This window comes from Hevea brasiliensis, chromosome 17 (genome assembly GCF_030052815.1).
Source record: "Hevea brasiliensis isolate MT/VB/25A 57/8 chromosome 17, ASM3005281v1, whole genome shotgun sequence".
In the NCBI taxonomy this organism is placed as follows: domain Eukaryota; kingdom Viridiplantae; phylum Streptophyta; class Magnoliopsida; order Malpighiales; family Euphorbiaceae; genus Hevea; species Hevea brasiliensis.
Window position 1 is genome coordinate 15,226,689 of NC_079509.1, and position 102,746 is coordinate 15,329,434.

General features: G+C 32.8%; 7 protein-coding genes across 18 annotated transcripts; all 7 read left to right on the forward strand.

Annotated features, from left to right (window-relative positions):
- The first annotated feature begins 1,052 nt into the window (after nucleotides 1-1,052).
- On the forward strand, nucleotides 1,053-4,479 carry LOC110651655 (putative lipid phosphate phosphatase 3, chloroplastic). 2 transcript variants are annotated; one of them, XM_021807049.2, is made up of 9 exons: nucleotides 1,053-1,237; nucleotides 1,390-1,523; nucleotides 2,679-2,903; nucleotides 3,019-3,106; nucleotides 3,215-3,324; nucleotides 3,422-3,512; nucleotides 3,783-3,971; nucleotides 4,062-4,121; nucleotides 4,220-4,479. In XM_021807049.2, the coding sequence occupies exons 2-9, from the start codon at nucleotides 1,464-1,466 to the stop codon at nucleotides 4,396-4,398; spliced, it is 1,002 nt and encodes a 333-aa protein (XP_021662741.2). In that variant the 5' UTR covers nucleotides 1,053-1,237; nucleotides 1,390-1,463; the 3' UTR covers nucleotides 4,399-4,479. The 2 variants fall into 2 exon arrangements, with proteins under 2 accessions (XP_021662741.2, XP_021662739.2); XM_021807047.2 differs by having other exon boundaries at nucleotides 1,054-1,237; nucleotides 2,676-2,903.
- A 6,370-nt stretch (nucleotides 4,480-10,849) lies between these two features.
- On the forward strand, nucleotides 10,850-15,502 carry LOC110651656 (lipid phosphate phosphatase 2). 5 transcript variants are annotated; one of them, XM_021807052.2, is made up of 8 exons: nucleotides 10,850-10,980; nucleotides 12,125-12,352; nucleotides 12,458-12,545; nucleotides 12,642-12,751; nucleotides 12,876-12,969; nucleotides 13,933-14,121; nucleotides 14,213-14,272; nucleotides 15,128-15,502. In XM_021807052.2, exons 2-8 carry the CDS (start codon nucleotides 12,137-12,139, stop codon nucleotides 15,319-15,321), a joined length of 951 nt encoding a protein of 316 aa, XP_021662744.2. In that variant the 5' UTR covers nucleotides 10,850-10,980; nucleotides 12,125-12,136; the 3' UTR covers nucleotides 15,322-15,502. The 5 variants fall into 5 exon arrangements, with proteins under 5 accessions (XP_021662744.2, XP_021662745.2, XP_057995724.1 ...); XM_021807053.2 differs by having other exon boundaries at nucleotides 10,905-11,048; XM_058139741.1 differs by lacking the exon at nucleotides 10,850-10,980 and adding an exon at nucleotides 11,102-11,212.
- A 12,003-nt stretch (nucleotides 15,503-27,505) lies between these two features.
- LOC110636873 (sucrose synthase 7) lies at nucleotides 27,506-32,086 on the forward strand. Its single transcript, XM_021786741.2, has 15 exons — nucleotides 27,506-27,874; nucleotides 27,979-28,111; nucleotides 28,220-28,374; nucleotides 28,462-28,654; nucleotides 28,743-28,861; nucleotides 28,964-29,180; nucleotides 29,260-29,355; nucleotides 29,463-29,636; nucleotides 29,749-29,865; nucleotides 29,951-30,117; nucleotides 30,209-30,433; nucleotides 30,521-31,087; nucleotides 31,179-31,317; nucleotides 31,395-31,561; nucleotides 31,721-32,086. The coding sequence occupies exons 1-15, from the start codon at nucleotides 27,774-27,776 to the stop codon at nucleotides 31,863-31,865; spliced, it is 2,715 nt and encodes a 904-aa protein (XP_021642433.2). The 5' UTR covers nucleotides 27,506-27,773; the 3' UTR covers nucleotides 31,866-32,086.
- A 5,275-nt stretch (nucleotides 32,087-37,361) lies between these two features.
- LOC110637799 (amino-acid permease BAT1) lies at nucleotides 37,362-74,509 on the forward strand. Of its 3 annotated transcripts, none has more exons than XM_058140264.1 (8): nucleotides 37,369-37,645; nucleotides 69,743-70,003; nucleotides 71,401-71,419; nucleotides 71,538-71,757; nucleotides 71,849-72,030; nucleotides 73,134-73,423; nucleotides 73,521-73,650; nucleotides 74,081-74,509. In XM_058140264.1, exons 1-8 carry the CDS (start codon nucleotides 37,377-37,379, stop codon nucleotides 74,426-74,428), a joined length of 1,719 nt encoding a protein of 572 aa, XP_057996247.1. In that variant the 5' UTR covers nucleotides 37,369-37,376; the 3' UTR covers nucleotides 74,429-74,509. The 3 variants fall into 3 exon arrangements, with proteins under 3 accessions (XP_057996249.1, XP_057996247.1, XP_057996248.1); XM_058140265.1 differs by lacking the exon at nucleotides 37,369-37,645 and adding an exon at nucleotides 69,055-69,614; XM_058140266.1 differs by lacking the exon at nucleotides 69,743-70,003 and having other exon boundaries at nucleotides 37,362-37,645.
- Nucleotides 74,510-77,604: 3,095 nt separating this feature from the next.
- Nucleotides 77,605-81,688, forward strand: LOC110637812 (uncharacterized). 4 transcript variants are annotated; one of them, XR_009145647.1, is made up of 7 exons: nucleotides 77,605-77,722; nucleotides 77,813-77,888; nucleotides 78,068-78,165; nucleotides 78,314-78,456; nucleotides 79,590-79,785; nucleotides 80,539-80,674; nucleotides 81,289-81,688. XR_009145647.1 is itself a non-coding variant. In XM_021788141.2 (7 exons), exons 1-6 carry the CDS (start codon nucleotides 77,720-77,722, stop codon nucleotides 80,667-80,669), a joined length of 684 nt encoding a protein of 227 aa, XP_021643833.2. In that variant the 5' UTR covers nucleotides 77,605-77,719; the 3' UTR covers nucleotides 80,670-80,674; nucleotides 81,289-81,688. The 4 variants fall into 4 exon arrangements, 3 of the variants coding, with proteins under 3 accessions (XP_021643833.2, XP_057995777.1, XP_057995776.1); XM_021788141.2 differs by having other exon boundaries at nucleotides 80,502-80,674; XM_058139794.1 differs by having other exon boundaries at nucleotides 80,539-81,688.
- Nucleotides 81,689-84,414: 2,726 nt separating this feature from the next.
- Nucleotides 84,415-91,771, forward strand: LOC110637790 (putative zinc finger protein At1g68190). Of its 2 annotated transcripts, none has more exons than XM_058139613.1 (6): nucleotides 84,415-84,567; nucleotides 85,413-86,014; nucleotides 86,348-86,704; nucleotides 87,371-87,601; nucleotides 89,631-89,959; nucleotides 91,543-91,771. In XM_058139613.1, exons 2-6 carry the CDS (start codon nucleotides 85,487-85,489, stop codon nucleotides 91,667-91,669), a joined length of 1,572 nt encoding a protein of 523 aa, XP_057995596.1. In that variant the 5' UTR covers nucleotides 84,415-84,567; nucleotides 85,413-85,486; the 3' UTR covers nucleotides 91,670-91,771. The 2 variants fall into 2 exon arrangements, with proteins under 2 accessions (XP_057995596.1, XP_057995597.1); XM_058139614.1 differs by having other exon boundaries at nucleotides 84,428-84,567; nucleotides 85,394-86,014.
- Nucleotides 91,772-93,848: 2,077 nt separating this feature from the next.
- Nucleotides 93,849-97,215, forward strand: LOC110637791 (zinc finger CCCH domain-containing protein 15). The gene is made up of 3 exons (XM_021788122.2): nucleotides 93,849-94,074; nucleotides 94,223-94,848; nucleotides 96,312-97,215. The coding sequence occupies exons 2-3, from the start codon at nucleotides 94,255-94,257 to the stop codon at nucleotides 96,636-96,638; spliced, it is 921 nt and encodes a 306-aa protein (XP_021643814.2). The 5' UTR covers nucleotides 93,849-94,074; nucleotides 94,223-94,254; the 3' UTR covers nucleotides 96,639-97,215.
- Nucleotides 97,216-102,746: the final 5,531 nt, after the last annotated feature.

Consider the following 102,746-nt stretch of genomic DNA (forward strand, 5'->3'; position numbering starts at 1 on the left):
AAACTTGTGTAAACCTCCTATACCTGAGCTAGCTTTTGAGATTGAGTTAAATCTAATCTATTTCTCTACATAAGTGAAGTTTTAGAAACTTTTTTTTTTCACTTATTTATCATTTTACAAAATTGAAGAAGTATTAATTATTGGTTTTTAAATTTTATCTTTATTTATTATTATTTTTAATGTATTTATATATTCTTATTATCTTTTTACATTTTAAAATATTTTAATCAATTATTAATTTTTTTTATAAAAATAAAGCTATCTAATTTTTTTTAATTTTTATGTAAAAACTTTAAAAATTGTACTTTATATATATATATATATATATATATATATATTAGCAATGCTCTTAAATGAAACCAATCAATCAAAATGATAATTAAATTATTGAATTTAAATATTTGGTTAAGTTTGATTTATTTTTTAAAATTTATTCATTTTTTAATTGAAATTTGTATCACATTTTCAAAGACATTGACTGTTCAATTTATTGCATGGAACATTTGAAAGACTAGGACTTCTAATAACTGACTGTTCAATTTTGATGATATAACAGATGCATAGGCAGCCTTCTGGAACCGAACAAAAAGGTTGACCACAGAAAATTGCATAAGTCATAAAACGTAGAGGACCCCCGATGTCAGATGAGGCTTTTCGAACGTTCGACTGATTGATTCTTCTGCAATTGCAGCAACTATCATGCAGGTTCCACCTACACTATAACGAACATTTCGATTTCTCTATAATTGTCTGGCCATCTGACTTTTGATACGCTGCAAACGGCAAACGCCGCGTTTCCCCAATTTTATTTTTCTCTATGCTACGAAGCTACGTCGTTCGTATTTTTTCTTTTCCAGGCACTTTCATCGCGCAAGCCCAGACCAATCAGAAATGGCCAAGCAATCCAAGGGTTGTTATCGATGTTTCACCAGGCCGCTCTTCGCTTTTGGCCGTTAAAAACGGATAAATGTACGCTGCGAAAGTTCAAACAGAGCCGTTGTCAAGTAGTCCAACACGATTTCACATATCTATAAATCTTAACCGTCCGGCGCCAAAAATCATTGCAGTTCAAAAACTGCTTCTCTCTCTCTCTCTCTCTCTCTCTCTCTCTGCGAAAATCTTACACAGCCGCCGGTAGCCCATGCCCCGTGGAAAACTTAGATAATTAATTAGTTATTGGGTCCAACTTTCAAAATTCAAATCCAAATTTCTCCGTGAAGAAAATCTTAATTTTGAGGTAATTGATATTATCAATGGGCATTTCTTGCTTTTATATTTTGGTTAAAATCTATATATATTTCATGTAATTGTCTTGTTCATCGCTCTTTTGCTTTTCTTTTCTTCGCTGTTGGAGATAAAGATTCTGTTTTTTTTTTCTTTTATTTTCAGTAAGAGTGACACCGTGAAGAATAATAACGTTTTATTGTCGTAGAGAATATCGCTGCCGCTGCGTTTGTTAATCAATGGCGTGGAGGAATTTGGTATCTCGGTTTTCTCTTCAGAATTTCCGTGCCTTGTTTCAGGTTAGTTGAATTTTTAATATTATTATTATAATAAATGATCCTGTCATCCCCTGAACTTGTAGAAGCTAGTTTTTCTCAAGATCTAATTGCCAAGTTTCTGGCTATTTTGTTCATTTCTCCCTTACAATGGTATCGCTGAGACGTCCAGTGAGAAGGGAAAACATAGCCTCAGGTATTTCAATGATATGAGCAAGAGGAGTAAAGTTTGAAATTTGATTTAATGGGACTTCTTTGTTTTGTAGTTTGGACCAATAACTATCAGTGTCGGCAAAGAAAGTGGTTTAGTGCTTCAAACAGGAAACTAATTGATTGCCTACCAAATAATTTAGCTTTAAGAATTAATAATTTAGATTACGAACTCCTCATAAGAAGATAATTATTTTATTTAGCAATATCAACAAACTAATAACCACAAAAAATATACAGTGTAGATATAAATATCTAATATCTCCAACAGTTTTTTATCATCAGTTTGTTGACTTGGTCAGCAACTGTAACTGCCATATCACAGAATCAATAAAATTATGGTGGAAGAATGCGATTGAGAAATAGACAGGCATATCTTCACTTGGGATTTGTTTTATAGCAAATAATTCAGTAAGTTGTTTGATTAAAGAACATCAATTATATACCAAAAATTTATATTCAAAAAGAGTGTAAAGTTAATGGCAAGCTATTTAACTTATCTGTAGTATTTGAGGTTAGAAACAAGCATTTTTTTTAGTATTTATGATTACTCGGGCCAGCTTATACATACAGAGAGGCGTCAATACATTTAAAATAAATAATATTGAAGTACTCTCAAATGGAATCAAATTCTAGTTGATAAAAAAAGGATCTACCCAACTGGGTTAACTTTGCTGGATAGAGGTTTGGAAGAATTCTTGATGTATCCAATAGAAACAAGTCCAAATTTTGTCATTTAAGATGACTATGTATTGTGTTGCATCAATGTGGGTCTTAAACAGAGAACTTCGAGATAATTCTTACTTTAAGCACCTGTATATACGAAGGGACTCTTGACACGTCCTCATGTGGCTGCATATCCTAAAGTTTGATGTTATGTGTATAAATTATAATCACAAGCCAATTAGGTGTCTTTGCAACTTCACTGGTCTGAGTTACTTGAATGTTTCCATAAACCTTTACTAGCAGGACGGCAGAATGAGGGAGGTGGATCTCGGAGCACACACCATTAGATCTCATGGAGCCAAAGTTGCAAGGAACCACATGCACGACTGGCTTATATTACTTCTCCTTGTAGTGACAGAGATCGTTCTATACATCATCCATCCATTTTATCGGTTCGTCGGAAAGGATATGATGGAAGACCTTAAATATCCTTTCAAAGACAACACGGTGCCTACATGGTCTGTGCCGGTAAGTTCAAGATTTCATTTCTTCAGAGTTCAGAAAACTTTTCCCTTTTTTTTTTTTTTCCATTCTTCTCTACTGTGATTAGTATTAATTGTATTGTTTTACCTTTGATGATCAGTTGTATGCAGTTCTGTTGCCCATTGCTATTTTTATTTTCTTTTACATTCGAAGGAAAGATGTTTATGATTTGCACCACAGCATTTTAGGTGAGTTCTATAAGCATCATTAATTATTGGATCTGAATTCTGAAAGCAATATTATATTAAGGTGAGGATTTTATTCGATGATTTGTATTTATTTTGTTTGAAGAGTAGGCCTATTATTTTCTGTTTTGATTACTGCTGTCATCACGGATGCAATAAAAAATGCTGTTGGTCGACCCCGGCCAGATTTCTTCTGGCGTTGCTTTCCTGATGGAAAGGAAGTAAGTTTCCTCTCTTCTTACTGTTTCCTTCCTTTTCAATTTTTCAAAAGTGTGAATACATTTTTTTTTTTATTCTTTTATTTTTTGCCTTGTTTAGTTCTATGATCAGTGGGGAGATGTAATATGTCACGGTAAGGAAAGTGATATAAGGGAAGGACATAAGAGTTTCCCAAGTGGTCATACTTCATGTAAGCAACAAAAGCTCATGATATATATCTATGTTTCTTTTTCCCGTATAGGCAAAATTATGCGGCAACTGATAATGAAAATCTGTGAAATTGGAAGTTTAAAGATTTCCTCGTGCTTTTTTTTATTAACGTTTCTGAGCTTTTAAAAAGGCTAGAATTAAGTTTTCAAAAGATTAGAGAATTTTTCAAATTCTTGTCAACCAGACCATAGTTACCTTGATTGATCAAGTAGTATTAAATGATCTAACGCAAATGAGAATTGCTCAACAGGGTCTTTTGCTGGATTAGGATTTCTGTCTCTCTACTTATCTGGCAAAATCAAAGCATTTGATCACAGAGGGCATGTGGCAAAATTATGCATTATTTTTTTGCCGCTACTTGCTGCAGCTCTTGTTGGCATATCACGGGTCGATGACTACTGGCATCATTGGCAGGATGTGTTTGTTGGAGCTATTTTAGGTCAGTTTTTGTGTGTGATCACTAATAGAGAAAGCTAGCTTGATGCATCTCAAAATCTCACATCCGTAGCATATAAATGGTTGGTTGCAGGGCTGGTAGTTTCAGCTTTTTGCTATATGCAGTTTTTCCCACCCCCATATAGTGAAGAAGGTATCCCCTCCCCTCCCTTCTTTGTTCCTTATTTCTTGTGTTAGAATCTATTCTTGCTAAAATTTTATCCTGAGATGGCTTTATTTTTTGTATTTCAGGGTGGGGGCCTTATGCGTATTTTCAGGCACTTGAGGAGTCACATTCTAATACAAATGCAGGGCAGACTGCAAATGCACTCAATATGCAGGCCATGGATGTAGAAGTCGTGAGTTTACAACTCCGGCAAAACGGCAATGAATTTACATCGTTGGATGAATTGGAATCTGGAAGGAGGTGAACGTGTGTATCTTGCGCTTTGAACATAGGTGATGTACATATCCGTTATGAAAGAAACAATAGAAATTTATATTTGAGTTTATATTTGGGTCTGTTTTAACTTTTTTACATTAAAGATTAAATTTTTTAATTTATAAATAATGTTTAAAAATTTATTATAATTTGATAATACATACATATGGCAAACTGTCCTGAAACTTTTTCAAACCGAAACAATAAAATTGACTACACTGGTGATTTCGATTTGAAAACGGACCTAAACATGTCCGTGGCCAGTTCTATCAGGAAGAAATATGAAATAGTTTGTTCATCAACATTCCATAATTCATGGGCCATAAACGAACAAATTCTGTATTGTGGCCCAATTTTTTTCTTTTTCTCACTAATTTGACCGTTAACGTTGCCCTGCGTTACAGGCGGAACTGCGGAAGAGGCTTCAACCAGCTTCTCTACTCCGAATTTTTTTTTTTCCATTAATTCTAAATTGAGAATAACAACTTCATATCCTCCCATATTACAATGAATATATTTTTAAAATTGATTTTGTAAAATATTATAATTTTTGTGCAATAATAATGGCACTACTTGGTTTTGTATTTTTGAAGTAACAATTTACTATGGCAATATGCAGTGCAACATAGACCCATAACATCTGGAAAGCGACATTTTTTGGCATTGTTATCCTACTTATTATAGCGAATTAATGAGTATTAGTTAAATTTTTTCATTAAATAATGTCAAGAGGTTTGGATAATTCTCCCCTAGATGTGACAATGTAGCTGTTTGATTACATGTGGAATAAGCCAGTTGTCACCACATCAAAATCTTTCAAAATTGACCAAAATGACAATTAACCAAAAAAAAAAAAAACCTAATGAAAATTAGTGGGAGATTACCTAAGAAAGCTTTTTTGTTTTTCAATTCCAAACAATTTTTTAATTGCTGCAACAGTATGATGAGTAAGTTGCAAATAAGAATGACAACGATAAGATATTTATGAAAATCGAATTCAAATTTAAATAATATATTTCAAACTTTAACTCATCTTTAATTTAATAAAAATTAATCCTTCAAATTCATTTAATTTTATATATTTTAATTAATTATATATATAAAAAATTATTTTTATTAGAATTTTATTTCAAACTTGTCTTATTAGAATTTAATCGGTGAATACTCTTAAAAACTCGATTCATTATTATTCCTAATCACAAATATTATTAATATAATTTAGCTATTAAATATTATAATTTAGGTTCATTAATGAAAAATAATATATCATATTTTATTGCAAGAATAGTCTTCTTTTATTTTATAGTTCTTATTATTAAAAAAAATAATAATTCTATTAATGGATTCAAATCTATCACTCTTCACATCCTTTTAAAGAAATATAAGAAAATCATTCATATTGAATAATGTCATTCACATTCTAAAAAAAAAAAAGAATCTCATTGACTATTAATTTTATATTAATTAAAGTTTGTAAGTACTCATTAATTAATTTAATAATTTTTATGACTATCTGTGTATTATACTTAACTATAATGGTTGTTGACGCCATAAGACCTAAGAGCCAAACTTACTTTTTGTTTAAGCAAATATAAAATTTTTATTTAAAAATACTTGCGCAATATTTATTATAAAATTTATTTATCAAATTTAAAAATTATTTAATCATTAATAATTTGTAAAAAATTATATATTTTTTTGCAGTGTATTGCTATTGAGAATTTCCTAAAATTTATGTAAATTACAGTTAAAATTAAAAGATATAAATATTTATTTATTGGTGTATTATATAGTTTAATATGAAGTCTTATTTTATTTAAAATTAGAGAAATTATTTTTAATACAAGCTATTAAATAATAAGTAAAATAATTATCATGATATTTGATAAGATAAATACTTATTAATTAATTATTAGAAATAAAAATATTATGATATTTATTTTTTAGAGAATATTTATTTCCTTAAAAAAAAACTTATATAAGTAAATTTTTAATAAGATTTAAATTTATAATGTTCTATTGTAGCAACCCAAGAGGGGGATGAATTGGGTGTTAATTAAAAAATTTGAAGGATAGGTGGGGATTTTTAAGAGAGAGTGCACAAGAAAAAAGAAAAGAAGATAAAACATAGAAATTTTATAGAGATTCGGCTATCATAAGCCTACGTCATCTCCTCAAGGCCCTATTTGAGAGTTAAATCCACTAAATTTTTTTTTTAGGTGAAGAATAAACCCCTTATAACCACCACAAGAGTAAACCCTTACTATTTTACAAATCCTTTTATATTCAAGAGCTATTTAAAACTCTATCACTCAAGTGACAATTAATGTTTACAACAACCTTGAATAAACTCTCTGAACCAAGAAATTACAACTTAAACATCAAGCTCTCAATAATCAATTATAGTAGCTCAAGTTTTAGAAAGAGAGAAGAGGAAAAAAAATCTTTTGATATAATAAATTCTCAAAGAAAATGATTGTTATATCTCCTCCAGTCATAAATGACCTATTTTTATAGTTTTGTCAAGAAAATGACCGTTAATGGTGCATTAAATACAAATATAGCCATTCAATCACCAAAAACTCTATTTTATCGAGTTTTAGAAATCCAGGTTCAGCTGCCACAATGCTCTCTGGACAAAATGGGTTTAAACACTTAAAAACCATTTATTTGATAAGTGAACTTCGACTATCGAAGTTGCTACTTTCGGCTACCGAAGTGCTCTTTGGACAAAAAGCACAACAAGAGTACTTGTTGCAAAAACTCATAACTTTTTGATCAAAGCTCAGATTTTTGATCCGTTTAAACCGTTGGAAAACTAATTTGATAAACTCTTCAATGAAAATACTTTCAAAAATAAATTATCATTTCTCAAAAGTAAAAATTTCACTTTAATCCTCATTGATCAATAAAAAGTTAAAGATAGAGATACGAAGATGTTAGAGATTCACAAATTTATAACTTTTTGACCTGAACTCTGATTTTTTTATCCATTTAAACTATTAGAAAGTTAATTTGATAAATTTTTTAATAAAAACATTTTCAAAAACAAATTTACATTTTTCAAAAATAAAAATTTCATTTTAGTCCCTCTTAGTCAAGAAAAATTAAACATAAAGACACTAAGAAATTTAGAATAACCTAAACTTGAGCCAACATAATTAATTAAATGAGACTCACAAGATATATATAAAAAAATAAATAAAGATTACATTGTAATATTCCATAAATATTTATTTCCTTATCTTATTCTTCCTTAACCTTGATTTGAAGAAATTTGACAATTTTAAATTTAAAACTTACAAACTTAATACAAACACTTTCAATGTAAGTTAGTAGCATACTGATTATTTATTATCGTCAAAACATAGATTAGGACCCCTAGGTACAACATATAAGATATGAGATTTCACTAAAAATAAATACTTTGAAAACTAAAAATATAAATATCCATTTTACGAGTGCATTAGAAGTCACATCATATCTTTACTAAGGATTGTAAAGGATTAGATTTTTATGGGTACTCGATCTGATCAAACCTTAATAGGATGTATTTGAATAATATATAATTAGATTTGGAACAAATTCAGGTTTAAAATTTAATAACCATGATGGGTTCGGGTCAAGTTAATATTTTATATATTGGATATTCGTTACCCAAACTTATTTATATAAATATTTAATTAAATATAAAATATATATTTTTATAATAATATTTATAAATTATGTGAATTTTTAATTAAAATATATAAATTAAAAGAGTTCAGATATTTTTTAAGTGATAATAGTTGAATTTGGAATGATTTCAAATCATAAATGCCCTACTTATTATCACTCTTAATCTCAACAAGAATCTTTCTTCTGTAGGCAGCCCATTAATTATCATATTATATAAAATCAAAAGAAAATATCTAAATTTTTCTCTAGGGAGTCATGGCCTTCTTGGCCTCTAAATGTCTCCGCCCCCTAAGGAGGGATAATTATTAAAAAAATTATATTTTTTAAATTTTTTATAATTTTATTTTTATATTATAAAAATATTAATTCAATTCTAAACTTTTTATTCATTTTTAATTATATTTTATCATTAACAAAATTATTATTTTCACTAGTAAAGACAACATATTAATTATCACATTACGCCATAATATATAATATAATTGATAAGAATTAAAAAAATATAGAATTAAATTGATAAATTTTGATAATATGAATAAATTATAAAAATTTGAAAAATGTATATTTTTTAAAGTTTTTCTAATATAAATTAAATTATAAAATTTTTAATTATTATTAATTATATCTTATCATTAAAAAAATTATTTTCTCACTAATAACGATATCACACCAACTGCAACGTCATACTATAACATGGTATAATTAATAAGAATTAAAACAATACAGAGTTAAATTACAAAAATTTGAAATATATATATATATATATATATATATATATATATATATATATATATATATATATGTTTTAAGTTATCCCTATATAAAATAAGTTTTAACGATATATTTATAGGTTCAGGGGCTGAGCAGAATTCGATTCAAATTGAAAAATCGAATCAAATTGAGTCAATTCGATTCAATCAATTTAATTTTAAAATTCAATCGGTTTGGTTCGGTTTGATTTTACATTATAAAAATTTCGATTATTTCGGTTCGATTCGATTTTGAAGAGAAAAAATTAATTAAATCGAACCGAAATGAATAGTAATTTATATATTCAAATCGAAACTAAATCGAACCAAATTGATTTTTGAATTGATTTATTTTTAGGGGAAATCTATAAATTATATTTAATTTTATATATATTAATTGTTTAATTTCATTGATTAATAGTTATTAGGTTCAAACCAAAGTTAAAATTAGATTAAATAATTTGAAAATTAAGTCTAAATTAAAAAATCAATAAAAAATTAAAAATAATCTGTTTAAACCGAATAGAATCAAAATATAGTGATTCAATTTGATTCGATTTTTCAGTCATTTCAATTATGTTCGGTTTTTAAAATTTAAAATTTAATTTTTATAATTCAATTTGATTCGATTCTATTTGAACCGAATGCTCACTCTAGTTCAACATACATAGGACACATGGAGGCTTTATGTGGTGCTTGGTTTGCCAACTTTAATTTATAATCCAGAGATTATTTGCAGCTTCCGCTGCCACCGCCTTTTTCTTAAAGTCATTGAATTTGAAACTTAGAGGAAAAGTTAACAAAAGTCTTTCATATCATGGCAAGCAAAGAATAAATCAGGACGAGTGTTGACAATTTAGATTTATTTAAGTTTGAGTTCAAATTTTATTTTTCTTCCACTAAAATGATGTCCAAATTTATTATGTAAATAAGTAGTAATTTAATAATATTAAAAATAACTATCTCCTAATAAAAACCAAATATAAAAGAGACAAACAAAATTTGAATTCTCCCCCGTCTATTTAATAAATTTATTCATCAATTGATGGAGTTTGCAATCTTTAAGTCATGAATTAAGAGATTTAAGAGCACATTAATTAGAGAATAAGATTGATATTTGAAGTCTTATAAAACAATCCTAACGCATTATAAATAGAATATAATAACCTTTTCTATATATAAAAAAATATTGATAAAATATTCACAAATTTTGATATAATTTTTATATTTATACTTTTAATCTTTTTATTATATAAAGAATGAGCCAAACTTGGAAATGCTGAAATTCTGAAACAGACAATGAGCCAAATTATCTAAAACTTAAAGAGAAAATAATAATAAAATCTAAAACCTATTAACCGACAATGCAAATCACAATCCATAAACGGCGCATATCGAAGTAAATTGAAGATATGTTTGCTTGGTGTCGCATATTAACTATGTGCTATGGTCTTTGATGAAAAATTATGGTGTGAGGCTAGCCATATGAAAATGTTAGATGTTCATGTTGATCTTCATGCATCCTAATTTGGCAGAGCGTTATTTGAACCAAAGAAAAACAAACAACTGATAGAGAAGGATGCTGCTATAAAAACACTGGCTTGGCAAAGTGCAAATCTTTGTGACTTGAAATCACTCTTGCTCTTTTTTGTTTGTAATTGCATTTTTTTTTAATAGAATCATTGCCCTGAATTGTTATATTGATCTTGAAGATTTTTGTTTAATCTGAATTTTTTCCTTGAATTGTTTTGCTTATTCGTAGATGGAGACTTGAGTTTTCTTTTTTTATATCTATTGATCTTTTTTTTTTTTTTGGTTACATACGTACACATTGTTTTCATTTTTCGTGTATTTTGTATTGACTAAAGTCAATTATTGATGTGAAACAAAAAAATTAAGGGGATTTGTTTGTATACAAGCACGACCACGTGAAACAAAAAGCTTGGATTCTTGGAAAGCGACGCGTATTGACGAGTCGGAATTCGTTGAAAATAAACCCAAACCTTCCCTGCACCAGTTGTTGTCTAATGTCTCACTTCTGCTACAAAAGGTTGATCAATTATTAAACAAATAATTCCAAGAGAGGACAAAAGCACTCATTTCTCTCTGCTTTCGCTTTCTCTCCTGAATCTTCTTCACCTCAGGTCAGTTCATCTTCCATGTCTTCTGCTAATTTGTGATTGCACTGCTCCTTAGACTTCTCTTTCCCTCCGTGAGTGCCTCTTTATAGACTTTTTTTTTTTTAATATAAAAAACTGTTTGGTTACTGAGAAATTGTATCAGATGATCCGAAAGAAAGGAACAAATAGTTAGTTTTTGTTGCCTTTGTTGTATAATGTTCAAGGATGCTTAACTTAATTAGGCTACGATTTTAAGGTCTGTTACCGTTGATGAGTCTCACCTCTCAATTTTGTCTCTCGCTATAATATTCTGGAAATTTTGATTCCTTAGCAACCAAACGGTCTTTCATATAAGAAACCTGCTTCTAGAAGCTTAAGGTCGCTTGATATTGGTAAACTAGAGCTAAATGTTTGCATCTGCTTCCGATTTGATTGATGCAAAAAAAAAATTTTTTTTAAGGATTTTCTTTCATTTATCTTTGCACTTACTTTTTTGACGCTTACTAAGCATCTTCATATGATTATAATTTTTATTTTGTTATTTATTCTTTTTTTTTCTTGTATATAAATATATAAGCTAGCATGGTTTAAAGGCATCTTCAAGTGGTTGCTTATTTAGTTTGGTGTATTTTTATGTTGTAAAATTGAGATATTGGGGCATTCTGTTTCCTTTGGATAGTTTGTGGAGGAAATGTGCTCTCCATGGCTTCTTCATGACCACTTAGAGAAAATTATGCTTGTGTTGGAAGGGTTTGAGGAGCAAACACTTGCTCTATCTGTTATATACACACTTACTTGAACATTTCCTCGCTAAACATTTCACATTCTTATTTGGTAAATGATTTATTCTAATTTTGCTTAACAAGTTCAGAATGCAATGGATTTGGTGCTGGCGTTTGGAACTACCTTTATTGTTGTTATGCCAATGCTGTTGACTATCACGTTCTAACTAGCAAACTTTGCCACTACTCGCGTTCATCATCTTTTTATCAACTAATTAATAGTATATCTATTTTCTCTGTTTTCTTTCTTCAAAGTTGCAATAATTTAGTGCGTTTTGAAACTTTGAATGTACTGTGTACCTTTTTCCTCAGTATGATTTTTGAGTGCCACAGGCCCTTTGAATTTGGTATCATTTCCATCAGCTAATGTTCAAATTTGGATTCAGATCAGTGACAAAATGCCTGAGATTCAGTTGGGTGCTCACACCTTAAGATCCCATGGAGTCAAAGTTGCCAGGACACATATGCATGACTGGCTGATCCTTTTGCTTCTTGTAGTGATAGATGTCATTTTGAATGTTATCGAACCATTTCACCGATTTGTTGGGAGAGATATGATGACAGACCTGTCATACCCACTGAAAGATAATACTGTTCCCTTTTGGGCTGTTCCAGTATGTTTCAACTTTAAGAAATAATATGCTGTATTGGAAACTTTCTTTTGATAAAAAAAGTTGTCAGATTTTGTTGCTAAAATATGTTCCCTTCTCTCCCAATAGATTGTTGCAATATTGCTGCCTTTTGTCATCATTCTTGTCTATTACTTTATCAGAAGGGATGTCTATGATCTGCACCATGCTATTCTGGGTAGCTCTCAGTCTCTTATTGATTTTATTGTTCTTATTCCTGATGTTTGTATGTGTTGTATTGATGTGATAACACAACAAATTATGATCGATACAGGCCTTCTGTTTTCTGTGCTTATCACTGGAGTTATAACTGATGCAATTAAAGATGCTGTTGGCCGTCCTAGACCTGACTTCTTTTGGCGTTGTTTCCCAGATGGCAAGGGGGTAAGTTCCCCAGTTAATTAACTGCCCTGATATTCATTTGAAATATTGTTTGGCTCAGAGTTTGTGTAACCGTGTTCTTACCTGTGCTCATACTTTTACTCAATCAACATACTTGTATATCCAGGTGTTTAATAATGTTACAACTGATGTTATGTGCACTGGAGTAAAGAGCGTCATCAAGGAAGGACACAAAAGTTTCCCTAGTGGACACACTTCTTGTAAGTAGCCCAATTAATTATTAGAACCTTGTGCTTATATGAGATATATGGGATTTCTAGTTAATTTGTGGCTATATGCCTTTTTATTTCATAGTATATGTTATGAAAAATTGCTGTCTGCATATATTTCTTAGCCTCTGCCTATAACTATAAGCATTTAAGCTCTTGTCCTGGTTGTTATGAAATATCAGAGTTTTGCTTAACCTTTTCTGTCATCTGTTATACAACTGTTTGCTTTTATTTCCTAGACTAAAGTTCCAGACTTTCAGCACATAAAGAAAAATTAAATAGTCTTCTTGATGTGCCATGGAATGTGCTTAAATCTGGTTGGTAATGATATTTGTCTGTGAACAATTCTATCGAGCCTTTGATGATATTTCCTTAATTTATCACTTATCCCAATAATTAAACTTGATGAAGATTGACTTAGGGAATGCTGTTAATGGTTCCTTTTGGTTTGCAGTCAGATTGCATTGACTCAATGGCCCAAGTTTGTTCTCATACGGTTTAGCATACTCCAGCAGATGTACCCCCACCCAGAAAAAAAAAAAAAAAAAAAAAAAAAAGAAGAAGAAGAAAAAAAGAAAAGAAAAGAAAAAAGAAAGGTCCATAGCTGTTTTTTTGACACCCTTTAAACTAAGTGCAATATAGAATTTTAAAAACTACTCAAAATCTCCTTTTTGTATTTGGTGATAGTCTGTTAATTAGATAAAGTGCATAGCTATTTAAAATTTTCAATATCATATGTTTATTGCGGGCAGTTTTTTCTCATTTCCAGAAGTTCTATCATTTTTTAGGACAAAAAGTTATTAATTATAAGGAAAAGTATCAATTTTGCCATAACTGCTTTGGCCTTTCAGGACATGTATGCTAAATATTCATTTTATGCAGGAACTCACTCTGCATTCTATTGCATCCATAATGAGATGTTAGCTAAGAGGAATTCTGCTTGTTGATATGCAGGGTCCTTTGCAGGTCTTGGTTTTCTATCATGGTACTTATCTGGAAAAATCAGGGCTTTTGATCGAAGGGGCCATGTTGCAAAGCTTTGTATTATTTTTCTACCATTACTTGTAGCAGCTCTTATAGGAATTTCTCGAGTCGATGACTATTGGCATCACTGGCAGGATGTATTTGCTGGGGGTCTTATAGGTCTACTTTTCAAGGATTCACTTTTAGTCATCTGCATTAACTACTTGTCACAATGAAACACTTCTCATTCTGTTGTTAACTTTGTGTGCAGGGCTGACAGTTGCTTCATTTTGTTACTTGCAATTTTTCCCTCCCCCATATGATATAGATGGTATATTCTTCTTTATTCCATCTCGAGTTGGCTGTTTAGATTATGCTTTTAATGTTATTCTGTTTATTATGATTTGATCCTTTGTAAATTGATATCCAAAAATGTGTTAAATGGAGATGCTAAGAACATTTGGCAAAGTTTATGCATGCATTTGCTTTAAAGATACTGGGAAAAAAAAATGGGGTTACACGGCTGCAGTTGACTTCTTGGATGTTTGGCTTGTTATGTCTGAGTCTGACAGTTTTGTGTTAAAATATTAAGGTTTTTGGTTTTTCTTTTTGGCTATTTCTTTTGTATGTTGAAGATATTTATGAACTTGTATTACCTGCTGTATGGAAATTGCCTTGGTGAAGAATTTTCTATGGCAAAATAGGATATGAACGTTAACCACCTTTCAGACATCACTTACAATAGTTAGTTCCTAAGGTCTTTTAAGCTGTCCATTTCCTGTTTTGTTAAACATTTTAAGTATTAGAATAACATTTTAAGTATTATCAGGCCACTGTTTGATTCATGGAATTGAACAATAAACTATGATGAAGTTAATTTGTTATGAAAAATAAAATGTTCATTTTGTTTCAATGTTTATATCATTCAAAAGCATTGGACATATTTTTGTAGATTGGATCTTCATATTTGCATATGCATTAATAGTGATGATTTTGCTCCTGTTGGGATTTTCTTCGTTTTGGTTTTGTCCAACTACCTTAGCAAGTCCCTCATCTTGTAATCAAGTTTGGCAGGGCTTAGGCAAAATAAGAGTTAATCAAGATTTTTTGCATATCATGTCATGACTGCATATTAATGATGGTGCATTAGTTTTGTGACTTCTTATTTGCTAAATGGGATTTGCAGGCTGGGGACCTCATGCATACTTTCAGATGTTGGCAGAATCTCGGAATGGGTCTGAGTCTTATAATAACATGAATTGCCTTAATGTGCGGCAATCAGAGCTTCAGAGTGTATATATTGATTCTCAACATCAGAATGTCCTTAATCGGGACACAAGCCCCATTCTGGAGGGAGCAGAGGGTGAGAGGAGACATTGACTTCAGGTTTTGACAAAAGAAGGGATACCATATGTGACATATCCATACCATGTAAACTGAATAGAATGTGTTCCTTTACATCTGCAGATATCCACACTTTATATGTTAGCTTGGCTCATCGCTGAACCTACTCTTTTTAGCGTGATTCGTTGATTCAATTTAAGCGTTTGGCTGTTTCATATTTTGTTCTTCTAAAACAATGGGCGTATTTTACCCGATTTGTATATTCCTAGCCACTCTCTCTCTCTCTCTCTCTCTCTCTCTCTCTCTGGCTATGGTAGCTAAAAACAATGCTTTTTCCCGGCAATCAGAGCTTCAGTGTATATATGATTCTCTCTATTTTACCCGTCCTGAAATAACATTTAATTAATTTATTGATGAAAAATAAATTTATCATTAAATGATAAAACACGAAAACATATAATGCTTTTTAAAATTACCTTAAACTTATCAAAAATTTTTTAATAATAAATATAAAAATGAGGATTAATAATTCTTCAAGAAAAAAATAGAGATTAAGATGAATTGATAAGATTTGGCACGTGAATTTTAAAATAATTAGTTTTTACCTTAATTTATGTCGCGCTTTGATTTACACGTTATATAAATTTGTGGTTTAAAATTTTTTTTATATAATTTTCATTTAATTTTTTTATATTATTATTATATATTATTTTTAATGGCTAATTAAATTTATTTATTCATTAGTATAATTATATTTTATTTTTAATTAAATTTATTTAAAAAAACTATAAAAAAATAAAATTAATAAGCTATATCATTTTAGTTAATTGAAATATTAGAAATAAAACATATGAAATATGATTTGTAATATACATTACTTTAGTAATTAAAATATTATAAATAAAATACTATAAATATGCAATGAGAATATAAATATTTTAATTTTATAAATTAAAATTTATTATTTACTAAAAGTTATTTTCAAAATAGTTTTAATTTTTTTTAATAAAATTATTATAGTCAATTTAAAATAAAGATTGTAAGGCAAAAAAACAATGGTGTTTTATTGCTTAACTTTATCTTCTGTAATAAGAATTTTAGAACAACTAATTTTTTATAAAAAACATTTTATACTTTTGTAAATAACAAAAAAAATAAAGAGTGCTTTGGGAAAATCCCTATATTCTCCCCTTCCCACTTTTTATTTATTTTTTTTCAACTTCTTTCTATTATAGGTAATTTTTTAAGTTTTGAGAATTTTATCTTAATTTTAAATAATTATTTTTTGAGTGAGAATAAAAATTGAAATAAATTTACAGATAAAATTAAGACTGGAAGAGAAACTAACAATCAAAACTACATCACATCAATTGATTTAAATCAATTTTAACTATAGATTAAAATTTTTTTTAAATCATGCTAAAATTGTTAAAAAAAATTAGCTATAATTATAAAATTTTTTTAAAAAAATTAATATTAAGCCTTTAAAGAACATATTATCATTTACTAATAATAAAATTATTTACGAGTTAGGATTTTTATATATATAAATATTTTTTGAAATAAAATTTATAATAAGACTAAGATTTTAACATGTTAATTATTATTTATTATAAATTAAAAAAGTATAAAATAAATTAGCCATTTCATAAATTTATTCATTCATATTTTTATATTTATTAATTAATTATTGAAAAAGAATATAACACTATAAGTAAAAAGTTAGATTAATAATTGAATGAATTTTTATTATATATATATATATATATAATTAATACGGGAAAAAGCGGTCATGTCTCTCTCTGAGAGTTAGGTTTTCCTCTTGTTCTTTACAAGCTTTGTTTCGTTTTTTGTTTTTGATACTTTGTTATTGCTGTAATGGATGAAGATAATATTTCGGTTGACATGGCCAATCTCTCTGTGGAAGGTGAGTCGGATGGTGGTGTGGTTCTTCCTGTAGAGGAGGTTCTTCCTGATATGACATCTAATGATCTTTGTTTGGTTGGTCGTTTTCTTACAGATTGAGCGATTAATTTTCTAGCAATGAAACAGACGCTTGCATCTTTATGGCATCCAACATTAGGCATGATAGTGAAGGGCCTTTAAGGCGGGCTTTATGTTTTTCAGTTCTTCCATGAAGTGGATATGAACAGGGTCTTAGATATGCGCCCTTGGACATTTAACAATCAATTACTGATTATAGAAAAGGTGGGGGGTTATAGGCATCCTTCAGAGTTTCCTCTTTTCCATATTTATCTCTAGCTGCAGGTCCATGGTTTACATAGTGGATTTATGTAAACAAGATGTGCTCAAAGGATTGACAATGATGTGGGTGAATTTGTAAGTGCCGATCCCAATAATTTCACTGGGTTGTGGAGGTCTTATATGAGGGTTCGAATTCGTCATGATGTTCGAAGGCCTTTGCGTAGAGGAACTCGGCTTAAACAAGAAGGTGATGAATGGTTTTCTGTGACTTTTTGCTTTGAAAGTTTCTCTACTTATTGCTTTATTTGTGGCCTTCTTGGACATGGAGAACGTTTTTGTCCAAAACTTGTTGAATTGAGTGAGGTTCCTTTATAGCGGTTGTATGGTCCTGAGTTGCGTGCTGTTTCTCACCGATCACAGATGAATATTGGTGCGAAGTGGCTTAGGGAAGAACCACCATCTGTGGAGGAGATGGAGGCTATTTCCGATCAAGTTGCTCAGTTTGGTAACCGTGAGTCTTTTGGGCCTAAAAATCCGCAGATTTTGAATGGTATTGGAGGGATAAGGGGAGATAATAGTGGAGGTGATCACGTTTCTGACTTAGGAGGACATTCAAATTTGAATTTGATGCCTTTTATAGATATTGCTGATGGAGTTGTGCTAGTGGACCCAAAAAGAAAAAGTTTGGGTTTGGATCAGGCTTCTAATGTGAACCATACAACAAATTCATCTGAGGAGGGTGGAACTGATCCAAAAAACTTGACATTGGCGGGCACTGGACATCAGACCCGCTGGAAGAAATGAGTTGTTTAAGCTGGAACTGTCGTGGGCTGGGCAACCCTCGAGTAGTTTAGACGCTGAGAGAAATTGTCCAAGATAAAAATACCTTTTCTTCTTTTTCTTATTGAAACTCTATGTACTAGTTTTAAAATTAATGAAATAAAAGTGTTATTGGGCTACGATTCTCTCTTTTGTGTTGATGCTATAGGCCAAAGTGGAGGCCTAGCCCTTTTTTGGAAATCAACGAGTTCAGTCTCTCTTCTCAGCTCCTCTTCTTCTCTTATTCATGTCACACTCGATGTTCAAGGTATTGGGCCATGGCGTCTTACTGGCTTCTGTGGCAAGCCGGATAGCAGTCGAAGGGTTGAATTATGGCAATTGTTACGAAATTTAGCTTTAGAATGCTCTCTCCCTTGGGTTGTAATGGGGGACTTTAATGATCTTTTAGCTTCACACGAGAAGCGAGGTGGACTTCCTCACCCAAATTGGCTTCTTCAAGGGTTTCGGCAAACAGTTGACGATGCTGGATTATTTGATCTCCCAATGAGTGGCTACAAATTTACTTGGGAGAATGGTAGGGATTTGGATAGTTGGGTGAAGGAAAAGTTAGATCAATTTCTCGTTTTGAGTTCTTGGCGTAGCAAATTTCTACATTTTATTGCTTATTCCCTCGAAGTTACGTCTTCTGATCATCTCTCAATCTATCTGGAGTTGAAGGTCTTTGTTCCTCGTAGGCAGGCTTGTCTGTTCAGGTATGAGAATTTGTGGAATCGGGAGCCTGATTGTAGACGTCTAGTGGAGGAGTGCTGCTTGGATAATTCTTCATTGGATGTGTTGGCAAAGCTTCAGAAGTGTAGTTCTGTGCTCGATAGCTGGGGGCAATCACTTCGTAATCTATTTAAGGCTGATATTGATAATTGTAAGAGGGATATGAAACTTTATCATGGAGCCAGTGATCTAGTATATAAGAATCAATTTTTGGCTGCCAAGAATCATTTCTTTGAACTATTGACCCAGAAAGATATGTATTAGCGTCAGAGAGCCAAGGAGTTCTGGCTTCGTGAAGGGGACCAGAATACACGATATTTTCACACCATGGCAACGATTAGACAGAAAAAGAATCGTATTGAATGACTGAAAGATAATTCTGGTCATTGGCAGAATTGGGATTCCAATCTTGCTTCTGTCATATCTGAGTATTTTACTAATCTTTTTCGATCTCAAGCGGCTAGTAGTGCTTCTATTCTTTCTCATGTTCTTAGAAAAGTTGATGATTTGCAGAACTCTATGCTATTGGACTTTTTTTTGGTGGAGGAAGTCAGAGCAGCAGTTTTCAGTATGAAGGCAGACAAATCACCAGGCCTAGATGGTTTCAATCCTGGGTTTTTCCAACATTATTGGGATGTTGTGGGTCCTGAAATATCTTAGCTTTGTATATCTATCATCAACTCAGGTTCGATTCCTCCAAGTCTTAATAAGACAACAATAGTTTTGATTCCAAAGAAATCTTTGCCTAAGTCTATGTCTGATTTGAGGCCAATTGCCCTATGTAATGTGATCTATAAGATTGTTTCGAAGATGTTAGCTAATCGACTTAAGATGATTTTACCTTCTTTGGTTTCTACTAATCAAAATGCTTTTGTTGCTGGTCGTAACATCCATGATAATAGTGTTGTGGCTTATGAAGTTATGCATTTTTTTTTGCTAGAAAACTAGAGGCAAGGAAGGTTGGGTAGCTCTTAAGATGGACATTAGCAAGGCTTATGATCGCATTGAGTGGTCATTTTTACAAGATATTATGCTTACTATGGGCTTCTTGACTCGTTTTGTGGATTTGATTATGGCTTGTGTGTCTACTGTCACTTATAAAGTTTTGCATCATGGTAGAATTCTGGAACCTATTTACCCAGAGCGTGGTTTGCGCCAGGGTGACCCTTTGTCACCTTATTTATTCATCCTATGTACTGAAGGGCTTTCTACTTATATTCAGTATCATGTTAGCTCGGGTGCTTTGCATGGCGTATCAATTTGTCAAGGTGCACCCTCTGTTTCCCATTTATTCTTTGCAGACGATAGTCTATTATTCTTTAAAGCTATTAGTGCGGAAGCAGGTGCGGTAAACTCTATTATTTCTAACTATGCTATGGCTTTGGGCCAGCTTATTAATTTTTCCAAGTCTTTGTTATGTTTTAGCGCTAATACTTCTCCAGCTGTGCGTGATTCTATCACTAATATTTTACATGTTGTTGAGGATAACAATATTGGTAATTACTTAGGGCTTCCTACAGTTGTTGGAAGGAATAAGAAGAAGGTATTTCAATTTGTAAAGGACAAAGTTTGGCATCAATTACATTCTTAGAGTCGTTGTACTCTTTCTAGGGCGGGCAAAGAGATTTTGTTGAAAATAGTGTTACAAGCTTTTCCCAACTATGTCGTGAACCTCTTCTTATTACCAAAGACTTTGTGCGAGGAGTTACAGCATACTATGACGGCTTTTTGGTGGGGCAAAGGGATTAATCATGAGCTGTGCATCCATTGGTTGGGATGGGATCGGTTGTGTTACCATAAATCTCCGGGTGAGCTTGGTTTTAAAAAGCTCCATTAGTTAAATTTGGCTATGCTTGATAAGATGGCGTGGTCATTGGTTGTGAATCCTAACTCTTTGGCAGCTCGGCTCTTAAAGGCAAAATATTATCTGGAGTCTTCTTTTTTGACAGCTCCCTTAGGACCTTCGCCGAGTTACATTTGGCGTAGTATCCGTGATACTCAATCTCTTATACGTTCTGGTTTATGTTGGCGTATTGGAATAGGTAACCAAGTTAATATCCGGTCAGATGCCTAGCTTAGAGACCCAGTTAATGGTTTTGTTAACATTCAGCCTATGGCCGACTCTAGTGTGCAAGTCGTTGCTGATTTGATTTACCATGGGTCTTGGAATGTCCCTATCATTAACTCTCTTTTTAATAAACGGGATAGGGCCTTAATCCTCTCTATTCCTTTTTCATCTTCCCAGCCCCCAGATCGGATTTGTTAGAAGTTGGAGTCGAAAGGTATATTTACTGTTAGAAATGCTTACAAGTCTCTTGTTTGGGATTCTAGATTAGGAGGTCCGAATGATTTTTGAATTTTGCGGAAAAAGCTTTGGAATATGCATGTTCCTCCGAAGGTGAAGAATTTCATATGGCGAGCTGCAAATAATGTGCTGCCATGTCTATCTTCGCTTTTGGCAAAAAATGTCCCGGTGACAGATATCTGCCCTTTGTGTCATGGCAATTCTGAGACTATTTTGCATATTCTTATTTCTTGCCCTTTCTCTATGTCAGTTTGGATGGCCTCGCCACTGGGGTGGTTTAATCCTTCTGCTGATAATTTTTCTTGTTGGCTATCAAGCTTTCTGAACAGAAAGGGGGTTGTGAATATAGCCTTGGGTTTGTTTTTTTGCTGGTCACTCTGGAATTTCAAGAATGATAAAGTCTAGAATGGTAAGCTCCTTACAACATATTAGGTTTGACAACGGGCAAATTTCGCTTTTCATGAGTGGTAGGCTGTTTAACCAAATGTCCTCCTTGCTGCGTCTCAGTCTTTGATCAGGCGTTGGTCTAAGCCTTCTCATGATTGGTTAAAGATTAATGTTAATGCTACCACGGCAATTCTGGATTTTCGTTTTGGTGTGGGATTCGTAGCATGGGATTGGAATGGTAGCTTCTTGGCAGCAAAGAATGTGGTATTGCAAGGTAATTTAATGGCAAAGGAGGTTGAAGCTATTGGTATCAAAGAGGCACTCAGTTGGGTGCTTTCCAAGGGCTGGTCGCGAGTTATTATTGAATCTAATGCTTTAGGAGTAATTCAGGCTTTCAAGGATCCCTTTTATCAGGATTCATCTTCTTTTGGCTCGCTAATTTTGGATTGTAAGTCTCATTTGTCTGAGATTATTTCAGTTATTTTTGCACATGTTTACAGGTCTGCGAATGGTGTGACTCATAGGTTAGCTAGAGCGACCCATTCTGTGTCAGATGTGGGTGAATGTATTGACCATCCACCAGATTTTATTGTTCAAGTTTTGTCTGAAGACTTTTATTAATATTATCCCTTTTATTTTCAAATATATATATATATATATATATATATATATATATATATATATATATATATTTTGATGAAAAGTTAAATTATATAATTTAAAAATACATTATTGTAATTATTTATCATATATTAATTTTATTCTTTAATATAACTCTAAATATTTATATATTGATATAATTAAATAAGGTTAAAAGATAAAAAAAAAATTTATGTCAATTATCAATTTTAGTAAAATTTTTTAATTATATCAATTTAATTATAAATCTTTTCAAATGTTTTTAATTTTAATAATAAATTTAATTAAAAATAATTAACTCATCAATTGACAAAAATAATTTAAAATTTTCATTTATTATCAATTTTAGCTACTCTTATTAGTTTTATTAATATATTCAATAACTTTTGTATTTTTATTAATTTTAACAAATTTTATATTGAGAAAAAATAATAAATAAATAATATATCTAATATTATTATATGAATGTTTATTTTTTTTTTCTCTCATTTTTTTTTACTTATACTTTTAATTCACATCTTTTCTATCATTTTATTTAAAATTAAGGAAGGAAAAAAAGGAAAATCAAATATTTAAATAAAATATGAACAACTAATAAAATTAAAATAAATGTAATTATAATTTTTAAAATAATAGATAAATTAATTAAAATAATATTTTTTTATCAATTTTAGAGTAACTGCTAAAATTGATATAAAAATTACAAGATTGACTAATATTAATAATATATATAAATATTTAAATTATTTTTGTCAATTAAATAATTAAATTAAGTTAATTACTAAAATTGAAACTAATATCAAAGTTTCAGATTAAATTGATAAAATTAAAAAGTTTGACTAAAATTAAAAAAATTTATAAAGGTCTTAATTTTTTTAGTCATTGAGCTATTAAATAATATAAATTTATATAAATGGATAAAAATTTGAAATGAATAAAAATTTAAATTTGATATTATAATTTTTCTTATATTTTAATATAAAATTAAATTTTATTTTTATTTAAAAAAATTAATTATCCAAATAAAGTCTAAATAAATTTTATGAATAGTATTTTTTAAAAAATTTTATTATATTTATAAATTATAATATTTTATTGGCATCAAGAATAAAATTAATTTGAAAATGGGACTAATTAACCAACAAAATTCTAAGCTTTTTTTTTTAATTTTGTTTAAAATTTTAGTTGATTTAATTAAAATTATAAAATTAGTATTAGTTTTATTCTATTTACCTAAATTAGTCAAAATTAAAATGTAATTATAATAATGTCATTAAGGTTTTCAATAAAAATTATTTTTTAATTTATTGTATTGAACAATAATTTGAGAATATAAAGTTATTTATTTTTATTCTTAATACAAATGAAATAAATGAAATTTATTTATATATAAAAATAAATTTTAAGTTTGATTAAACTTGTATTTTTAATTAAAATATTCTTAATTTTAATATATAGTGAACGCTAAAATTTTTTTAATTAAATATATATATATATATTAATTCTATTAAAATAAATTAAATAAATTTTAATAAATTAATAATACTTATAAGATTATAATTATGGAATTACTATATTAAGAATTATAATATTTTTTTTAGTATAAGTAGAATTATTATTAAAATAATATTAAAATTTTAGTTTATATTAATTATTGTAATATTAAAAAATAAAATTATTAGATATTTAGTGATAAATATTTTATCACTAAAAATTATTATTGACAATATAGAATATTTTAGAATCGACATTATAAAAGATTTAACGATAAATTTTCTATCGCCAAAAGATTAGCAATGATAACATTTGCAAGTTACTTATGCTAAAATTATTAGTGATGTATATTTTTATCTTTAAATAATATTGACAACGAATTTATATGAATTAGCTATATATTATTGTCTCTAATATGCATTGTTAGTGACTAATTATTTATCTGTCGTTGTATATATGTTTTTTTATATATTTTTGTAAATAATAAATAGATTTATAATTTTTTTATTTTTATTTTTTATTTATTAATTTCTTATTTTAATTAATTACTTTTTATAAAATTTTATATTTAATTAAAATTAAATATAAGTAGGATTAAAAATTTAAAATTAGGTAATGTTCCCTTCCCCTCGTACATTTATATATAACTAGTTTCTAATGCTCGTGCACCATGTAATTTAACTATTAATTATTTTATTTATAATTATATAAATATTAAATATAAGTTATTGTATATTATAATTTTCTAATTTAAGTTTACTTATTTTCATTTTATATAATAATAATAATAATTTAATGACTTAATATCCATAATTTTATATAGGATGAATTACCTTGAGATCCTTAAGATTTGTCATTATTCATTATTTTGTCATTGTATATTAATAATTGCATTAAAAGTTTTCTAATTTTTATTTTGTTTATTAGACAGTTTTTTTAATTCATTGAAAAAATAAAATTTTTTTACCAATAATCCATTATGAAAAGACTGCATTGTGCCTATTTCAATACTCCACCTTTCTTATCACTTTTCTCGTTTATCATTCCTATGCACTTTCTCCTTTCTCTCTCACGTCTTTGCCTCCTTCCTCCCCTCTACAAACTCTCATCCTCTGCCTTCAAGACTGTAATTTATCTTTCTAACCATTCGTTTACCATTGCTCCTATCACTACCTTCGCTAAGCTCAAGTTTTCTAGTTACCCTTTTGTTTTACCTCAACTGGGTGACTTCTCAAATGTTCAAACTCTCGTAAGATTGTTTTTGTTTCTGTCTAAAATTTTTGTAAGATTATTTCACTTTTGACTGTTACTGTTCATAATTTTGACAATTGAACATTTATGCTCAACTAAGTGACTTTTTAAACCTTTAAATTCTTATAGGACCTCTTTTGTTTCAATTAAAACAATTCTACAAAATTATTCTCGCTATCAGCATTATTATTTATAATTTTAACAGTTAAATCATTAATTTTAATTGTTTTAATTCTTTAACTTTGCATTTTTTTAATAAAAAATTATCTACATTAAATTTTCTTATTTACCTAAATTTAAGTGACACGATCCATACTTAAAAAAAAGAAACTAATAATACTATATATTATATATAAATATTATAATATTTATTAATAATACTTTTAAACCCATATTTTCATTTTTTATTATATAAAAGAAACAATGTACTAATTATAGTTAATAAATTGGCCACATGTACATAATAACAAAGAAAAAGACATAAATTATCTATAAAAAAATTAATTAATTGAAGATATTGAAATTTAAGCTTTATAAAAAAGTATTGAAGTACGTGAGCTTTTATTTGCTCAAAATTTTCATTATAAAACTTTGATTTTAGTTATCTTGTCTTTCACCTCATTATAATATTTTGATCAATTTTAAAAGGGTGATTAGAAAATATTAACATTTTCTTCTTTAATTGAATTCTGTTTCAATAAAAATAAATAAATAATTTAACAATGCAAATCTAAGAATTGTGAACCATCATTTGAAAATTATTTAACTCAACGTGTATAATATTTGATTGCTTTCTTAGTTATATGTTGAATGAATTAATTAATGTATTAATACTAATACATAGAAAGAGTTAAGAGGACTCGATTAATTTTTTATTATAAAATTTGATGACATTTTGTAAAAAGAAATAGTATTATATATATATATATATATAAAATATAAAATATATTAAATAGTATTAGAATTCTATTAGCTTCAGAATTTTATTATTAAAAGGTTATCTTAAAGACAAATCCTCATAATACATATCTAAAATATTGAATCAATAAAGAAAACTTGTGAAGTATGTTAGTAATAACACATATACTTACTAACAGGAATCATCAATTGATGAATTCATATTTATTAATATTGAATAAATGTTGTATTATTTTAATTAATTTAGCTTATTATTAAGTTAATGTTTTTTTTAGAAAATTTATAACATTGGGAATTCTATGTAAAATATTGTTTTTATTACAAATTTTAATTTATTTTGAAATTTTTTTTCTCTGATTACAAGTTTTTTGGTATTAAAATTTTAAGTATTTTAGCATTAGAATCTAAGAATAAAAATTTTAAAATTTATCAAGATTTCATTATAACTTTAAAAGTCATAGGTTAATATGACAAACCAAATAGGAATATCAAAAATCAAATTTTAACAATATTTTTATAATCAAGATGTATATTTGTAATAATAAAAAAAAAATATTAAGACGTACATAAGTTCAAGAAACTTGTTTTCAATTAAAATTAAATAAAATTCTACATTATATTTATTTTATAATTAATTTATATAATATATTGACATTTATTTGACTTAGAATTTATATTATAGAGAAAATTTAATTTTAAAATAAAAATTAAATTTATATTAATTATGTTTTGTAAATTATATAAATTTATAAATATATTTTTATCCATTTAAAAGTTGGCCTCCCATTTGTATATTTATATATATTATAGATAGATATAGATAAGTTGTAAATGAATTCTACAACTAAAATAAAAGATGCCAAACACAGAATAACGTATAATCTTAGAATAGATTTTTATAAGGATAATTTCAAGTTTTAGCGCTTTATCATTTAAAAGAAAATTTTAATTTTTATCAAACTTTGAGTTTTTGTGCCATTATTTTATCTCTGAATTTATTAACAGAATGAGCTGTGCAGGATGATAGTAAAGTATAACAAATTAATGTTTGTAAGAGGATAAGGTAAAATTCATGTTTATAAATAGAGAGGGAGAGTTGCTTGCAAATAATATGAAAATTGCTTTTCTTTTGTTGGCTCAAAAAAGATACATGACAAGATAATGGTGAAAAAAACAATAAAAGTGGAAGTTCTAGACAAATAAGAGGTAACTTGATATTTAGCCAAAGAATGTTGAAACTTGAAACATATGGGTAACAGTAAGAAGACCAAGAAACGTATAATCCTGTTAAAATTGTGCGAGAAGACCGAGTGAAAAAGATAATGAGAACATATATTTATGTATCAGTACTCGGCAGCAAATCTCAAAATTCTGCAGCAGTGGAAAGTACTGGCATGACAGATTGTAATACCATGCTGGTACACGAGAAGAAGGAAAGCATATTTCTAGCTCTAAGGACTTTAAACAATTCTTTTCCCTCCTCTTTTAAGATCTTATATTGACAAAAAGGCAATCTAAATTTGCTTCTATCAATTTACTTATTCCTTTCTTTCGTTCAATTTCTCTTTCCCACAACTGGTTCTAAGGAATGTTCCTTCTCCTACTCTCCTAGCCAAAGCCTTGCTATTTCCCGTTATCAACTTGTTATAAATACATTAAAGCACCAAGTGAAACACAAAACTACATTGTGAATCCAAAATCTTTCTGTTTCTTAAAGCATCTTGTGTTATATTTGGTTGAAATGGCTTCCGGACCAGTTCTCAAGCGTTCTGAAACGATTGCAGAAAGTATGCCCGATGCGTTGAGGCAGAGCCGCTATCACATGAAGATATGCTTTTCCAGGTATTTTTTTTTCTTTCATGCAGTTTTTCTTTGTGTTCTTTTATTGAAATGATTTTGCGCATAAATAATTGATTCTCTTTTCTTTCTTGGGATGATTACAAAAGCTTTGTTGCAACTGGGAAAAAACTTTTGAAACGCCAACATATAATGGATGAAATGGAGAAATCGATACAAGACAAGGTTGAAAGGAAAAGGGTCTTGGAAGGCTTACTTGGTTACATCATGAGTGCCACTCAGGTATTCATGCTCTCTCTTTATATATATTGGGACAGATAGACACATTCACACACACATATATTAGATGAAAAGGGCTAATCTGGTTATTTTTTATATTAAAATTTGCAGGAGGCAGCCGTTATTCCACCTTATGTTGCTTTTGCTGTAAGGCCAAATCCTGGATTCTGGGAATACGTTAAAGTGAATGCTGAAGATCTGAGTGTTGATGGCATCTCTGCATCAGAATACTTGCAGTTCAAAGAAATGATCTTTGACGAAAACTGGTAATTTGCCTGCCATTGTACCACGGATAGCTCTATCCCATCTTATTGATCAATAAAAAAAAATGAATATAATTATTTTATGGGCAGGGCCAGCGATGAAAATGCTCTGGAAATAGATTTTGGAGCCATGGATTTCTCAACTCCTCGCTTGACCCTTTCTTCTTCTATTGGGAATGGGATGAAATACATCTCAAAATTCATGTCCTCAAAGCTTAATGGGAGCTCTGGTAGTGCAAAGCCTCTGCTTGACTATTTACTAGCCCTTGACTATCAGGGAGAGGTATCTAATTTTACAAGATATTTCGAAATGACTGACAACACTTTCAATGTGATGGAAACTAAAGGTGAACGCCTGTTGTAAAACGCAGAATATGATGATCAATGAAAAGTTGGATACAGTTGCCAAGCTTCAGGTGGCACTCCTTGGAGCTGAAGATGTTCTCTCTGCATTTCCAAAACACACACCGTATCAGGATTTTCAACATAGGTAATTTTTCTGTCTGCTAATTTATTTTCTTCAAATTTCCCTTTAGTGAACCATAAAGGTCTGACATTACTGATTGCATTGATAATGTGAGAAATTCTTCAGCCTGAAAGAGTTAGGATTTGAGAAGGGATGGGGGAATACTGCAGAAAGAGTTAAAGAGACCATGAGAATGCTTTCTGAATCACTTCAAGCCCAAGAACCAGCAAAACTAGAATTGTTCTTTGGCAGGCTTCCTAACATGTTCAACATTGTAATTTTCTCTCCACATGGCTATTTTGGCCAGGCAGATGTCCTTGGATTGCCAGACACTGGTGGCCAGGTGTGTAAGACATCCCAAAAAACATATAAAACATAATTCCTATAATGCTTCCTGACAAATAAAATATGACAATGCATAGGTGGTTTACATTCTTGATCAAGTAAGAGCATTAGAAGAAGAGCTGCTGCTCAGAATCAAGCAGCAAGGCCTTAATATGAAGCCTCAGATTCTTGTGGTGAGCAACATACATACAAACTCAAAGAACTAAAATTTTTAAGTCGGTGAAAGATTTCAATCTGAATTAGTTCTTTTCTCCTCTCTATAATCTTCATATGCATCCAGATAACGCGACTTATACCAGATGCTCGAGGAACCAAGTGCAACCAGGAGATGGAACCTATCATTGACACAAAGCACTCTAACATTCTTAGAGTCCCATTCATGACAGAGAAAGGGGTTCTTCCCCAATGGGTCTCCCGTTTCGATGTCTATCCTTATCTTGAAAAATTTGCCCAGGCAAGTCTCTCCTTTTCCTTTAATTGTGTACATTTAATTTCACTTTTTTTATTTCCATCAACTGTGGACTAAATTGTCCTTTTCTCTCTCTCTGGCTCTTCAACAACAATAGGATGCTGCTGATAAGGTTCTTGAACACATGGAATGTAAACCAGATCTCATTATTGGGAATTACAGTGATGGAAACTTGGTGGCATCTCTGATGGCAAACAGACTTGGCATAACTCTGGTATAAGCCTAGCTCAATTAGTTTTACTGTACTTGTAATTAATCACTTCGCTTGTGTTCTAAATTTTGGCCTGCTATAAATCCAGGGAACTATAGCTCATGCTTTAGAGAAAACCAAGTATGAAGATTCAGATGCCAAATGGAAACAATTAGATCCCAAGTACCACTTCTCCTGTCAATTCACAGCTGACATGATTGCAATGAACACAGCTGATTTTATCATAACCAGCACATTCCAAGAAATTGCAGGAAGGTAAGTCTATTGTCTAAAATCATCTATTGTAAAACGTTCTACACAACTGATTTTAATCCAATGATTGACTAAAAAATTGATTTCCCCTCAGCAAGGATAGGCCTGGACAGTATGAAAGCCATGAGACATTTACTATGCCAGGACTTTGCCGGGTTGTCTCAGGCATCAATGTCTTTGATCCAAAGTTCAACATTGCTGCCCCTGGGGCTGACCAATCCGTCTACTTTCCCTATACAGAGAAACGAAGGCGGTTAACTTCTTTTTATCCTGCCATTGAAGAACTACTCTACAACAAGGAGGACAATAATGAACACATGTAAGTGTCTGAAGTTATTCTAATTATCTGCAAAAAAAAGGTTGTAAAATTTGTTTCTCATTAGAAACTAAAATATGCCTGGAACAGTGGATATCTTGCAGACAGGAAGAAACCAATTATCTTCTCCATGGCAAGACTTGATACAGTGAAAAACATTACAGGATTAACTGAGTGGTATGGACAGAATAAAAGGCTTAGAAACTTGGTAAATCTTGTCGTTGTAGCTGGATTCTTTGATCCATCTAAATCAAAAGATAGAGAAGAAATCGCAGAGATAAACAAGATGCATGCTTTGATAGCGAAATACCAACTTAAGGGTCAGATCAGATGGATAGCAGCTCAAACTGATAGATATCGCAATGGAGAGCTCTACCGGTGCATTGCAGATACAAAAGGAGCTTTTGTGCAGCCTGCATTGTATGAGGCTTTTGGTCTAACAGTCATCGAGGCAATGAACTGCGGTTTACCCACATTTGCAACTAATCAAGGAGGTCCAGCAGAAATTATTGTTGATGGTGTCTCAGGATTCCACATTGATCCCAACAATGGAGATGAATCGAGCAACAAGATTGCTGATTTCTTTGAGAAATGCAAGACAGATCCTGAATATTGGAACAAGATGTCAACAGCAGGCCTGCAACGTATATACGAATGGTAATTGCATCACTTGAAGTAAATCATGACAAATCTCACCATATAACCTTTTCCATTATTACTTGACCATACTACTCCATTATCCTTACAGCTATACGTGGAAGATTTATGCAAATAAAGTGTTGAACATGGGATCCATTTATGGGTTTTGGAGGAAGCTAAACAAGGAACAGAAGTTTGCCAAGCAAAGATACATTGAAACGTTTTACAATCTTCAATTCAGGAATTTGGTGAGTTTCTTACTTAGTAGCAGGATTTTATTCAAATCCTATACAATTCGATTGGACTAATGTACTGCATTTTGCAGGTGAAGAACGTTCCTGTCCCAAGTGTTGAACCCCGAAAACTACCTTCCTTACCATCATCGGTTGCAACTAGTAAACCCCAAGAACAAGCTCCTAGTGCTCCAAGTAAACCTAAAAAATCACAACCCACTGCCCCGATGGAAATTTCTGAACCTCAGACAACACCAAGGCATGTCATCTAACTCTGCCCCTTTCAAATTTAATCATAGTCACATCATATCAAGAATTTTCCGAAAAGCTACATCCTATCATCATTTCAGGTTTCTAGGCTGATTCTTGAAAAAGATTCTATCTTGTACCTTAACCCACCAAGACATTTTCTTTGCAGACAAGAAGAAACGGAGAAGAAGCAACTTGTCTCGACTCAAAGCAATCGAGTATGGATATCATGGAGTTGGTGGTTCCTCATAATTACTTCTCTTTTTGCTGTTTGGTACGTGCTAATGAAGTTGTATAGCCTATTCACACGATGAGGAGAAGGTAAGAGACTCTTGTTAGAACAGAATCATAACCACTGCAATCAAATCAAGTAAAGATGCAATTATAATCATCATGCTCAGACTTTTCAAAACCATGATTGGTTCTTAGGATAGAAATACAATGTAATAAATTCTCTTCCTCTCCCTAGCTAGTTCTTATATATTTTCACCACCAGCAGGAAAACAATATGAATAAAAGGCAATCTTTTCTACAATTTTTTGGCGGTCCTTTTTCTTATAAGTAGAAAATTATACTTTTTCTGATAAGTGGCCAGTCACCCTAATGCACAAAAGTCATTCTTAGTATGATTTTTTATTTTTATTTTTTAAAAAAACGGGACAAATGAAAAGTTGAATTATTCTCAATAATAGTTTAATCAAGCAAGGGCTGACAGCCAAAGTAGCTCTTGGCCTTGGCCTTTCTTTTAAAATCTAGTGAATTTGATAATAAGACAAGCCCCAGAATTCTTTTCTTCAGTCAATGTACACGGTCAGCTTCCTTTAGCTTTACTAATCATCCAACAATCAGCATTTTTTTTTAATATATGTAACACAATTATATATATATATATATATATATATTATAATGAATTTTTTTTTATCTACATGCAAATAATATTAACGAAATTAATTCAGTTAATAAGGATAAAAGCCTCACATTTATTAATCAAGATTTAATTTTATTGAGAAATATTTCAAGATGATTTAAAAATAATTTTGAATACACTAGATTGATATGGAAAATACATTCTTAAAAATTTTTGAAAATAAAACTTAATTTCGATGTATTTAAACTAACTCAAAAATATTTTTTAATTGTAAATAAAAATAGGCTTTGATATTAAATCATTTTAATTAATTTTCAATTATGAGTAATATAGCCTATATATATCATCTTATAAATTTAATATCACGATAGACAAAATTAATTCATGACATAATAATTAAAAAAAAATCTTAATAGAATACGTTAGATCGATATTGTTCCTTGAGTTTGGTTCCAATACGAACGGAAATATTTGAATCGGATACATTTATATATTTTTAAATGAAAACTAATGATCTATTTTGAAATCAAAACTTAAAATATATATATATTTTTAATGGTCAAAGTAATTATTTGGGCATATTAGACTCTAAAAGGAAGGTCATCGATGAAAGCCAATCCAACAGCATGTATATTTATAATATAAAAACAAAGCTAAGAGAATGTTATTTTAATCTCTCTCTACTTGGTCAAGAAACCCATCGCTTGAAATTCCATCATCCAACAGCACATATATGGTACAACTTAATAAAGGTTTTATAATTTTTTTTAAATACTTGTAATTACCAGGTCAGACATCCTAATCTGACCAGTTAAGCAACATAATCTACTTGTCTTGCACACATCACCGGCCGAGTTTACAGTTTTCTTGCCTCTATCTATATAAACACACCCATTTCTAACTTTGCATGCACCACAAACATCAATAGCTAGCTAGCAGAAACATTCCAAAATATGGACAAATTTTCTAGTGCGTGCTATAACAGCATCAAGAGGTGCTGGAGGAGGAGGAAATACCAAAGACTTGGAAGAGGAAGCAACAACAAAAGGAAGCTGAAGATCATAAGGCTTGGAGGAGGCTCTACTCGGCGGCTTTGGAAACTAAGAACGACAAGAAAACTGCAGTGGAAACTTGTCTCACCCTTCAGACTTTTGATCAATTTTCATGAAGCTTATGTGGAGATGATGATTCGAGTAGCAAACAGCATGGGGACGTTGAACAACAAGGGGTGGTTGGGAGGAAACAAGAAGGTTGCGAAAGAGAAAGAGATATCCATAGTGTGCTGCGGAGAGGAAGTAATAGATACCAGGTTGGTTATGGAAATCTACAAAAGGTTGGCAGTTTCTCGCCAGCTAAGAGGCTTCTGAAGCGTAAATATATATATTTTATGTTATACGCATGATCTTAATTGTTGGTGAAGAAGTTCATTTAAGAGTGTATTTTCTTGATTAATTAAGTAAATGGATCCAAAATCTTTATGCAGCTTAACATTTAAAATATGTTAATACTCACCCTTTGTTTATTTTAGGGTTATAACAATATGCAACTAGGGCTGAGCAGAATTCGGTTCAAACAAAAAAATCGAACCGAAACGAGTCAATTCGATTCAATCGGTTCGATTTTAAAATTCAATCAGTTCTGTTCATTTTTACATTATAAAAATTTCAGTTATTTCGGTTCGGTTCGGTTTTGAAGAGAAAAAAATCAGTTAAACCGAACCTAACAGAATAGTAATTTATATAGTCAAATCGAAATAAATCGAACCGAATCGATTTTTGAATTGATTTATTTTTATGAAAAATTTATGAATTATATTTAATTTTATATATATTAATTGTTTAATCTCATTGATTAATGGTTATTAGGTTCAAACCAAAGTTAAAATTAGACCAAATAACTTGAAAATCAAGTCTAAATTAAAAAATCAATAAAAAATCAAACCGATCGATTTAAATCGAATCGAATCAAAATATAGCGGTTCAGTTTGATTAGATTTTTCACCCATTTCAATTCGATTCAATTTTTAAAATTTATTATTTAATTTTTATAATTTAATTCAATTCAATTTGATTCGAACCAAATACTCACCCCTGTATACAACTCCCGCTCCTCCAAGTTATCACTCTCTCTCCCTCTTTCTTCCCCCTTGATTTATCTTTCTATTCTCGCTCTTTATCTGTCACCCTCTACCTCTTCCCTTGCCCTCCCACTCACTCTCTCTGTATCTCTCTCTCTCTTACGTACTATTTTCCTGTTCTCTCTCCCTCTCTTTCTCTCTCTCTTTCCCCTTCAATTTGTCTCTTCCTCTTTCTCAAAAGTTTAAATTTTATTATTTAAAATTTATGTTGGCATTGCCTCGTAATCTTAGTCTCTAACCAAAAAGTAATAATGACTTCATTGTCAATTAAATTGACGTTAAAAATATGCAAATTGAAAATGAAAGATACAGTGTCAATTGATGATGAATGAAATTAAACCTTCTTATTTAGCATGGATAAGTTTTTTTCCCCATGAAAAAGTGATCGGAAGAGGAGAAACAACACTACATCACATCTCTGTAATTTAAACAGCCATATATATAAGTAGAATTGTGGTTGAACCATCAATTTTGGGTTGAAATTTCGTAATCAATATATTACATTTGAATGCTATAGTTTCGTCCTGATAACTACTCATTTCAAGCTGTAATCCAGGGATAGAAAGCGTAGTTACGGCAATTATCAAATATTCAAAATGGCCACACAAGCAGGTAACGAAGATGCTTCTCTCATCGACATCCCCATCTTTTAGAATGAAGAGTCAGTACACTGTCCCTGTCAGGAAAAAATTTTAAATATTTTTACAAAATGAATTGAAACAATTAATTAAATCAATAATTTTTTTTTAGATGTAGAAAATATTTTATTAATTTAAAATAAAGTATAAAAAAAATATAAATTAATATATTATATTTTTACATTAATAAAATTAAACAACCATAAAAAAAATAATATAAAAATTTAAAAAATCTAATAATATTAGTAAAGTATATTAATTGGTCAACAGGTGAATTGTAGGCTTCTATTTTTTAGATATATTCATGGACACATATAGACTACTCTTTAAAAAAAAAAAATATTTCAACCATTAAAATACTTGAAAACTCCACCAAAGAATAAAAAACACTATAAAAATTTAAATTTATCAATAAAAATAAATTTAAAAATTTATTCACTCAAAATCTCTTAATAATGATAAATTTAAAAAGATATATTAAAAATTTATTACAATAAAACACAATTTAAAAATTATTAAAAAAATAAAAAATCAACATAAAAAAAAGTATCGGTAAAAACACTCACGATAACTATCTAAAGAGAATATGAGGGATGAAAAAAATATATAAGAAAAATGATAGAGAAGAACATGTTTATAGGCAGAAGTCCTCTCTGTAAAGTTTAACTAAATAAATAATTACCTTACAATAAATAAATAAATACTTACTTTAATTTTTATGTATTAAATATGATTAAAGTGGGAGGGTTTGCTTTTTGAGAAATCAATAATTTCTCACAGCTGTAAAGTAGCACAAAATTTTAAATTAATGAATAATTATATAGCGACGACCATCTTTAGTTGGCAGGAAATTATTGGTCATGAAATGTTGGTACACCCAACTACAGTTGTAATATATTCACGTGTTGTGCAGCTATTGCTCGTACTAAAACAAATTAAAATAAATGATTATTTAAAAGCTAAAATTAGAAGTTCATTAATTCTATATTTTAATGAATATATATATTTATTAAAGTTGAATGAAAAATAAAATTAAATATAAAAAATATAAATATTTACATTAAATAATTAGTAAAATATTTTTTTGGGTGTTTTATCATCTCTTACTTTACTTTGAAATGTTTAAAAAATATCTATTTCTTAATTTTTTTTCTATATTTTTTATTTTATTATTTATTAATACAATTACCTTAATCTAATTGTTCCTCTTCCCTTATATACACGTTGCATTAAAATTCATTCATTACACTAAAGTTTTTGATATATATATTTATAACTTTATATTACATAAAATAAATTTTAATAAAAAGTATTCACAATAATTACTAGTAAAAAAATTTCAATTAAATAATAATTATTTGAAATAATAATTTCGTAATATTTAATTTTAAACATTAAAATTAGAAAATAAAAAAATAGTAATATATATTTAATAATATGATTAATATAATTAAACTTCTAAAGTAATAATTAATTATAAGTAAATATTAATTTTTAAATTTAAAAATATCTTAATTTTTTTAATCAAAATATAAAAAAAACTTTAAAACAAAAAAATTAAAATATTAATTAAAAAAGTCAAATACTCAAATTTCAATTTTTCTCTTTACATTAGTTTTAATATTGATATATAAATAAATATTTTAAAATTCTTTTAAAATAAATTAATTTAATATGCGAATGTATAATTTAATAATCATTAAACTTATAACAGTGGCACCCATCTAAAAATATTCTGTTGACGTCGCTTTCCTGTTGACCGTCGGATAAGAAATGAGTTTTCCCAACGAAATGCCAACCTTACGAAAGGCCGAGGATATTTAAAGCCTTGGACTTGGAGAACGAGTTTCATTTCAAATCTCTGTTTTATCAGTAAATGGAAGCTGCAGCCCTTTACCTCCCTCTCGGAGATGGCAACGCCGTTGATTCCGACAATATACGATTGCAACAGCTCGGTTACAAGCAAGAACTCAGCCGTACTCTCGTGCGTATACAAATCCTTCCCTAAACCATTCCACAAGTTCTTTTCCTGCAACGTTTATCTTCTTCGAAGATATAGAAATTTAACTAAGCATTCATGTTTGGTTAAATTTTACTTCATTTTCATTTCATCTGGCATCTAATTAAGAATTAAAGAGGAAATATCTCAACAATTATTAAGATCGGTTGCTGTGTTGTTGTGATGTGCAGAGCAATCGCAAACTTTTCAGTGACATTTTCGATCATATCAGTGATCACTGGTCTCACCACGTTGTACAGTTCTGGTCTAACTTATGGCGGGCCAGTTACTATGGTATACGGGTGGCCAATTGTGGGTTTGCTCACCATGGTTGTGGGTTTATCAATGGCTGAGATTTGCTCTGCTTATCCTACTTCTGGTGGTCTCTACTTTTGGAGCGCCAGACTGTGTGGCAATAAATGGGGGCCTTTTGCTTCATGGCTGACCGGCTGGTACGCGTCTCTTTCTCTCTCTCTCTCTCTCTCTCTCTCTCTCTTTGTAATCTACCTCAATATATGCATTTGCTGTTGCTTGTCCTGTGCTCGTGATGCAATTTTAATTGGATTTATTTATTTATTGAGAAGTTTTCTTTTTTTTTTTTTTAATTTTTAGAATATTTTTACTTTTATAATTGATAGGAGTGCAAATAACAATACACGTGTCAAAACTTTAACTCCGATTGATTTTTTCTGAATCGTTAACTCCAATCGATAGAAAAAAAAAAATCGATGGATGATATTTTTCTTTGCTTCTAATTTTCATGGTATGTAAGTAAGCATGCAATTCCAATTATCTAAATAAATACATTACAAATTTGCAATTATTAATGAAAATACATAAATCAACTTATAAGAAGCTCAAAAAAGAGGAGAGTAGTTATTTATTTATGCTCGTAGGCATGTAGCACAATTGTGGAAGGTTTATTTAATGCTATGGGTTATATTCTATAATAGTTTTTAAGATAATATTTAGTATTTTAATTCTCAATTCAATTAAATTTTTATTCTAAAAATTTATTAGGGTCAATTATATGAATTATCTTTCGCCACTCTAAATCTTTTTGAGTTAAATTCTTGAAAATGTGTAATACTTCTAGATTATGTTGTACTACTCTTCTCCAAATTAGTTTAGGTTTATCCATTATTTTTTTTTCCCTCTAACCTAATGTGCTCTACTTGTCTAACTGGAGCCTCCGTATGTCTACGCTTCACATGACCAAACCACCTCAATCTCCCTTTTTTCAACTTATCCTCAATTGACACCACTCTTACATTTTCTCTAATACTCTCATTACGGGCTATATCTAGTCTAGTATGACAACTCATCCACTTTAACATTCTCATATCTGTAACTCTTATTTTAGACACATACGACTCCTTCATTGCCCATATAACATGGCCGATCGTATGGCTGTACGGAAAAATTTTCCTTTCAAATTATTAGGAATCTTGCCATCACATAAAACTTTCATGGCACGTCTCCACATCAACCATCCGGATTTAATCATACGACTAACATCCTCATCACATTCCCCATCTACTTGAAGGATTGAACCGATGTATTTAAAGTGATTACTTTGGGGCAATACTACTCCATCCAAACTAACTCCTTCCCTATGTCACGACCCAACCTATGGGCCGGACCGGCACTAGCAGTGGTATCCTCATCCTTATCTAGGGCAATTGTACTTTCAAGACTCACTTTTATGTACTCGTGCCTTGCACGAAATGGGCACACCATTTAAACCCATACTGACAAAAATATAGTATTTATTGGAGTACGTATCCTCATGATGGACCTCACATGTCTACTAACTCTATTTCACCTTTCTATGCACTCCACGAAAATCAAGACACTAACTGAGGCACTTTTATAGTTTCTGAGGTATAACGCAGAATCTAGAAACAAGGAATTACAGAAAAAGACGAAACAGAATCCTATACTCCGCATGTAACATCCTAACAAGACTCCTTTTACACTCCCAATTATATTATTTCCCATGAATCTAGAGCCTAAGCTCTGATACCAACTTTGTCACGACCCAACCTATGGGCCGGACCGGCACTAGGACCTGGGCCGGCATAAAGCCCCCGAGGCCCGTAGTAAGCCTTACTATTCTCAAATCCATAACCAAGGCCCCAAAAACTTAGGTCCAACATGTAAATACAATTAAATAAAATATTTTTATTCGGGTCAACCCAACCCGATAGCCATCGAAAACTGAAATAAGGGGAGCCTCGCTCAACCTTGTTACCTCATTTACAAACTGTTTAAATCTCATAAAATTTTTTTCTTTTCATTTATTAATATGAAAACTTGAATTCATACAGTCCCTGACAGGCTTAATGCTAATACTAGCACATGCGGAGTCCTAAATTTACAAATTTAGAGAATAATAATACAATTAAGTAATCTTTTCATAACCTGAGAGGAAAGGGACAGGTTATTCTGAAAAATGTCTCCTCCTCAGAGTCTGAAAAATATGGTGAACAGGAGTGAGCGTTCGACTCAGAGAGTAAAATATCAATTTTAACCATAATCTCTATAACTATCTAAAACTAATGCACCCTGTAGAGTGAAATGCAACATCAACATCATTTTCACATCATAACATCAAAAAGGTAATTTGGAGCACTCACACACCCTGTAGTATCAATCATAACATATAGGAGCTGATCCTATCTGACTCTCTTAAATCCAACCAGTGCAATAATTACTCAAGCTCGGACTTCCACTTAATAACCAAATCAAGGGTCCCAGCGAATTACTCAAGCCGTGACTACCCCGTCCTATCCATAGTCCACACCACATCACTCGCACGCCAACGCATGCACACTGCTCCAAATTACCACAACAACATCCATGGCACATCAACAGTTATGAATGCAACATAAATCGTGCCTAGAGTTTAACTACATAAATATATGCATATAAGTGATTCATGGGCATGCTTGAACATATAATAATATCGAAATTACAATTAAAATTAATATTTTACTCACAGTACACCGATGACTATTATGGCTGCTGGATGCAGAAAAATGGCTGACCTCGATCACCTAATAATTAAATTATGAATTTATTAGTACTAAGTTAAGATAAAACTCTAAAGAGGCAATAGACAGCCTAATTCATGCCGAAAATCCGGCAGAGTTTTCCCTACACCTGGGACCTACCCAACCTGCAAAAAGGCTCAAATAGCACTTCTAAATTCTCAATTTCCACAACCACGTCTCATCAATATCACATGGCCCCTCCTGGGCCCTCCAAATCAGACAATACTCAAAATCTCAAAAATTACGTTTTAGTCCCTATAATTGACATTTTTCAAAAATCCACTCAAACAAGCTCTAAAAATTCTAAAATTTTGGCTCGCGGTCCTTAATAATATTATAAGGCTATTGCAAAATGAATTGTAATTTTCTAATCACCCATGAATATTTTATTCAAGAATTTTACTCGATTCCATGAGATTCCAACATCTAACATATTCTTAATTCAACCTAATTAAATATTTACATATTTAAACCTCCATCCTCAAGCTTCAATCAATTTTATAAAATTTAAATATCTTAATTTCAAATAATCTTATATGCCCATATGCTAAAATCTAACTAAAATCTATCTATATTTTTCAAAAATATTCTACAATCACTCAAAAATTCAACAAACACCATAGAATATCTCCAAATAATTTTACTTTCATCATATATTTTTCTTAGAATTTTTCTCCAATTTTTCCTGTTTAAGAAACACTGTATTTATGCTCCATGCATGAGAAATAATGAAAATTGTCTTACCCGAAGTTTATCTGTGTCTCAAAAATTCCAAAAATTTATGAGGAAGCCTCTGGAAGTTGAACCATCTCCATAGCTCACCGGAGCCACCGCCGGCACCACCGCGCACGGTGGCCGGCCGCCGGCGACATTTGCCGGGTCTGATCATACCACCATGTTCCTCTCCTCTTCCTCAGTCCATATGTGGTCTCGGATCGTCGATCCAACGGTTGGATCGTCGTAGATCTGACGAAAAAGCTTGAAAAACCCGAAACTTCTCTCCTCCATATCTCACTCATCCGACCTCCATTTGCTTCAAAATTGGTATCAAAAGAAAGCTCTCGGAACAAGCTTTCCAACGCCATCGGAATCGCCTCGATCGGACGTCGGATGAAGCCGGAATCGCACGGAAAGTCGCCGCCATCAGGCGCTGCGTTTTCTCTCTCTCTCCTCTCTTGCCGCCGCTTCGGTGGTCCCGTGGTCGCCGAGGGTCGCCGGCCGGTGGGGAGCTGCTTGGGACGTCGCCGGCCGGTCACCGGAGAAAGGAAGAAGAAGAAGAGAGGGAAGGAAAGGGAGAGAAGAAAATTGGGGGGGGGGGGGCTTCCTCCTCCCGTTTTTGATTTTGGTTTTTTTTTTTTTTTTTTTTTTAAAAGCTGCTGTGACAGTGGGAAATCCACTGTCACACGCCAATCCCATTTTTCAAAATTTTTTTTTTTTCTGGGTTGTTACATTCTTCCCCCCTTAAGAAAAATTCGTCCTCGAATTTACGAATAAACAAGAGATATGGAAAAGAAGATTATCGAAATAAGTGCAATCATTACTCCTCCAGCTATGCAGATATTGGTAAAACATTTATTCTTCAAACTCTTCGTATATTATATATGACATTCTACTGTTCTCTGATTCTATTATAGTGTCCTATTTGTCATCATCTCTTTCTAGAGGGCTTTTATCTTGTAACTATTCATTGACCATTTTTCTGACATTTCAAGTATTCGCTATACCTCACTGTTCTTGACTTGATGTCTCATAACTTCAATTAACTTTGGTGCTTACCTCACTTTTATTACGCCCCAACATGTCTCTTGGTGACTTCAGTCATCATTCCTTTGTTTTAATAATCTCTGTTTCCCCAATGACATAACTTATGTTCCTTATTCCATGGTATCCTATGAGTAGCTTTCCTGTAGCTCCTAATCTAGGCATCTTGTTCGAGATCTTCACTCTACTTATGACCTCAGTGGTCAATACCTATAAATCTTCTCCTCCCATGATACTTCAAATTTTTAATCTCTTTTGTGTCATTACTAAGGTACTTAGACCAACCTCTATCGATCTTATGTAACTAGTCAGGTAGAGTCTCCTCCAAGGGCCAAGTGTATCATTTATCAATATTGGAAAGTAAACTGGGTCTCTCCTTCTAGGTAACAAAAGTCTTTATATTCTTTGACAACTCATCCCATGCGACTTATCAATTCTCACTCCTTCTCTGGAATATAAATATCTAGACTTCTTCCTATAGCTTCTTAGTATATGGCCTACTTCTGACACATTGGCACTCAGATCGAGGCTCTACTACCCCTTTAATCTATCATCTCATAATAACTTGTTTTAAACAGCTCTTGGTGTGTTCCTAGCATACCTATTCCTCCTTATCCTCATCATTATAACTAGCTCTATCGAGCTTTCTTCCTATCGTTTGAATCTTATCCACTTCCTTTTCCTATTTTTGCTATTGTTGATATCTTTTCGACCTGCTCCACTTATTCCTTAATCTTAATCCTATTTCACCCTTACACCTTTTTCCTTCAAGGATGTCCATCCCATCATCAACTTTAACTTTCATTTTATTTTTTAGTCTTATCTTGATTACTAGTTCTATTACTTCGAGAATTATAACCTTACGATTTACTCCTACCAGCACATTCTTCACCTTATGTAACACTTGTGATTAACCATAAAATTTTTTTTTTTTTTTTTTTTGTATTCCCTTTTTCCAACTTAACTATCAGAACATTATCATTCCCACCAAATTTCGTGAGGGAAATTGCTCATCCTGGATGGATAGGAGCCCTTGAAACTATAAGTTCCATCTGAACTAACACAGCTGTGGAAAATGTATACCATGCCTTAATTCTAAACAAAATACTTCATGTGTTCATTCTCCTTAATATAATCACATATACTGCATATAGCTTTCTAAACTTCAACCTCAAATTATCCACCAGCAACAATTTCATCTATTGAAACTCATCCATAAATAGTACTTCCTCTAGCTCATAGTTTAAAACGGTGGCAAGCCTTGGTAGCTAACTCCTTTTGACTCCTGTCATTATTCTGATCGTCATTTCATATTTAACACTAGGTAATGCATTTCATGTCATTCTCATATCACGAAATTGTATATGAATTGGTGCCTACTAAACTCTCAAATAACTAGGTCTCCTTGACTCAGTCTCTGTTCCTTATATAACCTTTTAGAATCAAAAGCACAAGCTAAACTTGAAAAGAAAGAAAAATATCCTCTTATATTTAACTACGCTCAATTGTCCATATAATAACGTTTAACCTATGTTTCTTAGTCTTTCTCTTCAAATTTCATCATCTCCTAGCACAATTGTGCTCTACCTATAAGGTATCATCTGCATGAACCCTTTACCGTACCATTGTCCTTCCTGACATAATATTTTATAATTTATTAACTTTACTTATACTCGACCTATGATTCATATCTATTATAGTTTATATTGTGCCCTTAACTTTTGTTGATTCCTGAAAGATTTCTCTCACTAATAAATTCTTCCAACACTAATTCCACCCTTATCTATGGTCATTAATTTGATCCTTGAACTTTCTAGTGATTTATAACCACCCAGACTTGTCATTTTTCGTTCTACCCCTACTATTGTCCTGTCGTTATTGCTTCACTACAAAGTGATTCTGTTGATCACACTAAAGACGTTTGCCTGACATTTATAACGAACCTCTAACTACCTTCTCACTATCTCAAAAGTCTAACCTAAAGCCTCTGTGTCATTATCTATCATTCTTTTCCTCTCATCATACCTATTTGATCCCTTAGATTGACTTTTATTCAACTTACTGCTTACTAACTTCTCTTTCTCTGCCTAATTAGATAGTCCGTAATATCATCGCACACCTTCTACTTTTTACTCATTATTATTGTATTCCATACCTCCATCACTATTCTTGCTAATATGGTCCCATTTTGGGTTCTCCATCCTTGTCATTCACCTTGCCAAAAATAACACTTAGCCTACCCTATATCTTAACTTTGTTCCTTTTATTATGCACCCTTCGAATTGTCCTTTCATTTATTTTCTTTGTCTTACCCAAAATAGAACTTGACTATTCTATCCCTGGTTCCATTCTTCTTCCTAACATGACAGCTGTACCTACTAACTATATCTTCCAGAGTCTCTACCACGTTATCACATATCTGTGCTCCTCAGATTTGGTCCTTTGATCACTCTAACTAGTACTCCCACTGGCATTTAAATTATATTGCATCTGCAATCAATTGTCCAAACTTTCATTCTGCACTTTCTTTATCCATTGGCCTTCTATGATTTATCTTCGCTAATTTATTACTCTTAATACTATTATAATTAGATTATATTATTGTTTTGAAAAATATGAAGTTAGAAAGGAACTCAGGAAATTGCAGTCATACTTTTATCGTATGATTTCTATTCTTATCCTTTAGCTTACATAATACCCTTACTACCTCGAGAACTGATTCTGCAGTAATTTTATTTATTTGTTATTATTATTATTATTATTATTATTATTATTATTATTATTATTTTCCATGTTTACTCAATTTGCCAAAACTTAAGATTCCGGGCACCCAAACCCGTCATCCAATTCAAAGGATTTACATCCATCGTGATCTGATTATATATGATTCTTATAATGAAACTTGTATCCTCTGCGGGATACCCGAGCCAACTACTCTCTACCACACTCTACAGTCCCATCTGGGGCACTATTTGGTTGGTCACCATTATTAGTAATAACTTTCGATCCCTTCTGAAAAGATAGGACTACACCCTAACTTGCTGCAACAAAGGTACTACATTTACCACCTTGCCCAAACCATGTCAAATTAATGACTCTCCTATCATATCATATCTCTGTGAATCATCAATTCATAGTTTTGACCTTCCCTAGGTAGTAGGGTTGCACTTTACACCTTGCTAATACACACAAGGTATCCTATTCTCACTAAGTTCTAAGCAAAACGTCTGTCATTCTGCAAAAATCATCCAAAATTCCATACCGAAGACTAGATGGTCTCACTCTATAGGTGTCACTTTTACTTTGCAACTAGTCCGAAACCTCTGGTCTGATGGCAACTCTTAATGCAACTCTAGCTCATGCTAGGGTAACCGAGTCATTGACTCTAGTTACCACCTAATCAGTAACCTTTCGATATTCTAGCTCTAGACTCTTAACCAGGAGTTCCCAACTCCTCTGCAGATATAGAACTCTGTTCTGGTATTGCTGTACCAAAACAGAGGCCATCAGTAAACACCCTCATTATGGAGCACCACGGGGATGCACGCAGCTCTACACAATAATCTCATGTCGGTACTGTAATCTGCAGCTTACAGAGCAGACATTGAGAACATTGTATAGTTACTACGATACGTCCTGACAGACTAGGTCTCCTAATCTCTTATCTCTCTTGAATATTCTATTATCACAAACTTATTCTAACTGGGTCATCCACTGATGACTGCCAGCAGTGGTATCCTCATCCTTATCTAGGGCAATTGTACTTTCAAGACTCACTTTTATGTACTCGTGCCTTGCACGAAATGGGCACACCATTTAAACCCATACTGACAAAAATATAGTATTTATTGGAGTACGTATCCTCATGATGGACCTCACATGTCTACTAACTCTATTTCACCTTTCTATGCACTCCACGAAAATCAAGACACTAACTGAGGCACTTTTATAGTTTCTGAGGTATAACGCAGAATCTAGAAACAAGGAATTACAGAAAAAGACGAAACAGAATCCTATACTCCGCATGTAACATCCTAACAAGACTCCTTTTACACTCCCAATTATATTATTTCCCATGAATCTAGAGCCTAAGCTCTGATACCAACTTTGTCACGACCCAACCTATGGGCCGGACCGGCACTAGGACCTGGGCCGGCATAAAGCCCCCGAGGCCCGTAGTAAGCCTTACTATTCTCAAATCCATAACCAAGGCCCCAAAAACTTAGGTCCAACATGTAAATACAATTAAATAAAATATTTTTATTCGGGTCAACCCAACCCGATAGCCATCGAAATAAATAAGGGGAGCCTCGCTCAACCTCAAGTACCTCATTTACAAACTGTTTAAATCTCATAAAATTTTTTTCTTTTCATTTATTAATATGAAAACTTGAATTCATACAGTCCCTGACAGGCTTAATGCTATTACTAGCACATGTGGAGTCCTAAATTTACAAATTTAGAGAATAATAATACAATTAAGTAATCTTTTCATAACCTGAGAGGAAAGGGACAGGTTATTCTGAAAAATGTCTCCTCCTGTAGCCTGGAAAAATATGGTGAACAGGAGTGAGCGTTCGACTCAGAGAGTAAAATATTAATTTTAACCATAATCTCTATAACTATCTAAAACTAATGCACCCTGTAGAGTGAAATGCAACATCAACATCATTTTCACATCATAACATCAAAAAAGTAATTGGAGCACTCACACACCCTGTAGTATCAATCATAACATATGGGAGCTGATCCCCTATACAGCTCTCTTAAATCCAACCTGGTGCCAGCGAATTACTCAAGCTCGGACTTCCACTTAATAACCAAATTGAGGGTCCCAGCGAATTATTCAAGCCGTGACTACCCCTCGAAGGATCGGGTCCCAGCGAATTATGATGTGTCCCGACCGCAAGTGCACGGGTCGTACAAGTAGTATAGAAAAATATTGATCCCACGAGGAGTTGTGTTAATGATTGAATTTTCGATATAAAAGTTGACTAAATTGAAGTATTCATGAAATTAAAATAATGAATTAATGGGTAATGGAGTACGAAATCTAAATGTGCAAATTTAATATTCTATTCAACAATGTATTAATTAAACTAAAATTGCATCAAATTGAAATAAGCAAGTTCAAATATGGCAATATTTAAAATGGCAAATGATTAAATTCGATTAGAAATTAACAATGGTAAAAAGGCGATTCCGGAGTTCGGGATTTCATATTCGAGCTATTTTGGGATTTTAAATTGGTTATCCAATCTTATGAAACTAAATGGTTTTAAGGAGATTAATTCTTAAATCCTTTGAATTCCCTTTCGAGTGAGACAAAGAGTGCCTTAATCAATCTAATTCTACTTTCGTGGACTTGGAATTAATTAAGACCCATTAAGTTCTTTAATTAATCTGTGAATCCTCTTAATCCTTAGCCTATTTCTAGGTCTAAGTTAATTAAGTTCAATTTCTTGATTATCTATCACAAGGCCTTCTCCTTTCGGTGCTTCAACCATGGATTAAGAACATCACTTAATGGGATCCTACACTAAGCATGTCATTAAGCATACAAGAAATGAATAAAACTCATTAAGACCACAAAATATGGATTACCCAATCAAAATCCACAAAATATCTCAAATATTACAATCCTTACTCTAGAATCAAAAGTAAACTACTCACTATCCATAATGCTTACAAGATATGATGAGTTTAAATGGAAATAAAGCTTTAATCTAAGCTAAGTAGTAAGGAATTAAACACTAGAAATGTAGGAAAGTGTAAAGAAAGAAAGAAATCTGCAAATCTTAGTTGAAAATGGTGTGGAAGGTGAAGATGGCTCTTCAAATTCTGCTCAGCCCCCTCTCCTTTTCTTCTTTGCTCCTTGTCTCCTTCTAAAATGGGAAAATGAGACTATATATAGCATTTTTCTGACATGGAGCCCTAAAATAGTATGTTCTAGGAGGAATTATTTGAGGAATCTCCGCCACTCATTAATGAACTCTTCAAGGATGCATAAGTGGATGCATAAGTTATGCAGTCCCTTATGCGATTTACTGATTCTGGTCACTTATGCGAAGCTGCATGACTTGGTGCATAGGTTATGCACAATCCCGTGAAGGTGCATAAGGGAGGCGAGAATGTGCATAAGCTATGCAGTCTCCTTATGCACATTTCGGTGGATTCGGGAACGATGATCTTCCTCCTTATGCAGACTGCATAGCTTATGCGACAAGTTATGCAGATTTGGTCAATGCATATTTCAGCTTGAAAACTTGTTTTTGACATCTTTTTGCTGTAGAAGACACTCCTCAATGGCAAAATTCTCTTCAGTCCTTCAAAAACACCATTTTTCCTACAAAACAAAGTAAAAATTACAAATTAGTGCAAAATCGACAATTAAGAAAAACTAACTAATTAACTAATGAAATTAGCTAAAAATGACTAATAATCAAATAAAAAGGGTTATAAAATTAGACCTAAATGACTATGCAAGATGTATGCATCAAATACCCCCAAACTCAAGTTTTTGCTTGTCCTCAAGCAAACTTTAAAATGTGGTGCAAAATTTTTAGGGGTGCCTTATCCAAAGAGTTATGAAAATCTCCCATTAAGGTAACTTAACACACCTTTAGCCATACCAACAATCCATGTACCCATCCTTTAAAATGCAAAGAATTTAATGCTTATCCAAGCTTTCACCGCTTAGCCATCAAGTCAATTATCATTCAAAATCTCCAAACTAACCAATCAAAAGAGAGAGTCATGCTCAAAAGGAATTCTAGAACAATCAATAGTCAAAGTGTCTCTATATGGAATAATGGAATTGAATGAATGAATGAATAGTTTTCCAATCCCATAGGCAAATTCCCTACTCCTATCTCCACTAATGTAGCAAGTACTATCAAGAGATCAAAGGTCTTTTTAGGGATGTAATGGGGCTATGGGGTTCAAAATGAGGCTAAGAAGAAAGATGGGTAAAAAGTATTCAAAGCATGAGAATATGTTGCAATTTTGAAACATAAGGTACACTTTATTATATCTTTTTCTCTCTTTTTTTACATAGGAGAAAGAAATACACAATGAGGATTGCCAAGTGCTAGCATATTTTACAAGACACATAGAATGGAGGGACATTTTGATACTTTAGACTTGTATTTTGCATTTTCTTTTGATGCTTGTCCCTAAAAATGCCACCCCCAAACTCATTTCTTTTAATACTTTGGGTGGATTTCTTTCATTTTGAATGGCAATAGTGAAAAGCACATATACTAGCACTTTTACAAGATGACAAGCACTTCTTCTCCCTTTTATTGTATTTTTTTTTCTTTTCTTTTCTTTTTCTCTTTTTTTTTATGTACCTAATATTGTAAATAATTATTCTCATGAAAAGGGTTGTAGTGTTTGGTTCATTGGCTAGGTAGCAATAAGGGATTCAAGAAAAATTAGGGATAAAAAGGCTCAAAAGGGGTTTGCAAGGGTTAATTTTAATTAGGAAAAAGGCCAAAGGTTTAAAATGAGGAGGTTTAAATCAAAGAATGCCTAATCATCTCTCTTTTCAAGTATAAGCTGGTATTTCGCCTTGAAAGGTTTAGAAAATTTGTTCTAGGATTGGTGAGACATCATTTAACTACCTTATATCCAATAACTCCCTCTAAACTCTTCCATCTCCAAATGACTAGTTGGGTGGCTTTTTGGCTAAGAAGATATAGGCAAGGGATAGACACTTCAAAACCTTGCACCTTTTAGGAACTTTCAATCCACAAACCCAACTAAAAGGTGAGTCAAATCACTCTCATAGGCACATTTTCAATACTCAAGGGATTTGGCAAAAGATTTTAATGCATGGTGCATGATTCCTAAAATGAGTAATGCATGAACTAAATGGAGGAAGTCTATTTGTATGTTTGTACAATTTCTAAGTGATGTATAATGTGTGTGTAAATGTGTAATGAATATGTATGTATGGATGTATATGTAAAATATTTACAATATATGTAAATGAAATGGGATGAGATGCTCTTATACTCAAAATGTGAAAAATGAAGCAAAAATTAAGCAAAAATCAGAATGTGCACCCCCAAACTCAAAATTGGACATTGTCCTCAATGTCTCAAACAGTAGATAACCAAAACTCAAAGCAGATAATATTGACCAGGAATTGTAAAAATTAAGAGCAAAAAGAAAGAGTTACCTGGTATGAGAATTCAAGCTAAAGGGATGCATAAGAAGCTGCACAGGTTATGCAGAGTTAAGTCTTTGTCGAGCATGTGCATAGGTAAGGTGCATAAGCCATGCGGTGCTGCATAAGAGGCAATATATGTTGCATAGGCTATGCAGGACAGTTGCATAAGGGAAATACAACCTGTGCAGTTCTGCAGAAGTAGCAGAAAGAGTTGCACAGGCTATGCAAAGGTTATGCATGAGGAAATTCATAGCTGTGCAGTGTATACAAAAGCTGCTGCATGGGAATTGGCAAGGGGAAATGTACAACCAGCAGTAGAAGTATTGAAATATAGACAGAGTATGGGCAAATATGTACAAAAAGGCAATAAGTGCAATAAAAATCAAAGAAGACTAATGTAATAGCTATCTAATAAAACCTCAAAAGAAACAGAATTTAAAATAAACTAATTCAGAACAAACAAACATAATCCAAAACAAACTATAAATGTTTGAATATATTTACAAAGAAAAGGTCCTACAAGATTGAACAAAAGTAAAATAAACACTAATCTATGTCTATTGTTTTTCCTTTGTCCAAGGATGTTGCTAAGGGGCTGGTGGCTGCTGCCGGCTGTCGAAAGGATGGTGCTGGAGGAGGTGATGGAGGTGGGGGTGGCATGCCCAGAAAGATCATGAGTTGCTTCACCATCTCCTTCAGTTCTTTCTGTTTGTCCCTGGTTTCCATGACAAGGTCAAATAGCTGATCATGACGATCCTTTAGTGTATCAAGACCACTGTCAAGCTTCCTATCCACAAAGTAGATATCATCACTAAGCCTGTCAAGGTAGGTGAATAAGGCTTTAGTGTTGAATGCAGGAGGTGCTGTGGATGAGGAAGGTTCATCTGTAGGAGGTATGGGCTGAGCAGAGGTAGCTGGAATGTCCTGTGTAGGCTGAGGGGGTGGGGTAGGTGTAGTAGGGTGCTGTGGGACTGGTGTGAAAGGTTGGGTTTCTGGTTGTGCAATAGGCTCAGTTTCTGCTGCAGGGTGGACAGGATCAAAACATGACAGAGTAAACCCTGTTTTGGTTAAATGTGCAGTATCAAAATATGAAGTGTCTTCAAGTGCTGGTATTGAGTGCTCTGCAGGATTAAAACCAAAATGCTTGGCTATGACAGTGATAAGCCTACCCAAAACAATATCACCTATGGATTTGGTGGCAATGTGCAGCACATGTTCACAAAAGAAGTAACCAGGAGATACCTTAACTTTGTGAAATGCACACCATAACATAAATAGTTCAGATTTTCCCACAGACTGAACTAGTCCCTCTGCCCAATATGGTGCTAGCCATCAGCCTATGAATAAACCTAAGTGCAGGGTCAAGGATTTGGGATGTTTTGGATCTACCAGCAGAGAAAGTTTGAGGTTGGTTTGTTATGATTCTCCAAAATTGGGCAGGATTCCAAATGCCCTTGTTGGCTACCTTTACTCCAGTATGTGGTACTCTAAAGAACCCATCAATTGCAAAACCAAAAATGCCATGAAATTGGTCTAATGACAGTTCTCTATTTTGCCCCAAGCATCTAAATGTCATAATTGGTTTATGGTCTACATCATGCAAGTTGAGGCTAGCAGAGAATGAAGAAATAAATTCTAAAACTAGAATTGGATAAACTACCTCTTGCTTATGCACAAATTCTGTCCAACCCATACCATCAAGAAATGTAACTACATTGTCAAATAAGCCAAGCGATTGTAAAGCATCAGCAGATATATACCTAGTGGGTTGTACCTTCCTATCCTTAAGGCGCTTAAAAGCTGCTTTTTGAATCGTATCAGGGAGAGACCAGGGTAGCTTTGATACAAATGAGGATGCCGAAATTGTCTTTTTGCTGGAAGAGGGTGTAGAGGGTGGAGCTTTTGGCTTTTTGGGAGGCGGTTCTAACAATGGGGTGGGTGGGTCTTTGCGTTTGGACAGAGGAGGGGTGGAGGACATGGGTCGCACGGATTTGGACCGGATTTTGCATTTGTATGTGGTTGGGGGAGGTGGTGAGGGTGTCGTTTGTGGTGGAGGATTGGAAGTGGGGTGTATCGATGACAATGGAGATATTTCGAGAGGAGAAGCGGGGCGGGAATGTGGAGGGGAATCCATTGCCGATGGAGAAGAGATAGGGGGAAATGAAAATGTAGGGGGGAATTTAGGGTTTTCGTGATGAGAGTGCTAGTGGAGAAGATGGGTGAGAGACGGCGAGAATGCCAGAAGGAATGGAGGTTGAAGGGCGGTCGTGGGGTGAAGAGTCGGGAAGTGGAGGTGGGAAGCTTTGTTTGCCGAAAATGAATTTGAATCGGGTTTGAAAGAGACTGCATAAGGAAAAATGATTTATGCATAACCTGTGCACTCTTTTGTACATGTTTCAGAATGATTTAAACTTCAGAGAAATGGCTTATGCACAAGTGCATAGGTTATGCACTGTCCTTATGCATGTTTCGGTGACCCTTGAAATGTTGAGGAGCGAAGTCATGCGGGAGTGCATAAGTTATGCACTCCCCTTATGCATCTCTCGGCAGAAGTGGTGTTTCAGAGAATTGGGTCATGCAGAAGTGCATAGGTTATGCACTCTACTCATGCACTGTTCGGCAATTTTTGGAATTTTGGTTGGTGGTCATGCAGATGTGCATAAGCTATGCACTCTGCTTATGCACTCTTCGGTGGGTTTTGGAATTCAGAATTTTTGGTTATGCAGAAGTGCATAAGCTATGCACATTGCTTATGCAGGTTTCGGCAACTATGGTTTTTCTGGGTTCCTGGTCATGCAGATGTGCATAGGTTATGCACTCTGCTTATGCACCCCTCGGCAGATTTGAATTTTTGGAGTTCCTGGTTATGCGGAAGTGCATAACTTATGCACCTTCCTTATGCACCCCTCGGCAAGATTGATTTTTCTGGGTTTCTGGTCATGCAGAAGTGCATAGGTTATGCACTCTGCTTATGCACCCTTCAGCGCACTGGAGTTTTGGATTTTTGGTTATGCAGAAGTGCATAAGTCATGCACTCTCCTTATGCAAACTTCGACAGAGAGAGAAAATGGAGGATTTGAAGTTATGCAAATGTGCATAAGTCATGCACTCACCTTATGCAAGTTTTGACAGATATGAAATTTGACAAAATGAGGTTATGCAGAGTTGCATAAGCTATGCACTCTCCTTATGCACTTGCAATAAAGGTGAAAAATGGCAAGAATTGTGGTTATGCAGGATTGCATAAGCTATGCAGGATTGCATAAGCTATGCAGTTGCTTATGCACAATTCAACAAAATTAAGATTGCAAAGGAACATGATTTGCAAGTGTGAAAAATACCCTAAAATGAAGAAATATAATTCCATGAAGCATAAACCATGAGAAATTTTCACCAAAAACATATCAATATATACAAAGTGTATCAAAAAGGCATCACACGAGCATGTAAAAGTGGATCCTACATAAAAGATTTTTGAGAACTATGCCATTTTGAGTCAAATTCTGCAAATCAACATTTAGCACATAAAACTCCATAAAATCTGCATGAAGTTGCATCTAACCACAAATGAGAAATGAACTCTCCAAGTTTTGCCAAGAAAATGCAGCATTTCTACCTTGAATTCTACAACTCAAAGAAGCTCAAAGCTGCAAAAATGACTCACTTACCACCATATTAACATTATAAGCACAAGTATTAAAAAGTTACACACCCAACCTCATCAAAACACAAGCCATTTGCTGCAGACACCCTTTTTGCATGAACCAGATAGCAGCTTCAGCAGTTCACCAACCTTCCTCTATTTAAATACATCCAACCTCATCAAAAACATGAGCCATTTTGCTGCAGACACCCCTTTTTGCAGCAGAATGTACATTTCCTCTGCATAAACCAGATTGTAGCTCCTGCACAGGTTATGCAGCAAAAACTTATCAGTTCATTTGAAGGACAAAATTTTTTTTCAAGTTAAGAATTACTTTCCCAACAGTTCACCAGCCTTTCTTCATTGAATTACATCTACAAGAGACAAAATTTAACAATGTCAAAAATTGAATTTGGGGAGATTCAAGATAAAAACAAAATTAATGAAAATGAAAGTAAATCAACAAAAGCAAAATAAAGGACTTGGGATGCCTCCCAAGAGGGCTATTTTATAGTCCTTAGCTGGACTCTTCATGAATTTCACTGAAAAGAGGTGAGGGATTGGAGAGCTTGTAACAGTTTGCTCCCTTTGTTGGGTCTCCAGTTATGTAATGCTTCAATCTATGCCCATTGACCTTAAAATTCCCAGATTTTTCACTCCAAATTTCTATTGCTCCATAAGGGAAAACCTTAGAAACTCTATATGGACCAGTCCACCTTGACTTAAGTTTTCCAGGGAACAATTTAAATCTTGAGTTGAACAACAAAACTAAATCACCTTCTTTGAATTCCTTTTTCCTCAGATGCTTATCATGCCAAACTTTAGTTCTTTCTTTGTAAATACTGCACTTTCATAAGCATCCATCCTCAATTCCTCAAGCTCTGTAAGTTGTAACAACCTTGTTTCATCAGCTTTCTTAAGATCAAAATTCAAGGTTTGAATGGCCCAATATGCTCTGTGTTCTAGCTCCACAGGTAAATGACAAGACTTACCATACACCAACCTAAAGGGAGTAGTTCCTATAGGGGTTTTGTAGGCAGTCCTATATGCCCATAAAGCATCATCTAGTTTGATAGAGCAATCTTTCCGAGATTTGTTCACTGCTTTTCTCCAAAATATGCTTGAGCTCTGTTAGAAATTTCAACTTGTCCTAAGTTTGAGGATGGTATGGGGTAGCTATCTTGTGCACTACACCATACTTCCTCATTAAGCTTTCAAATTGCTTATTACAAAAATGGGAACCCCATCACTAATTATAGCCCTAGGAGCTCCAACTGCTCAAGACAAATTTCTTCAAGAATTTCACTACCACTCTAGCATCATTAGTCGGAGTTGCAATAGCTTCCACCCACTTTGACACATAGTCAACCCCAACTAAGATGTATCTATTACCATATGAAGGAGGGAATGGCCCCATAAAATCTATTCCCCAAACATCAAATAATTCCACTTCAAGAATATTATTTGGGGGCATTTGATCTCTTTTTGACAAATTTCCACTCCTTTGACATCTATCACAATCCAACACAAATTTCCTCACATCCTTAAAAAGATTTGGCCAAAAGAAACCAGCTTGCAAAATTTTACTAGCTGTCTTAGAGATGCCAAAATGACCTCCATAATCGTAAGCATGGCAATGATGCAAAATACTCTGTACCTCCTCTTCAGGAATACATCTTCTAATTAGACCATCACAACATCTCCTAAAGAGTAAAGGATCATCCCATCTATAAAACTTCACCTCATGCAGAAACTTTTTCTTTTGTTGCCATGTCATACCTAGAGATAAAACTCCACAAGATAGATAATTCACAAAGTCTGCATACCAAGGTAATTTAGCAACAAGAGAGAAAAGTTGTTCATCCAAGAAAAACTCATCAATAGGGATTTCATCCAATTCTTCACCATCCAATTTCAACCTACTAAGATTATCAGCAACTACATTTTCAGCTCCTTTCTTATCTCTAATCTCCAAATCAAACTCTTGTAGCATCAGAATCCACCTAATGAGTCTAGGCTTAGCCTCCTTTTTACGGAGCAAATACCTGATGGCTGCATGATCTGAAAATATAACCACTTTTGAGTCAATAATGTAAGGTCTGAACTTTTCCAATGCAAAGACAATTGCCAAAAATTCCTTTTCAGTTGTTGCATAATTTGTTTGAGCCTCATCCAGTGTTCTACTAGCATAATAAATAGCATAAGCCTTTTTGTCCTTTCGTTGACCAAGAACAGCCCCAATTGCATAGTTGCTAGCATCACACATAATTTCAAAAGGTAGGCTCCAATCAGGTGGTTGCATAATTGGTGCAGTAATAAGAGCTTGCTTCAACCTGCAAAAGGCATCCAAACACTCTTGGTCAAATACAAATGGTGTATCATTACTTAACAAATTAGACAAAGGTTTAGCTATTTTAGAAAAATCCTTAATAAAGCGTCTGTAGAACCCGGCGTGTCCTAGAAAACTTCGAATTCCCTTGACATTGGTAGGAGGAGCCATCTTCTCTATCACTTCAACTTTGGCTTTATCAACCTCTATTCCTCTGTTAGACACCAAATGTCCAAGCACTATCCCTTCCTGAACCATGAAATGACACTTTTCCCAGTTTAACACAAGGTCAGTATCTGCACATCGCTGCAAAACTCTAGAAAGGTTAGCCAAGCATATATCAAATGAAGATCCATAAACAGAAAAGTCGTCCATAAAAACCTCCATTATGTCTTCAATGAAATCTGAGAAGATTGCCATCATGCACCTTTGAAAAGTGGCTGGTGCATTACACAACCCAAATGGCATCCTTCTATAAGCAAAGGTTCCATATGGACAAGTAAAAGTGGTTTTCTCTTGATCATTTGGATGGATAGGGATTTGAAAAAAACCTGAATATCCATCTAAATAGCAAAAATAAGAATGCCTAGCCAATCTTTCCAACATCTGATCAATGAAGGGAAGTGGAAAATGATCTTTTCTAGTGGCAACATTTAATTTTCTATAATCTATGCACATTCGCCAACTAGTCACCGTTCTAGTGGGAATTAATTCATTATTTTCATTTTTGACCACTGTCATTCCACCCTTTTTTGGAACAACATGTACTGGGCTCACCCAAGTACTATCTGAGATAGGGTAAATGATCCCTGCATCAAGCAACTTCAAAATTTCCTTTTTAACAACTTCTTTCATATTTGGGTTCAACCTCCTTTGATGTTCAATAGATGGCTTACAATTTTCTTCCAGAATGATTCTATGCATGCAAAAGTGTGGGCTTATTCCCTTAATGTCATCTATGGTGTATCCCAAAACTTTTCTAAATTGTCTCAACACTCTTAACAACTTATCAGCTTCTACAGTACTCAAATTTGTATTTACAATTACTGGATAAGTGTTATTAGTGCCAAGAAATTCATACCTGAGCTGAGAAGGAAGTTGCTTAAGTTCTACCTTAGGTGCATCTTCTTCCTTGAATGATGGTTGCTTAAATTCGACTTTTTCCTTTTGTGTGAGTTGAAAATGGAGCGTATGAATGGTGGACTTCCCTCTAAGTGTTGAGTATATGCAGCTACATGAGGGTTGTCATAATCTAAGCCTCTTCCATGAACCAAACAATTTTCAAGTGGATCTTCTGGATATTTCTTCCTGAAATGTTCTTCAACCAGCTCATCAATTATATCAACTCTCAAGCAAGTATCAGCTTCAGAATGATGCTTTTTCATAGTGTTATTAATATTGAAAACCAATTGCTCTTCACCAACCCTAAGAGTCACTTTTCTCCTTTCACATCAATCAATGCTCCTATTGTAGCTAGAAAGGGTCTCCCAAGATAATTGGAATATTAGAATCTTCCTCCATGTCCAAGATGACAAAGTCAACAGTATATAGAACTTTCCAACCTTCAGGGCACATTCTCCAAAATCCCTTCAGATACTTGATTGTTCTCACCTAATCAAGAGAAATGTGGGTTGGCTTTAGATCTCCCATGTTGAGCTTCTCATAAATAGAGGGGCATAAGGCTAACACTAGCCCCTAAATCACATAGAGCTTTTGTAGAACAAGACTCTCCAATGTGGCATGGAATTGAAAAACTCCTGGATCCTTAAGCTTTGGAGGAAGTTTCCTTTGGAGGATAGCACTACATTCTTCTCACAAAGCTACAGCTTTCATCATCTTCAAGTTTCCTCTTGTTTGAGAGAATTTCTTTCAAGAATTTTGCATAAGAGGGCATTTGTGAAAGAGCATCAACAAAAGGCACATTTATGTAAAGTTTCTTCAAAACCTCTAAGAACTTCCCAAATTGCCTATCAAGCTTGGCTTTGTGAAATCTTTGTGGAAAGGGAAGTTGTGGCTTGTAGGGCCTGTGGAGGTATATATTTCTCTTCTTTTCTTCAAATTTCTCCTTACATTTTTCTCGCACTCTCTTGTTTTTACTCTCATCGGTCCCTTTTTCATTTTCTCTCTTCTCACTGTTTTCACTCTTCTCATCATTTATAACTTTTCCACTTCTTAAAGTAATAGCTTGACATCGCTTCTCTCTTGGATTTTCTCGGTTGACTTGGAAGCTTTCCAAAAGATTTGGCACTTGAGGAGGATGCTTGTTGTGCAATCTGGTTTTCCAAAGATTCTCATTGTGTGTTTGCATCTGCTCCACCTTGCTTTCACCTCTCTCATCTCCTCATCATGCTTATTTTGGTTGGCAAGAATCTGTTGCAATAAAGCTTCAGTGGTGGAATTTCGTTCTTGCTGTTTTGGTGGAGGGTTCATATTTTTGGGCTGAAAATTAGGCAGTGGTTGCCTATTTTGTTGATATGGAATTTGACTCATTGTTGTGGTTGAAAATTCGATTTTGAACTTGATTTTGCTGATTTCCCCATGAAAAGTTGGGATGATTCCTCCAATTTGGATTGTAAGTTTGAGAATAAGGATTCCCCATTTGCTTGTTTCCATAATTACCAACATATGCTGCTTGTTCTCCATAATCTATTCCACAGCTAGTAGTTTCCTCTGCATAAGCCACTTGTTGTGAACTTCCAGCTGATGATGATGAACTAACCAACATACTCAAATCTTCCATCTTCTTAGCAAGGACATTTGTAAGTGCATCAAATTTTGCATTAATCATGTTGAATGGATCAAGATCATATATTCCAAAGACTTGCCTTTTCTCGAGTTGAGCTGGTCCTCTTGGACTACTCCAAAGATGAGTATTCTTTGCAATTTTCTCCAATAGCTCATAAGCTTCATCTTCATGCTTTATAATAAATTCTCCTCCTGTTTGAGCATCAATGATTCCTCTGATTGCAGGAGTGACATTTGTGTAGAAATTCTGATTTATCTCTCTAATTCCTTCCATCTCATCCATGACTCATAAAGAGTTTCATCTTCTCTTGGTCTGAAAGCTGTCATTTGATTCCTCAGCTCTTGAGTTTTTCCAGGTGGAAAATATTGTGCAAGAAATGCATCAGTGAGTTGCTCCCAATTTGTAATGGAGTTGTGAGGTAAAGAATCAAGCCAATCCAATGCTCTATCTTTCAAAGAGAACGGGAATAGCTTCAATCTTGCTGCATCATCAGACACTCCAGGTTGTTTTTGCATGTCACAGATCATAGCAAACTTCTTCAAGTGTGTGTGTGGATTTTCAGAAGGATGTCCTCCAAATTGAGAATTCTGAATCATTTGAAGAACTCCAAAATCCATCTTGTAACTATTTGCATCAATCCTTGGTCTTGCTATGCTCTCTCTCAAATCATCAAAACGTGGAAAAGCATGATCCATCATACTTCCCCTAGGCACGTTTGCATTAACAACTTCTTCCCCTTGGGCTTCATTTTCATTGTTTTGACCATTTCCAGCATTACCAACACCAATTTTAATTCTTTCATCAGCCATGTCTGCTTCTAATTCAGTCTCTCTCAAAGCTTCCTTCCTTCTTCTGGTTTCTTTCTTGTTGGCCTTGCAAAATTTCTCTATTTCAGGATTGAACAATAAGGATGTATCACTTGTGCTTCTAGCTCTTCTCATAAAAGATTAAAAGTACCTGAAAAAGAACAAACAAACACAAAATGAAAAGATAACAAAGATAAAACTAAAAACAACTAAAATGATCAAGAATTCAATCTTAAACAAACAACTCCCCGGCAACGGCGCCAAAAACTTGATGTGTCCCGACCGTAAGTGCACGGGTCGTACAAGTAGTATAGAAAAATATCGATCCCACGAGGAGTTGTGTTAATGATTGAATTTTCGATATAAAAGTTGACTAAATTGAAGTATTCATGAAATTAAAATAATGAATTAATGGGTAATGGAGTACGAAATCTAAATGTGCAAATTTAATATTCTATTCAACAATGTATTAATTAAACTAAAATTGCATCAAATTGAAATAAGCAAGTTCAAATATGGCAATATTTAAAATGGCAAATGATTAAATTCGATTAGAAATTAACAATGGTAAAAAGGCGATTCCGGAGTTCGGGATTTCATATTCGAGCTATTTTGGGATTTTAAATTGGTTATCCAATCTTATGAAACTAAATGGTTTTAAGGAGATTAATTCTTAAATCCTTTGAATTCCCTTTCGAGTGAGACAAAGAGTGCCTTAATCAATCTAATCCTACTTTCGTGGACTTAGAATTAATTAAGACCCATTAAGTTCTTTAATTAATCTGTGAATCCTCTTAATCCTTAGCCTATTTCTAGGTCTAAGTTAATTAAGTCCAATTTCTTGGTTATCTATCACAAGGCCTTCTCCTTTCGGTGCTTCAACCATGGATTAAGAACATCACTTAATGGGATCCTACACTAAGCATGTCATTAAGCATACAAGAAATGAATAAAACTCATTAAGACCACAAAATATGGATTACCCAATCAAAATCCACAAAATATCTCAAATATTATAACCCTTACTCCAGAATCAAAAGTAAACTACTCACTATCCATAATGATTACAAGATATGATGAGTTTAAATGGAAATAAAGCTTTAATCTAAGCTAAGTAGTAAGGAATTAAACACTAGAAATGTAGGAAAGTGTAAAGAAAGAAAGAAATCTGCAAATCTTAGTTGAAAATGGTGTGGAAGGTGAAGATGGCTCTTCAAATTCTGCTCAGCCCCCTCTCCTTTTCTTCTTTGCTCCTTGTCTCCTTCTAAAATGGGAAAATGAGACTATATATAGCATTTTTCTGACATGAAGCCCTAAAATAGTATGTTCTAGGAGGAATTATTTGAGGGAATCTCCTGCCAGCTCATTAATGAACTCTTCAAGGGATCATAAGTGGATCGCATAAGTTATGCAGTCCCTTATGATTCAGCTGATTCGGGTCACTTATGCGGTCGCATGACTTGGTGCATAGGTTATGCACAATCCCGTGAAGGTGCATAAGGGAGGCGAGAATGTGCATAAGCTATGCAGTCTCCTTATGCACATTTCGGGATTCGAACGATGATCTTCCTCCTTATGCAGATCTGCATAGCTTATGCGGCAAGTTATGCACAGTTTGGTCAATGCATATTTCAGCTTGAAAACTTGTTTTTGACATCTTTTTGCTGTAGAAGACACTCCTCAATGGCAAAATTCTCTTCAGTCCTTCAAAAACACCATTTTTCCTACAAAACAAAGTAAAAATTACAAATTAGTGCAAAATCGATAATTAAGAAAAACTAACTAATTAACTAATGAAATTAGCTAAAAATGACTAATAATCAAATAAAAAGGGTTATAAAATTAGACCTAAATGACTATGCAAGATGTATGCATCAAATTACTCAAGCCGTGACTACCCCGTCCTATCCATAGTCCACACCACATCACACGCACGCCAACGCACGCACACTGCTCCAAATTACCACAACAATATCCATGGCACATCAACAGTTATGAATGCAACATAAATCGTGCCTAGAGTTTAACTACATAAATATATGCATATAAGTGATGCATGGGCATGCTTGAACATATAATAATATCGAAATTACAATTAAAATTAATATTTTACTCACAGTACACCGATAACTATTATGGCTGCTGGATGCAGAAAAATGGCTGACCTCGATCACCTAATAATTAAATTATGAATTTATTACTACTAAGTTAAGATAAAACTCTAAAGAGGCAATAGACAGCCTAATTCATGCCGAAAATCCGGCAGAGTTTTTCCTACACCTGGGACCTACCCAACCTGCAAAAAGGCTCAAATAGCACTTCTAAATTCTCAATTTCCACAACCACATCTCATCAATATCACATGGCCCCTCCTGGGCCCTCCAAATCAGACAATACTCAAAATCTCAAAAATTACGTTTTAGTCCCTATAATTGACATTTTTCAAAAATCCACTCAAACAAGCTCTAAAAATTCTAAAATTTTGTCTCGCGGTCCTTAATAATATTATAAGGCTATTGCAAAATGAATTGTAATTTTCTAATCACCCATGAATATTTTATTCAAGAATTTTACTCGATTCCATGAGATTCCAACATCTAACATATTCTTAATTCAACCTAATTAAATATTTACATATTTAAACCTCCATCCTCAAGCTTTAATCAATTTTATAAAATTTAAATATCTTAATTTCAAATAATCTTATATGCCCATATGCTAAAATCTAACTAAAATCTATCTATATTTTTCAAAAATATTCTACAATCACTCAAAAATTCAACAAACACCATAGAATATCTCCAAATAATTTTACTTTCATCATATATTTTTCTTAGAATTTTTCTCCAATTTTTCCTGTTTAAGAAACACTGTATTTATGCTCCACAGACAGAGAAATAATGAAAATTGTCTTACCCGAAGTTTATCTGTGTCTCAAAAATTCCAAAAATTTATGAGGAAGCCTCTGGAAGTTGAACCATCTCCATAGCTCACCGGAGCCACCGCCGGCACCACCGCGCACGGTGGCCGGCCGCCGGTCGCCGGCGACATTTGCCGGGTCTGATCATACCACCATGTTCCTCTCCTCTTCCTCAGTCCATATGTGGTCTCGGATCGTCGATCCAACGGTTGGATCGTCGTAGATCTGACGAAAAAGCTTGAAAAACCCGAAACTTCTCTCCTCCATATCTCACTCATCCGACCTCCATTTGCTTCAAAATTGGTATCAAAAGAAAGCTCTCGGAACAAGCTTTCCAACGCCACCGGAATCGCCTCGATCGGACGTCGGATGAAGCCGGAATCGCGCCGGAAAGCCGCTGCCCACTGTGCGCGCGTTTCTCTCTCACCTCCCTCTCTTGCCGCTTACGGTGGTCACTGGTGGGCGCCGGCCGGTGGGGAGCTGCTTGGGACGTCGCCGGCCGGTCACCGGAGAAAGGAAGAAGAAGAAGAGAGGGAAGGAAAGGGAGAGAAGAAAATTGGGGGCGTCCTCCTCCCATTTTTGATTTTGATTTTTTTTTTTTTTTTTTTTAAAAGCTGCTGTGAACCCACTGTCACACGCCAATCCCATTTTTCAAAATTTTTTTTTTTTCTGGGTTGTTACACCCTATCACCAGTTCGGTCTTCATTGAACTTGCAATGCATGTATTCTGTCTTCGTTCTACTTAACTTAAAACCCTTTGACTCTAGAGTATTTATCCAAAGCTCTAGTTTTCTATTGACTCATCGCGTCTCATCTATCAGAACTATATCATCCGCAAACATCATGCACCAAGGGATACTCTCTTGTATATATTTCGTCAATTCATCTAGAACTAATATAAAAAGGTACGGGCTTACAGCTGAACCTTGGTGTAATCCAACTGAGATATGAAAATCTTTTGTGTCCCCCCCCACTGTGTGCACAATAGTAGTTACTCCTTCATACATATCTTTCAACAGTTGCATGTATCTAATAGATATCATATTTTGTTATAACATTCTCCATAAGACATCTCTTGAAACATTATCATAAGCCTTCTCCAAATCAATAAAACCATGTGTAGATCTTTCTTCACATCTCTATATTTGTCCATCAAGCTTCTAATGAGAAAGATCGCTTCTATAGTTGAACGACCAGGCATAAAGCCAAATTGATTGGGAGAGATAGAAGTGTCATGACTTAGTCGATGTTCCACAACTCTCTCCCATAATTTCATAGTATGGCTCATGAGTTTAATTCTCCTATAGTTTGAGCAACTCTGTATATCTTCCTTATTTTTAAAAATAGATACTAAAATACTTCTCTTTTATTCATCAGACATTTTCTTTGAGTTTAGAATCTTATTAAACAATTTAGTTAACCATGCCACTCCCATATCTCCAAAACACTTCCACACTTCAATTGGTATTCTATCGGGTCCACAGGCTTTATCCACTTTCATTCTCTTAAGAACTTTCTTTACCTCTGAAGATCTAATCTTTTTAGTATAATTTACATTCTTTTCTATTGCTCTGTAGTCTATATTCACGCTATTACCACTTTGACTATTATTAAAGAGATCATCAAAATAATTTATCCATCTTGCTTTAATGTCCTCATTTTTCACTAATAATTTTTCTTCTCTATCTTTAATGCACCTAACTTGATTGAGATCTTGACATTTCTTTTCTCTCATCCTTCCTAATCTATAAATATCTTTCTCCCATTTTTTAGTTCCAAGTTTCTCATATAACTTTTCAAAGGCCTACGCTCTTGCTTGACTAACTACCTTTTTTGTCTCTTTTTTTGCTATCTTGTACTGTTCATACGTCTCATTATTATCACACTTAGGTAATTTCTTATACCATTTCCTCTTTCTCTTCATTGCCTTTTGTACTTTCCCATGCCACCACCATCTCTCTTTTGAGGGTGGTCAATGTCCTCTAAGACTCTTCAAGTATTTTTCTAGCTACTTCTCTAATCTTTGATGTCATCTGTACCCACGTACTATTGGCCTCCACATTCAGTTTCCAGGCTTCGGACTTGATAAATTCATTTTTGAAATTCACTTGTTTTACTTCTTTGAACTCTCACCACTTTGTTCGATATGGATTTTAATTCTAATCAAAATATTATATTTTTTATTTATATGATTTAATGGAATAATATTTATATTAATATTTAGATATTAAGGGTGTAGTTTATAAAACGTTATTTCTCCTAAGTTAAAGAAATGTTTTGATTAAAATTAAAAAAAATGATATTACCATTTTTATATTTAGTAGTTAATATAATAATTATTTTTATCTAATATTTTTATTTTAAATTATTATATAAATAATTAAATATTAACAATTAATATTTAATTATTAAGGGCACTAACAATTATTAAAATAGCCTAATCAAATTATTGTATGAATAAAAAAATGAGCCACTTTTGGGTAACATGCCAAAGTGGGCCAATAGATATGACCCTGAACAAGCCCTAATAATATATATTGTGGTTAGCTTGTGTTTGAAAAGTTTAAAAATAAAAACTTTAAATAAAATAAATTTTATTTGGTTAATTTTATATTTAAAATTAATAAAATTTATTTTTAAAAAATCATTTTAAAAGATATGAATTCATATTAAAAATAACATAATTTTAGAAATTTACTTTATTTAATGATATATTCTAATAAAAAATTTAAACACTTTTACTTTAAATTTTTTTTTTTGTAAGTAAGACTAAAATAAAAAATAACAACACTCATTTATTTATCAACTAATTAAAAGAATTCAACAAATGGATAAGTGGGTTTTCAATGCCCTGTCCTAACAATGACCCAATAAAGCATTCCAAGTAGTATACACTGTGTCACAAGCCCAATTATGGCCCTTTGCTGTTGACCTCTCTAAGGCCCTAATGAACAAAGGACATAGGCCCCCTACCATATCAAGTGAACCGGATGCAAATCCATAACCCCACAGACCACAGTGCATCAATTTTTGAGATATACATATATATATATATATATATTCTTTTTTCAAATTATAACATGTACAAATGTTATAATTTTGACAACAGTAAGCAGATGAACTTCTGTTAAACCAAAAAAAACTTGAATAATACTTGAATTAATGATTGTTCAATTATAAGTGGCTAGCAATTTGCAATCAACAATAAAAATAAAATGCACATTCTTTGTGATTGAAATGAATCATATGCCCATCCCATGCTAGAATTTCTCTAAAATATTAACAGCTAATGACTGATAGCGACTCTCACCTTTGATAATCTCACCAAAAATTAGGCAATAAGTTAGCTTTCCCATCGTCTAAAATTTTCATTAACATATGTTCGATGTGTTATTTTATCTTTCACCATTGTCCTACTATATGCGTAGAAGAATAAATGACTTCCCCAAAGGAAGTTAATTGAATAAAGCATAAATATTTGTGTGTTTTTTTTTTTTTCACATTAAAAAATATTTTAAATAGGATGAAATGTAGTAATTTATGTGATATTTAGCCTAACCCTGATAGTGAAACTAAAGAATAAAAAACTGTTTGAGAGAGTTATGGGCCATATAGGCAGTGACGGAATTAGATTTTTTAGCCATTGGAAGGAAAAATTTTATATTATCGTATGCATAAAATATTTGAAATTATATTTTCTTTATTTATAAAATAGACTATTAATAAAAAATAATAAGTTTTTAATAAAATATAATTATGTTTATATTTCAATTTATTAAACTTTATTTAAAGATAAAACGAAAAATATTTAATTATATCATTAATTATAGCTTGTCAAAATTGATAAAAAATAATTATATATTTATTAAATATAAATATTAATAATTACTAATCAATTAAAATATATAAATAATGTATTTATATTAAATGTGATTTTTTTTTTACTTTATAGCTTATACACTATGATTTAACATTGCTAACTCTTAACATTTTGAAGTTCTTCATGAGATTTCAACTATTAATTGTTGATTTTATTTTTGTAAATCAATTATTTAAAGTTCGTTCATAATTAATATATATATATATATATATATATATATATATATATATATACTGCTCAAATTATTTTTTTTTTAAAATAAAAATATTATAATAGTCATACCCTTAATTGTAGATACATTATTTATTTATTTATTCAAAATTGAAAACGCCTACCTATTTTTTACAGAAATGTATATAATTTTTTTTAATAAAAAAATAACAGTTATTTTGTTTAGAATATTATAAAATGCTTTAATTTTTTATGATAAAATTATATAATTATTTATATTAATTAATAATAAATATAAATAACTCGATTCATAAAATTGGGAGAGAGAGAAATGTGCGAGCCTCTTTGCTAAGGGCATTGTTAGGGGTGGCAACGGATGGAATTTTTATGAGTACTCGATTTGATCGGACTCAAATAGAACGGGTTTTGATGGTATATAATCGAGTTTGGGATATGTTCAGATTTAAAATTTAATATCCGTGACTGGTTCGGATCGGGTTTAAATTTTATATATTGGGTATCCGTTATTCGAATCCATTTATATAAATATTTAATTAAATATAAATATATATATATATTTAATAATATTTATAAATTTTTATTTTATATAAAATAAAATTAAACTATTTTATGAAATTATTAATTTTTTAAAATATAAATATTAATAAAAATAATTTTTTATATAAATAATTAATTAAATATATAAAATTAAATGAGTTCAAGTATTTTTCGGATAATAACAATCGGGTTTGGGACGGATTCTGATAGTCGAAAATAAATTTTAATCGGGTTTGGAATGAGTTCGGGTATCGAGAATATTAATCGAGTTTGAATTTAAATAGGGTAATTTTCGCGGATACCTTACTCATTGTCATCCTGCGCGCATTTGTATTTAAAAAGTTAAAATTATTTTTTTAAATAGAAATATTATTTTAAATATTATTAAAAAATAATTTAAAAAATAATTTTAATATTTTTATAATTAAAATTTATTAAATTTAATTTTAAATTATTTTTTAATATTCTCTCGTTAATAAATAAGCTGTCTCGTGATAATATTGGCCTGTGTTTGGTGGGCCCACGTGATCTTTTTTTTTTCCAAGGCCCACGTAATCTTTGACCGTCTATCATATGATAGGTCCATTTGCCCTGTAAATTGCCACCTTCCACAGAAGTTGCCACTCTTCATCATTGCACCGAGAAATGGGCTTTTCCTCCCTTCCACCGGCCTACCCCTCTCGCTCCGTACTAACGCCGCAAAAGTCTGAAATTTTTTATATTATTAATTTTTTCAATTAATTTTGAACAAATTAATATATATATAATAAATTATTAATTAAAATATATAAAATAAAATAAATTTAATTATTATAAACCATTTAATTAAATTAAAAAATTTTTAAATATTAAAAATAATAATTAAATTTGAATTCGATTATATGATTTTTGCATATTTCTTATTTATTTGTCCTCCCTAATAAAGGGAAAATAGGTTGGGTCTCGGCAGAAGCAAAGGAGGGAAAGACAAAGGAAAGGGCAAGGACAAGAGGGGGGAATAGGGAAAGGACATAACGGTGAAGTGAACGAGAGGGGTAGAGTGGAGATTGAAGGTAATTTCATTATTAAATTTGTTAAGGATGATTTTATTAACAAAATTAAATATGTTGACTAATTAATATAATTTTTAAGATTTCAAAATTCAGAAATTAAATAATTATTTAATATTATTTTAGATAATGACCATAATATGCAATTATAAAAAGGTTAACACATTAGACTTTTTTTTTTTTAATTAAATTTTGATGGAGATGTGGAATCTATGTATTAGTCAAAGGCTTGTTAGAGAAAAACTGCGGCCAACATGGAAATAAGAATTTGAATATACCTTAACAGTTGGATCTCAAATCTCACAGCTAGGATCACCAAATAGATTCCTGAGATTCTATTCAGAATTATTGACCAGATTCTATTGAACAATAGTAACAGAGCTGGATAAGATTTTTCTGTTTATGAAAGGAATGAGAAATTTTATAAGGTTTTGAAATTATGAATTTATTATTGAGAGAATTTATAATTTTTTAAAGTGAGGGAGAATTTTAAAGATTTTTTTTAATCTGGATTGGAAAATTTTTTTTACAAGAGAAAAATATATTAATTAAATAATTAAGGATTTGAGATTGAGTGATTGTAGTTTTCGAAATGACAGTTAATTTGATTTGTTTAGTTTTATTATTGAAATTATTATTTTTTAAATATATTAATTAAAAAATATTAAAAAATAATTAAAAATTAATTTTAATTATAAAAATATTAAAATAATAAAATTAATTTTTTAAATTAATTTTTTTAATAATATTTAAAATAATATAATTTTAAACTCTGCAACACAATGAGAAATGATACTTTAAGAAACACTCAACAGAACATCAAATTTAGGTGGGAAAATTAAGATCCACGCGTACGCAAGTTTTACCATTTGTCCAGCTCTATGACTTTGGCGGCTCTCTTCTTTGACTGTAAGCTCCATTCCAAAACGAGTCACTTCTGCAAACACAGGGTGATCAAGATATTATATTATAGAACGATTTGACTATCTTTTTATGACTAAAGAAATACCCGAATATAACAAAGATTCACGCCAACAGAACACAGAAGAAGGGTGCACTGAAGAGGAGACTCCAAGAAAGAAGAGGGCAGAGAGCCAGAGATTGGACTGTTTTGGTTGCAAAAACCAGACCATATCTCACTCTCCCTCGTTCTTTTTCCCTGGAATCTCTTTTATCTTGTTCCTTTGCATTGCCAAGATTGTTTTTAGACAGTTAAAAGATGAGTCTCCCATCTCAGACAGCTGAGAACGGCAAGATTGGCCTTGATTCAGGCGCTGTCCGTCTCAAGGAACTAGGCTACAAACAAGAACTCAGGCGTGATCTGTCGTAAATTTCTCAAGCACCCCTTTTCTTTTTTCTTTTTTGGTTCTTTGAATTTGTGGGTTTTGATACCCAGTTCATTATTGATAATGAAATGGGTCAAAATATGGGCTTGTTTTGTTCCATAATTGCAGGGTGTTTTCCAATTTTGCCTTTTCGTTTTCGATCATATCGGTGCTGACTGGCATAACCACCTTGTATAACACTGGCTTGAGTTTTGGCGGGCCAGTTTCATTGCACTATGGGTGGTTTATAGCTGGTGGGTTTACCATGATTGTTGGGTTAGCAATGGCTGAGATTTGCTCCGCTTACCCAACCTCTGGGGGTCTCTACTATTGGAGTGCAATGCTTGCTGGCCCTCGATGGGCACCCTTTGCCTCATGGTTAACTGGCTGGTAATCTTTTTTATTGTAATTTTTATGTTGGTAGTACAAAATTCCATTACATTTCTTATGCTTCTGTGGCTTTATATTTGACAATTTGTTTGCAAATCTCTGGTTTCTGATGATCTGTTTCTTTCATTCCTTACCTTCCTGTTCTATTCACCAATTTCACTTTAGGTTAGGTAATTTAAAGGTTATGTTCTTAGGATCAGCAATGTAAAGGAAGTTGATACTTCATTTATCACTAGAGTTTACAGGACATCTTCAAAAGCCTCCTTGGTCATGGGCCATGGCCTAGCTTGTTCTCTTCCTTCTTCCATTAGCGCATAGTTTTGAATTGATGGCATTTATATCTATGAGAACTACATATGCTGCTATTTGCACCTTATCGACTGCTAGAAGATTCATATCTTTTTCTGTGTTTTAAGTTTTTTTGAAAAAGTGCAGTTCAAGTTTTTCTATTATTCTTTGGATTGATTTGGTCAATCACAATACTGGCACAGTGTAGTAATTTGATATGTATGTACTAATCACATCACTACATTATTTTCTGAATACAATTCATTTGGACGGTTTAAAGCTGTGTCTTTTGTTTAACTCGTCATTTTCTTTTCAGAAAACAAAAATGTTTCTTCATAATTTGAAAGCAGTTTTGTTATTTACTCGTGGATTCATTAGGCTTATGCATTTATACTTCAAAATATATTTATATATGTGTGGCATGAAAATGATTTGGGCCTAAGATTCTTGTCAACATGTTCTTTGTATGATACTAACCTAGCAAAATTTTCTGACACTGGAAAAGCAGGGTATGCTTTCTTTTTCCTGTAAAAGTTTTGACCCCTATAGTAGGGGTCTACAAAATCTTGGGATCAAATTACATGTTAATGTACAACCCTTGTGATCAGATTATCTCCTCAAATTAGAAAGGGAGCTGAAACAGTGATCATAACTTGAAAAGTTTTATCTACCAAGAAAAATAGAGAGTATACGCAAAAAATGCTGGTTTGCGATCCAACCAAACTTAATGTGATTGAAATACCAGTAAATGATGAAGAATTTAAAGTTTATTTTACGCCACATATTCACAGCACTCCTGAAACTTCCACTTGAATGTGAAAAAATTGGAATTAAAATTCCATGTGCATGTCAGTTGGTTCTTCTATAAATGTAAAAATTTTGCAGGAGAGATTGACTTAAGAATTGACTGTATTTAACTGGCTCATTGTATTCTTTCGAGTACATAATATGTGTAAAATGTTCTTATGATCTCCTGCAATTTCTTGTGCATAAAAGTTGAATTTGGATAAAAAGTTTACACATCTGGTCACTTTTTGCCTGTGGAGACGCCGAAGTTGGTCTTCCCAATACATGTTCTAATGCCAAGTGAATTGACTGTTTCCTTGCAGGTTCAACATTGTTGGTCAGGTATAACTGAGAGTCAATGCTGGAGTTTGATAGTCTTCAATATGTACTGGCTGGCAAGCTTGTTTAGGATGTAGATGACTTGTTGTGCTGACCATTTCATATACATTTTTATTTGCAGTGGGCTGTTACAACCAGTATAGATTTCTCACTTGCACAGTTGATTCAGGTGATCATTCTTCTTAGCACAGGTGGAAAAAATGGTGGAGGGTATGAGGCATCAAAATACGCAGTCATTGGTATGCATGGGGGAATTTTACTCCTGCATGCTATTCTTAATAGTCTTCCCATCTCATTGCTATCTTTCTTTGGACAACTGGCTGCTGCCTGGAATCTTTTAGGTATGAAGAATTCGTGGCTCTATTTTCTTATCTTCCCCTTCCTTGAGCCAACCTACTTCTTAAATCTGTGCTGTATTTTTGGATTTTTTAGGTGTTGTAGTTCTTACAATTCTCATACCCTGTGTCGCGACCGAGAGGTCCAGTGCCAAGTTTGTTTTCACATATTTCAACACAAATAATGGGGATGGAATCAATAGTAAACCCTACATATTTGTTCTTGGACTTTTGATGAGCCAATACACCCTTACTGGGTATGATGCATCTGCACATATGGTAAGTGTATTTTTTTTTTTTATTGCATACTCGCAGTGGTGGATCTAGAAAATCTTTTTTTCTGGGTTCAACTTATTAAAAAAAAATGCATATCAAAAACAAAGTTTTAAATTGATTTTCAAATATTAAGAGCCCCAAATTTTTGGGACAAAGGCTTAGTTGGGTTGAGTTGAGTTGAGTAAGAGTTCTGACATTTAAAAATTTAGTAGGATAAAAATTAGCCAATCTAATCAACCTTTTCTTGTAAAAAGAAAGAACTACCAGATCCAAGCAAGACATACAAATAAACACACACACACACACACACACACACATGTATGCATACAGTCACATACAAAGTTGTCAGACTTGCTTTTTTAACCTTGACTTGGTGAAGGAGCTGTAAAATCATGTCGCTTTTTTAACCTACAATTCTCCCTCATCATCTCTTAGTTTTAAATTTTGTGCTAGAGGCGTATCTACTCGTTTACAACCAGTTAGACCAATATCCTGCAATAATTCCAAGGTATATTTCTGCTACAAGGTACATATACCCAGAAAAACTTCAATGCCCCAATTCTTTAATCTGAAAAGAGTATTCAAATAATCCTTCAAACTCTGAATTTCATCTTTACTGTCTAAATCAGGCTGCTGGTCGTGATAGTTTACATAGATGGCATAATTCTTGCAGGTGTAAAGATGAAATTCAGAGTTTGAAAGATTATTCGAATGCTTAATTTCAGATTAAAGACTTGGGGCCATTGATGAGAAGCTTTGTAAAAAATAACCATCACCGTTCTAGATCTAATCGTTTTTTAGCTCTAAGGGTTGAACTGAAAATTAATTCATTGATCTTGGAATATGTTTAGTTACATTTTTTTATACAAGCTCCACAGCTAGCATTGCTTAGCTTTCAACCATCTATGAATTCATTACAACTATTCTAACTAATTTGCTGACTAGACTAACTGATCAATTACCTAATATATTATAATTACAGGATTAACATCTTCACAAGAATTTTACTAGCATGCTAGTTCATTAGAGTACTTCCCCCCTTCTATAGCTTGATGATAAATTGGACTGAAATGAATCACCCATTGTTTTGAAACTGTTATTTCCAGACAGAGGAAACCAAGGGTGCTGATAAGAATGGACCTAAAGGAATAATCAGCGCCATTGGGATATCTGTTATATTTGGATGGTTTTACATTCTTGGAATAACCTTTGCTGTTACCGACATACCTTACCTCTTAAGTGAAGAAAACGATGCTGGTGGTTATGCCATTGCTGAAATATTTTATCAAGCATTCAAGAATAGATATGGAAGTGGAACTGGTGGAATTGTTTGCTTAGGAGTAGTTGCTATTGCCATATTTTTCTGTGGGATGAGTTCAGTTACTAGCAACTCCAGGTACAATAAATATACTTGTTTGATATCTCATTTGAATCGCTTCAGGAGTTTAAAGACCATTGTTTAGCTATTGACAATGCTATATATTTATTCTCAGGATGGCATATGCGTTTTCAAGAGATGGAGCCATGCCACTCTCATCACTTTGGCACAAAGTGAACAAGCAGGAGGTGCCTATAAATGCTGTTTGGCTTGGTGCATTTATATCATTTTGCATGGCATTAACGGTAATCTCCATTCCATTCGTTTTCTTTTCAGTCCAAATTATCATGTTTGCTATAGAAAAACCTCTCTGGAGTTGCTTTCTGCTAATTGCCAGCAAATAATTTTCCGTTTTCTATTGCTGCAAACTCATGAAAAATATGAGTCTCTGGGGTAATGGAAAAATATTTGAAGTACATTTTTTTTTGAGACATTCCTTATTGGCTGCCTTCTTTGCCCATTTTTGTTTTACTCTGAATATAAATGATAGCACTGGAATTAATTGCAGTAATTAATCAATATGACATGACCTCTGTTGAGTTGAGTTAATATAGACCTAGTTGCCAAGTCTTGTCAATTTTGGTTTCTGCGTGCATTGATCATTTTCATCTAATCGTGGCACTTCTTCCCACATTTACTAATCGTGTATCCTTTGTTTCCTCTTAATCTCTGAAGTATCTTGGAAGCACAGTTGCATTTCAGGCCATGGTATCCATTGCCACTATTGGACTGTATGTTGCTTATGCCCTGCCAATCTTCTTCAGAGTGACCTTGGCAAGCAAGTCATTCACCCCAGGACCATTCAATTTGGGTCGCTATGGTGTCCTGGTTGGTTGGATTGCAGTCCTTTGGGTAGTAACCATCTCAATCCTCTTTTCATTGCCTGTAGCCTACCCCATTACCAATGAGACGCTCAACTACACTCCTGTTGCTGTTGGTGGCCTGCTCATCCTCACAGTTTCTTCTTGGATCTTGAGTGCTAGGCACTGGTTCAAAGGTCCTATAACAAATGTAGATAGCTGAAGTAGATAAATGAACAATTTCATTTCTTTGGAACATTATAACTTTTTTAGTCTTCTCTTGCAATTTATTCAGGATTCTTAACATCTTTGACCACCGTATTCATACTATCACATCTGGAAATATTGCAGCGAAGGATGTTTGCACCTGTGACAGGCTGCCATTAGAAAAATCAAATTTTTATTGAACCAAAAGCAGTTGATTTTCGGACCATTTTTTTCAATGTTTTTATGATAAGAAACAAACCTGCTATCACAATCAGCTTCACTTTAATTGTGTTTCCTGATGAATAATCAAGTACAGAAGAAAACTGGAGAAGAATGATAGGGGAAAAAATTACCAGAAATAAAGACTGAATGACTTATGCGTCATAACAATGAATGGTTTAATAATTAATTTAATACCCTCTGGATGACAAGCAAGATTATTATTCTTTTAGAAAATTTAAGGCATAAATATTACTTAATTAAAATCGCATTGCCACCTTATTATATCAATTATCTCACTTAATTGGTATCATTTTATTCTAATATTAATAACTATATAATAATAATAATGATAAAAATAAAAGGCTTTCCTAAACAAAATTTTCACAAAACATTATGCTGGTGTAATTGTACATAAAATGAGCGGAAGTGGAGATTGATTACTGCGAAAACAAAGTGTATTTTGAGGTTTTCTCCTAAGTCTGGCATGAGAAAATAGAGAGCCAGGTAGAGCCAAGGATGCTTGCCGCCAAAATCATGTTCAAGCAAAATAGTATATATTTGCTTGAAACAATAGTACATATGCGCGGCAAGTCATCCTTGGCTCAAATCCACTCTCTATCTCTTCATGCAAGACTATTAGACAAGAATTAGCCTGCATTCTTCATCATCAACCTTCTTCACTACCCTCGTCTTGGTTCTATGTGAAAACTTGGAGGATCCTTCCCATATATTTATAGTCGAAGACAGCAAGCTGGGCAAGCTGAACTAGTGGATGTTTCGCTTGATCTTTCCAAGAATTGACAAGAAAGAAATCAATTTAATTGATCTGCACAAAAGCGACATTCTATTTCATCCATAGCAGCTTTAGGCATGGGCATGGCTCTGAAGAATGTGAGTGTGGTCCTACATTCCATTAATGTAGTAAAAGATAATTGCTTGGTTGTACTTGGAATAGAATCATAAGACAGGCAGTGGCTATACTTGGCAATGACACGTATGTCAATCAGAATTTGTTCTTTGCTTTAAAGACCAAGTGACCCAACAAGGGAAAGTTATTAAAAATGTAATTATAGAAAGCAAATAAATTAAATATTTTAAAAATTATTTATAAAAATTAAATAATCAAATATAAAAAAATAATTAATATTATAATTTTATAATTAAAAACGACTCAGTGAGTTAAGTTTTTTTTTCTTGAAATATGAGTTTTCACTGCTATAATTGACCCAGTGCCTGTGATATAATCTTTGATCCGTAGCATCAATTCCAGATAAAGAGACACACGATTAAGCCTCGACACCAAGTTATTCCTATCTTTTCATGAGGACCAAATAGAATTTTCTTTGAAATTCCACAATAACTACATTCTTCCATCGTTGAAAGAAATCGTGCAATGAGCAAAGTAAACAATTAACAAATTCCCCACAACAAAAATTTTATTCCACGCTTTTTCTTATGTTTCCTAATATAATCCTAAAGGAATAGTATGGTTAATGGGGATGCGTTCTTGACTTTATTCTATGCAATAAGATATAATTAGTCTAATAATAAAAGATACCTGAGAATCAAGGTTTCATGTAATTTTTAAGTTTTCTTTCATTATGATCTTGACCTTTAGATAAAGTTGTTGGGTTACCCAAACAATGAAAAATTTAGACAATTGCATACATGAAGATGTTGAAATTTAACTGCTGACTGCTGTTAAAAGGAACAAAATACAACTATAACTCTCTATAATACGTCAAATTAACCCTTCTCTAGTAGCTGCAATGTGGCAATATCAGTATTTATTTTATATAATTTAAGAACTGGGAAGTTTCAAGCTATCTTCAATGTCAAATGTTAGCTTTCTATGCACTTCCACCGTTGAAATCACCATTAAGGTTATTATCAGCTCCTCCATGCAATAATGCATTTGTTAGCTATTCGCAGTATCGATCAACATCTCCTGGATTTCGTTCCAGCTTCTGTTTGCCATTACTTGTGTCTGACATATTTCTTGGAGTTGGACCTGAAACTTATATAATATCCTGTTTAAGGTTCCAATCGCTGGAACCTGTCATAATCTTGCCTAAATCAGGGCACTTCTCCCGAAGTTGGATGTCAAATTGCCTTCACATCCAACTCTTCATTCCAATCATTGAAGTCCTCCAGAAACTTGTCTGGAATGGGCACCTTAGCTGAACTAGAATTTGAAACTTGCATGAAATTCAGCTTTTGGTTCTCATAGTTGGAAATTTGACTGCATTTGGCTCAATATTGCCTGAACTGAACTGTCCTGCCAAAGAATCCAACTCTTGCTTGTACAACTGGATGTCACTAGAACTTGGTTCTTATTTTGTGAACTGTAGGATGAGGTGACATCATGGGGTAAATTTGCCGAATGGTAACTTCAATATCTGAAGCATATCCCTTGGAATGATAAAAGAAACATTTGGGATAATATGAAGCTTACTGAATCATTAATTATAGAAGCCGGAGGAATTAGCAATTCAACATTAATTAGCAGTGCATGGAGCTGAAAATTTAAGTTTGTGTGTGTAGAGCTGATTAAATCGCAATTAAATAATGCTATGTTTGGTAACCCGTAATACAATTAATTTTTTTATTGGATATACAATAATAATAATTAATTACATTTTATTAAATCTCAAAAAAAAAAAATTAATTACAATATATTACATTATCATTTTTCAATACGATATATATTTTATTATTTTAGCGAATTGTTAATGAGTCATTAACGGTTCCAAAAGATAATAGGAGAGGGAATAATTCAAGGTATTATTTTGATGTAAAAAATTTTCTCTCTTAAGTGATAAAGCACTAACCAAAACTCAAAATTTTTATTTTGGGCCACCACAATTTTGTTGATTGACAGGCCTAAAAAGTTAGGCCCATTAGGAAAAGCAGCCCAGTTTGGATGAACTCACATGAGAAGTTAAGTGCTTGTTTTATAATCAAAACCCAAGAGTTGAGTTCCTTCTCCATCCTTCCAATCTTTGAATCAATTGCATAAAATATTAAACCTTTCAATTTTTGGGCGGTACCTTTTTGTTGAGATTTTGAAGGTCGTTACTGGTTAATGGTGAATCTCAGTTAGAAATTTCAATCTCTTCCAATCTATTAGGGTTTCCCTCTTGATTTTTTTAACATTTTGTTTTTGATGAAATTGCAGGCAGATTCCGTAGAAGAACTCGAACCTCTGTTCGATTATAGGCGCGTTCAGCCTCTCAATTTCATTTGCCTCGATGGTGAGTTGTAAAATTCTCTTTTTCTTCTATTCTGTCCTGTTTGCCTGGCGAGATGCAAAGTTAAGACATTCTAAATGAAAAGTTAAGTTTTTTGTTTTTTAAGAATTTGTTGTTTCTTTTTTTTTTGGGTCTTCTATTTTGTTTTTGTTTTTAATTTTTATGCTTTTAAACCAAGTAAGCAAGATTGCTTTTGGTTATACTGACAGATGATGGTTCTGATAAGTCGCCAGTTCCCTCTCCAAAACGAAGGAAAACTTTTCAGAACCCAAATTCTGTGGTAAGATTTTCCCTTTATCTCTTTTCTGCACAATTTTTTCTTTTATATTTCTCTTTATTTAATTTTATTACAGATACTTGAGTAAGGATAGTGATCTTCTCGGTTGATTTTGTGCCTTGTTTTTTATTAAATCTTTTTCGGGCATTAGGCTGAAGAAGTTGATGATGACTTGATAGTGATAGGAGAGAACTGTAAAGATAAGGACGAGGAGGATTGGCTACCTCCTCCTCCCAAAGTTTCCGGTGATTTACAAAAACGGCTTGGTGAAGATTCCATTGTAAAGGAGTTGAGGTATTGTGGTGCATTAGTCTGTTCCTGTAATTGGGTTTCTCTTTTGTGAAGTTTTGAATGGGGTTTAAAGATGATATTTTTTGGAATGAAAATCTTGTAAATAATTCATTAATGTAAAATTGATCGATGAACTTGAAATTATTTCATGAGTTTTCATTCACATTTATTTCTCTGGTAGTCATTCATTATGGATTATATTCTTTGATTCATGATTAACTAAAAAGTGATACATTCATTAAATAAAAGAATGTATCAGACTTATTGGTCCAAAAACTTACATGCATTTTATTAGAAGTGCAAACTTAGGAATTTCAGTATTAGTTTTCAATTGGGCTAAATTATGCGGAGCTCTTTGTAATTGGTTTGTAAAAGCATGATGTTTACATGTGTTGAATATGACCCTGTGTGTTCATGTCATTGTGCCCTATTCTCAAAGATTATTGATATATTTGTAATTTGTTTATTAGCTCACAATCACATTTTTTAGGTGGAAAATTTGGGTAATTGACGTCTGGCATTGTTAGTCAATACTGATGCAATGCATTTCTTATGACCACGCATTAAGTTTTGTATTATGTTAGGAAACAAAGAACGCTCAACATTGCAAGTTGCAACTTGATTATTTTTCAGTCATTTAAGACTTATCACAGAGAATATTAGAATTGCTCAACTCATGCTATACTATTGTCTAGTATGTAGCTTGACCATATTCTTGGTGGAGACCAGGCAACTACGTTGTTCCATCCCTTCATCTTGACTCAGTAATCAGCTTTAAGGGCCTGGATTTTGGAGTTGGCTGAATACTCACTACTGAACATGACCTTGTTGAATCCTTGATTTTACAGGAACTAGCTAGGCATTTTACATTATCTGCAACCTGTGACTACTCAATCTATTTACACAGATTGGCTGTGGGGCTCCAGTTATTGTATAATTAATAATTCAGCAGATGTTGAGATTTCAGCTATAAATTAAGCGTGTGAAAAAAGAATGAAATTTTAGCTGTAGCTGTAAATCAAGCTTCCATTTATTTATTAATCTTTCATGGCTTTACTTCCATGAAATAGTTCTTCTCTACTGCCCCCATACATAAGCATCCATTTTTCTCAATATCATGTGAACCATGGGTGTAGGTTAAGGAAGCAGGAGCTGGAGTCACTTGCAAAATCTCGTGTGGATGAAGAGTCTGTAAAAAGAGAACTAAATAGTTCCCTGAAGGCTGCTTTGGATGCTGCCACTGAGCAACCAACAAAACCTCCTTGTGAAAGAGCTAAAATAGTAATTTCTGTTCAAGACAAGGACGAACTTAAACAGTTTCGCATGTACAAGGTATATTTTGGATTTTTATAGAAGATCTGGTAGTATCTTTAGGGCTAGATATTTAGTTTTCTTCTATACAGGTGATTGATTCTGGAATTTCTACCATAAAGAATATCCATGATATTGAAAACCCACTGGCTGCAACTAAAATGGAAAATACTATACGTTAATATTGGATTATTGTGACCAAGGAATTTGGCAATGACAATAAGATGCATAAAATATCATCAGGAATCATTTGATACAATCTGCAAGCATTATTTAAGAGAGCACAACTTGTTCTATCCAGTGCTTCTATTCTATGTTTGTTTCAGATTTTGTGAGCTTTTTATCACTGGTCTGATTTACAAGTTCACAGTTACTATATTTGCATTTTTGCCGTATTTTTCTTGGGTTAATGCAATAAGATCTCATAATTGATAACTCTCTCCAAAGGAGATGCCATAAGGGTAGGATTTCTATTCCTTTTCCCCCTATCGGTGTTGTCAAAAGCCTTAGGCTCCCTTAAGGCGAGAAGGTCCTCCATCGCCTGAGGCGCTAGGCGCTTGTCCAAGTGAAGTGAGGAGCTAATTTATTATAAAATAATAAATAATTATATATACAATGTAAAAATGTCTAAAATATTACACAATCATTTCAATAATATTTCAAATTTTATATTCATATTTCATATTCACCTTTTTAAAGATGATAGTTTTCTGATGCAAGTTGTTCTTTTTCAATAGGATGACAAGTTTGAACGACTCTTCAAAATGTATGCAGATAAAGTTAAACTTAATATTCAAAGCTTAGTATTTTCCTTTGATGGGGACAAAGTGAGACCAACAGTGACCCCTGACAACCTGGGCATGGAGGATGAGGACATTATTGAAGTGCATGTAAAGAAAAGCTGAATGAGGTATGGTATGACTACACTTTTGGATTACCATTCTCTCAAAAGTGTACTCTTATGAGATTGATTATATTTTTTGACACATTTTTTTTTTTTAACATCAAATTTTGACATGTAGCACACTGTTAGCCTGTTCTTTCTTTTTCTTTCTTTTGGGTATGTTAGGATGAATCAAGGGGAAAAAGGAGTTACTTCAAAGTAATGAAACTCTAAATTTAGCTATAGGAACTCTTATTAAGAAGTTATATTACTTTGAGAGAACTGTTATTACTGTGGTTGTAAACAGGTTACTAAGTTGGGTTACTACACAGGACATAGGAAATTATGTACCAAGTGACTGCAAAAGTTACAAGGAATGCGATTACCTTTTCCAGTTTTGGAAGTAAATAACAGGACTCATCCTTGCTAATTAATCTATTACTAGACAAGTGATTCATACATTTACAATTTGCTAACTCTTATTTCCTTCTTTTTCATCATTTTTTTTTACGGTGCTTATTAGTGGGCCACATATTCTCATTGACCGTGGATTATAGTGTATGGTAATTTCAGATTTTTGTTTTGGCTATAGTTCAAAAACCTGTTTGGCATTAACTTCTTATTTCTCCTCTTCGTTGCAGGTGTACTAGCTTTAAATAGTTAAGCTGTTCAAATTCTTACTGCTGCTTTCAGATTGTTTTGTTTGACAGTACAGTGCTAAAAGCAACTTCATGCTGCTTGTGGGAGCTGGACTTGCCCTAATTTTTAATCTCTCCAGAGTTTTTGTCATAGCTGTATTTGACTGATGTATTTTTTTTTTAAAAGAACCTTAAGTGTACAGTAAATTTCGAATTTTGAAGATGTTTAAGGATGTTGTTCATTTAACAAAGCTTAGAAGCTGTTCAAACATGGAAGGGATATAGATATTGTCTGTAAAGCATAGACAAACTCGCGTCTAGCAGCGCTTTCTTTTAACTTTTTCTGGAAAAGGACTGTCACCTAATTGTTATCTTAGCAATGTGGACTTTTTCATTAGTTGCATATTTAAGGCCCAGTTTGCTTAGCATCCTATTTTTGCTTTTTATTATTTTTAAAGCAAAAAAAAAAAATAGAAAAAAAAAGAACCCAAGGCAATATTTGGTTCAGTAACCAAAATAATACTATTTAAATGCTTAAATAACTAAGGTTATTGTTTTCTTATAATTGTTTCTTTCATTTTCTTCTTATTATTATAAAATAAAATCTAATTTCGCTTAAGTAGTTTGTTCTTAGTTGGTATCAAGTACAGATAAAGGAAGAGGATTGCGGTAAGTGATAAATTTATCATATCTCTTAATATGAATTTTTACTTATTTTTTAAAATAAAGGAGAAATACAGAGTTGTTCAAACTATAGGGGAATTAAACTCATGAGCCATACTATGAAGTTGTGGGAAAGAGTTGTGGAACATTGACTACGTCATGACACTTTTATCTCTCCCAATCAATTTGACCTCATGCTTGGTCGTTTAACTATGGAAGCAATCTTTTTCATTAAAAGTTTGATGGAGGAATATAGAGATGTGAAGAAATGTCTATACATGATTTTTATTGACTTTTATCTCTCTCAATCAGCTGTAAGCCCTTACCTTTTTATATTAGTTCTAGATGAATTGACAAAACATATACAGGAGAGTATACGTTTATGGATGATATAGTTCTGAAAGATGAGATACAAGAAGGAGTCAATAGAAAGTTAGAGTTTTAGAGAAGTACTTTAGAGTTAAAGTGGTTTAAGTTAAGTAGAACAAAAACAGAATACATACATTGCAAATTCAGTAAATGCCAAACTGGTGATAAGGAATGAGTTTGGATGTATCGGTATTGCCCCAAAGTAATCACTTTAAATATCTCGGCTCAATTTTTCAAGTAGATGAGGGATGTGAGGAGGATGTTAGTCATAGGATTAAAGCCGGATGGTTGAAGTGGAGACGTGCCACCAGAATTTTATGTGATCGCAAAAAATTTTACCGTACAGCCATATAACCGGCCATATTATATAGCAGTGAGTGTTGGGCAATGAAAGAGTTGTATGTGTCTATTATAAGAGTTGTATAGATGAGAATATTAAGGTAGATAAATGGCTATATCAGACTAGATAAAGTCCATAATGAGAGTATTAGAGAAAAGGTGGGAGTATTGCCAATTAAGTATAAGTTAAGAGAAGGGAGATTGAGATGGTTTGGTCATGTGAAGCATAGACATACGGAAGCTCTAGTTAAACAAATAGAGCATATTGGGTTAGATGATAGAAAGAAAAAAAGAAGTAGACGTAAACTGACTTAGAGGAGAGTAGTACAACATAATCTAAAAATATTACACATTTACGAAGATTTAACCCAAAATCGTTTAAAGTAGAGATATAAAATCTATATAGTCGATTTCAATAAATTTTTAAAATAAATGCTCAGTTAAGTTAAATTGAATATTATAAAACAAAACCTAATAGTAATAATAATATTTTGGGATAAAAATAATTAAGTTTTTATTAATTTTGTAAAAAAATATAAAATAAAATTGGGTTGGCGGTTGCCCTGATTGAGACCTCATGTAAATAGAGCCAGACTATGGCCGCCTTAATTGGATACGGGGTTGTCTAAACGGAAACAGTATGAATTGTTATTATTATGCTGTACGTTGCATGTGATGTTCCTTGATACTCAGTTGTGTGTTATGAAACCGCAATTGCAAAGGGTTTTTTTTTTTTTTTTTTTGGAAAAATTCCTTTTAACTCTATTGGGGTTGAATTTTAAGAGTTCAAAACTTTGAAAACTTTAATTTAATCAAGATTTATAGATAAAGTTAAAATGAATATAAATTGTTTTACTATTGAGTTTAGTGATTAATGGTTTATGTTATAAAATAGAATTAATAAACTTATTGTTATTATTATTGACTGTATAAACAATTTCCATATTCCCTCTATTGCTATTTCAATTAAGAGACGGTTTAACATGAAGGATTGTTCGCACAATGTTTAAGTTTTATTAAAATTAACAGTTAATTTTTTTTTTAGTTTTAGCTTAAATAGAACTAATTATTTTTAAATTAATTTAAAAATAATTTTGATTTATTGTAATTTATTTTTCTTTTAAATATAATGAGATCAATCTGGGAAAATCCAAGAAGGGAAAAAGAATCAAGAAAGGAAAAAAGAGAAAACAAGAAAGAAAATCCAATTACACCCATTTTAATAAGGAAATAATACCAAATAAAAAAGGAAAAAAAATACAAAAAAGGGCAAAATCATACATGGTCTAGCTGTGTGAGAGTTGATAGAACAGCACCAGCGCGTAATTGTCCAATGATTTGCTGCAAAATTGTAAGCTTTATGGTAATTCTACAATTTAAGGGAAAAAAAAAAGATAAAAGAGGAATAAAAAAATATATTATTAGGTTTCAGCATTTGTTTAATATTAAGCACGAATCAGTATGGGCGGGCGGCATATGCAATGCACGCGTAAAAAAGAAGAAGATGTGCGTTTTTTGGTTAGTTGTAGCCTCGTGATGTGCGCCGGGTGGACTCCACCGCCCTTAAGAAAAATCCGTGGCCGTCATCCCCTGAAATGCTCGGAATGCGTGGAGGGACGTGATTGGATAATGGATGACACCACCAGTAAGTTCTTTCTATACTGAGTTAGAGTTTCACATGCACATGGATAACGTCCAGTGGGTCCCATGAATAGGCCACGTGAAACTTCCATGTCAGAAAAAGTTCACTCACAGCTCACACGTCAGCCCGAAAAGGCGAAGATAGATGGACACTTCATGGACAGAGAAGCACAGAATATGAAGTGAAGTGATAAAAAGGGCATTTCATTTTTGTTCTAGAGCTGACCATTTTCAATTCTCTCTCTCTTTAGGACTTTATCATAATCACAGGTAATTTTCTTCACTTGGGTTCTTAATCTTTGGATTAGATCTCTAAGCTTTCAATTCATTCATGAAGAAAGATTGTGAAAAAAGAACTTAATTTTAGGTGCTTCTGTGATTCTTGAGTTGGAAATGGATTTTTGTTTGCTTCAGGCTACTGGATTTTACTTGAATTATGATTGGATTTTTTTTCTTTGGGCTTAATTTTAGATGCTTCTGAAAGCATCTGTGAAAACTGTGGTTGGTTCTGGTTCTTTTTTTTTTTGTGATAATTTTAAGCGTAAATTACATTTTCTAAATTTTGTAGTCTGTGGTGTGTTTTGAAATGGAAAATTGGATGTAAGAATAAGTGGTTGAATGACCTGGGAGAATACATTCCAAATTAGGCGGTAATTTGACCATGTTTTGATCTTTCAATTGTGATAGTAAGAAGGCTTTTCTTTTCAGTTAAGATTTTCTCCCATTTCCTACAGCCTTGTAACTGATAATAAATTTTTGCTCTTTAATATCACAGTTGAAAGAAAATTACAGAAGGAGAACACTTCTGCCCAATTGAATGTACCTCTACCCAAATTTTCAGTACTATTGAATTGGAATTTGTTAGTGACTAACTGTTTATCTAGTTTAATTGATTCTACAAGGAAGCAAACTTGAAGGGTGAAAAATATGTGTTTGTATAGAAATCTGTGTCGTTTCTCCTTTTGAGATGTTTTGAGCAAACTCTTAACTTGTCAACTTGATGTTGGGGCATAGTATGAGCATAGAAAAGCATTTCCAGCTTTCTCACTTATTATGAATGATTTCCTCTGTCTTTAATGCAGTAATCTTATTTCAGATCTTGGAAATTGCTGCAGGAAAATTTTGATTGGAAGTGAAATCTTATGAGGCCCTGGAAGTGTGGGGCTATTGATGATCTGGAAATAATAAAATGCAGAAAATTTGTGAATTCTGCACAGCATTGAGGCCGGTAGTTTACTGCAAGGCTGATGCAGCATATCTTTGCCTTTCCTGTGATGCAAAGGTGCATTCAGCTAATGCTCTCTCCAACCGACATCTGCGTACCCTCCTATGTGACTCATGCAGAAATCGCCCAGCTTATGCTAGGTGTTTGGATCACCGGATGTTCGTGTGTCGTGTCTGTGACCAGAGCATTCATGGAGTCTCTCCCCAGCATCAGAAATGGTCTGTCAGTAGCTACTTGGGATGCCCCTCTGCCAAAGATTTTGCAGCATTATGGGGTTTTGAATTGGAGGAGCTGGATAAAAGTGCTATTCAGGATCAGTTATTTCCTGCTTCATGTGCTTCTGTGCAACCTAGTGCGGCGAGCTTTGACATTCCCAGACCTAGAGAGTCATGCCAGCAAATTGGAAGCTCTTCAAGCACATCTAAGGTTAATTATTCAACTTTTGCCTCTGGCACACATTCTGAAGTGCAATGGAGCAGTAAACAAACTGAGGTGGGCAGAATTTAAACATTTTCAAATGTCTATGATTGCCTGAATTTGGGTGGTTGATTTTAATTATTGCTATTTATAATTCTTCTTACTAACTTTCTTGACAATAGTAATTTGTCAAGACATTCTATCCTCCTTGACCCATGTGTGGAGCCAGCTGATATTTGTTGGATTGCAATGGAGAAGCAGGATGTATTTACATGCATTTTACAAGTGTTATGAGATTTATTTTGGATGTGCTATTGAGGGATTTTTTTTTTTCCAAAAAAGCTACTTTAATGTTCCTATAGACTCAAAACCTTTTCTGTGTTCTTAATGTTGTGTTTCATCTTGCAGATATCAGGCACAGGTCAACAACAGCAAAATAATGACTTTATTCTGCAACAGATCCTTGATTTGAAAAGGCTCCAGCTGACTGAGATGGATAACAGTTCACCTGTGGTTCGTGCTCGAGAAGAAATGGATGTATCTTCTTCAATATTTGAAACTTTGGATAAGTTGGATGACAGTGTTGATCATTTTCGGCATTCTCAAGTTCCAGGTAACAGTGGCTATCCTCTTCAGGACCTAAAGGTGGACTCTTTGCCTTTGTCATTTTCTCAACCAGAAAATTTGCCCTTGCCTTCAACTGCTGCAAATCCTTTGCTTGGAGAATCGTTTTGGCAATGCAAAAGCCCAATTCAAAGTAGCCAGGTTTGTTCAAAGCACAGCAGTTCATTAACTTGGACAATCAATAATTGTAAATGTTATTTTCCTTCTGTGCGAAAGTTTTCTTAGTCAGCCATGGAATGTAGAATAAATTGAGTCCTATTTTTAGTGAATGACATACACAAATCATCGTAACTCTTATCATCTGAGTTTTAATTTTAATTATGTTTTTGAAAAAAATTTAAGAATGGTATCTACATTATTTCATTTGAATTTTTAGTCAATATTCCCCTTCTCGTATACTACATTCTCGGAAATTTCCCAGTGACAATAAATTTTCTCAGGTGCAAGCACAAACTGTTTCCCTATCATCAGTTTGCTAGATATTTTCTTCTCATCATTTTGGTGCACTAGAACATTTTGATTCTTACTAACTACTATGATGTTTTAAGTACTACGGTTTATTTCAATGCTAAATTAAAGGTCATTCCAATGACAGGACTAGAAATTGAATCGGAAAAATATAAAAAGGAGGATTTCTTTTATTGAAAAAGAAAAGTGCCTCGCATTATTCTGAATGTTAAAAATGTTGGCTGAATGCAGTTGACTTTAGTTTCCAAGAAAATGCCCTGCATGCTTGTCTGCTACTAAAGTGGTCCTAAACTTGTTCATTGAAATTAACGTGTATACTTTTTTAATGTACTTCTGCAGTTGTGGTCTCAAAATATGCAAGATCTTGGGGTCTGTGAAGACATTGTTTCTCATGATGATTTTAACATGCCTGATCTCGACATAACATTTCGTAACTTTGAGGAACTGTTTGGAACTGAGAAAGACCCAGATCCAATCAGGGCACTGCTTGATGATAAAGGTGCATCAAGCTCCTCTGTGGAGGACATGTCCCTTGGTACATCACATAACAGAAATGCAAGAACAAAGGAGGTAATATTTATGCCAGTTTTTTCCTTCTTACATTTATGAATATATCATTTATTTATTATTAACAAAAACTTATGAATATATATGTTTTCCTCGCATCATGTTGAACTCTAATAAATGTAGATTAGTATTTCTATTCAACTTTTATCTTAATATGAATAAAAGGATTAAAACGGATGATTGTGCATTCAAACTCTCCAATCTAATACATTTTCCTCTAGCTTTTAATTGAGAGAGCTCTCTAACTGAAAAATAGAGAAGTACTTAACTATCTTTATGTTCTGCAGTTTCGGAGGCTAACTATATGTCTATCGTTGATAAACATTGGCAAAGCAAAGCAACAATTAATAAACAAAATTCCATTGGACTAATAACTTTAATCTTCCGACTTCATTCCATTTTCTATAATTACAGTTCTCCTCCTTGGTAGTGTGTCGGAGGCAGTGGCGGAGCCACACTAGGGCCAAGGGAGGCACTGGACCCCCCTAGAATTTCTAAATCTCTCAGGGGTAAAGTAGTAATTTTACTAAATTAAAATAGGAATATCACCTTCTTTTATGTCCTAGACTTGGACAAGCTGATGCTCATTATTCTACACTACTACTGTGTGGTTGGTGGACTAAACAACCCATTTTCTAGCTTAGAGGTAATCACAGGTTATTTTATTTTTTATTTATTTTGTCTCCAATCATCTATAAGGGGAAAAAAAAGTTCTTACTCTTTTAGGGGGACGAAGTTCTTGACTTTTGGTCACTGTAATTGCATCCTCAATTACGAACAAAAGTATAATTGTAAAAACAAAGTCTATTTTTAAAAAAAAAAAGAAAGATAAAGTCTGTACTTGTGTATCAGAGAGTGTGATAGAAGATTAACCATATATTCCTTAGACTTATATTTTAATACACAAAATAAAATTAATGTTAAATTTATATTTTTATGTAGTTAATTATAAAATTGAATTGTCAAAGTAAAATTGATCATAAATCTTACTAGTTACATGAAAAATCCACTTCATAATAGAATAGGAGATAAATTACTAAATGATTGTTTGATGAATTACATTGAAAGAGATATATTTCTAAGTATTGACAATGAAGTTTTTATGATTAATTAGATTTCAATTAATAAAAAATAAACGATAATCATTGTAATTTACTTATAATATCTTATCAAATTCTTATTAGAAATTCTCTTATCAACTTATGTCTATTTTATGTATGTTATTTTTATAAATTACATATTTTAATTGGATCCCTCTCAAATGAGTTCCTGCCTTCGTCACTGGTCGGAGGGTTGTGAGAACTTGGAAATTGTTTTGCAAATTGCTGACAGTCAAGTCTATCACACAAATGGCGGCCTTTATTTATGTGATAACTTCTTAGGCTGTTTTTCGCTTAGTCGTACTTCAATTTGCATAGTTTCAAGCAAACTCTTCTCACAAATATTTTTGTATTAGTGTTTTTAAGTCAATCATCTAAGTCATTACAAGGTACAAGCCAATCTTATGACATAGGGAAAGGGCCTGGTCTCATATAGCTGTCCAAATGATGATCAAATGGAGCTTTAGTTCATTTCACATTACCTTGGAAAGCTTTTACACTAGACTTTTTCTAAGCCATATGCATGTACAAAATTAAGCATGTAAGTTGTGAGTGGTACAATGCAGATAGATGTAAGAAAAATATTAAATGGCCTATGTCATGCATGCATAAACCAGAGAGTGTGTCTTGCAAACTCTAAATTGGGATGTAATGTAAATGAACATATGAAAGGGATTATGTTGAATAAAGCTTTCAATATAGGGATGGATGCGATGAAAGCCTACAAAATCTTGTTGGAGTAGTCAACTGTGAATGACATGTTGCGAAACTGCATATTATTGCAGCAGCCTTAATTTAAGCTGATTCCCTTCTTTCAATAACTTTTCTTTTTTTATAGATTTTCACCTTCCCTACTTACAGATGCTTTTTCTCATTTTCTTTTTTTTTTCTTCTTCTTTTTGTTTTCCTGTTCTAATTTTGTGTCATGACAGGACACTTTTATTGCATCTTCTTTTTACATTAGTCAGCCTGGTCACATGGACAAAGACAAGGTTCCTTCTAGCCAGATTTATGACTTGCCTGGAACTCTGCATTCTCCTCAGACAATTCGGCCATCTTATTCAGCAATGTCATTCTCTCTTTCAAGGTTTAGCGCTGAAAGCAGTGGCACTGAATATCTTGATAGTGGACTTTCACCGCATGTCACTGGGGCTGAAGTTGGGGCTGAAGTTTCATGTCATTTACCAGACATTGAGGGTGCACATTCAGACATAAAAGAAAATGGAATGACAAGGTACAAAGTGAAGCAGAAGACTCGAGTGTAAGTATTAGCTTTAAATCTTATGTCGGGTTTTGAAAATCCTAATCTTGAAATGTATTTCTATGGTCTTTGTCAAAATGATTGTTTCTTGATGTTAAAGAGCCACTCAACCTAAAAGCCTAAGTTTGTAGATATGGGCTGGAGAATAATATTTATGCTTAACATGTCTTCTCAAGCAAAGTCCTTTGCAGTTGAATGCATGGACTAGCATATGCCTGACATTTACCTTTTGCTGAGATTGAATTATAATAAATGAGGTTGCCTAGGATTTATTACTAGACCTTAATGGGGAACATGCTCTGATACCAGAGTAAAGAAAACCTAAAAGTTCAAACTGAAACTTGTGACAAGGGCCAAAAGAATTCATCTTTTATGCTTAACACTTGGTTTATTAATAGCTGTCTTCTCCAATCAGACATCATTTAATTTTTCAGCAACTCTATTATGTATTTTGATATTATGCTCAGGAGTCCCACACTCCGGAGTCTGGAGCTGGACTTGCAGCTCTTGTGCCAAATTATGGCCAAACAGAGTTATGTATGGCACATAAGTACCCCCAAACTCCAGGATTATTTGAAACAACTATGACCTTTTGACTCTTTCTAGAACATTTACACCTTCCTCAATTGCAAACTGGCAACAATACAACTGCCCAAATTTTTCCCTTTTGTGTGTGCTCTATGCAGGTTCATCTTTTAGGCTTGGTCACTCAGAATCTCTACCTCCTTCTGTAGAAAGTTAAAATATATGTTATGCGTTGAATTTGTACATTTTTGCATGAATTTTCAAGATGAAACTATGAGTGAACTGCAACTATGTGAAACGAAGAGAGAGATCATAATACATTATCATATACCCTTAAACTAGAAACAAGATCAGAAACACTTTTATAGATGTTTCAGTAATTACAGAGAGGCAATGCTTCTCAAGGAAGAATTTAGGGGCGGCATGAGAAGATGGGCAGGCAGTCCTAGTGGTCTTAGATACTGCATGGCAGCTGAAGAACAAATGTAGAAAATTTTCTTGGTATTTGTTTTTCCGTTACGTCCATAGGTTTTGTGGAGGGAGGAATTATGTCCACACTAAGAGAAATCTTTTTGTTTCTTTAGTCTAGGTGTCATTTCCTTTAAATCTAGTGCATAAGGATGGTGCATTATTTCGGCATTTTTTATATTATTGCTTACCATAAAAGTAAACTCCCTTGAAAAATCTGGTCCATGGATTATAATGTTTGCTGCCTTCTGTAAGCAATTATTAAAAATACAAGAAAACCTTTTAGACAAGGTTCACTTATTTGCTGATGTAACATAAAATTTAGGTCCAAAATAAGTACTCAATAAGGTAATTGTTGCATTAGGTTGTTTGCATGCTCACAGAATGTGCAGTAATTGTGTTCTAAAATCTAAACCTTTTAGTTTTGTTGAAACAAAGATATATATATATATATATATATATATATATATATATATATATATATATATATATATATGCAACAAACTTGTTTATGGTGGGCATGAAGATGCAAGGCTAGCTATGATCAGGACTCTCAAGAAAATGGATATCTAAAAACAATCCTTTCGCAGGCAAGAAAAACAAATTCGATATGGACTGAAGAAAGCGAGAAGTGATGTACGGAAGCGAGTAAAAGGCCGAATTATGAAGAAAGAAGACTATGATTCGGATACTATTAATGTGACGAGAAGCGTTTAATTGGATCTTCTATGCAATGGCTATGTACATAAAACTAAAGTATTCAGCTGCATGTTACTGTCATATACTTAAAAATATTTCAATTCAACCAATTCTTTTCAATCTCTTATGTCTGTAACCTGCATCGAGTTTTCTAAGCAGCTTGGGAAACTATTTTAGGAAAATTTTTCTGTTACAGGCATCAGGTGTTGTACTACTGTATAGAAACTAGTTGACCAAGTATTTGGTTCTCAAATTGGGAATAGAAGGCAAAGAGGAAGCAACATTGACTAGTCTATAAGTTTAAGTTTCATTATCAAGTTGGTTATTGGAGAAGGAATTAGAAGAACAGACGTCAAAGTCTTATACCATATAAACAGCTTTAGATAAAAAATGGACCTATTATTACGTGTGACTTGACAGAAACGCCTTAGCTTCTCATCTCTAGTTCATCAATGTTGTCTGGATAAATATTTTGAATGACCAAACGAGAAAATAAACTGGCCTTTTGCTATGATGATACTGAGCAACAGCTGCACGTTGGAATCAAGAAAAGTAGCATGACCAAACTTGAACAAAAGTGATAGAGAACTCTATATGGACATTTGCGAACACAAATGGATTATGTTAATATGTTGATATAAAAGTTTTCCTTTTTTTGATATTTACGCTCTATTACATTTTTTTTTAGGTGATCTTAAGGATGCACTAGTCTCCATATCAGCTTAATACATTCAAAATAAATAATAATAGAATGCTCTCTCGCTGGTTGAATCTTAATTGATAAGGAAGGGGATTCCTATCTTTAACAACTGAACTGATCTAATGAGTCATTGATATGAAAGATTAGTGATTAAATAGCTCTCTCATAATGCAAGGTAATAATAATAATAATAATAATAAATCTTAAAACTCTTTTTTTGGAATAGGGAAAAACATGGTGTGGCTAACTCAACAACATGGGGAGATTGTGGGATCAGTTGGTCCTTAATTATATGTGTATTCACCAACCATGGAATTATTAGATTAAAGCAAATAAGATTTTGATGGTGAAACAAATGGACAAAAATGAGGTAGTTATAGTTGTGAGAAAGAAGCAAACTCATCTCATCTAACAAGAACAAACATGATGAGCTTTTCCAATCTTCATGTAATGGCGCTGTTCTTGACTTGAAAATTTGAAACCCCTATAACTTCACCACTACCACTCCCTTTCTTCAATTAACTTCAAAACAAAGCGATTGTATAATCAAATGCTTCTCTAACCGCAACGGTACCTTCCAATACTGTCTTAGCTGTTTGTTTCACCTTCTTATGTTTATTATATTGTAATCAACCTCTAAGCTCTCAAAAAAAAAAAAACAAAAAGATTTTAGTTTCGCTATCTTTGATTTTTACTTTGATATTTATGACATCTCTTTCTTGGACCTAAGTATAATAATATCTCAATGCCTGTTTTACTATTATTATTATTATAAAAAGAACAGCATCTTAACAATATAATAACAAATCTTAACAATTAAGAAATTCATTTTATCAATTTACTCACAAATAAATTAAAATGTAATAACAACCTCTATTATTTGCAATTCTAGTAATATAATTTCTTTTATAATAAAATAAAAATTCAAATTTAATTTTACCAGGTGACTAAAATGTTCTTAACACTAAGCTAAATCAGGCTAGATAAAACTTTTTCTTTGTTGATTTTGTGCATTATTAGACTTGTAAGTTATAAGGTTTTTTTTTTTTTTTCCCCTCATCGAAAATGCAAAATAGATTATGGTCATGCAAATAAATAAGAAGGAAAACTTCATTTCAAAACAACAAAGGAAAACATTAATAAGAGGTCAATTTTGTAAATCAGATTAAAATCCGAGGATACTTGCGTAAATTAGTAAGAACTCGACGTTCGGTTGCTGGCTGTTATTGATGCATGAACGTAGTAACTACATGTGCAGGCTCTCTCTCTCTATGCAGTTATTGCAAAGGATTTGTAGAAGTGGAACCCATACACCCAAATAAGAAACCCCTTCTTGCTCCATCACAATGGCTTGCCATCAGAATGAACGTCTCAGATTACTCGAAACGGATAGGGCCCAAATATAAAAAAGTGAAGTCACTAAAATGCCCTTAAGAGAATGCAAAAATATGGCGTTAGTGTTAAGGGCATAATGGTCAAAGAATAGCATAAGAGCGAATGAATCACCGGAGAGAAGTGGAAATTCTGTTAGAAATTGTTCTCGTTTTGAAACGGTTTTAGATTTCCGTTTCTCGATATCCCCTGGCACCAAACAGGCTTCCTCTCTTTCCCTCCAAATTTTCTCTCTCTCTATAAAATCCTTCCATTTCTTTTACCTCGCCCTCTGCTAAAAAAATCAAAGAGAAGAGTAGATTCGTTCTCTGTTCTCTACTAACTGGTTCAGGTGCGCATTTCACTACTCTGCTACTAATTTAATTTTACGATGATTAGAACTATGCCTCAATGATCATTTCTCTGAAATATTTTTTGAAGCTTTAGATCTATGGCGGTTATCTTTGTTATCTAATCAATAGTTTTTATGTTATTTTCAGTAAGAAAAGTGTAATAATAGTATCGAGAAGAAATGCAGAACGACGCTGCCTCCACCACCGCTAACGACGATCTCAACATTGCTGCCGAATCCCAAGAATTTCTCCCAAACGAAGTCGATTTCACCTCCATATACTGTCCCAAATCGTCCCACACACTCACGCCTTTCCTGGACTCTCGCTTGGTGACGCAACAGCAGGACCTGATAAACCGCAGTGCGCTTTGCCTCACGCGCCTTCGCGAGGCCGCCAGAGAAGTAGAGTCCCTACGCCTGGAGAACGCTGCTCTCCGATCTGTCAACCGCGAGCTAAACAACCAACTGAGCTTCGTAATTCAATCCTCGGTCCAGAAACATTGCCTTTCCTCTGACTGCAACACCACTCCATTCGAGATCTTGAATGGCTTCCACAATTTGTGCAATATTGGAGGTGATGGAGGAGAAGAACTGTGCGAAGACGAAATTCCTACGAGCGTAAAGGAGAGGGAGACCGTGGACGCGACGGATAGAACATCTTTGCCTAAGAGTATTTCTGTGAGGTCCAATGGATACTTGAAGACGAACCAGGCTGGCGTGAGCAAGACCAGGGGAATGACTCGGCCTAAAACTGCGAGTCCAATCAATGGAGCGGTAAATTTCTCTCTCTTTATTCCCCTAATTTATTTTCTATGGTCCATTATCTTCTGTTTTAATTAGGTATTTATTTAAAAAAAAGGTTTTTTTTATTAGAATGGAAATTAGTTCTTTCCTGATTTGTAGGAAAAAGATATAGAACATTTTGATAAATTTCATTTGATGGAGTTTACCATGATAAGAGGACCTCTGGGTTGCACGAGTGATCACTCCCCCGACAGAAAAGTGAGGCTGATCGGCTATCGCACGTGGTTTTGGCCATATTCTTTTCGTTTCTTGAAGATTATAATTGAAATGTACAATTTTTTTTTTGAGAAATTAATTCTGCAAGAAATGGAGGAAATCGTAGATAGTTAGAAATTGGGCCTGAGTGTAATTGAATTCGCAATAAAATGGAACACATTGAGCCAAGGAGCGGAAGGTCCATGTGAGTGAGGCAAGAAAAACGACGGTGGTGACATGGAGATGGAAATGTAGAGGTTATTCTTGCTCTATTTGGAAAGAGAGTATAATAAAATTTTTTGAACTGCAATTTTTACTAATTTTTATTATTTAAAAATAAAAAATTTTAAAGTATTTAAAAGTTTTAAAAATATATTATTAACTTATTAACTTGATGAGTTGAAAAATATAAATTTTTAAATATTTCAAAATTTTTATTTTAAAAAATTATTATCTTTCTCAAAACATATTTAAAATTTTAAAATCTTAAGAAACCTTTAATCACTTTATAAAACTTCTCTCAAAAAAAGGCTTATGATGAAACTCACTTTCTTGACTGACTAGGGAATGTAATGTTACTCCAGTTTTCGCTTGATAAACGTACTAAGATGTATTGTGTACTGTTCGTGGGATAATATTTATTTTTGATAACTATGTGGAGGTACGGTGTTCTTCAGACTAATAAGCGTGCTTAGAAGTGTAGCTTATAAATGCCATTTGCCTTGTACGTGTATGTATTCGCGCGATGTGTAAGTCATGTATTCTTTCATTTGTTACTTTTAATCAGCAAAATATCCAAGCACTCCATGTGTTTGACCGAAAGCTCCGACCGCCATGTAGACGTGGGAGGAAATATATGTGTGGGCATATTATAATTTCTCCTTTTTGTGCTTACAAATGCTCACTGGTCAACATGCTGGAATTAAACGGGTCAAATGGGAGATATCTTGGTGTCTGCATGCTATAGTTCATTTCTGTGGGCCCTTGAGTTTTTTTTTTTTGTGTGTTTTTATGTGATTTTAAGTCTTTTTATTTTCCTTTAGTAACTGCAGAATTTTCTTGATCTTGTTTTGTGTGATTCATTTTTGCCTCTTAATATGATGCTAAGTTTTCCTTATTTCATTTAACAAAATTTTTTTGCTTATTAAAAAAAAAAAAGTCAAATGGGAGCTTCTGCAATTGTGTGCAGTTCTTAATTTCTTGGTGGTCTGTTGACTTGATCGTGCTTTTATATGCAGCAAAAGGTTTACGTGCGCGGAGGGAAGAAGGAAGAGAAGCCCCTTGAACTCGAGGTCTACAGCCAAGGAATGTTCAAGACTGAATTGTGCAACAAATGGCAGGAGACAGGTACATGCCCATACGGTGACCACTGCCAGTTTGCTCATGGCGTTGAAGAGCTCCGCCCAGTTATCCGCCACCCTCGCTACAAGACCGAGGTTTGCAGAATGGTCCTTGCTGGTGATATCTGTCCTTACGGCCACCGCTGCCATTTCCGCCATGTCCTTACTGAGCAGGAAAGGTTTATGGGCCACCTGAAGCCGAGGGCAATCAAGCTTGAGAGGTAATAAGAATGTTGATCAGAGAACTGCGAATCTGCGACTGGGGCTAATGTAGAGAGATGTTTATAATGTTCAAAGAGAATGGCAAACAATAATACCCTTTAATCTAGTATATAAAGGATGAATATGAACGGTGGACATATACATAATTAGCAAATATAATGACGTAAAAGGAAAGAAAAAAAGAATTGGAAGATTTTATGGACCTGAATGTGGAGATTGGATAAGGATATTTTAGAGAGAGATTATTAGCTCTTCTGATTATTTTGTGTTCCACTTTTATTTCATTTATACATTGGCATATGAGACATCATGAATACTTATATCGGTAATGTTTGGTGGTTTGGATCGAAACCAAGCAACCAAAAGAAACTCTCTGTAATGATGTTATTTGATTTGGCAAAGCAAGCAATTTCTGATTGGAGTTATAATTCAAAGTTACTCCTCTCACATATGCTCATTGCCTCATCATATTCTTCTCGAGTAGTGCCAGTGGAAATTTTTATTTGTTTAATGTACTATATAAATATTAATTTACTGTTTCATGACTTCTATTAATGATACATATTTCTGTTTTTACTAATTCTGGTTTTAATTGAGTTTTGTTGTGAGAATATTGGCAAACCAAGAAATGTTTTTACAGTTCTTACGGTTTAGATGGTCCATGTATTGTAATACCCTTGGGTGTAGTAATATATCAAGCCCCTATATTATCCCAAAATTCTGCAAATTAATGCAATCCCAAAAGCTTTACAGTTTAGATGAGCTTATTAGTTGGTACACCTGCAAAAAATTTCAGACAAGGGTTGTGGCTTCACCTGAACTCCTAAAAAGGGTTTATGAACCTTTTTCTAGCTCTAAAAAGTTATAAAGTTCAAAATAAACTCCTAATTGTTCATAATATTCAATGGCCAAAGCTTTAAATTCATCTCCTTACTTAGGTCTAATAATTAAATAAGTTCTTTATTTTTTTTTTACAGTTAATTAAATCATTCACAACTAATTAGTTCAATTCAACTTAACGAGGATAATAAAAAATAAATAAAAATTAGTAAAAAAAATAATTTATTAAAAAATAAATATCACTTTTTAAATCTTAAATAATTAAAAAAATTAAAATCAATTAAAAAGGTAAATAAATGAATCTGGGTATTCATCCTTATGTGCCTCCTTCTGTTTCGCTTTTGGATAGTAGCAGCATTCTTGAAAAATGAGGAAGGGTTATAAATTGAGCCCCCCAGAAGCGAAAGTTGACAGGTAAAAAAATTCATCAGAAGTGCTATTAGTGTAAATTTAAACCTTGCATCTGATTAGTAACCAAGAAACAGCGGGAAAATGAGTGCAAAAGAGCAAGAAGAAGAAGAAGAAGAGAGAGCGAAAACTTGATAAAATTTAAACTACAGGTTCTCTCTACAAACCGCAAGAAAAATCCAAAGATGGAAATTTTAGTGTCCAATATGCTGTTAAGCTTCTGGAGAATGTGGATAGATCCAATAATAATGTTTGGAAGACCATCTGGTCTTGGGACGGTCCTCAGAGAGTACGTTTGTTTATGTGGCTCGTTTTTCAGAGTAGAATTCTTATCAACTCTTAACGTTGTATCCGGAGGATAACTACTGATGCTAGCTGTTCAGTTTGTGGCAGCCATATAGAAGATGTGATTCATGTTCTTCGTGATCGCCCTGCTGCTAGAAATATTTGGATGGCTTTGGTTAATTATTCTTCCTGGCATACCTTCCTTGACGGTAATATTAAGGATTGGATGTTTTCCAATATTGCTTTTGGATCTTTTCGTTTGGGCAGGCGTTGGAGTTTTTAGTATTCGGTATGATTATCTGGTGGTTGTGGAAGTGGAGAATGGCCATGTTTTTAATTCTTATGACTCTCCTAGATTCCTCATTGATTTTATCCTTGCCAAAGTGGATGAAGTAGCAAAACCCAAAATGGGAGTTCCATTTAGTGTTGTCATGTTGATTTTTTTTTTTTTTTTGTGGAATTTGTCATGTTGATTTGTTTGGTTGGGATCTCCCTTCCCAAGGATGGATCAAACTTAATACAGGTGGTAGTATGCAAAACCATATGGGAGCTACTGAAGGTTTGTTTCAGGACTCTGCTGGTAAATAATAAATAGTTATCGGGCTTCATGTGCAATCTTGGATCATGTGATGCCTTTGGGGCTGAGTTGTGGGGCGTTTATGGTGGCCTCTCTGTAGTTTATTGTTGCAGAAGTAAAGTTGTAGAAGTAAAGAGTCAACCTGCTGTTGCATGGAATCTCTGATTACCATAATATGATATTTTAAGCATTTGTGGTTTTAAAATTAGTTATAATTCACATGAATTTAAAATATTGTACATATAATTGATAAAAATTCAAAAATTAATAATAATTAAAATTCTAAACAAATATTTAAATATTTGTCATTTTTTTCTGAGACATATTTGTCATTGATATTTGTTGAATATTGCACCTTTATAATTTTTTAATAATATTTACCGAATAATTGAGTGTGAGTGTGTAATTATGGAAAAGAAAAAGAGGGTGTGAGAATTTAATTATTATTATTTTCAACATTCAGCTTCAACTAAGATTCAACTTGATATTTTTAGGGAAATTTTTTGTATATATCTAGATGTATAAATTATTTAGACATTCAGCCAATTAAAAATTATAATTATATATATATATATATATATATATATATAAGTTTTATCATAATTTTACATAGAATAAATTATAATTTTAAATTATTTATTAATTTTTAATTAGGTAAGTGTATGCACCTTAGTTGATGTAAAAATTTTATATTTTACATAGGTTTTTTTTTTTTTTTTTTAAATAAAGTTATTATATGTGATGGGAGGTTGGAGCAGCTGTCATTGTACACTTGTTCCCTTAAGTCTTGTGTTTTTGGTGGTCTTATCTACTCAACAACTCCTGAGGTCAGTGAATTAGCAGGAAGAGAGAAGCGGTAAAGAGAAGGCTGCAGGGGAAGTGATTGGACATAGGAGGATTGGCATGAACATAAAAGATCTTCAAAATCAAATTCTTGCCATGCCCGCCCATGCCAATGATTTCCTCTGTTTCCTCCCTTTCCCTTTCTTCTCTCGCACTTTCTTTATCCAATTCCCATATGCTATGCCTACTGTTTCTTCTTCTTCCTCTGCTTTTGCTTATTTTCTTCTTCTTTCTTGATATGGAAGAAATATTTTGGATTTTCTTAAAGGTCTTTGAATGGATGAATTATTTTTCAGATGGGCAACAAAGGTCTATTAAGATGATAAATAATTTTCATTTTTCATATACCACCGAACAAATTCCTCTGTTTCCAGGTTGAAAAGCACTGCATGCTCCTGGAACGCTCAGATCAATGGAGGTGTGACTATAACTGCTTAATTTTTGTTGCTTAACTCGAAAATCAACATTTTTAGTTCTTGAGACCACAAGAGCTGGAGAATTTTTTGATGGGTTTCTTTGGGTTTTTAATAGAAAGATGCATTGCTTCAGCTAATCTTGATTTAAATTAAATAGAGGATTAAATAGCCAATAGAATAAAAATGTAAGAATTAATTAATATATTTTTTAATTAGAGAGTTAAATAATTAATTTTTATTAAAATTAAAAATTAAATAATAATTTTTTTACTAATTATTTCCTGAATTAAAAAAAAAAATTATTGATAAAATATCAATTATATAAAATAAATTTTCACACTTTCGATAATTTAAAGTTACTTTCGGACAAAATTAACCCAACAAATCCAACAAGAAAAGAATCTCATTTAAAACATGTGGAGCTGTGTGCTGTAAACAATTTTCCAGTGATTCCCATTTCTTCTCCTGGAAAAGTGAATGCAACTTGTCCATTACCCTTATCCAGCCCTACCCCACCATCACCATCTCGGACAGTCAATATTTATCTTCTCTTTTGTCCACATTAACGCCTTGCATGCTGCCTTTCTGGGAAATTTCATGGCTTAATAGAATCATCATTGTCTTTTCTTTTTTTTTTTTTTATCCATATTAAGTGATTTCATTTTTAAATCTATTTTAAGATGGGGAAGGAGGAGGCAACATGGATTTGGATCTATAAATGTTGGCTAGTTTTGAGCGAGAATAGACATTGGGATGGTGAGGACAAAGAGTAGGGAAGGAAATCCATGAAGAGAATGGAGAAAGGGGTATATATATATATATATATATATATATAAAGTTAAATTTTAAAAAATGATTTATAAGAGTCTATTATCTAAAAATGTAATAAGCCTACTTAAAAAAATCATCATGTGACATAATTTCTTTATTATTCTTATTTTGCTATTTTTTATATAAAAAATTTACTTATTAAATTAAATATATTTTTTACTAAATATTTTTAAATTTTAACTATTAAAATCTTATTTCATACCAAAAATGTTATCTAATTTCTTTTTTTAATACATCTTTTAAAAAATTTTGAAATTCTTATGTTTGCAATTTCAAACATTAAAAAATTTTGCTCATCATATTATATCCATTAAAATCAATCTTTTTTTTTAATAAATTATTGGTTAGATTAAAAAGTGGTGATTTATTTTTAAAAAAATTGTACTAATATATATATATATATATATATATATATATATATATTCACTAAAAAATTATTTGTAAAATTTAAAATTTAATATCTAATGGTATATAATTTTATATCTTTTATTAAATATAAAAGTATATCAAATGCTATTAAAAATTTTATTTATTAACATTTAAAATAAAATTATAATTAATTAAGAATTTTATCATTAACAATCTTTTATAGAATGATTTTGAAAATGTAAAATATTAAAAATACATATTTAATTATATTAATGAAATTAGATTATAAATAATAAAATAAAATTATAAATAATTCACACAATGCACAACCAAGATGACTATTATTAAATATATTAGAAATATAATATTTAATTTTTCCGTATTTATAGAGATCAAATGTAATACATCTAATTTTCAAATAATTATTTTATATGTAAATATAAATATTTTAGTCTAACCCCTAGTGTTGTAGGTAAGTACTTTCGTTTCGTGGCAATTCGATCGTGGCCTGAATTTATTATTTCGGGCCGAGCAGATAAGCTACCGGAATCACTTCGGAACCAAGTCAAAGTTATAGGCTACCCCACCATTGTCAGACACCCCGGATGCGTTCCAAGTGTCAGAATTGGCATAACTAAACCCGAACTCTGAGTTTCTTCAATTTTATAGTGCTGGGTTTAGAATAAAATTTCATAAAATATTTTGAAGCTAGAAAATTATAATTCCTTTTGCGTTAGCTCTATAATATTGCTAATGACCGCGGGACAAAATTTTAGATTTTTTAGACCTAGTTAGAATGACTTTTGCAAAATATTTGTTTAAACCTTATAATTGAATTGTTAGATTATGTGATATTTGCTTGAGTTAGAGGGCCCAAGAGGGGCCATGTGTTGTTGTTGAGATGATGTGTGACTTTAGAAGTGTGATTTGAACTACTTTGCAGGTTTGGTAGGTCCTAGGTATAGGGGAAATTCTACCGAATTTTCAGCACAACTTAAGGTGTCTTTGATTTTTTTTAAGCTTGTATTGAGTCAATTATATTAAATAATTGTAATGTAATTGTCAGGTGAATCGGGACAGCCTTCCTCCTCCGCCCAGCCTGTAACACTCCTATATGCATGGTCCTATGCAAATCACTGTTCTGGTTAAATCACCTAGAAAAGCCCTAAACAAAAATTAATAATGATTACCCAAAGGTTAAATTCAGATTAGAAAAAATAAAACATAAAAAGTTAAATGAGCCGGGGGTCACGGCGATAGATGACCGCACCGGGAAGTGGCTGCGAGATCACTGTTCTGGTAATCGGTGTCTATCTAGACAATTAAGAGGATTAGAATCATATTTAAGTTATCTAGAAAAGCCCTGAACAAAAATTAATAGTGATTACCCAAAGGTTAAATACAGATTAGAAAAATAAAACATAAAAAGTTAAATGAGCCAGGGGTCACAGCGATGGGTGACCGCACTGAAAAGTGACTGCGAGATCAGTCAAAACCCTAATTTCGTATGGAACATTGTGACACCACAGTCCTAAGAAAAAT

Coding starts and splice junctions, on each gene's coding strand:
- LOC110637790 (XM_058139613.1), top strand. CDS start 85,487: ATGCAGAAAATTTGTGAATTCTGCACAGCATTGAGGCCGGTAGTTTAC. Junction 87,602..89,630: donor GAAATGCAAGAACAAAGGAG/GTAATATTTATG, acceptor GTGTCATGACAG/GACACTTTTATTGCATCTTC. Junction 89,960..91,542: donor GTGAAGCAGAAGACTCGAGT/GTAAGTATTAGC, acceptor ATCCTTTCGCAG/GCAAGAAAAACAAATTCGAT.
- LOC110651655 (XM_021807047.2), top strand. CDS start 1,464: ATGGCGTGGAGGAATTTGGTATCTCGGTTTTCTCTTCAGAATTTCCGT. Junction 1,524..2,675: donor ATTTCCGTGCCTTGTTTCAG/GTTAGTTGAATT, acceptor AACCTTTACTAG/CAGGACGGCAGAATGAGGGA. Junction 2,904..3,018: donor TGCCTACATGGTCTGTGCCG/GTAAGTTCAAGA, acceptor TTTGATGATCAG/TTGTATGCAGTTCTGTTGCC.
- LOC110637799 (XM_058140264.1), top strand. CDS start 37,377: ATGTGCAGAGCAATCGCAAACTTTTCAGTGACATTTTCGATCATATCA. Junction 71,758..71,848: donor TGCTGCCTGGAATCTTTTAG/GTATGAAGAATT, acceptor TGGATTTTTTAG/GTGTTGTAGTTCTTACAATT. Junction 73,651..74,080: donor CATTTTGCATGGCATTAACG/GTAATCTCCATT, acceptor TAATCTCTGAAG/TATCTTGGAAGCACAGTTGC.
- LOC110637791 (XM_021788122.2), top strand. CDS start 94,255: ATGCAGAACGACGCTGCCTCCACCACCGCTAACGACGATCTCAACATT. Junction 94,849..96,311: donor CGAGTCCAATCAATGGAGCG/GTAAATTTCTCT, acceptor TTTTATATGCAG/CAAAAGGTTTACGTGCGCGG.
- LOC110636873 (XM_021786741.2), top strand. CDS start 27,774: ATGGCTTCCGGACCAGTTCTCAAGCGTTCTGAAACGATTGCAGAAAGT. Junction 28,655..28,742: donor CCCTTGACTATCAGGGAGAG/GTATCTAATTTT, acceptor TGTAAAACGCAG/AATATGATGATCAATGAAAA. Junction 29,356..29,462: donor TGAAGCCTCAGATTCTTGTG/GTGAGCAACATA, acceptor ATATGCATCCAG/ATAACGCGACTTATACCAGA.
- LOC110651656 (XM_058139742.1), top strand. CDS start 12,137: ATGCCTGAGATTCAGTTGGGTGCTCACACCTTAAGATCCCATGGAGTC. Junction 12,752..12,875: donor GTTTCCCAGATGGCAAGGGG/GTAAGTTCCCCA, acceptor TTGTATATCCAG/GTGTTTAATAATGTTACAAC. Junction 14,273..15,127: donor TCCCCCATATGATATAGATG/GTATATTCTTCT, acceptor TGGGATTTGCAG/GCTGGGGACCTCATGCATAC.
- LOC110637812 (XM_021788141.2), top strand. Junction 78,166..78,313: donor TTCAGAACCCAAATTCTGTG/GTAAGATTTTCC, acceptor TTCGGGCATTAG/GCTGAAGAAGTTGATGATGA. Junction 78,457..79,589: donor TCCATTGTAAAGGAGTTGAG/GTATTGTGGTGC, acceptor CCATGGGTGTAG/GTTAAGGAAGCAGGAGCTGG.